At 43.3% G+C, this 144,179-nt stretch overlaps 1 protein-coding gene and 1 pseudogene across 1 annotated transcript; one reads left to right on the forward strand and one right to left on the reverse strand.

Annotated features, from left to right (window-relative positions):
* Positions 1-20,563: 20,563 nt before the first annotated feature.
* On the forward strand, positions 20,564-101,536 carry LOC124789256 (solute carrier family 22 member 1-like). Its single transcript, XM_047256552.1, has 7 exons — positions 20,564-20,682; positions 58,762-59,004; positions 70,620-70,777; positions 76,021-76,189; positions 86,048-86,269; positions 95,950-96,164; positions 101,406-101,536. Exons 1-7 carry the CDS (start codon positions 20,564-20,566, stop codon positions 101,534-101,536), a joined length of 1,257 nt encoding a protein of 418 aa, XP_047112508.1.
* Positions 68,061-68,178, reverse strand: LOC124790868 (annotated as a pseudogene).
* Positions 101,537-144,179: the final 42,643 nt, after the last annotated feature.

Raw genomic sequence — 144,179 nt, forward strand, 5'->3', positions numbered from 1 at the left:
GCGAGATTGACGCCAGGACCATTCGGTTTAGGCTTGCGGAAAATCCGCACAAGTACCCGGACAGAGCCGTGTACATATGCTGAAATATGAGGACATATCAGGGTTGCTGCTCAGGGAGCAAGAGACTCCCACCAGAAAGGATCTCTATCCTATGATGACTGTGACAGTAGGGGGCGTACGACTACAGGGAATTGTGGATAGTGCCAGTCATATCCCTGATGCAGCATTTCAAAGATGCTCGCAGAAGGAAAGCTGGCCCACCTTGGCCATGAAAAAGACGAACTTCAAGAGAGCGCTAGCAGAAAAATGCACTGAGGTCAACAAGCAGACGAGGTTAGAGTTTACATGTCAGGGGAACAGGCTAGAGACAAATTTCTTAGTCGTTCAAATGGGTCTCAGCACTATGGGACTCAACTTATGAGGTCATCAGTCCCCTAGAACTTAGAACTACTTAAACCTAACTAACCTAAGGACATCACACACATCCAGGCAGGATTCGAACCTGCGACTGTAGCGCTCTCGCGGTTCCAGACTGTAGCGCCTAGAACCGTTCTTAGTCGTGCCGAATCTATCCATCGACCTGATAATACGCATGGACATTCTAAATGAACGCCAAACTGTCCTTGACTTAGGAAGGGGAGAGATTGTGCTACGGAAAGACAAGATCTGTGATAGTCGCTATTTTTGACTTCATTAAAACAGCAAATAGCTAACACTTTCAGCCAGAAGGCGAATACTTGTTTATAAAGAATGATTAATGTATAATAAGGCGTCGCATAGCGACGTTGGAATTTCCTAAATCATGTAATTCGTCGTCTTTGAGCGGTAATATAGACTGAGAAGAATACGGTTCGACATGCTATCTCTATTTTGTTCGCTGGAGAACAAATGAAGCCTTGAGCGCTAAACACTTGTACTGTTTTTCTTAAGTAAGACGGGCGCAGATTTGTGGCGGTCTGATCTAATTTTTACTAAATGTATAAAAACGTGTTCCGCCTGGGGGCTGTGGCTAAACCATGTCTCCGCAATATCCTTTCTTTCAGGAGTGCTAGTTCTGCAAGTTTCGCAGGAGAACTTCTGTAAAGTTTAGAAAGTAGGAGTCGAGGTGCTGGCAGAAGTAAAGCTGTGAAGACGGGGAGGGGAGTGAGTCGTGCTTGGGTAGCTCAGTTGGTAGAGCACTTGCCCGCGAAACGTAAAGGTCCCGAGTTCGAGTCTCGGTCCGGCACGCAGTTGTAATCTGCCAGGAAGTTTCTTAAACTGAGGCTAGTTAACGTCATAAAGCCCTGCTCGAAACTGGAGGGAACGGTCGCTATTGGCGCGAATGATGTTCTGAGACAGTGTGGGGGGATTTTTGGAATCAGCACTGAATGCTGATTCGCGGTTTTCGAGGATGGTAGGGAGTTGAGCGATGTTGGCTTCGCTCCTGCGTTGCGCGGGTGCAGGGCATTCGGGATCTGATCGTCAGAGGCTGACGGTCTTGCGACTTAGTCGCACCTTTTCGTCAGTACTTAGAATTCTCGGACAGCTTTCGAGGCCAGGCTTTGAAACAGAGTTGTTGCACAGCAGAAGTCGGCGCCTACGTCGTCAGAATGCTGCCTACCGACGACATAGTACAGATTTCAGGATTGGTAAAGTATTTTGCGGCTCCGGCATTGTAGGACCTATCAATTTTTATACTGAAGTCCTCAACAGCACGCGCGATCACTTTGCTACAAGTCCACCTTGCTTGTTTCTCCATGTGATCCCATTTGAGCTCTCACTACTAATCGCGATACTGCTATATAGTCGGGGGATTTATATTTGGTCAATTGCATCATAGAGTGTAGGGGCCCCTTGTTCTCGAGCCAACTTTTATACTCATAATAGTTCAGTATACCCTATCCTTTAACCTACTGTTTGTGTCGATAATCTCATTGTAATATTTAATCCGCATATCATTTCGTATATATATGCTTAAACTCATGTCCTGTAGTTTATTACGACAAAGTTCTCTTTTTTCCCCCTGAGTAGATTACGATTTTTATTAAAATATTGTGAGTGTGCACTCCTTACTTTACCAACTAGCAGGGTCTTCCATCATTTCCTTTCGTTACCATTATGCGTATAATTAATTATGTGGTAGGTAAGGAGGGGTCGAGTGCATGTCTCGTTGTCATGCAAAGTTCGTCAGAATTAAAGAGGTACAAACTCTTCTCCCCCCTGGCACCTTGCAAGTGTTCAACACGATAAATTAACAGTGCATTGCTGTATCGTTAAGTATCGCAAATAGATTATCTGAGGGAATAAAGAAGCATCTTACCTCTTTTTGTAGTGAAGTATTGTAAAGCTCTCAGTGAATCTCTGAAAGTTACCAGTGATTAATTCTTATTCATTGAGATAAACTGCTTTCCCTCCAAAAGCGTCATTCTTTTCGCCCTTAAAACATGTTCTAAGATCACGCAACAATGAAGTGAAACTTTTCCTTGTCCTTCTTACAAAAGGAATATCTGTATTCTTTTCCCGTCGAAACTGAGAGAAATGGTACAGTGACTAAAGCATTAAGGTCAAATTTGAGGAATGAGCGAAGCGACGTGCTAGTTAGCACACCGAAGTGGCATTTCAGAGAGGCGGCAGTTCAAATGTCTATCCAGGAATCCAGATTTAAGTATTCCGTGGATCATTCCTTCGATAAGGACACGACCCATTTCCTTCAACACCAATTCCCGACGTGAGTTTATGTTTCGTCCCCAATTTCCTCGTCGTTGTCGACATTAATCCCAAATCTACGTTTCTTCTTCGAATTTAGGAGGACCAGGGTGAAACCACGTCGGGTAATCCAGATCGCTTTCTTTGCTTTCTTTCAGTCGCTAGAGATGAATGCAGGGATGGTTGCAGTGAAATGGACGGAATTTAACTGCGTACGTTGCAAATGAAGTGTCTTTTTTAAGAAGACCGGTTTCAGTGTTTTGTATTCCATATTCTAGCTTATATGCATTATTTTATGTAACATTTTCATATGAATGAGCATTCATAAGCTGCATCCTAATACCTGCGCCTAAAGAAGTCGATAACGCACTTGGTCGTATTTTATGATGTTCAGTGATTTTCAATCTCTTATAGTTACTGCATTTACGTACATCACACAGACTGTTCTTTTACTTCTTTTCTCATGCATTCGAATTTCACTGTTACAGAGCACATTAAATCAATACTACCAATATTGCTACGTTAATTTTTACTACACAGAGTTTTTTCTTTGTTGTTGTTTCATTTCCTCATTCTGACCATGGAAAAAGGTGGTCTGGCACTGGTACGACATGCTGGTGATCGACCATAAACATTTCTACTCGTAAAAGTGATTTTAAGACGTTAAAAAGGTCAAGAATATTAAATGAATTCTAATATTATTAAAATGACATCTATATGTTGATACTATTAAAAAATAGCTTTTGTTATAGTAATACAATAATTTGTTATAATAATAAAATTGATGAAGCATAAAAACAGAAAGACGTGCACGCAAGGGGTAATTTGGGAGATGACAGATGTACGTACAGATAGGCCTGTATACAGATATTTTTTTGTTTTCTTAAATTACTCTCCTTAAAAGACAGAGTATATCTATCTTCTGATGTGAAACCAGTTCCTTTTCGATGCACATGCTATTTTGATTCCTTTTATAATCCAGTGGTTTCATGACGTCTTACGGGCACCATACTTTATTGTTTCCTTGCGAAAGGAGGTGTTAAAGTTTGATACAAACCCATAAACAACAACATTACAGATTCAGAAATCTGCAACCAGTAACTTTTTTGAAACAGTTATTCGTTCCATAAACCGGTTTTCGACTTTTTCCAGGCTCATCTTCAGATGGCGCACGGGAGGTCACGTGACCATTTGAAAGCGAAGTACTGGGTGCTGGTTCTGTGACAAGATGAAGGAACATGCTTCAGTGCATCAACGTGAGTAATGTTTGTATGGCGATTTTGATCAAGAAAGGAATCCTGTATTTACTGCCACAGTACAGACGGCTTTGTTGTTAATATCGATCTATCAGCTTCCACTGTGATGGACAATTGGTAACACATCACTCAATGTCCACGTGATTTGTACGTATTCCTATACGGACCGTAGTTACGGAAATTACTATATTACGTCATAAATTGATTATATAAACCAGTTTTACATGTTAATAGAATGGAGCCTTTTAAGAATTCCCTAAAACTTTTTACAAAAATTTTTTGTTTGAAGATCGCTATGATTTCTGATTTGGATTATCCTTTATATATAAATATCAGTGCTTTGAAAGCTCTTTCTTTTCGCCGGCCGCTGTGACCGAGCGGTGCTAGGCGCTTCAGTCTGGAACCGCGTGACCGCTACGGTCGCAGGTTCGAATACTGCCTCGGGCATGGACGTGTGTGATGTCCTTAGGTTAGTTAGGTTTGAGTAGTTCTAAGTTCTAGGGGACTGATGACCTCAGATGTTAAATCCCATAGCGCTCAGAGCCATTTCAACCATTTGAAAGAGGCAAGCAGCAGAAAACCATGTAAACCTTTTTTTTAAGAATTCAAAAATCCTAAAACTTCTCATGAGGTGATATATTGGAAGTAGTTATGCATGTTAAAAATGTATGCTGCGGAAAAGAAACATTTTTCCTCAAAATAGAACTGTTCACGATTACAGTACCGGGTCAAACAGACATATTTTGCTAGTCTTTCCAACACCACGTTGTGCCTGTGAAGTGTATAATGGTTCAAATGGCTCTGACTCAACATCTGAGGTCATCAGTCCCCTAGAACGTAGAACTACTTAAACCTAACTAACCTAAGGACATCACACACATCCATGCCCGAGGCAGGTTTCGAACCTGCGACCGTAGCAGTGGCGCGGTTCCGGACTGAAGCGCCTAGAGCCGCTCGGTCACACCGGCCGGCTATCAAGTGTACATCATGGAGAAAGAAAACTGTATAACAAATTACACAGATATGTAAAATCTCTGTCTCAACGATGTACCTTTAAAAAATCTGTGACATCCTACCAGCTGCAAAACTGATTTTATGGAGTCGGTCTTTGTCTTACACATGAAAACATGTAATTCATCTTTTTGACTGTAGAAGTAACTTGTAAATGTATTGTATACAGAGGTGACTGAAGTCGTGGAATAGTGATATGCATATATGGGAGTAGTATCGCAAAGTAGAAAAGGGCAGTGCTTTGGTGGAGCTGTCATTTGTATTCGGATGATTCATGTGAAAAGGAGTCCGACGTGAGTATGGCCCCACGACGGGAATTAGCAGACTTTGCACTGGAATGGAAGCTTCAGACGATCCATTTCGGAATTCGTTAGGGAATTCAGTATCCCGAGATCCCCAGTGTCAAGAGTGTACCAAGAGCAGCAAATCTCAGTCATTACCTCTCACCACTGTCAACGTAGAGGCCGGCAGCCTTCAGTTATGGACCAACAGAAGCTGCGTTTATGTAGAGTTGTGAGTGCCAACAGACAGGCGTGAAATAACCGCAGGTATCAATATGAGACATAACGAGTACGTATCCCTTAGTACAGTGCGGCGAAATTTTTCGTTGTTGGGCCATGACAACGGACGACCGCACATCGACTGCAGCGCCTGTCCTGGGCGCGAGACCATATCGGTTGGACCCCAGACGACTGTAAACCGTGGCCGATCAGATGAGTTCCAATTTCATTTGGTAAGAGCGGATGGTACGGTTCGAGTGTGCCGTACACCCTACGAAGCCATGTAGCCAAGTTGTCGAGAATCACTGTGCAGGCTGGTGGTAGCTCCGTAATGGTGTGGGCTGTGTTTACGTGGAATGGAGTGCGTCCTCTGGTCGAACTGAACTTATCATTGACTGGAAATGGTTATGTTCGGCCACTTGGAGACTATACTCTGCCATTTATGCACTTCATGTTCCCAGACAACAATGTAAGTTCTGTGGACGACAAAATGCTACATAACTAGCTCACAGTTGTACGCGATTGGCTTAAAGAACATTCTGGACAAATGTAGGGAATGGTTTGGCCACACAGATCGCCCGAAATCAGTCCCATCGAACATTTATGGGACATAACCGAGAGGTAATTTCGTCCACTAAACCCTGCACGGACAACACATTAGCAATTATGGACGGCTATAGCGGTAGCATGGTTCAATATTTCTGCAACGACCTGTTAAGTCCATGCCACGCCGAGCTTCTGCACTACTCTGCATGAAAGAACGTCCGTCACGATTTGGGAAGTATCCTATGAGTTTTGTGACCTCAGTGTATAATCAAATTTGTAACTACACTGTTGTTGTTGTGGTCTTCAGTCCTGAGCCTGGTTTGATGCAGCTCTCCATGCTACTCTATCCTGTGCAAGCTTCATCATCTCCCAGTACCTACTGCAACCTACATCCTTCTGAATCTGCTTAGTGTATTCATCTCTTGGTCTCCCTCTACGATTCTTACCCTCCACGCTGCCCTCCAATACTAAATTGGTGATCCCTTGATGCCTCAGAACATGTCCTACTAACCGATCCCTTCTTCTGGTCAAGTTGTGCCACAAACTTCTCTTCTCCCCAATCCCATTCAATACTTCCTCATTAGTTATGTGATCTACCCATCTAACCTTCAGCATTCTTCTGTAGCACCACATTTCGAAAGCTTGTATTCTCTTCTTGTCCAAACTATTTACCGTCCATGTTTCACTTCCATACATGGCTACACTCCATACAAATACTTTCAGAAATGACTTCCTGACGCTTAAATCTATACTCGATGTTAACAAATTTCTCGTCTTCAGAAACGCTTTCCTTGCCATTGCTACAGTACTGGCCATTAAAATTGCTGCACCAAGAAGAAATGCAGATGATAAACTGGTATTCATTGGACAAATATATTATACTACAACTGACATGTGATTACATTTTCATGCAATTTGGGTACATAGATCCTGAGAAATCAGTACCCAGAACAACCACCTCTGGCCGTAATAACTGCCTTGATACGCCTGGGTATTGAGTGAAACAGAGCTTGGATGGCGACTACAGGTGCAGCTGCCCATGCAGTTTCAGCACAATACCAAAGTTCATCAAGAGTAGTGACTGGCGTATTGTGACGAGCCAGTTGCTTGGCCACCATTGACCAGACGTTTTCAATTGGTGATAGATCTGGAGAATGTGCTGGCCAGGGCAGCACTCGAACATTTCCTGTATGCAGAAAGGCCCGTACAGGACCTGGAACATGCGGTCGTACATTATCCTGCTGAAGTGTAGGGTTTCGCAGGGATCGAATGAAGGGTAGAGCCACGGGTCGTAACACATCTGAATAGTAACGTCCACTGTTCAAAGTGCCGTCAATGCGAACAAGAGGTGACCGAGACGTGTAACCAATGGCAGCCCATACCATCACGCCGGGTGATACGCCAGTATGGCGATTATGAATACGAACTTCCAATGTGCGTTCACCGCGATGTCGCCAAACATGTATGCGTCCATCATGATGCTGTAAACATAACCTGGATTCATCCGAAAAAATGACGTTTTGCCATTCGTGCACCCAGGTTCGTCGTTGAGTACACCATCGCAGGCGCTCCTGTCTGTCATGCAGCGTCAAGGGTAACCGCAGCCATGGTCTCCGAGCTTATAGTCCACGCTGCTGCAAATGTCGTCGAACTGTTCGTGCAGATGGTTGTTGTCTTGCAAACGTCCCCATCTGTTGACTGAGGGATCGCGACGTGGCTGCACGATCCGTTACAGCCATGAGGATAAGATGCCTGTCTTCTCGACTGCTGGTGATACGAGGCCGTTGGGATCCAGCACGGCGTTCCGTATTACCCTACTGAACCCACCGATTCCATATTCTGCTAACAGTCACTGGATATCGACCAACGCGAGCAACAATGTCGCGATACGATAAACCGCAATTGCGATAAGCTACTATCCGACCTCTATCAAAGTCGGAAATGTGATGGTACGCATTTCTCCTCCTTACACGAGGCATCACAACAATATTTCACCAGGCAACGCCGGTCATCTTATGTTTGTGTTTGAGAAATCAGTTGGAAACTTTCCTCATGTCAGCACGTTGTAGGTGTCGCTATCGGCGCCAGCCTTGTGTGAATGCTCTGAAAAGCTAAACATTTGCATATCACAGCATCTTCTTCCTGTCGGTTAAATTTCGCGTCTGTAGCACGGCATCTTCGTGGTGTAGCAATTTTAATGGCCAGTAGTGTATTTCTGATACGGATCCAATTTGTTATACTAATTTTTATGAAATGTGTGCAAGTCGTAAAACCAACAGGTAAAAAGATTTTCTCTTTGGTATCGTGTGTGCGATGTATGTATTGGAAAAGAGAGTTTAAAGACAAGTAAATAGTATAAGTAAATGACTTATTTGATTTCAGGTAATACAATGTTCTGTCAAATTTTGTCCTCATTGCCAAATCACCTATTTGACTTATTCGTGTAGAGTATCTCGCAGGACACCATGTAACGAGACTGGTGGATGAGCGAGACCCGAGTCGAATCGACGTGGCGTACTAAAGCGACCGTCGGCTGGTACACGGGCCATCCCTAGTGCAATTTTTAGGCGATTCCCAACACTCTCTTCGCAAAATGTTAGGCTGACAGCCATCTGTGCTTATAGCGTAAGGAACTTCCAAAAGAAAACACATATGAACATAAATTGATCTTTTGACCTCCCAGATTGTTTGTTACGCCCCACCTTGAGCCGTGGTAAAAATTGCTGTTTGGAGAGCGCGCCGCAGCGTGTAGTGTGAAGCAGTAGCCCTCCGTTTCTGGCGGTGGCGCCGCTGTGGCAATCGCAGTTTTGGTGTCTCCCTCTGGTGGGAAAGGGGAAAGACAGCCTGTTCACGTGCATTTAAGGGGCGCTATTAGCTCGGTCAGTCTGCGTGAGTCTGCAGTCAGTCTGGGGTCAGTCTCTCGTACCCAGCTTGCTAGTCTGTCTCTTGTTCGAATTTGTGGCGCAGTGAGAGAAGCCCACGAGTGGTCGCGTGCATCTGAGTCTGCGCTTTGGGCCGCCAGTCTGCTCGAGTTGCTCGGGCAATGGTCATTGGCGGTTGGATCGATCGGTTGGTCGGTCGCGCACTGAGACACAAGATGACTTCTCCGCCTGGAGCGTCGGCGCATGTGAGGTCGCCACGTGAGTCCAGTGGGCTGCGGCGTATAGCGAGGGGTAGTGGCTTCGCGGCCGACACGAGAGCAACAGGAGTCAACCCACGACATCGGTCTGGCCGGCGCGAGCTGCGACGCCGTGAGACGGGAGATCGGCGCGCCTTCCTGCGTCCTTTGAAGCGGCTGGCAGCGGACGGTTCGGGAGAGCGATCTGGGGGTGCTGCGCCAGGTCTTCGACAGAAATCGCAGTTTATTAGAAGTTAAATGATTGGTGATATATTGTTTCATTTACTTGTTAAATTCTACTCGTTTTCTTGGTGAGGTCACCAGCCGCATTGTTTTGGGGTCGTCCCACCATTCTTCTCCGTCTGCCCACCCGCGGGAAGGTGGTTATTTATGAATTGGGTCGTCCCTATTTCCTTTGCTGAGTAGGGGTGGGTTAGATCAACCTGCGGTTCGGGTTGTTCGGTAATCTCCCTATCAATCTGCCGTACGTTAATAGCTGCCTCTGCCATGTTTGTCGGATTCGGTGTCTTAACGAATTTATTGCTTGAAGTGTAACGGCCTGTTTCCTGAAATATGCTTTTATCTTGCCTATCATCTTGAGAGGCGGTATATGTGTACCGTAGAGCTTGTTTGGCCAACCTTGTATAATTTTGTATAAGATTGCATTTCATGGGCTTTTATTTAAATGGTCATTTTAGTATACAAAGTTGCCACACTTCCACTGTAAGACTTTTCTTAGAAGTTAAAATCAAGTTGCACCTTCGGTGCTAAGTTAAGTTTTTAATTTTAGTGTTTTGTACCATTTCCATCCCTTCTGCAGGGTGCATAGTTTGTGTGCTTGTGTGAATTGTTAAAACTTTGAGGTAATCTGGTGTGTTGCAGATTTGCACCTGCGTACTCTTTCAGAGGTTGTTGTGAGCGGTCGTGACTACGGCCGTGTCAAAAGGGAGCGGCAAGGTTCTCAGCCCGAAAGCTCGTACAGTCAAAACTTGTTTCTTTCTGCCTCTGAATAAATTGTAACTTGATTTTTGGAGGGTGCTTTCTGCTTATAATTTTAAATCTGTTTCTTAAAAAAAAAGGACTTTTAGAAATAAAATTCCCATTTGTTAAAAGCAATTTCATTTTGATTTCATCAGTTACTCCCTGGCAACTACTTCCACGCTCACACAGTGTCATTAAATGTGTTAATGCTTGATGAATCGCTAGTAAATGAAGTAAATTTCTTAAGAGAAAATTTTGAAAGTAATTTCACGGTTGACACCTTCTTCCACTCGTGACTGTTATCCCTGTTAAACACGTATTTTATCAATTGCGTTATTTTCCTAGTCCAGGGGACGTCAGCAGATAAGGAGTATCACACCAGCTGCAGTGGCGCGTAACGTCGGTCTCTTGCTTCACAAGCCGTCGCAGTCAGTGCGTGTGTGACTCCCTTTGAACAGACGTCTCTTTGCAGGGATGGGGAAAGACATCGACAACGGCGAACTGCAAACGTTAGAGGTACTGTGGAACGTCTACCCACGTACAATACATCAAACGCATCCTCCATTACGTGTTTACATAATTGCACATGGTCAGGACTAAAAAGAAAAATTTTCTAATACAAGGTGTTCGTCTCGAAGAGTGACATCCAATGACTCCAAACTCGACCCTCGTGCCTCACCTCCAAGGGTGTGACGTGACAGACGGCGCTGTAATCGACTAAAGTCAAAATGGGTGAAAAGCCATTGAAAAGTGGTAACATCTCAAGAAATACACATCAGATTATGATCCCAGGTGGTTAGAAATGCAATCATTTTCAAATCTTTAATGTGAAACCGGTTTTTATAGCAAAAATACTTTACTTTCGGACAAATCGCACGATAGTCACTAATTTCACAAATAAGTGTTCTGCATATACTGCATGTGTACAAACTCGAGTGGCATCACTTACCGTAGCATAAGAACCACATGGGGACGACTTTCAAAACCGCTTGAATATTTGCAGTTGGATACAATAACAACAAGCAGCCTATGTAGATTTTCTTTCACAGATACTTTGCTATGATGAAACAAATCGCCAAACTAAATAGGTTTAATATGCATTATTGGTAAGTGAAGAATCCCCATTAACTTAAACAAGTCGAGCATCATAAGTGGAAGAAATTACAACAAAAATGTGGACCAAGTAATTGCGTTCCGGAGAATCAAGTCTTTTTTGCTATAAAACCGGTTTCTTATTTAATATTTTAGCATAACACTCTTTCTACCTCCTGGGATTCCGATCTGATGGGTGATTGAACTGTTTTTAACGCAATTCCATTTTTGTCGATTACAGCACTATCTATAACGCACTGAAAAAAATTTCAATACGAAAGTTACGAATTTTTCCTGGAGAATCCGCAACAGAAACTGGGGTTCCTTTTCACTGTTTCAAACTTGACCCCCCCACCTCCTGGGGGTGGGATATTGGGATCGAGTTTGGTGTCATTGGATGTCCCCCGTCGAGACCAACAACTTTCATTGCAACCTTTTTTTTAGTTCGATCCGTAGTTTTCCGCGTATTTCCAAAAATAGTTTTAAATTCCTGACCCTCTATAGCCCATAAACCACTGACAGTGTGTGGCCAACATACCTGGTAGCAGCATTAACAGTTTCCAGTCCTCTTCGATTTGCGTGTTGAGCGAGGCAGAAATGACTGCCTGTATGCCTCCCTAAGCGCCCATATCTCTCTCGCCCTTTTCTCATCATAACAACGCGAGATGTGTGACGGTGGCCTGCACCAACTTCTCCTTCTCTAAAATGAATTAGTCAATCTTTAAATCGTACCTCGCTACAGCTCTTTCTCACCCGATCAACCCCTCCACTCTCTGTTATCCTATAACACAGATGCAAGTAAGTTTAGAGGTGAAACTATCTCTGTACCCCTGAAAAGCACAAAGTACAGTAGTCAACTCGCGTGTATCACTGATACCTCAATAGACATACAGTAAAATACTGACTCAAGGGAAAAAAATTGACTACCTCCCTGATTTCCCTCCGTTTCGATATCAACGTTTTCTCGCATCCCACTTGTTGACGCATACTGGATCCCATGTACAAATTGTTTCGCGCGAACCAGAACATACATATGTACTTCTTCAATTTCCCCGCATTTCGGCGTGCGATCAATTTATAGCTATTCCCTAGACATTTTTCGCGATTCTATTGATTTTATGTCAGGTCTGTCCATGCGATCACGACGCAACCGCTCGTTCTGGGTTCTAAAATTGCCTGCCAACACCTAGCCAAAACGCACTAATCGGGAGGCGTAATGTAGCACTGTATTTGACTGTATCGAGTCACCTCCACATTCGAGGAGCGTTTGCTCTGTTTTCTGTTCACTTAGTTGGGCCAGGACTAGGAAAGCTCTATTCTTTCATGAGACGTGGAGTGTAGCGGTCTTCTTCTGATTGGTTGGAGATTAATTCTCTAACGGTGCTGCAGGGCGGGTTGGTCAATGACTGTGTGAGGACGCTCTGTGACTCCCATACGCAGAGAGAGGGATCGTAAATTAAGTACTATGCTCGAGGTCTTAGAAATATGTAGAGCGCTGTGTCTGGTATAGTTTGATGATTTAAGTGTTCGAGAATTAACTGTGAATGGACGCGCTGAGTAGTCATCTATCCGTGTTCGCAATGATACTCGCAAAGTAGAGGTGTGGTCTAGCTATGATACTGAAATTGAGGAAACATGCTGCCACATGATTGGCCGGTGTTGAAGTTAGTGTAAAATTGTTCGCGCTATCAGGTTTCATGTTTATTATTAGAGTACATGGATGGTGTCTTTTGCATCCCATCCCTGCATTGGTTAGCAGATAATGATTGACTGATATGGCTTGTTTGAGGTGGGGAAAAAGTTTTCGTGGATGGACGGCAACTTCTGGCGTTTGCTAACAGCGAAATAGTGATCGCGTACATGAGTGCAATATGAGGAATGAGTCGAAAGGGGACGCATAGTCGTCAGCTATTCCGTCTGTGTGAGAGACGAGTCTAAATGTATAGGTCGTCATTCGCTTTCGGACATCAGTTTGGAGGCCTACGCCAACGCCGCAAAAGTCTTCCACTTTCGTTATGTTGTAAGTGGGTTTTTATTTAAAATATGCAGATGTGTGGCGTGTTATGGTAGTTGCAGTAACAAAATTATTTACACCGCGCGATGTCTAGTTTTCTGTGTGAGGCCGTGTATCAGGGCGTCTTAATGTTAGTTTAGAACATGAGACAGGCATGGAACTCGTGGCAAAAAAACGAAATGTTTGGCGTTGTACAAAAACGTGTTAGTAAACAGTGTTTGAGACAACTAAACAGGACCAGATGGAGCGTGTCATACGATAATTCGCCTTGAGAACACGTGATCAGACTTCAAAGTGGCCTCGGTGGTGACTGTATTTTTAATAGGATCGTGTCATAGACACAGCAGGAGTAGCAGTAGTTCTAATATGTAGCAGTGGCAGTTTGAGGTGAGAGCTGGTAAGGAAGGGGATATACCGCTAGGAATGCTTGGATGGCTGCACGCTACACTATTGTGGGAAGTATTGTGAAATCTGTTTCCCCACGCTGGAGGCCGACCGCAGCTATGCGTCATTGCGCCTGCATCGGTGCCTTGGTGACTTCTAATTCGTATGAGCTGTTATAGTTCGTAATTTTTATCTGTTGGGCTGACTGATTTGAAAGGTCGTGGATCTGTAGTAGTTGTATCTACTTTGGGGAACGTACGAAATTGCGTGCATTTCCACCGAATAGTCAAAACACGGTCTTGTTGCGGTAATTCAGGTCGTTCTGTTTCTTAATGAAGAAGAATATAATAATTCCAATCCCAAAGAAAGCAGGTGTTGACAGATGTGAAAATTACCGAACTATCGGTTTAATAGGCCACTGCTGCAAAATACTAACATGAAATCTTCACAGATGAATGGAAAAACTGGTCGAAGCCGACCTCGGGGAAGATCAATTTGGGTTCAGTAGAAATGTTGGAACATGTGAGGCAATACTGACCCTACGACTTATCTTAGAAAATAGATTAAGAAAAGGCAAACCTACATTTCTAGCATTTGTAGACTTAGAGAAAGCTTTTGACGATGTTCACTGGAATACTCTCTTTCAAATTCGGAAGGTGGCAGGGGTAAAATACAGGGAGCGAAAGGCTGTTTACAATTTGTACAGAAACCAGATGGCAGTTATAAGAGTCGAGGGCCATGAAAGGGAAGCAGTGGTTGCGAACGGAGTGGGACAGGGTTGTAGCCTCTCCCCGATCTTATTCTATCTGTATATTGTGAAAGCACTAAAGGAAACAAAAGAAAAATTTGGAGTAGGAATTAAAATCCACGGAGAAGATATAAAAACTATGAGGTTCGCCGATGACATTCTAATTCTGTCAGACAGCAAAGGACCTGGAAGAGCAGTTGAATGGAACGGACAGTGTCTTGAAAGGTGGATATATAATAAAATTACGTAACTAAATTTTGTTTATTTATATATTTGTCGTCAAGGAACACAATGAAATCCCCTCTTCACTGTAGAGTAACACGCCGCTGGGGGAGTCAGTACTCTAAGGTAGAAAGGAATTTTGATCGGCAGCAGTGGAATAGATGCAGCTGTATGTGGCCTATCCAGATGACACTTTTAGGCATCTGCATTGGACTGAGACAGTGGTAATGTTTCCGCAGCTTTCGAAAACGAATTACCTTTGAATGCAGAAAACGAATTATGGCACGATACATCATTCTGCGCCATTTTGTTCTGGCTTCTCTAGCGGTGTGCTACGGTACTGTGACACGGGGATTTCATCGTGTACTGGGAGTAGAGACATGTAGCTGCGGACAAACGAAGGAATTATCCGAATGGGACGAAGTTCGGGAGATTTGATATACATTTACAGACAAGCAGATTACTACAATTTCAGAAAGTTGGTTGTTTTATCCAAAAGGAGCAGCTTCAGAAATTGAGTATGTCCATAACACCTGAGTCCACCCCGGGTTCGTATTCAAGCAGTTACTCGTCTTAGCACTGACTGACAGGGTTGTTAGATGTCCTCCTTAGGGACATCGTGTCAAAAACGAAATGGCACTGCAGACCGTCACCGCTGGTTGTCGGACGGCATGGCAGGCGGCAATGATGTTGTCTAGGGCGTGGCCACACACATCTTCGTTGGTCGTTGGGGCCCAGTTCGAAGCGGAACTCACCACCAAAGCCAATTTTACTCCAGTGAAAGAGACCTGGTGTTGGTCTGGGATGCCATTTCTCTTCATACCTGGTCCCCTTTGGTTGTCTTCCGTGGCACTCCCGCAGCACTGTGGTACGTCTGCGACATTCTAAGTCTCTTTTTGTTGCCCTTCATGGCAAGCTACTCAGGGCTTACATTTCAGCAAGAAAAAGCCCACCCTCACACAGCGAGAGTTTCTGCTGTTTGCGTTCGTGCTTCCAAACCCTACCTTGGCCAGCGGGGTCGCCCGATCTCTCCCCAGCTGAGAGCGTTTGGAGCGTTATAGGCAGGGCCCTCCAATCAACTCGGGTTTTTGATGATCTACAGAGCCAACTGGATAGAATTTGGCACGATATCCCTCAGGACAACACCCATCAACTCCATCAATCAATGCCAAACCGTAAGTTCATAGCATTTTTTATTTATTTATTTATTGATTTATTTAACCTGGCAAGATTAGGGCCATCAGACCCTCTCTTACATCTAACCAGGCATTCTACTTATTTTACATTCATACGTTTTAGTAGGCATGTTAAACTACATCTAGTACAAAAAGTGAAATAAACAATTAGAAAGGTACACCTGGAAAAATACATACATATAGAGTTTATATTCGTAGATCATAAGTACTGTTATAATTAGACATTATTGAAGAGACAAATTTTAGATAGGAGTGCTGGCAGCAGGGAGTATGAGGGAGACTCATGGTGAAGGGAGGAGAGGAATAGACATGATGAAACATAATTAAGGAAATATAAAGGAAAAGAAGATTCCCTGACTAATAGAGATAGATGAAGGGGAAGGCATCTCAGGAGCAAGATAGGAGACGCTAGCTTTGCTATTTGACAGATGAGAGGATTGGCCTGGTACATTAATTTTGTGGAGAACTTTATGAGGATGATAGTAGGAAATGCTTCAACTTCTTCTTAAAAGCAGCAGGAAATTGAATTTTGCGCAAGGTAAGGGGCAGTTTGTTCCAGAGGCGGACAGCGGCAACTGAGAAGGAGTTTGCAGTGTTTGTGAGTGGGTACAGTTAGGATACCAAATAAGAGTGACCTCGTGTTTCTATTATGATGGCATGACAGGTTTTTAATCTCTGAAGCAAGGTACTGGGGTGCTTGCGCGACGAGGAGTCCGTGAAGTAGACATAGAGTGTGGTAGTCAGGCAATTTGTCCGGCCGCAGCCACCCTAGCTCGGAGTATGAAGCACTAACATGATCATATCGGCGAATGTTGCAGGTGTAACGCACACAGGCATTCATGGTTAGCTCTAGCCGTCTTTTGTTTTCACTACTCGTGCCTTGTTGAATCACATCACAATAGTGGAGGTTCGGTAGAACGAGTGCTTGCACGAGCTGGCGTTTCAAGTCCTGTGGAAATATGTTCCGAAACTTTTTGAGAGCATAGAGACAAGCAGACGTCTTTCGGCACACTGCGACTGTATTCTCCGCCCAGTTGAGATGCTCATCCAAAGTTACACCCAAGTTCTTCACTGTTTTCTGATATGGTATTGGAGTACCGTCGAGCAGAATAGGAGGTAGCCGTTCGCGGAAATCTGAACTTATTAATTTCTGATGGGCTATTAAGATTACTTGCGTCTTTTTTGCATTTAGTTTAAGCCCCAGGCTTTTCGCCCATGTCACTACCGAAGACAGATCATCATTTATCTGAGCGATTGCAGTGTTTACGTCTTCAGGTCTGACGCTTAGGTAGAGCTGGAGGTCGTCGGCATAGAAATGATATTTACAGGAGGACAGAACCGACGAAATATCGTTGACATATAAAGAAAACAAAAGTGGTTCTAAGACTGATCCTTGTGACACTCCCGAGGAAACATGTTTCCAGGAAGATTTTTCATTTACGCAAACAACACATTGCTGTCTGTCTTTTAAGTAGCTTTCAAACCATCTCATTGCACTATCAGAGAAATTAAGCTGTTGCATTTTTCTGAGCAATATATCAAAGTTAACAGTGTCAAAAGCTTTGCTGAAGTCCAGTAGCGTCAATATTGTTGCCTTTCGATTGTCGATGGCACATTTCAGGTCATCTGTTACTTTAATTAGAGCAGTGTTTGTGCTGTGATGTTTGCATGTTGGTATTCCGATTGATATGGGTATATTTATCGATTGTCATTTTTTACTTCTAGTACACTGTTGCTATTTGAGTTTGCGTACTGTAATTTTTTTCTTTTCGAGACAATCAGTGGAGCTGTGGACGTCAAAAAATGGAGTGCCAAGTATAGAAATCGAAACATGTCGGACATTTTCTTTTGTTTGAGTTAGGTAGAGGGGTGAGAGCAGCCGAGGCAGCAAGACACATTTGCGCCGTATGTGGGGATGACGCCACCGACAGAGGACGGCAAGGAAATGGTTGTCCCGTTTTAAGGAGGAACGTTTTGACATTAGTGAGTCTCCACATTCAGGAAGACCTTCGGGATGTTATGGAGCTCGTTTGAACGCATTTATCCACAACGATCCACATCAGAGTATTCGAGAACTGGTAAATGTGATGAACTGTGATCATTCCGCCAACGAACGACATTTGCCTGCAATCCGGAAGATGAATGGCTATCGCACGAGCTAAGCTAGAGCCACAGAAATCAGCTGTCTACTTGTTCGTAACCACTTGGCTCTTGAACAACACAGCCCATTCTACCTTGTATCTTTACCGGTGACGAGAAATTGTGTCTTTATGCTAACATAGTGAGAAAAAAGGAATGTCTGAGCCCAGACAAAGCAGCAACTCCTCGTACGAAGACCTACGCACACTCACAAAAAAAATATGTATCTGGTGGAACAATGGCGGTGTGGTGCGATACGAATTGCTTCCACGAGGTGTAACCACCAATGTTGACATTTATTATCAATAACCGAGACGTATTGCAGACATTGAGCAGCGGTAAAAATTGCTGTTTTGAAGAGCGCGCCGCAGCGCGTAGTGTGAAGCAGTCGCCCTCCGTTTCTGGCGGTGGCGCCGCTGTGGTAGTCGCAGCTTTGGTGTCTCCCTCTGGTGGGAAAGTGGGAAGGTAGGCTGTTCACGTGCATTTAAGGGGCGATATGAGCTCGCCAGTCTGTCAGTCTGGGTCAGTCTCTCGTCCCCAGCTTGCTAGTCTGTCTCTCGTCCGCATTTGTTAGGCAGCTAGTGTCTGTCTGTCGTTCGGAGCTGCCTCTGTCAAGTTTGTCGGATTCGGTGTGTTGACGAATTTATTGCTTGGAGTGCAACGGCCTATATCCTGAAATATGTTTTGATCTTGCCTATCATCTTGGGAGGCGGTATCTGTGTACCGTAGAGCATCTTAATCTGTTTGGCCAACTTGTAGAATTTTATGGGCTTTTTTAAATGGTCATTTTAGTATATAAAGTTGCCAACCTTTCACCGTAAGAGTTTTCTTAGAAGTTAAAATCAAGTTGCACCTTCGGTGGCAAAGTTAACATTTTAATTTTAGTATTTTGTACCATTTCCATCCCTCCTACGGGGGTGCATAGTTGGTGAGCTTGTGTAAATTGTTAAAACCTTTAGTTTAAAGTAGTCTGGTGTGTTGCAGATTTGCACCAGCGTAGTCTTTCAGAGGCTGTTGTGAGCGGTCGTAATTACGGCCGTGTCAAAATGGAGTGGCAAGGTTCTCTGCCCGAAAGCTCATACAGTTAAAACTTGTTTCCTTCGCTCTGAATAAATTGTAACTTGATATTTAGAGGGTGCTTTCTGATTATAATTTTAAATCTGTTTCTTTAAAAAAAATGCTTTTAGGCTCTATTTAAGTAAATAAAATTACCATTTGTTAAAAAGGCATTTTAATTATGATTTCATCAGTTACTCACGGGCAACTACTTCCACGCTCACATAGTGTGATTAAACGTGTTAATGTTCTTCATGAATCGCCAGTAAATAGAATAAAGCATCAAGAAAATTCCTTGAAATTAAACCCACGGTTCAGACACAATCCAAAAACAACGACCGGGAAGAATGCGCGTGTAATGGTGATAACGCGCGCCCGAAATCCTGATAGACTGACAAAAGACACTATACGCCAGTTGGCTTGGAGAATCATTCCGCATCCACCTTATTCATTTGATATTGCGCCCTCTGATTTTCACCTTTTCCGCGTCTAGGGAACAGCCTTCAACGAACTACCTTTCTAGACGAAAACGTGCTCCGAACTTGGCTCCATGGGTTCTTCGCCTCAAAGCGACGTGATTTCTACACTCACGGAATCGAAAAGTTACCCCAGCGCTGGCAGTCTGTTGTAAATAGTGAAGGAGAGTGTGTTACTGATGACTAAACTGCCTGTTATGTGCATATGTTTTGTTTATTAAACTTACGGAAAGATGCTACGAACTTATGGATCAACCTAGTAACTGCTTGCATAAGGAACGTAGGTGGACCAACGCGTTATTGACTTGCTCAATTTATGAAGCTCATTCTCCTGAATAAATCGCTCAGTTTTTCTGAAATTCTAATCGTTTGTTTTGCAGCGCATGTACATTTTATCTACCGATTTCCGCTTTCCGTCGCATCCGGATTATACTTACCTGGTGCGCCTTTGTTTTCTTTTGTTTTCGGGTGTATAACTGCAACGGCGGAATGTTTGGTAATGTCGAGGTATTTAACGACTCAACGCTGACCTGACAGAGCATATCTCCCATTGTACGTATTAATAATACTTCAGATACCCAATATTGACAAGAGTGAGTCATAGGCATATAAGAATTGAATCCAACAAACAAAAAAACCAAGAATTGGAAGAGAAGACAGTAAATAGAACGGGCTGAATGATTGTACACAGACATAAATAAATGAAACTGATTAAAATATTTTCAAAAGAAATTAACTACTTTTGCTGCAGCAAACAATGAACAATTAATAATTAGGCTCACTACTGTCAATGAGACTTGTAACTTTGCTGCTGTTGGTCACTGGAAGCTGGACTAGATAACTCTATAGAGACACAAAACTGTTGCTCATTTGCTCTGCCAGCTAGATGAGTCTGTAGGTATAAAAAAATAAATGTCTGCGTGCTTTGCTGGGAATTCATTACTTTTCCCAGCCAGCGAGGGCGATAGTGAAACCCCTGTTTCATTGTTCATTTACAGGAGAGGACTGAAATTCCAGAATGCAGTAGAAAAACAAAGGCTGCTCCAGCATTCGAGGAGGTCCTGGACGCCATTGGGTCCAGGGGCCAGTTCCAGACGAGGCTGAACATCGTCTTCGTTTGCATTGCCTCATGCTTCGACATGATGAGTCTCAACGTGTTCTACCTGGCTATGCAGACTCCTGATCACTGGTGCTACGTCCCTGGCAGGGAGCTTTCCAACCTTTCGATTGAGGAGTGGAAGAACCTCACCATACCGAGGTTTGTAGTGGTAAATATTTTAGCTTACATCGATCGAATGTTCCGTCGGTTCTTGGTAGAATCTTTAATATTTTATGGATGAAAACACCCACAACTTTGAAGTAAAATTCTACACTATTTATTATTTTTTCACAAACCGATTTTCCGCTGTTATGCAATCATCAGGTACAAGGATAAGTGCGTGGTGCGGTGAAATTTTGTTGCATCATGTACACTCCTGGAAATTGAAATAAGAACACCGTGAATTCATTGTCCCAGGAAGGGGAAACTTTATTGACACATTCCTGGGGTCAGATACATCACATGATCACACTGACAGAACCGCAGGCACATAGACACAGGCAACAGAGCATGCACAATGTCGGCACTAGTACAGTGTATATCCACCTTTCGCAGCAATGCAGGCTGCTATTCTCCCATGGAGACGATCGCAGAGATGCTGGATGTAGTCCTGTGGAACGGCTTGCCATGCCATTTCCACCTGGCGCCTCAGTTGGACCAGCGTTCGTGCTGGACGTGCAGACCGCGTGAGACGACGCTTCATCCAGTCCCAAACATGCTCAATGGGGGACAGATCCGGAGATCTTGCTGGCCAGGGTAGTTGACTTACACCTTCTAGAGCACGTTGGGTGGCACGGGATACATGCGGACGTGCATTGTCCTGTTGGAACAGCAAGTTCCCTTGCCGGTCTAGGAATGGTAGAACGATGGGTTCGATGACGGTTTGGCTGTACCGTGCACTATTCAGTGTCCCCTCGACGATCACCAGTGGTGTACGGCCAGTGTAGGAGATCGCTCCCCACACCATGATGCCGGGTGTTGGCCCTGTGTGCCTCGGTCGTATGCAGTCCTGGTTGTGGCGCTCACCTGCACGGCGCCAAACACGCATACGACCATCATTGGCACCAAGGCAGAAGCGACTCTCATGCTGAAGACGACACGTCTCCATTCGTCCCTCCATTCACGCCTGTCGCGACACCACTGGAGGCGGGCTGCACGATGTTGGGGCGTGAGCGGAAGACGGCCTAACGGTGTGCGGGACCGTAGCCCAGCTTCATGGAGACGGTTGCGAATGGTCCTCGCCGATACCCCAGGAGCAACAGTGTACCTAATTTGCTGGGAAGTGGCGGTGCGGTCCCCTACGGCACTGCGTAGGATCCTACGGTCTTGGCGTGCATCCGTGCTACCAGTGTTAAAGACTGCGATGGAGCTCCGTATGCCACGGCAAACTGGCTGACACTGACGGCGGCGGTGCACAAATGCTGCGCAGCTAGCGCCATTCGACGGCCAACACCGCGGTTCCTGGTGTGTCCGCTGTGCCGTGCGTGTGATCATTGCTTGTACAGCGCTCTCGCAGTGTCCGGAGCAAGTATGGTGGGTCTGACACACCGGTGTCAATGTGTTCTTTTTTCCATTTCCAGGAGTGTATTTTAAACTAGTGCATCTAGAGAGTATCTCCATTTCCAGACATGAGCCGCGCGGGATTAACCTAACGGTCTCAGATGCTGCAGTCATGGACTGTGCGGCTGGTCCCAGCGGAGGTTCGAGTCCTCCCTCGGGCATAGGTATGTATGTTTGTCCTTAGGATAATTTAGGTTAAGTAGTGTGTAAGCTTAGGGACTGATGACCTCCGCAGCTAAGTTCCGTAAGATTTCACACACATTTGAACATTTTCCAGACATGAAAAATGGAGAAGATAGGTTTAAGAATAAAACAAGAGGGGTTGTTTCAGTGTAAATGCTATGTCAGATTTTTCAACTAAGATAAAATAAAGGACGGGAAGACGAACTATCTCGAAATAATTGAAATTAATAAACATATATCCATCAGCCCAAGCTCAGTACTGAATGACCAGACACAGTTCCCTCACTCGCCACTTCTAACTGCAGATACTTCTCAATATCCCAGCCAGGCCATGTTGCAAATTACCCCCCTCCCCCAACCCCCTCTTACTCACATGCTCCGTTTCCGTCTATTTCAGTTACACAATTTCCTTTCTTGTGAAAGAAAAATGGTTTGTATAACCACAGCTGATTCACTTACCTCCTTAATTTCTCTACTCTATTTTATCGGTTTGTAATTTAGAAACTGTTAAAGAAAAAGTTATTTTGTTCTGCCACACCTTTCGAATATGTAAACAAAGTTTATTGTTCAGTTTATTTTCTTCTGTGAACAACAGTGGTAATTTGTATATGGTCCAGCCGGCCGCGGTGGTCTAGCGGTTCTAGGCGCTCAGTCCGGAACCGCGCGACTGCTACGGTCGCAGATTCGAATCCTGCCTCGGGCATGGATGTGTGTGATGTCCTTAGGTTAGTTAGGTTTAAGTAGTTCTAAGTTCTAGGGGACTGATGACCACTGATGTTAAGTCCCATAGTGCTCAGAGCCATTTGAACCATTTTTGTATATGGTCCATTAATTAATGTGTCACATATTTTGCCTTAGCTAAATAATCTTACATCGCATTTACACTGAAATAAAATCTGTTGTTTTAATCCTAAAACCTGATGTTGACATTTTTCAACTCTGGAAATGGAGATACTCTATAAATGCACTAGTTTAAAATATTTGCCCCAAACAAAACTTCACTGCACCACATACTTATCTTTGTACCTGTAGATCACGTAACAGCCGAAAACGTGTTTGTAAAATAAATAATAAATCTTGTTGAATATTACACTAGCGTTGTGTGTGTTTTCATTCATAATTTTGGCTTTCATCTACTAAAACTGCCTAGTAATTCAATGGAAAGTGAAACACACTAAGTACAACTTGTTATACATGTACGTACCGCATAAGATGATAAAAGATGGCAAAGACCAATCTTGCTTTAATGTTATCATTCAGAAAATGTAGCGAAAACAGAAATTGTTGCACTTTCAATTTGAAAAATAATAAACAGATAGCGCAACTTGCTTACCTATAATACGGTATGTGTGCATAGCGTGCAACTACTTTCTGTGTCAGATCTTGGAGAAAAATGTATTAGAAAATTCAGAGAAGTTACGGTTCTATGACAGATTTTAAAGGCAATGTTCGGATCCAAATCTTCCGTCTAGTTCTTCGCACAACAGTCTTACGTCCAAAATGAGAGTGGGAACATTAATCTCCAAATTTAAAAATGAGTTCCCATTACGATATTTCTTCCGTAACGATGTCTGACTACCGTGTACACAAAAATAACCACTACCAGTACTGAAAAACTGTTTAGACAACTCACTACGAAGAGAGCTGCAGGAAAAAATTTCTGTTACAAACAACTTTATGGGGAGGGCAGTCACAGTTCAGAGGTACTGTGGATAATAATAACACCAACACTCAACACTCAGTAACCATTCGAATTATTAAAAAAATTATAACAATTAAAAAGTCAAGAATGATGGGTATTTCCAAATACCACACATCTGTATGAATGTGCTTTATTTCTACCATTTCAATCTTTCAATCTGCGATTTGTATTCTTGGCAGATAAACTTGAAATGCGTCTATAGTGACGTGAAACCGGTAGTTGCGAATAAAGCACCTTCATACAGCTATGCGGGTTTTGGAAACACCTCGTCATTCTTGACTCTTTAATTATTATAATTTTTATGATAATTCAAATGGTTGTTTACTGTCGGCTGTTGGTATTGTAAACTCAAACTTGTTTTTATATTGAATAAACAGTGAGAAGTACACCTTTTTAATGCTTATCTTTACCAAGAATCTCGCAGTAAGAAAACCGATGCACAGATTCTATATCTACATCCATACTCTGCAAACCACTGCATAGCGCACGGCGGAAGACACTTCCGGTTTACAACGTTTTAAGATGTTCCTCTTTTACATTCGCGGGAAAAATCTGCGCTCTCTGTAATTAGTCTCATTTTGTCCATCATACGTAGGAGGTGCAGTATATGCCTAGATTCGTCAGTTAGTAGGAGATCTCGTAACTTTGTATGTAGGGTTTACAGGTATAATTGGCTTTTCCCTTAAGCGTTTTGCCAGCGGCCTGGGACGGAAGTGGGGGTGGGTTGGTATGAGGGTGGGGCGGTGGAGTTAAACACACAAAATCCCCCATACGACTGCACACAGTGTTACGTAAAACGTGCACATGGACCAGAAGATTTTATGACCGAGTGTCTAGACCTCACGACCTGTTTCCTGTCTTTACTTGTTCTCTTGTTGCTGCAACCACCAACTAAAGGCTGATCCTGAATTTGTTATTTACTAATTAGCTGGAGTTTGAGGGGGCATATACACAACGAGGACCACAAATATCTGATAAAGACTCACATGTATTCTACCGGTACAACACAATAATGTGGTCTGCACTGTTCACACGAAAGATACAAATCAGTTCGTGCACGACAGTTGGCGTTTTTCAGAGAGTCATGTCCTGGGTTCTGTTGATCACAGAGATAAGGGCTCAAGTTTTCTGGATACTATTCGGCCTAGCGACCATTTGTATACGTACAGGAAGAACGACCATGCTGTAGTTTCTTCTTCTTCTTCTCGTTTTGGCCATGTGAGGACAACATTAATTCGGATCAGCTCGTTTCTTCTGGTCCCTCTCCTTGTCCAATACTGTTTCGTTCTCGTACTTTGCATCCTTCTTCGCTCTTCCGTCCACGATGATTTTGTTATGGGTCTAGCTCTGTTCTCTAAACCCGTGAAAGCCTGCATTTTTTCAACTTATAAATTACTCTGCTGTATTCTCTGGTTCCTTCATTCGCATTTCTTCCAGATACCTTTCACATATTGGGTCCAGCGCACTTTGGTTCTCTTTTTCACCAAAAACTGTACTATTTGCTGTGTTAACCTGCCCTGGTCAGTTATGAGGATGTGTCCGAAGATCACGCTCCGCCTTTTCCTCGTGATGTCGGAGATTCTCTCTACCATGGTGTATAGTTCTTGGTTCGCACGTCTTCTAAACTGACTACCTTCTGTTCTTCAAGGTCCCAGTATCCCGCTGAGAATTTTTCGTTCCGCCAGTTTTAGTCTCTTACGTACTCCTGTTGTTACTGCTGGACATAAGGCTATTCTGAACTACAGGGTCAAATTTAAACCATACACACTTCCTCCAGTGCAGGCAAACTGAGCAGATCGATTGGTTCTTCTGCTTCTTACGCAGCTTCTTACGCAGCTTATAACACCACCATTTGTTCACGGGCGCTTCCTGAGAAAAACCATGACTTTTCGGTACCAAAAGTACTAGCTGTGGGAGGGCCACTTCAGTAATATCTATTAATGGTAGTTCATAGAAATATGTATCATATGTCCTTAAGACGATGGTGTTGGGAAGCCTTGAAACTTTGTTCGAGATCACTATCCGTTAGCGGGATACAGAGGTTCATAGTTACCGTACTTACGCACATAAATTATGCAGTAATATCCGATGTGAGGCATGAATGTAGTTTTAGATGACGTAGTGAACACATGGCAAAGGTTCTAGCACCATCACAATGGTTCTGAGGTCACAAAACAACTATTTTTAGGCAGCAGTTCTTCATCAGTAAAACTTAACGACTTGTTGCTCTGTGTGAAGCGCACTTCACGCCCGTGCAAATATGCCCAAAGTGTTACTGCAGTGACAAAAATGGTCTAAAAAGAGTCTTAAAATGGCTGAAAAGAACTTAAAATGAGTGCCAAAAATTATGTAAAACTGGAAATGTTGCGAACACAGTCAAATACTTCTACTGATATTTTTTCTTGTCTAAGGTAGATATCACGAGTCGGTCGTTTTCGATGAATCGCGATCGATGCGCAAAGTATCAAAAAAAAAATAATAAAATATACAAAGTGCACAACTTTGCTTCCACCGTTAACTTCCCAACATTTGAGGCTTTAATGAAACAAATTGGTTACACATGTATCATTCAAAGTATTTTCCATCGCTGGCCACTACTTTCTCCCACCTTTCGGACAGTGTACGAATCCCACGCCGAAAAAATTGCTCATCTTTTGAAGCGATCCACGAATCGATCAAATTTGTGACTTCTCCATGAGATCGGAAGTGTTGGTCAGCCAGGCCATGCGCCATTGATCTAAACAGGTGGTAGTCAGAGGGAGCAATGTCTGGAGTATACGGCGGGTGGGGTAGGACTTTCCATTTTAACGTTTACGTTTTGACCTCTTTTGCAACGTGGGTTCGAGAGTTGTCGTGCTGCAAAATCACTTTATCTTGCCTCTCGCTATATTGTGGTGGTTTGTCTTTTAATGCTCTGCTCAGACGCGTTAATTGCGTTCGGTAACGAGCACCTGTGATTGTTTCACTTGGTTTTAACACCTCATACTACACGACGCCGAGCTGGTCCCACCAAATGCAGAGCGTGATCCTCGAGTCGTGACTATTCGGTTTGGCCGTCGACGTGGAACCGTGTCCGGGACATCCCCATGATTTTCTGCGTTTAGGATTATCGTAATGAACCCATTTCTTATCCCCGGTCACAATGTGATGCAGAAATCCCTTCCGTTTTTGCCTCTGAAGCAACTGTTCACAAACACACAAACGCCGTTCAACGTCTCTTGGTTTCAGCTCACACGGGACCCAACTTCCTTCTTTCTGAATCATGCCCATAGCCTTGAGACGTTTTTAAATGGCTTGCTGTGCCCCTCCCACTAATAGTGCAAATTCTTCTTGAGTTTGACGCCAGTCTTCACTCAGCAATATCTCCAGTTCTGCACCTTTGAAAACATTCTCTCTTCCACCACTATCTACATCTACATCGGCATGGATACTCTGTATATCACATTTAAGTGCCTGGCAGAGGGTTCATCGAACCACCTTCACATTTCTCTATTATTCCAATCTCGTACAACGCGGAAAGAATGAACACCTATATCTTTCCGTACGAGCTCTGATTTCCCTTATTTTATCGTGGTGATCGTTCCGCCCTATGTAGGTCGGTGTCAACAAAATATTTTCGCATTCGGAGAAGAAAGTTCGTGATTGGAATTTCGTGAGATGATTCCGTCGCAACGGAAAACGCCTTTATTTTAATGATTTCTTTTGTGGCGGCGTTCGTAGCGACAAACAATTCGTTGTAGAAACGGCTTACGAAGTCACCGCCACACTTTTAATAGCGGGCCGACCGGTCCGCTGGAACAGTAAACAGAAAGATGAAAACCCAAACACTCTGATTAAATAAAAGTCGGTACTTATCTTTATTAACGAAGATACAGAAACACAGTAGTGAACTCCGTGTCTACAGAAATCTGCCTAGTTCGAGTCGGAGCGGCTAGGTCAGCGTCGGCTGACGACAAACAACAACTCTGCTGCGATGAACACACAACTGACTAGCAAGTACACAAATCGGTGGTGAGTATACAACTGAGCGGCGAATACAGAACTCCTAGCGCTCGCGACTCCAGCGCTTAAGAAACCAAAAGCCAGCGGTGGCGCGCGCAGACTTGCGGCGATTTCCTGTCTCGCTGGCGCTGCTTATGCGGACGGCGTCCGGACTTTGATGCTGCCAACCTTTTGGCAGCGGGCTCGGGTGGCATTACTGGCTAGGATATAACACTCCTCCCCCCCAAATCGCCGCACCGTCGTTGAATAATGACGTGGCGAGCGTCGACCGGCGGGGGAGGGGTCTGGCCGCAGGCGTAGCGGACGAGACCGGGGCGGAGACTGTTGTCGGTGGCAGTCTCCGGTCCGCACCCCAGCATTGGCTGCGCGGGGCCTCGGGAAACACCGACTGAAAACCGAGGTCAGGGTGCACGCCTGTGACCACGGGCGCAGCTTCTGGTACTGGACGCGACGGGGCGTCGGGACCCACGAAGAGAGGCAGCGTCTCCTGACGCTGCGTCGACGGCTGCTGAGAGGGCGCCGGACAAGGCGCTGCGGTGTCAGACTCCTTGGGGGTGCCCAAGGAAAGCGGCTGCAGGACAGGCTGCACAGCCACCGCTTGGGAAGGCGGCCCGGCTGAGGGGTCGACGTCCATCAGCTCCGAAGGCGGTGGCGACTGAAGAGGGACCGCAGGCGCCAGAGCGACCACCTGGGGCGCTCCCGGATTAAGCTGCGCGGGAGGCATCAACGGGACGGGCTGTCGGCGTGGTAGCGGCGACGGCTGCTGCTGCTGCTGCCCTGGGGGCGGCAGCGAAGTCGGAAGGCGCGGCTGGAACCCACCGCGGACCAAATCTGTGGACAAAGAACGAGCGGCAGAATCCGGGCGGCCAGCGCGGCGCAACTGGTTCTGATGCCTCCTGTGCACCCCAGTAGCACCTTGAACAGTATAAAAACCGCGACCCTGGACACTTATCACGGTACCACGTTCCCAACGACGGCGACCGTGATAAACTCTGAAAAAAACGGCGTCGTTGCGCTGAAAACGCGTGCGATGCTCAGAAGCGGCGGGTCGATCCGGGGGGTGCAACAACCGTAGTAGGGTGCGATGACGACGGCCGTGGAGAAGCTCCGCAGGCGAAGGGCCGTCGCGTGGCGTGGTCCGGTACGACGACAGGAACGTGATGAGGGCCTGCTGACGAGACTGCGTAGCACGAAGGCGGTCCATATGATCCTTGAATGTGCGTACAAAACGTTCCGCTGCACCATTCGATTGAGGGTGGAACGGCGGAGTAAGAACATGGCGAATGCCATTGGCAGAACAAAAACTTTCAAATTCAGCAGAGGTAAATTGTAGACCATTGTCAGACACTAAAACTTCTGGAAGACCCTCAATACAAAAAATTGAAGTCAACGCCTGTATAGTTTGTGCAGACGTTGTAGACTGCATGGGCACAACAAACGGAAAATTACTAAATGCATCTATCACGATGAGCCAACGAGAATTCCAATATGGACCAGCGAAATCAATATGTACTCGCTGCCAGGGACCGCCAGGGCGTGCCCACTCAAAATAGCGTTGAGGCGGAGCAGCTTGGTGTTCGGCACACGTCGAACAATCTGTAGACATCTGCGTAATCTGCTTATCAATGCCGATCCATGTACAATGACGGCGGGCAAGCTGCTTGGTGCGGACCACTCCCCAATGACATTGATGCAACAAGTCGAGGACCTTGGATTGGAGCACTTGGGGAACCACTACACGAAGCTGGTCATTCTCGGTGCGTAACAGCAAAACTCCGTGCGAAACAGACAACAGATGACGTTGCGGATAATAGCGACGAACCACAGGATCCGATATGTCCTTTGCCTTGGACGGCCAACCACGTTGAACAAAACGTAATAGTAAACTCAGATGAGGATCCGTAGCTGTCTCACGTGCCACCTGACGATAATCAATCGGAAAATCCCGGAAGGATTGATGCTCACCGGCGTCAATCTGATGGCAAGAGTCGTCAGAGGAATCGAAGACATCATCCGCAGCAATCGGCAATCTAGAAAGCGCGTCAGCGTTTGCATGCTGAGCCGTAGGGCGATACAGTATCTCATACTGGTATTGTGATAACAAAAGAGCCCAACGTTGTAGTCTCTGAGCTGTCCGGTGAGGAACTGGTTTAGACGGATGAAACAGTGACGTCAGGGGCTTGTGATCTGTTACTAAATAGAATGGTCTACCATAGAGGTAGTGATGGAATTTTGTGACACCGAACACAATAGCCAACGCTTCCTTGTCAAATTGGCTATAATTACACTGAGCTTTGTTTAGCAATTTAGATGCGAACGCAATAGGACGTTCGGTGTTACCGACTCGGTGAGACAACACAGCACCGAGGCCGAAAGAAGAGGCATCACAAGCTAACACCAGAGGCTTGTTAGGGTCGTAATGGACCAGACAACGATCATTCAATAAAGCCTCTTTAAGCTGCTGAAAGGCTGATTGGCAATCAGCTGACCACACAAACGGAACATTCTTACGGCGGAGACGATGCAACGGTGCAGCAATCTGTGATGCATTAGGTATAAACCTAATATAATATGTCAATTTGCCAAAAACTGCTTGCAATTCCTGCAGATTGCGAGGGGCGGGCAAATCACGAATAGCTGCTAAATGTGACTGGGAGGGATGAATGCCTTGAGCATTAATAACATGTCCCAGATACTCCAGCTCCGTAAGGAAAAATGAACATTTATCGATGTTGCAACGTAGGCCTGCCTGAGACAACACTTTAAACAAACACTCCAAATTACGGAAATGTTCAGCAGGCGTCCGACCGGACACAACAATATCGTCTAAATAGTTGCAACACGATGGCACATTAGCCAGAAGTTGTGACAAAAAACGCTGAAAAACAGCTGGAGCTGACGCACAACCAAAAGGCAAACGCAGAAAACGGAACAACCCCAACGACGTGTTTATGACAAAATACTGTTGTGATTGCTCGTCGAGGGGCAATTGCAAATATGCTTCACGGAGATCAATTTTGGAAAAGAAACGAGCTTCCCCTAACTTATCCATCAGCTCGTCCGGTCTAGGCAAAGGAAAAGAATCAATGACAGTCTGAGGATTAACTGTCGACTTAAAATCAGCACACAAACGTAACTTGCCAGACGGTTTCTTTATAATAACTAAGGGAGAAGCCCACTGGCTCGGTGAAACGGGTTGAATAACACCGTTGTTTTGCCAACGACGAAGTTCATCTGCTACAGGTGCCCGGAGGGCGTGAGGCACTGGACGAGCACGAAAAAATCGAGGCTGAACATTATCTTTTAACGTAATATGAGCGGCAAAGTTCGCAGCACAACCTAGTTCGTCTTTAAATATGTCACTGTATTGTTTACACAAATCGGTTATGCTGTCTTGAGGAACAACAACAGAATTAATTTGCAACACATTGTCTTGGATAGACAGGCCAAACAAGTCAAAACAGTCTAATCCGAAAATGTTTACACTGTCTGTAGCGCGGAGCACTGTGAATGAAACTGTTTTTGTATTGCCACGGAATGTGGCTGGCACGCTACATACATCTAACACAGGAATTTGTTCTCCACTATAAGTAGCCAAAGAATGTTTTGCCGCTGAAAGTTTAGGGCGGCCGATAGCCGCATACGTAGCACTATTTATGAGAGTCACAGACGCACCAGTGTCTAATTGAAAATTGAAGGTCTTATCCTGGATGCGTAGCTTCACAAATAGTTTATTACACTGTCTCTGGATCGGTGCAGCGGAGGCGGAAGACACAAAATCAGCGCGTTTAGCGCGTGTTCGCTGCTTACGACAACTCGTGGGTTGGGCGGGTGGAACAACAACTCCCGCTTCACTTGCAGTCTGTACATTACTTTTTACAGCGTTGGAATTACGCTTGGGTCGCATAGCAGAGGGCTGGGTGGGTGGCTTATTGCGAACAAGTTTATTACCCACACGAACCGTGGAAGAGTCTTTAAACGCGACCTTCTGGGCGGGCTGGCTTTGAAGAACATGAATATCCATGGGCTGGGCAGCACTAGAATTGTTCTTGCGTTTACGCAAACAAACAGTCTGGATGTGTCCTTTCCTTTGACAAAAGTGACAAACCGCGTTTCTTAACGGGCAACGTTCACGAGGATGAGCAAGAACGCACTTAGGGCAAGACTTAACTCTATCATTTTGCACACGCGGTTGACGAATGTGTTTAACATGACGCGGCCGGCTAGTGTTTACAGTCTGACTCTGCCGGTGGGGCCGCGGGCGTGACATAACTTGGTTAGCACAGGCAATTTGAGAAATACATGGCTGATCTAACTCACACTCAGCATAGTCAAAAGTATCTTGGGCTTCAATAATGTTCATCACAGTCTCTAATGACGGGTCAGGCAACTTTAAGATACCAGCACGAATACGAGAATCTGCAATGTTTTGAGTAATAGCGTCTCGTAACATGACATTACTGTAGGAAGCTCCACACACACAATTAAATCGGCACTGACGGGTGAGGCCCCGTAAATCTGTTAACCACTGTTTATTAGATTGATGTGGCAGTTTCTTTAATCTGAAGAACTTGAATCTGGCTGCTGCCACATGAACTCGCGACTCGAAATACTCAGCAAGCTTGTTAACAACAACGTCATAGTCTAAAGCTTCTGGCTTGGATTCCGGGAACAACTTACAAAGTAGTCGATAGACCTCCACGCCTGCAGTGGAAATTAAATAAAGCTGCCGCTCAGTACCCGTGATTTTGTAGACTGTCATGTGCGTCTGCAACTGCGCGAAATATTCTCGCCATTCTTCTCTTGATGCATCAAAAGCACGGAAAGGTGGTGCTGCCTGTGCTTGTTCCTTTTGTGTTGGAGGATTAGCCGCTTGTTTGGCGATTGCTTCCACCAGACTTTGTATTTGCTGACTCTGTAACAAGATCAACTGTTGTAATTCGGCAGACATAGTGAACACAAATTAAACCAGCCCCCAAAATTTTATCGCTATAATTAGTATAACCAGAAACAAGTTGAACCAGCCCTGCACACGAGTTCGGAAGCCCTCGTCGCCAGTTTTGTGGCGGCGTTCGTAGCGACAAACAATTCGTTGTAGAAACGGCTTACGAAGTCACCGCCACACTTTTAATAGCGGGCCGACCGGTCCGCTGGAACAGTAAACAGAAAGATGAAAACCCAAACACTCTGATTAAATAAAAGTCGGTACTTATCTTTATTAACGAAGATACAGAAACACAGTAGTGAACTCCGTGTCTACAGAAATCTGTCTAGTTCGAGTCGGAGCGGCTAGGTCAGCGTCGGCTGACGACAAACAACAACTCTGCTGCGATGAACACACAACTGACTAGCAAGTACACAATTCGGTGGCGAGTATACAACTGAGCGGCGAATACAGAACTGTCCTAGCGCTCGCGACTCCAGCGCTTAAGAAACCAGAAGCCAGCGGTGGCGCGCGCAGACTTGCGGCGATTTCCTGTCTCGCTGGCGCTGCTTATGCGGACGGCGTCCGGACTTTGATGCTGCCAACCGTTTGGCAGCGGGCTCGGGTGGCATTACTGGCTAGGATATAACAATTTCCATCCCAAATCCTGTACCATTTCTGTGGCACTCTCTCCCATATTTCGCGTTAATACGAAACGTGCTGCTTTTCTTTGAACTTTTTCTATGTACTCCGTCAGTCCTACCTGGTAAGGATCCCACACCGCGCAGCAGCATTGTAAATGACAAGCGTAGTGTAGGCAGTCTCCTTAGTAGGTCTGTTACATTTTCTAAGTGTCCTGCGAATAAAATGCAGCTTTTAGTTAGCCTTCCCCATAACATTTTATATGTGTTCTTTCCAATTTAAGTTGTTCGTAATTGTAATACCTAGGTATTTAGTTGAATTTACGGCTTTTAGATTAGACTGATTTATCGTGTAACCTAAGTTTAACGAGTTCCTTTTCGCACTCATGTGGATTACCTCACACTTTTCGTTATTTAGGGTCAACTGTCACTTTTCACACCATTCACATATTTTTTCTAAATCGTTTTGTAGTTTGTTTTGATCTTCTTATGACTTTATTAGTCGATAAACGACAGCGTCATCTGCAAAAAACCGAAGACGGCTGCTCAGATTGTCTCCCAAATCGTTTATATAGGTAAGGAACTGAAAACACTACCTTGGGGAACGCCAGAAATCACTTCTGTTTTACTCGATGACTTTCCGTCAGTTACTACTAACTGTGACCTCTCTGACAGGAAATCGCAAATCCAGTCACATAACTGAGACGATATTCCATAAGCACGCAATTTCACTACGAGCCGCTTGTGTGGTACAGCGTCAAAAGCCTTCCGGAAATCCAGAAATACGGAATCGATCTGAAATCCCTTGTCAATAGCATGCAGCACTTCATGTCAGTAAAGAGCTAGTTGTGTTTCACAGGAACGATGTTTTCTAAACCCATGTTGAGTGTGTGTCAGTAGACCGTTTCCTTCGAAGTACTATGCAGGTCTACGACGTTCAAATCACCGTTCTTAAAGCGTCGAAACCACTGACGACGCGTTCTTTCACTAATAGCGTCCTTACCTTACGTACTTGAGAGCATTCGATGAGACTCAGCCGCTGTTTTCTTCATATTGAAACAAAACAGCAACACCTCCCGCAAATGACGAGAATTAGGATCGTAAACTGACATTTTCAATCAAGAACAACTTTATGATGCAAACACAAATCGACTAATGTTTGAATGAGGTTATGTTGACTGAGGTCCAAGCTAAATGCCTGACGTCTGCGATCTGTTTCTTTCGACCTCTACTTACCGTTGTTGCCACCTATCGGCAAACGGCGGAAGCAAAGTTGTAACCTTTTAAATCAAATGATTTTGTGTTAACCTTACCTTAGGAGTAGTTATTTGTTGTTTACTTGTGTCAAAGTATAAAGAACTTGTTGGAGCATATCAATGAACTATCAAAGTTTTGCTGCCCTATGGAATTGGTTTTATATAAGCAGCACACCTTGCCGTAGAAGGAAAAAAAGGGTGCCAGCGGAGGAAAACCCTGTCGGAGCTCTAAAGAGGCGGCTCTGTTCCTCTTTAAAAGACTCTGACAGAAGATGTGGGGAACCAGCTGCCTCAACCGTCATTCCGGCTTCCTCATCAAAAATTTTGGCATGCGAACAAAATCACGCACTTTTGTGCTGTAAGAGAGTAGCAGAAAAACCAGATGGCAGTTATGAGTCGAGGGGCACGAAAGGGAAGCAGTGGTTGAGACGGGATTGAGACAGGGTTGTAGCCTATCCTCGATGTTATTCTCTCTGTATATTGAGTAATCAGTAAAGGAAACAAAAGAAAAATCTGGACTAGGAATTAAAGTCCTGCCGGCCGAAGTGGCCGAGCGGTTAAAGGCGCTACAGTCCGGAACCGCACGACCGCTACGGTCGCAGGTTCGAATCCTGCCTCGGGCATGGATGTGTGTGATGTCCTTAGGTTAGTTAGGTTTAAGTAGTTCTAAGTTCTAGGGGACTTATGACCACAGCAGTTGAGTCCCATAGTGCTCAGAGCCAATTAAAGTCCAGGGAGAATAAATAAAAACACTGAGGTTTTTCTGATGACATTGTAATTCTGTCAGAGACAGCAAAGCACTTGGAAAAGTAGTTGCAGGGAATGGACTGTATCTTGAAAAGAGGGTATAACATGAACATCAACAAAAGCAAAGTGAGGATAATGGAATGTAGTCAAATTAAATCAGGTGATGCTGAGGGAATTAGATTAGGAAACGATACACTTAAAATTTAAAATAGTAGAGGAGTTTTGCTATTTGGGAAGCAAAATAACTGAGGATGGTCGAATTAGGGAGGATATAAAATATAGACTGGCGATGGTAAGAACAGCGTTTCTGAAGAAGAGAAATTTGTTTACATCGAGTATAGATTTAAGTGTCAGGAAGTCCATGCTGAAAGTATGTGTATTTAGTGTAGCCATATATGGAACTGACATATGGACGATAAATAGTTTCGACAAGAAGAGAATAGAAACTTTCGAAATGTGGTGCTACAGAAGAATGCTGAAGATTAGATGGGTAGATCACGTAACTAATGAGGAGGCACCGAACAGAATTGGTGAGAAGAGGAATTTGTGGCACAACTTGACTAGAAGAAGGGATCGGTTGGTAGGACACGTTCTGAGGCATCAAGGGCTCACCAGTTTAGTACTGGAAGGAACCATGGGTGATAAAAACCGTAGAGGGAGGCGAAGTAAGCAGATTCAGAAGGGTGTAGGTTGTGGTAGTTACTCGGAGATGAATGGGCTTGAACAGAATAGAGTAGCTTGGAGAGCTGCATCAAACCAGTCTTTGGACTGAAGAACGCAACGACAACAACATTGTGTTCGAACATTATGAATTACCTTGAAGAGAATGGTCTATTGACACACAGTCAACAAAGTTTTAGAAAACATCGTACCTTTGAAACACAATTAGCTCTTTTCACACGACAAGTGTTGAGTGCTATTGACAAGAAATTTTAAATTTATTCCGTATTTCCAGATTCCCAAAAGGCTTTTGACGATATACCACATGAGAGGCTTTTAGTGAAATTCCGTTCTTCTGGAATATCGTCTCAGTTATGTGACTGGATTTATGTTTTCCTGTCAGACAGGTCACAGTCTGTAGTAATTGACGGAAAGTCATCGGGTAAAACAGAAGTGACTTCTGGCGTTCCCCAAGGTATCGTTATAGGCCCTCTGCTGTGCCTTATCTACATTAACGATATAGGAGGCAATCTGGGCAGCCGTCTTTGGTTGTTTGCAGATGATGCTGCCGTTTACAGTCTAGTAAACTCAACCGATCAAAACAGATTGCAAAACGATTTAGAAAAGATATCTCTATGGGGCAAAAATTCGCAATTGTCCCTAAATAATGAAAAGTATGCGGTCATCGAGATAAGTGCTAAAAGGAATCAGTTAAACTTCTGTTACACGATAAATCAGTCAAATCTGTCTTAAATTCAACTAAATACGTAGTAGTGAGAATTACAAACAATTTAAGAAACACGTAGAAAAGTTGTGGGGGAGGCAAACCACAGGTTGTGTTTCATTGGCCGAACACTTAGAAAATGGAACACATCTGCTGAAGAGATTGCCTCCACTACTCTTGTCCGTCGTCTTTCGGAGTACCTCTGCGCGGTCTGGGATCCTTACCAGATAGGACTGACGGAGTACATCGAGAAAGCTCAGTACAGAGCAGCACGTTTTGTAGTATCGGGAAACAGAGGAAAGACTGTCACGGACATGATACAGGATTTGGGATGGACACCATTAAAACGAAGTCGTTTGTCGTTGCGGTGGAATCTTTTCACGAAATTTCAATCACCAAGCCGGCCGAAGTGGCCGTGCGGTTAAAGGCGCTGCAGTCTGAAACCGCAAGACCGCTACGGTCGCAGGTTCGAATCCTGCCTCGGGCATGGATGTTTGTGATGTCCTTAGGTTAGTTAGGTTTAACTAGTTCTAAGTTATAGGGGACTGATGACCTCAGCAGTTGAGTCCCATAGTGCTCAGAGCCATTTGAACCATTTTGAATCAATCACCAACTTTCTCCTCCGATTGCGAAAATATTTTGTCGACGCCAATCTTTATAGGGAGAAACGATCGTAGTGATAAAATAAGGGAAAACAGAGCTCGCACGGAAAGCGTTAAGGGTTCGTTTTTATCTCTTTCCAAGACACCTCCGTATAGCCGGATGGGAATCTGAACTTCCGTCCTTTCAAGTGCCACTGCAATGTGCTAAACACAGTCGGGAACCTCTTCATGAGGAAACAAACTACCTGTTACAAAAATCAAGAAGTATGTTTTCAGTTACTTTCCTTTTCTTATCACTTTGTTGGCAACGAAACCTTCAGACTCGCACCAGTCGGTCAGGTTGATAAGGAAGAAGATAACGCTAAGGGGAGGTGTTGACGCAACGACTTTGCGAGTGGCATGCGGATATTTCGAGATAACCTATTATCCAGGCCCCTAGTACAATCCAAGTCGAAACAAAATATCGATATGAAAGCAGAATATGACTAGACGTGTTGTCCGTTATCAATATTTGTCGAACAGTTGTTGTTCATCGTGTGGTACGTTATTGCAGGAAAAACAAAACAGAATGACGCTAGAGTCCAATAGCTCTCGCAGACGCACGACCACGAAGCTCTCGCTAAGTTAAGTGATTGATATTGAAATAAGAGATAATTTAGTTAGTATTACATTTTAGACTAATGCATTTACTTCTTCGCTAGGATATCTATTTAAGATTTTGCTTTTCTGAGCATATTTAATCGAGAAGAAAGTATTTCGTAAAGGCCTATAGTCGTTAGTTTTGTTTATATTTTAGGCGTAAATTTCGGGCGAGTGTAGATCTTTATTTTTCTGATTAGACTTAGCGGTTCAAAGTTAAACTAATTCGTGTCTGTTATACAGAGTTTAGGTTGTTAATTAGAACTTTCGAAAGTAAGTTTAAAAGTTTGTTTAAATTAGCGTTTAGTTACGTATTAGTACAGGTTACGAAACTTCAGTGATCTTGTGTCAAGTTATACTCTGCTTTTGTGTAAATTTTCTGTAAATTTTCCATCAAACCATTTGTGACCAATGTGGTGGCTGCCGTAGAAACCTGAAGGAGGGGGTGTTATCTGAAGACTGTAGGTTGTGGTTTAATTGGGGCAAATGCAGCGGCGAGGAAACGGGGCTCTTCCATGACAATGTAGGTTATGTAGAAAGGACAGAAAAATCGCTGAACAGGATGCTAACATTTGTGTCCTTAAGGTTGAATTAGGAAGCGCCAGTTTCGAATTATGTAGGCTAAGAGAGAAAAAAGAGATGAAATGCTGGGAAAAGGTAGCAAGCAAAGGGTGAAAAGGAAAACTGTTGAAAAAACTTTAGAAATTCCGTTAGCAAATCAGTTGGGCTTGCTATCTGAAGTAGTATGTAGATGAAGCAGAATATTAGCTTAAAGAAAAAAGGCAGGTTGGATCAAATCAGAATAGGAAAAGAAGGATTCTACCTTTAGGTAGCAGGCATGGGACAGGTGTAGGCCAGCAGCTCCAGTAGAAATTAGATGAAGTGTACCAGATCACAAGTTTTGTGAAACCAAGTGCTAGCCTTACCCATGTGACAGAAAACTTAGGCCAGGTATGCAGGGAGTTTGGGAAGGAAGATCAGGCAAGAACAATTAGGGGAGAAGGAAGCAGCTTGGCTATGAATCCAAGATATAGTATTAGGAGTGACCTGAACAAAATAGGACAAGAAACAGGACACAGAAATGTGGGGTTTGTGGAGGTCTTTCATCGCCATCATCGCCCCTGGGTAGACACTGCTATAAAGCATGTTAACAATGAGCTGAACAGGATGCTCCGGACTCTGGCAAAGTCCCACATGAGTGTTCTTCCAGTTGATGCTATTGGTAAGTGGGGATACACTACACATGGCTTGCACTTAAATAGAAAGGGGAAAGGCAAGTTAGCTATTCTGTTAGCAGTCACTGTAAGGGGGGCCACAGTACCACACAAGGGACGATCCCTGTGGTTAATGGGATCAGGCAGACAGGTTTTATAGGTTGAAGCCAAAGTCCAGACAGACAATAATCAAGAAAAATAGAATAAAAGAAGCTTCACGAACAGTAAATAGGGATAAAGCTAAGGGTAGTATCAATTTACTTCATCAAAATGTCAGGGGAATAAAAATTAAAGTTGATGAGCTGTGTTTAGATGATCTCAAAAATAAGAACGAGGTGGATGTAATTTGTCTGTCTGAACACCATGTAACTGTGGCGATGGAAAGTGTCAGTATAAATGGATATAATTTAGCATCTGACACTTGCAAATCAAGCATGGATAAAGGAGGAGTTGCCATTTACACAAAACAAGGCTATAAGTACAAAACTGTAGAAATTTTGAGTCGATCTTTGAAGTTTATGCATGTGTGCTACAGCTAGATAATGTAGTTTTGGCATTAGCAACGGTGCACAGGTCCCCATTAGGAGACTGGGAGATATTCACAAAAAGTTTCACTCCCTATTATGCTGTCTGTCAGACAAAAGGAATGAGTTATAAATCTGTGGTGATTTCAATGTAAACTTTCTAAGCAATTCTGATAGGAAAAGTAAACTAGAAGTGATAGCAATGACATGTAACTTAGAATCACTGATCAAGTTCCCTACGTGTATAGCTGAAAACAGTAGCACTCTAGCAGATAATGTATTTGCACAGCAGACACATGCTCTCCCCGTGACAAATGTATTATCAGACCATGATGCACAACTGATTAGTTTACAAAACTTAACATTGTGTACGGATCAGAAATCATTAAGTAAAAGTGTAAGGCTGGTCAACCCAGTATCTATAGGGCACTTCAGAGAAAGTTTAAGAAACATTAATTCGGGAGTTGTATATAATGAGCCAAACGCCGATGATAAATGAACCGTATTCCTTTTGCCCCAAAAAAATTACTAAATGTAACGCCAAACAGTTTTCAAAGAAATGTTGGATCACTACGGGTATTAAAGTATCTTCAGAAAGAAAAAGAAAATGGTGTGAGGCAGCAAGAATTAGTAAAGACCCAGAAGTAATTTTACAGTATAAAAATTATTGTAATGTACTGAGAAACGTTGTCAGAAAATCAAAAAACCAAAAAATATATACATTAGAGATGAAATTAACAGCTCGGGGAATAAAATAAAATTACTATGGAATATTGTTAGAAGAGAAACAGGGATATTAACCATTGGGGAAGGTAGTATTACTATTAAAGAGAATGAGACCATCTTAACCACAGTACATGGGTAGGTAATGTACTTAACAGCCATTTCTTAAGCGCAGGTGAAAAAATTAGTGAGAATAGTTCAAAAGAAAAAGCCAAGTAGTACATGGGAGAGTCACTTTTGAGAAAGCCTTGTCAGATTAATTTTCATCTAACAGCTTTTTGTGAAGTAAGGAAAACCATTAAATCCTTGAAAAATAAATTTTCTGTTGGAGTAGGTGACATGTCTAACAAGATATTTAAACAATGTGGAGCAGCTACAGCTGATGTTCTGAGTCACATCTGTAGTGCATCAATAACTCAAGGTATTTTCCCAGACAGGTCAAAATGTACCATTGTCAAGTCTCTCTACAAAAAAGTGCACACCACAGATGTCAATAATTACCAGCCAGTATCCTTGCTCACAGCATTTTCAAGAATTGTCGAGTAAGTAATATACTGAAGAGTGGTTAGCAATCTCAGCAGTAATGGGATATGTAGTAAATCACGTTTTGGATTTCAAAAATGCTGTTCCTCTGGGACAGGAATACACAACTTCACTGCCCATGTGATAGAGACTTTAAATAGTAACATGTCACCAACAGGAGTTTTCTGTGACTTGTCCAAAGCATTTCATTGTTTGAACTATGACACTGTGTTACATTAATTACAATCCGTGGTATAAACGGAACAGTGTATGAGTGGTTTAAATGACACCTACAGAACAGGAGGAAAAAAGTTCCTGTATATGGTTTAAGTGATATAAGGAAGCTTCTCACTTGATCTAACTGGGGTGAAATTACATCAGATGTTCCACAGGGTTCGATCATGGGTCCCCTTCTGTTCTTGATATGAAAAGAGAGACTAAACAGACGATGTTTACTGATGATACAAGCATCATTACTAATCTAGTAAAAGAAACTCCAATAGAAAATGACACAAATAATGTCTTTGGAAAAGTTATTGATTGGTTTTCTGCAAATGGGCTTGTTCTGAACTTTGATAAAACACAGTACATCCAATTTTCTACTGCAAGGAGTATAGTTCCTTCAATAAATATAACACGTCAACAGAAGTCAGTAGCCAGGGTAGAGCATACTAAGTTTTTGTGTGTACATATAGACAAAGATCTTAATTGGAAAATTCATATTTTGTATCTCCTAAAGCGACTAGGTTCAGCAACTTTTGCTATCAGAATAATTGCTAGAGGATATAAAAATTAGCAAGTTAACATACTTTGCATACCTTCACTCTATGATGTCATACGGAATAATATTTTGGGATAACTCAACACTTAGGCAAAAAGTATTCACTGTTCAAAAAGAAGTGGTTAGAATAACATGTGGGGCTCATAGTCGCAAATCTTGTAGGCATCTGTTTAAAAGGTTAGGAATCCTTACAACAGCCTCACAGTACATTTACTCAGTAATGAAATTTGTTCTCAACAACATGGACCAGTTTAAAAACAACAGTGACACTCATGAGTATAATACCAAAAGGAAGAAAGAGTTACACTATCCTCTACTTAAGCTATCATTGGCACAGAAAGGGGTAAAATATGCTGCTGTAAAGCTTTTAAATAAATTACCAAATGAAATAAAATGTCTGACAGACAGCAGTGACAGTTTTTAAAAAAAATTGGATCATATCTCCTTGGCAACTCTTTCTATACCACAGATGAATTCTTGAATAGGAATAAATAAATCAATAGGTACAATACACACATCAGAAAAAGTTTTGCATCACCTCGGTTCCGAGAGTTCTGCAACCTGTACAGGAAAGTGGAATAGAGATCAACATAAACATCATTTCTATCCTTTTTATTGCTCATGAAAACCACACATTGCATGTTGTACCACCATACAGTGAGACCTTCAGTGGTCCAGATTGCTGTACACACCGGTACCTCTAATACACAGCAGCACGTCCTCTTGCACTGATGCGTGCCTGTATTCGTCATGGCATACTATCCAAAAGTTCATTAAAGCACTGTTGGTCCAGATTGTTCCACTCCTCAACGGCGATTCGGCGTAGATCCTTCGGAGTGGTTGATGGGTCACGTCGTCCATAAACAGCCCTTTTGAATCTATCCCCGGCATGTTCGATAGGGTTCATGTCTGGAGATCATGCTGGCCGCTCCAGTCGAGCGATGTCGTTATCCTGAAGGAAGTCATTCACAAGATGCGCACGATGGGGACGCGAATGATGAAGACGAATGCCTCGCCAGTACGCTGCCGATATTGTTGCACTATCGGTCGGAGGATGACATTGAGGTATCGTACAGCCGTTACGGCGCCTTCCATGACCACCAACGTCGTACGTCGGCCCCACCTAATGCCACCCGAAAACAGCAGGTAGCCTCCACCTTGATGCTGGACAGTGTGTCTAAGGCCTTCAGCCTGACCGGGTTGCCTCCAAACACGTCTCCGACGATTGTCTGGTTGAAGGCACATACGACACTAATCGGTGAAGAGAACGTGATGCCAATCCTGAGCGATCCATTCGACATGTTGTTGGGCCCATCTGTACAACGCTGCATGGTGTAGTTGTTGCAAAGGCGGACCGCGCCGTGAACGCCGGGAGTGAAGTTTCGCATCATGCAGCCTATTGCGCACAGTTTGAGCCGAAACACGACGTCTTGTGGCTGCACAAAAGCATTATTCAACATGGTGACGTTGCTGTCAGGGTTTCCTCGACCCACAAACCGTAGGTAGCGGTCATCCACTGTAGTAACAGCCCTTGGGCGGCCTGAGCGAGGCATGTCATCGATGGTTCCTGTCTCTCTGTACCTCCTCCATGTCCGAACAACATCGCTTTGGTCCACTCCGAGACGCCTGGACACTTCCCTCGCCGGCCGGGGTGGCCGAGCGGTTCTAGGCGCTACAGTCTGGAACCGCGCGACCGCTACGGTCGCAGGTTCGAATCCTGCCTCGGGCATGGATGTGTGTGCTGTCCTTAGGTTAGTTATGTTTAAGTAGTTCTCAGTTCTAGGGGACTGATGACCTCAGAAGTTAAGTCCCATAGTGCTCAGAGCCATTTGAAACATTTGAGCCACTTCCCTTGTTGAGAGCCCATCCTGGCATAAAGTAACAATGCGGACGCGATCGAACCGCGGCATTGAGCGTCTAGGCATGGCTGAGCTACAGACAACACGACCCGTGTACCTCCTTCCTGGTGGAATAACTGGAAGTGATCGGCTGTTGGACCCCCTCTGTCTAATAGGCGCTGCTCATGGATGGTTGTTTACATCTTTGGGAAGGTTTAGAGACATCTGTGAACGTCAGAGGGACAGTATCTATGATGCAATATCCACAGTCAACGGCTATCTTCAGGAGTTCTGGGAACCGGGGTAATGGAAAACTTTTTTTGATGTGTATATATACATTTTGTGCCATTTATGGCAGTGAGGTAGCAAATAAAAATTTGCAGCTTTAAAAAAAACTTTCATTCCTGTGTGCATATCTTATGCACTTAGCACGATCCACATCATAAAGGTTATCGTGAGATTGATCAATGGAACACGGAACTAACTAACTGAAGACACTTTTCTCAAAGAGTCAGGGCAACTTCAGCAAAAAAAAAAACTTAGCTAAATAAAGTCGACCTTCGATTGGTTATGAAAATAGCGACGCAGGTCACATTATTCACATAGGTTTCGGAATAGGAGTTCGGGACGGAACCATGCGGTCGACTGAGAACCAAAATATGACCTTACGGAGTATCTTCACAAAAATGTGATCAGTCGAGGAGTTTTAAACCACTAGAACTCAACACGTCGTTTTGGACTACGAAACAAAACATGAGTCTACGGAATATCACGCCAGTTCTAAATGAAAAGTAGAATTAAATGCATAAGTTCCTAATTCCACAAGCAGGCACACCTGATATTCGTCGACTACAGCGCCACCTATCACGAATAGGCAACAATAGTTTGAGTAAATCGGATATACTATTTGGTGTATAATCCGAATATGCAATAAGAATGGGGCGTTTCTGGTTTGAAAATACGAAATTGATCCCACTCGTGCCGGAAGAGTTGTTAGAAGGTGGCCAGCTGAAGCAAAGCCATATTAATACTAACTTTTCGCCAATAACATTTTTTTCGTACAATGCCTCGTTTTCGAGATATTTTGCTGTCTCAGGTTAAAACAAACAGCCTGTATAAAAACGGCCTAATGGATAACATCACAAGTTCCACGAGGCATTTCGCGAAAGATGCTGTTGTGTACAGAAAAGAAGCAACGTTAGAAAAGTGGAGTGAAATGAAGGAAAACTGTAGAGAATCAACGTTTGGTGGAGGGATTGGTGGTTCACTGTGAACGTAAGTAAATATAGCGTATTGTGCATAAAAAGGTAGAAACACAATTTATTGTATGATTACACGATTGCAGAACAACCACTGGAAGCATTAGCATGCATAATGTATCCAAGAGAATGCGTACGGAGTGATTTGAAATGTAACGGCCAAAAAAATAAAAAAAAAAACTAATCGCAGATAAAGCAAACCCCAACCAAATTCATTGAAAGAATACTAGGAAGTGCAGTCAGCCATTATGAAGATAGCTTACAAAACCCTCCTTCCACCAGTATTTGAATATTGCTCGCCAGTTTACGATCTGAGCCAGATGTGGTTGATACAGAAAACGGAGGTGATCCAAAGAAGAGCAGCACGTTTCGTTATACATTCAATAGCGCAAAAGCAAATTGGAGATGCTCAGACAGCTACAGAACAAGGCTGTCAGCCGCCCGCTCTCTTTCGACCAATATAATTATTGCTAAATGTTGCGTTATAATTTCAGAGAATGGGCTAAATGTGTAACCTCAGAGGTTTTAGGTTCGATAACTTGTCTAAACGTTGGTTACGCTTCGCTTTGTTTATGACCATTTGGCCACTTGGCTGTAGAATCGTTCGATTTTGTTGACTTATCTAGTAAATGATGGGAATTGCAAAATACGGCAAAGTACTATAGCTAAGTAACTGGAGACGACAGGTAGTAATCACTGAAATTAAATTAAGTTTATTTTAACAAATGAAGTTGTATCACTTGAGATTTTCGGCCTTAGAATAAAAGAAATAAGACAGAAAGGGATTTGATAAGAAAAACTCGTCGGCAAGAGTCATCTATGTGTGAAGAGAAGCTAACATCACAGCTGATCTGAACAAAGCGAACTCCTGTACCACGGAGACATTACACATGGGCGCTTAGTTTCGAAGTCCGAAGTCACCATAACTTCAGAAAAATCAGAAATTAAACATCCTTATTTAACTGAAATAGATAATAACACGGCCAAATAACATCTATTTAATTTCTCTTTAGCGCTGCTAGCTAGTAACAAATTAATTTAAACAGAGTTTAGTTCTCTGCAGCACATTGCGACATTGTAAAATGTAATGTTTCAACTCGCTTCAGAGCCTTACGCCTATCTAAAGTTAGAGTTTTCGCAGTCCGCCAACATCTGTCACCCGTCGATGCTGAATTAAGTTGAGAACTCAACACAAAGCGTAAAACTTGGTCTTTCACGCACGGAGTGGCGGATACGCCGCACAAAATCTGTCTCTAGCACTGCCTATTCCGAACTCACCACCGAGACCACACACGATGGAAATTCCTTTTATGGCCATCATTCAGATACGGCAAAGAGAACGTTTTTACAGATAGCTCTCTTTTTTGTGGTTATTTGCCGCCTGGAAACTACATTATACGTCTTACTACTTAGCTAGTTATTGTCAAATACGAGGTGCATTCAAGTTCTAAGGCCTCCGATTTTTTTTTCTAATTAACTACTCACCCGAAATCGATGAAACTGGCGTTACTTCTCGACGTAATCGCCCTGCAGACGTACACATTTTTCACAACGCTGACGCCATGATTCCATGGCAGCGGCGAAGGCTTCTTTAGGAGTCTGTTTTGACCACTGGAAAAGCGCTGAGGCAGTAGCAGCACGGCTGGTGAATGTGCGGCCACGGAGAGTGTCTTTCATTGTTATAAAAAGCCTAAAGTCACTAGGAGCCAGGTCAGGAGAGTAGGGAGCATGAGGAATCACTTCAAAGTTGTTATCACGAAGAAACTGTTGCGTAACGTTAGCTCGATGTGCGGGTGCGTTGTCTTGTTGAAACAGCACACGCGCAGCCCTTCCCGGACGTTTTTGTTGCTGTGCAGGAAGGAATTTGTTCTTCAAAACATTTTCGTAGGATGCACCTGTTACCGTAGTGCCCTTTGGAACGAAATGGGTAAGGATTACGCTCTCGCTGTCCCAGAACATGGACACCATCATTTTTTCAGCACTGGCGGTTACCCATAATTTTTTTGGTGGTGGTGAATCTGTGTGCTTCCATTGAGCTGACTGGCGCTTTGTTTCTGGATTGAAAAATGGCATCCACGTCTCCTCCATTGTCACAACCGACGAAAAGAATGTCCCATTTGTGGTGTTGGTGTGCGTCAACATTGCTTGGCAACATGCCACACGGGCAGCCATGTGGTTGTCCGTCAGCATTCGTGGCACTACCTGGATGACACTTTTCGCATTTTCAGGTCGTCATGCAGGATTGTGTGCACAGAACCCACAGAAATGCAAACTCTGGAAGCGATCTGTTCAACAGTCATTCGGCGATCCCCCAAAACAATTCTCTCCACTTTCTCGATCATGTCGTCAGACCGGCTTGTGCGAGCCCGAGGTTGTTTCGGTTTGTTGTCGCACGATGTTCTGCCTTCATTAAACTGTCGCACCCACGAACGCACTTTCGACACATCCATAACTCCATCACCACATGTCTCCTTCAACTGTCGATGAATTTCAATTGGTTTCACACCACGCAAATTCAGAAAACGAATGATTACACGCTGTTCAAGTAAGGAAAACGTCGCCATTTTAAGTATTTAAAACAGTTCTCATTCTCGCCGCTGGCGGTAAAATTCCATCTGCCATACAGTGCTGCCATCTCTGGGACGTATTGACAATGAACGTGGCCTCATTTTAAAACAATGCACATGTTTCTATCTCTTTCCAGTCTGGAGAAAAAAAAATCGGAGGCCTTCGAACTTGAATGCACCTCGTACACATTGGAACCTTTAGCAACACTGGTTTACACAAAGAAAACATGTTTGTAAATTAACATAAAAACTAAGGAAACAGTTATTCCGAAACGCATTTTGACGACCTTTCACCTCATGCCCTCAAAATTTATAGTGCATGCCCCATAGGCTAGTTACATAGCAATTCATTAATGGCAAATTTAAAGAAAGTTAATATAATTATCGAGGACACTGAATATTATAAAATAACTAAGGCAGACAACAGCTTGTGGATGTACCTACACCGTGCTGACTTCATAATACGTGTTACAGTGAAGAGTTGTGTTGCGCTCTCAAATTATAATACGAGTATAAACAAGCGTATTTCATTTGCCATGTTGTCTGAATTTGTTGCACCTCAGATTCTCGTACAATTAATTCATTAAGGAATTAATTTAAATGACAGTTATTAATTTTGCTGTAACTTTCACAGTTTTTAGCATATAAAAGTATTCTAAGTGTAGATGGACTCACCTCATGAATATGCTCTGTTTGGTGGCTTTGAAGTTAATGTAACGTTACTGGACAGTGTGACTCTAAATATCCAAGATTTCTAAGTAGACATACTGTATTTTATTTCAGTGACAACTCTCGCCATATTTCTTCCGTTCCGTGCATGCTGCAGTGCGGTATTTTGGCGGCAGAGAAATCCGCCACGTGTTGAGGGTGTGTTTACGCGAAAGCCGGTGGCCCTGCTTAATCTGCTGCCCTTAGGCTGGACCATCGGGACCGCAACTGCCAGGGAAGCGAGTTTAAAAACGTGTGCTCCTCGGCATGTGTTACAAGACACTTCAATAAAAGCGTTGTGTGCTACGGTTGGATCACTGTTAACATTTTGAGAGCATACGTTTCTAGAAGAGAACCAGTGTGTTGCTTCCTCCAACGAATATCTAAAGAAAAGGTCACAAAGGTAAAAATGGTTCAAATGGCTCTGAGCACTATGGGACTTAACATCTAAGGTCATCAGTCCCCTAGAACTTAGAACTACTTAAACCTAACTAACTTAAGGACAGCACACACATCCATGCCCGAGGCAGGATTTGAACCTGCGACAGTAGCGGTCGCGCAGTTCCGGACTGATGCGCCTATAACCACTCCGCCGGCACACAAAGGTAATCCTAGATAGTTTTGCCTCACACACAGGCTTCCCAACTACCGACTTTTCCACGAACCATTCGTGACCGGAGCAGCAATTGCGTGAAGTAACATTGGTATACAACGTACCCTCCTCCACATACAGCAAAACGGCTTGCAGTGTGTAGATGTCGATGTAGATGTAAGAAACTTATAAAAGGAGACTCTACTTTTGAGAACTACCTCCTTAAAGAAGGCCATAGTTACAAGAACAACATGAAAGAAGAAGCATTACATCACATCCACAAAGGAAGGAAGATGAACTGTGTTGAAACTACGGTAATTAGTAAACACATGTCCATTGACCCGAGTTTAGTACTGAGTGACCAGATACAGTTTCCTCACTCACCACTTCTAACTGCAGAGGCTACTCACAGCCCCATCCAGACCATGTTGTGAACCACCCCTCTTACTCGCACGATCCATTTTCTTTTTCAGTTACTAAAGTTTATCTTGTTGTGTTAAAGAAAATTTTACTTTGTGTATTCGCAGCTGCATCACTCACCTGCTTAATATCACTATTATATCACGTCTGCTAATAATTTATGATCTGTTAATGACAAGATTATTTTGTTCAGCAATATCTTTGTAATGTGTCACCAAAGCTTATTGTTAAACTATTTTCTTTTATGTACAACTGTTGTAATTTGTAGTACACTGGTTAATATTTCATCTTACTTAAATAATCTTAGATCACATTTACACTGAAATGACCTCGCTTGTTTTATTCCTATTCTCACAATCCTTGATCCAACAAAATTTCACTCCATCACATAATTATTTTTGTACCTGATGATGGCGTAACAGCCGAAAACCGGTTCGCGTATCAAATAATAAATATTGTAGAATGTTACACCAGTGTTGTGCGTGTTTCATTCATAATGTAAGAATATAGTCGTTTCTCCGACGATTCAACAACTCTCTTAATTTGTTCACTAACGACACTGTGTCTGCAGGAAAGTATCATCTCTGGATGACTGCAGTACGGCCGACATCAGAGCCAATACCGACATTGTGAGGTAGCATCTCGGACAACATACGTACCCATCTTATTATTGATTTGTAACCTACATAAAATGGTATGTTATGAGCCGCTAACAGACCAGCCATAGCAGGGCTGTGGTAGTCGGCCACTGGGCTCCGAGTACTGGTCGTTGAAAGTCGGCATCGTTCGGAACACTTCGTGTCGACTTTCCCCTGTTCCACACTGCCGCCACCTTCGGCGACGCCAAAGCTGTGGCACTGTAATCGCCCGCCAAAGTTTTTCCGTGTTGTCTGCGTGGGCGGGTGATTAATTTGTTAATAACAGCAACGGTACTAGTATTTAAATGCATTATGTAGTATCAGACACGATCACAGACGTTTAATAAATATTTTTTCAACATAAATTTCAGTCATCAGTTGTAAGTAAATTTTATTATCTTTACCGGTTTGACAAATTAATTCGACGAAACCGGTAAAGATGATAAAATCTATTTGAAACTGATTACTGAAATTTATCCTGAAAAAAATAATACTACAGTTGCTGAAAATTACAGCCATGAATAAAATAACTGAATGTTTTCGATGTCATTTTCCTTCTACTCATTGCGTTCCATTACAACAGCCTTAATTTCATATTCCTTCCTATGAGAAAAGTACCACTCTTGAAGATGGCCGTCTCTGTAACGACAATTCGCAAATCAGTGTTAGTTTCGTGTCAAAATTTACACCACAGCAGCCGACCATAATGAATCATGCGTGCCCATGATTTGACATTACTGAAAGACGAACTATAAAACATCGCCCTCTCACATCCTCTAGCCCTGCAGTGACTGCCCTACTTACCCATCCACCCCTGAGGTAAGCGGCAGCCAATTTTATTGAGATGTTTTATGTAATGCATCATTTAAACAGGATATCTTGGCAGAACGCAGCTATAGCTACAAAAAGCACCAAATACCATATATTAGGCTCGTAAACACTTAAATCTGTAAGGCAACTGCTTGGGTTGGTTCGGACTAAAACAATAAAGAACAACATTCCGCGGAGAGGAAACTTCGCTTTCTGATAGAAAAGTACCTTAAAGAAACCGAAATTCGTCTCTAATATTTATCAAAGTATTTAAAGAATTGCTCTGTAACAGTACACCTCACACGCTGATCGCTTATTAATACTATTGATCTAACCTGCAGGTTAAGGTACACTTTGCGGTGAGTAAATGACTTACGCTGTTGCACAGTGGAGACTTCTTGACACTTCGATGGAATAACGTTCTGAACAGTCCTTTCAACTCCTGGCATAGGATTTAGTTGGAGTGGGGTTAGGGATGGAGGCTGTGCAAACGTAGCTTCAATTTTAACTTATCAAACATGAAATATTCTTCTTGCCAATACAGTATTATGAAATGAATAATTGCTACTCACCACACTGCGGAGTTGCTCTGTCGCAGACAGGCACCACAAAAAGTCTGCCGGAAAGTAAGCTTTCGGGGAACACGGCCTTTGTCGGCAATAGCCAACATATCCACATACACTCACGCAAATGCAATTCACACACACATGACCAAGGCTTAATGGCTTCAGCTACCAGAGACTGTGGTCATTTGTGTGTGAGTTGCGTTTGCAGGTGTGTGTGTGTGTGTGTGTGTGTGTGTGTGTGTGTTTTCTCTATTTTGGACAAAGGCCTTGTTGGCCGAAAGCTCACTTTCCGACAGTGTTTATCTTGCGGCTGTCTGCGGTTCAGCATCTCCGCTACATGATGAGTAACAACTATACTTTTCATGATGTTGTTACATTCCACCCTGGATTTTCCACTGTTTGATCTTGCCAGTACAAAAATGACAACAAAACAGAACTTATTTACAGGCCAGTGTACTTCTTGGAGGCAGGGTTCGACGAGAGAGAAACAGCATGAAATATCTTTAGCACAACATAAGCAATTTCAACCAATTAGTAAAACAAAGCTACTTCAACCATTTATAGGGCTCCCTAAGAAAATTCCTCAACTCAGTGTTCTGACAATGTGACGTACAACACAGATCACCGTCACAGGTTAAAATAACAAAATAATTTCCAGTAAACTGGCAAAAACAAAATGTCACGCTCACAGCGTAACAATAACAAGGCCACATTCTGTACAATGGCACATACAAAATCAATCTCACTCACGGTGCATAAACAACAAATCAATCGGGCTCTCACATCTGCACACCCAGCGTACCTCAACACGACTACCATAACATGCTAAATCGTAACCACAGACCTCCCGTGTGTAATATTACTGATCATCCCGTACACTCAATGCATAGCCTATTCTCTTTACTGTACATTGCATGCATCACTCGACCGACCAAAATACTACTGTCAGCCATCAAAGCAACCAGCTAGAGCTGCTCTTGCAATCTGAAGGCCTTCGTATACACCTCCACTGGATTCGCTGTTCTCTCAGCCGGGAAAAGGCACCAATCAAACCACTCAGTTGTTTGAGTGTACAGGGCAGCCACACCCCGCACGGACCGTTAGCGAGGCACTGTAGGCAGCTCCTTCTTGTACCAGCTTGGAGAAGGCTTCCTGTTCTTGGCTCCCCTCTCCTCGACTGCACCCATCCACAGCTCCTTCACCTCAGCTTCAGTGACGCTATTACCAGTCACACGTGTGGGGACCCCACCCTCTTGTAGTACAAGCGCGACAAGCTGCCTCATAAGAATTAGGTTTGCTAGACTATTAACTAACCACTTTCAACCACTTTTCATAGTCAGTTAAGCAGTATAGTAACCCCATAGTAGGTTATTAACTTTATCGTGCAGTGCAAGAGTTTGTCACCTTCTACTGGCAATATTAACTTATTTTATTGTACAACAGAAGTTGACGTATAATACACTTAGTCCCGTACAGGGCCCAACACACCATCCATTCCGTATTTGTAAATCGTAGCTTCCAGTCTGATGATAGTTTGTTCTTTAGCCAAGCTAAAAGTTTCTCGCAGGTGCATATCAAGGAAAATTTATAAACGCAATAAGATTTCATCATTGTTCACTCCTGTGCTTGTGATTTGAAATACAAATTTATTATGCATGTTACTCTAAAACTAAATCTCATTGGTATTGAACCGGCTATTCCAACTTTTTTTTATCATAGTTCATAATCACACTGTTGTTTTGTTGGTCCAGTTCATGCACACAGAAGTCATGGTTTGATGTTAGGTAGTCACATATCTCAATTGTGTTAAAAGTCCCAGCAAAATCTTGCGTTAAACCAAGATCCTTAAGGTGTCATGTACATGAAATTGCTACACTATCCCAGGCAGCTCATCGTGTAGAATTTACCTCGTAGATAAGCTTTTTTAACATTGTACGCCATTCTTTCTCTAATTTTTCTTGTCAGTCAGTGAGTACACAGTTGTCGCACTCTGACAGCAACCTGATACATGTGCAGCCCGCATCTCTGTAATATGAGAAGTAAGACACGTACAAGTTTTAACCCTTTAACGGGAGCATTTTTTGTGGCGACTCAGCGAAGCTATTTTTTTTTGCATCGAATTAGAATTGTGATCAATTTATTATATTTTATTTTTTGATAATTTTATTTTTGTGATTTAGGTCTAAAAATTATTGTGGTAAATATATCACCACAGCACTTTTTTAAATCTTACATTTTCGGTGGTAATCCGATTTCCCGCTTGTGAGCTTTACACTTTGGTGGGAAGAAGATATCCCATTTCCATTTTATAAGCTGTAACATGTTGGCATTACATGTAAAAAAATTTTAAGAAGACGGTGATTTCTTTTTATTTTACTTTATTTCAAAGACATTTACATTACAAATGTGCAAGTAATAATTCTTTTTCAACAAAATGTTCAAATGATTGTTACATTTTCTTTTTATTTTCCATGAAACTGTCGGAAGAATGGTTCGATACACAGGGGTACGTTGCAGGGGCAGCATACATATTTTGTTCTCTTGTCACGAGCTTTTGTTGAACACTTTCGGCACCGTCTGTAGGTTCTTTCTAAAACAGACATATGATCGCCTACTTTTGCCAGTCGAACATGGTCTGGTACGGTGTTCTTCTTGTTTAGAATGGTTATTGGGCGTCCTTTTTTTGCGGGATGTAAAACCATCTATCAATTGTTTTGCGAGTAGTAATCGAAAGTTCAATTGATCATCATATCCCTCTTGTCCTTTATTAGTTTTGTACAATATAAAGGAATTTACAACGTCCATGTCTAATAGGAAATAGAGAATCCGATGCCACCACTTACGAGAACGTCGACCTATTGCATAACGTTCTCTAAGTTGATCAAAGTGATCTACACCTCCTATTATGGTACTGTATGTTTCCACAGCTGTGGGACACGTAACCATGCTGGTTGTGCCATCCATATTCTTTCTTGAGACAAGTGCGGTTTCTCTAGGATTGTCTGAAGTTTTCAAAATAGTGACAGGTTTATTGTCCATCCATTTTATAGCTGCAATGCCACATTTGCGTTGAATCTGAAATTCTCCTCTTTTCAAGGTACATTTATCTTTCATCATTGAAGGAAGCCCTTTCCAGTTTGCTCTGACAGTCCCTATAGAGTAGATTCCATTGTTCAAAAGCATTTGCATTAGATTCACTATGGTGAGGAACTTGTCAAACGCTACTAAACTGTTATTATATTTCAGGTCTTGGTTGAGGCTAATGACTACACGCTCACCCAGAGAATTTTCTGTACATCTGTCATTTGATTTTCCTGTGTAAATATCAAATTTTATGACATAGCCAGTCTTTGAATCTGCTAAACACCATACCTTGTATCCTCGTTTCACTGGCTTGAGAGGCATATACTGCTTGAGCGAAGACCGTCCCGTGAAAGGTATCATGCTTTCATCCACAGCCAATACCTTACCAGCAGTGTATGGCTTACGAATTGTGTTGTTCAGAAAGGTTATAAGAGGTCTGACCTTGTGAAGTTTATCGTGGTTTGGATGCCCTCTTGGAGGATTCAGCCTGTTGTCATTTATGTGAATAGTTTCACATATCTTTTTGAAACATTTGCATGTCATAGGTTTCGATGTGTAAGGCTCACCTAAGGCAGGTTCTGAACTCCAGTAGTGCACTACACTTGGCAACACAACCACGCTCATCAAGATATTCAATCCAATCCAGGCCTGTAAGTCCTCTACAGATAAATTTGTCCAGTTATTTGTTGACTCACTTACAGTCTGACCAGATTGCCGCTTTTGTTTCTGTTGCTCTGCATACAGATTTGACTGCTGAACCACATACTACAATATCTCATTGGTAAATAAAGTAAGGAAGTAGTCTCTGTGCTGTGTTTTGTCAGTGGGTGGTTGACAACTGGTTCTCCTTTTGTATCAACGCGAAGAAAGTCGAAAACAGCAGTGTCATCGGACCATTCCTCTTCTGCCAATGGCTCTTCTGCACTTGGTACTGTCACCAGAAATATCGACGTCCATGGAGCAAGAATTGTTTGCACTGATTTCAGAATTCTCAGGATCGCTAGGTAGTGAAAATAGCAACTCCGATGCTCCTTCTGGTGTGTATTTCTTACTATAGGCGTGCTTCTTTGACATTTTTGCTACGAAAAGCAAAGAAAGATTATGAGGCGAACAATAAGTGATAATATGATATTCCAATTATATTTGCCACCAATATTAAAATTTAATTACCACAATGTGAAAACAGTAAAGCTATGAGCTGATAATAGTGACACAGACATATACTTCAGAAGCGAAGCAAACTCTTCCGACAACAGTAGTGATCCCGAGATACACACAAACCGATTGTTGTAGCAGTTTTCATACACCTGGTACAGTGTACTACCACAAGATGTCAGGCAAATACAGCGGTGGTAATATTCCCAGAAGCATTGTGGTATCTCGATGCTTCCCAAGGGCCACAAAAGACATTGTGGTATATATATTTCCCGAGCCCCTTTCAGAAACGACTTTTGGTGGTATTCATACTTCCCAAGAACCCTGGGAACATCATTATTTGGTGGGATATATACTTCCCACAGCCCTAAAAGCTATGTTTATCAACAAACAGAAACCAGGGCTAGTGCAGCGGACTACCACTAGGGGCCAGGAGCGTACGGAAGTGGGGAAACGTATTTCCATGAATGCAGTAAAGGAATACCATTAGTGGGAAATATATCTCTCACGGTTGCGAAAGGGTTAACACGTCAACAAGTCTCGACTTGTCTGGGGCCTTGCTGACGAAACAGATTTACGGCCCCCTCACATAATCATGATGTCACTTCCGATTATGCCATGTAAATTTAGAACAAGTCTTGACTCGTCTCAGAGCCTGGTAAGAATACATACACGTCTCAGCGCAGTTCCCTGTGACACGAGTGCGGGGAGAGGGATGGGGAAGAGATGGGGGAGAGGGGCAGCAAGTCTCAAGACCCACTCCTCTCCAGTTTCTGGAATCACGGTATGAAGGCGTGTTAGAGGTGAACAGCAGGACTTATTGTTGAAGGGGGCCTCAATGCTCGACAGCTTGTACCACAGACAGTAAATCATGTTGTCATAACTTTCATGATCAGGGTTCCAACCCTTCAGGAGAATGGGAGACCCCACACTGCAGTTCACACCATAAACACTTTGAGAAATATACTAATCCCATAACGGCTTGCTGGTCCCCTGATTTGTCACTTACAGGGCACGCCTCGAACGTCATGGAAAGACATACGAGGTGCGGCTAGAAAAAAACCGGACTGATGCTGGAAAAAACATTTATTTACAATTATTTACAATTTCATGTTATCTCCTTCAATGTACTCTCCTCCTCGGTCTCTACACCGCTCCATACGAATTTTCCACTGTTCATAGCAATGCTGCAGATCATTTTCGGTAAGTCCATACAATACTTCCGTCGCTTTTTCTTTTACTGCTTCAACAGTCTCAAATCTAGTTCCTTTCAAAGCTGACTTGACTTTAGGGAAAAGAAAAAAGTCACAGGGGGCCAAATCAGGTGAGTAGGGTGGATAATCTAAGATGGGAATGTTGTGTTTTGCCAAAAACGTCTTCACTGACAACGCACTGTGAGCTGGGGCATTGTCTTGGTGAAGGATCCATGACTTTTTTCTCCACAAATCGTTCCGTTTTCTCCGTACTCGCTCACGTAGGGTAGCCAGGACGCTAATGTAGTAATGCTGATTCACTGTTTGTCCCTCTGGTACCCAATCAATGTGCACAATCCCTTTGATGTCAAAAAAAACAATCATCATTGCCTTGAATTTCGATTTTGACATTCGTGCTTTTTTTTGTCGTGGAGAACCAGGAGTTTTCCAATGCATCGATTGGCGTTTAGTTTCGGGATCGTAAGTAAAAAACCACGATTCATCGCAAGTAATAACATTTTGTCAGAAGGTGGGATCACTTTCAATGTTTTCCAGGATGTCAGAACAAATCACTCTTCGGCATTCCTTCTGTTCAATTGTGAGACACTTTGGAACCATTTTTGAACACACTTTGTTCATGTTGAAACTTTCATGAAGAATCTGCCTAACACTTTCCTTGTCAACTCATGTTAACTCAGACACTGCTCTGATTGTTAAACGGCGATCTTGTCGAACAAGTTTACCGATTTTTTCAATGTTTGCATCAGTTTTTGCTGACAATGGTCTGCCAGTGCGAGTGTCATCACTGGTATCTTCGCGGCCATCTTTAAATCGTTTAAACCACTCAAACACTTGTGTTCGCGATAAACAATCATCGCCGTACACTTTTTGTAACATTACAAACGTTGCACTTGCAGATTTTCCTAGTTTGAAACAAAATTTGATGTTAACATGCTGTTCTTTCTGTACACTCAACATTTTCCGACGCACAGACAAAACGTCAACTACTTAAAACAGACGCCACGGGCAGACTGAGTGCAGGAGGCAGATGAAACTCGAGCAGTAGGCGGAGCGAGAGTCACGTGACAGGCCACGCGACTTTCAGCCTTATTGCATTCGTTTTATTGTTTCACCAGTACTAGTCCGGTTTTTTTCTAGCCACACCTCGTATACTTCATACCAAACTCTAGCCACCAAATTATCATTTCTCATACTGATGTTGATGATTTACATCAATTCCGAATTGAATAAAAGATCAATCATTTAATTTTGTAGCTTGATGAACACCTCCACCGTCTGATATCGGAATGGTGCTTCATGATGTAATATTTCCCTTCTAGGTCAGTACATAGAATACTTTTGTTGCTCCAGTAATGTCTACTGTAACTTTTATCAGACATCTATCTGCATACTGGGTCAGACATATTATGACGTCCACCAGATACCTACATTTGCGAAGAAGAAGCGATGCTGCTCCCACTGCTAAGAAACTATTTCTCTTGGCGCGTTAGTCTACGATTATGTTTCCATTCCCGGTTGGTTGGTTGCGCTGCGACTAATCTGAACTTTCTCCGTCAACTCAGTCGCAATGGAAGCGCCTTTTATTATTAGCATGTCTTAAGCTCATCTGAAAAAGAGCGTGTACGTGGGCTGAAAAAAAAATGTTCAAGCCTAATATTGAGACTTTGTGTACTTAGAAAATACGTTTAGTTTCTTGTGGATGTACCCAAGCTATTACCCATCTCCCTCCACAGACATTTACATTTTTGCATGTACCATTGTTCAAAACATTTGTGCATTTCACAGCGTCAAGAGGCAATTCAAGGTCACAAAATAGTCACGTGTTAATATGACACGACAAAAAGGTCTTCAGTAATATCAAGAATCTCTCTACTTGTCTGGATGTAATTATTTCGGATATTTAGTTTTCCACTGTTTTCGCGTCACATGAGTACGCAGTGAGCTCCTCTTTTGTGCCCTACCGCTATTTCCTCCTTGTTACAGGGAAGGGGCCTCGTTCAGCAAGTGCCTGATGTACAACCAGAGCGATGTGACGGACGTCGGCGGCAGCAGGGAACCTGTGAAGTGCCAGCACGGCTGGGAGTACGACGACACCTGGTTCTCCCTGACGGTGACGTCACAGATGAACTGGGTCTGCGACAACCGGCAGGCCGTCAACGACGTCTTGTTCTACTCACAGGTTATTGGAGTGGCCCTGGGGTTACTGTTTGGCTACATAGGCGACATGTGCGTAGCCATTTTTTTAAGGCTGGTTTAATCCATCATGAATCACTTAATAATTTTGATTAATTCACGAAAAGACACACTGATTATTTTCAGTATATAAGAAGTTAAATTATTTTTAGAATTTATGACTGGTTTTTCAATAGCGACAAATACGTAGTACATTCTTCACATGTCGCTACCGTTTGAGTCACTATTATAAGAGTACATTATTATTATTATTATCATATTAAAATGTAGACTTTCACGGCAGGAAATATTATGTCCATTATAATCATCCGGGCTGTTATGCCGTGGTCAGTTGATGAATTCTGTGTCAGTTCCCAACTTTTCGTCTCCGACTGCGGAAGACATCTTCAAGGGGGTCCGTAGCTCGATGGAAGGTCCAACACACCCACTGGTTCGCTACTGACTGCCGCTAAATTCCGTGTCCGCGCGCCCCCGCGCCGCGGCGTGACGTCACGTGTTTTGAAAACGTCAGTGCAATTGGCCGCTGTCCGTCGCCGTCGATCGCCGTTGCCATCACCCAGTAGTGGGCGGGTGGTACACATCTTCTTTAACAGCGGCATCCATATGCCGTTTAATTTCACGCCCTCCTCATTTCGATTGAAATGATTAGGGTGTTTAGCGATTTCGATTGCCTCCCTGTAGAGCCTTTCGTAATATCCGCTTGTGGCCGCTAGTACTTGCGTCTCCTCGAAACGAATATTGTGGTTCCCTGGCTGGAAAGCATACTCCGCAACAGCTGATCGTTCCGTTTCTCCTCTTCTACAATTGCCTTTGTGCTCTTCCAAACGTTTAGAAACAGTTCTTTTAGTGGTACCCACATAAACATCTCCACAGCTGCATGGGTTCCTATACACTCCAGCTTTTCCGATGGTTTCAAATGGTTCAAATGGCTCTGAGCACTATGGGACTCAACTGCTGAGGTCATTAGTCCCCTAGAACTTAGAACTAGTTAAACCTAACCAACCTAAGGACATCACAAACATCCATGCCCGAGGCGGGATTCGAACCTGCGACCGTAGCGGTCTTGCGGTTCCAGACTGCAGCGCCTTTAACCGCACGGCCACTTCGGCCGGCTTTCCAATGGTTTGCGAGCGTCATTGGCAGGCTTAAGGTATTCCTGTATCTTCCTGGTGGACTTGTAAATTACGGTAATATTCCGCTTCGTCAAGATCCTCCCTATTCTTTCCGTAACATTTGCAACAAACGGCAGGAAAACCTTAGATTTTGCAGTAGCCTGTACGTCACTATGATTTCTGAGTGGCTGCTTCAACGCACGTTTCATTTCGGCGGACGAATATCCGTTCTTCATTAGTGCATTGTGAAGATGTTCCATCTCAGCGTCGAGCAATTCAGGTTCACAAATATTTCTAGCTCTGTTCGCTAACGTCTTGATAACACCCCGCTTCTGTTGTGGGTGGTGGTTCGACTCCCGGTGCAAATAACAGTCCGTGTGTGTGGGTTTGCGGTACACTGAGTGGCCCAAACTACCATTTTCGTTTCTAAAAACAAGCACATCGAGGAAATGTAGTTTGCCGTCTACCTCCTCCGCCATTGTAAACTGAATTCTCGAGTTTATACTATTCAGATGTTCGTGGAACCGGCTTAGTTCCTCCCTGCCATGTCTCCAGAGCACAAACGTGTCATCCACGTATCGGAACCATACATTTGGTTTTTTGCTGGCAGTACCTAAGGCCTGTTCTTCGAATTTCTCTATAAAGAAGTTTGCAATTACGGGACTTACGGGGCTTCCCATAGCCACGCCATCCGTTTGCTCATAAAACTGTTTATTCCACTTAAAGTGGATCCCAACATGACCTGGGATCCAGAGAAAGACGACCGACCATCCATCTTGATGGAGGTCAGAAAGGAGATCTGGATGGTCACGACCAGTGGGTGTCGTGCATAGCACTGGTCGATAGCCTGATTACAAGGTTCCAGAGGCTTAAAACATTGCAGTTACTAGCATATTTGTTGTTCACTTCGCTTGAGGTGACAATTTTTAACCTTGAAATTTATACTGTTGTTACACAGTCCGTGATATTGTCACCTAATGTTAATTTAACAGTATTAATACGGTATTAATCCACTTGTGTGGTTCAGTGGCTCAGTGGTTGAGAGCTATACTACTGATCCAAAGGTCATTGGTTTGGCACCTGGTCATTCCTACAATATTTATCTGATACTTTTCACATCTGGAAGTGATTTTCGTATACGAAATATGCGTAGTTACACCGAGGTTCGAGGGTTCACGTTGAACTGTATGTCCCACTATAGCTCAGTGGGTGCGACGCATATATCTGTCTATGATATGCTCGCTCCCATTGGGGTCGATATATATAATCTACTGAAGTTTATCTACACTCATGCTCATAAATTACGGATAATTGCAGAGTGTGGTGCCACACAACGTGGCACTACATAAAACTGGCGCTAATAGCATAGGCACGTAGGGAACACACACGACACAGATTTGTAAGTCCACGGTATTGGAGATGCATTGAGAAAACCGTCCCGAAACACATGTGCTACAAAACGCCACTGTTTCCTGCGCATGTACCCCGACATCAATATGGAATATGATCACCATACGCACGTACACACGCCGCACAACGGGTTGGCATACTCTGGATCAGGTGGTCGAGCAGCTGCTGGGGTATAGCCTCCCATTCTTGCACCAGTACCTGTCGGAGCTCCTGAAGTGTCCTAGGGGTTGAAGACGTGCAGAGATACGTCGACCGAGAGCATCCCAGACGTGCTCGATGGGGTTTAGGTCTGGAGAACAGGCAGGCCACTCCATTCGTCTGATATATTCTGTTTTAAGATACTCCTCCGAGATGGCAGCTCGGTGGGGCAGTGCGTTATCATCCATCAGGAGGAAGGTGGGACCCACTGCACTCCTGAAAAGGCGGACTTACTGGTGCAAAATAATGTCCTGATACACCTGACGTGTTACATTTCCTTTGTCAAAGACAAGCAGGGGTGTGCGTGCACCAATCATAATCCCACCCTACACCATCAAACCATGACCTCCATACAGGACCCTTTCACGAATATTAAAAGGTTTGTATCTGGCTCTTGGTTCAAGACTATACCTGCACTCGTCCGTGAACATAACCTGGGACCACTGTTCCAATGACCATGTACTATGTATGTTCTTGACACCGGGCTTTACGGGATCTCATGTGACCAGGGGTCAGTGGAACGCACCTTGCAGGTCTCCAGGCGAATAAACCATGTCTGTTCAGTCGTCTGTAGACTGTGTGTCTGGAGACAACTGTTCCAGTGGCTGCGGTAGGGTCCCGAGCAAGGCTACCTGCAGTTCTCCATGGCCGTCTATGGGCACTGATGGTGAGATATCGGTCTTCTCGTGGTGTTTTACACTGTGGACTCCCCGTACTGTAGCGCCTGGACACGTTGCCTGTCTGCTGGAATCGTTGCCATAATCTTGAGATCACACGGAGGGCCCATGCTACGACCTGCTTTGTTTGACCAGCCTTCAGTCGCCCTAGTATCCTACCCCTCACAACGTCATCAATACGTGTTCTTTAAGCCATTTTCAACACACAGCCACCATTAGCACACTTACTCGCTGAACTGTACTCTGACATGCACCAACACACCTCTGCTAGTGTGGACTGTTCCCAACACCACCGTGCGACGACCATAGGTCAAATGCACCGCATGGTCATAGCCCGAGGTGATTTAAACCCACAAACCGCCCACCAGGGCGCTGTTTCACGGTGTATCAGCATTATCCTTAATTTATGAGCATGAGTGTACATAGGTGCAGCTGAGAGCAAGTGGCGATCGAGATCTATATGCCCTGGCAATGCCGGAGTGGCAGTACATTACCCTGTGTCCTTCACGTGGGAACGTGACTAGCGGTCAGGCAGACGGATCGCAATTTACTCTCTACCAGAGCCCTGAAATGGTAGATTTCAGTGTGTGACACACACATTCGCTGGTCGCACCAAGGACCAATTTGGCTCACTTATACGACAGAGCCCACAAGGATATCAAACGTCAAGGCTGGTAAACAAAAAACGAATAAATGTGCCCTGAGCAAATGGGTAGTCCAAGTCGTTTGAAGTCACACTGTCGGTATAGTAAGAACTTCACCAGAGGCTCCCCAGGCTAAGCTACTCGCAAGTGAAGTCAGTCTCAGGACGGGTCCCAAGCACCAACCAGACATGCCAGAGCTTTGACCAGAAGTGCTCACCAGACTTAAGTCCCGCACCTGAGTGTTTTGCACCTCTCCAGAATAAAATAGCGTTTTCCCGCAAAGTACATGAACGACACACCGCCTTCACCCCGTCTTGAGCCAATCACAGGACTTTATAGGCGCTAAATATCCCCTCCCACATGGCAGCACAAACTCATGTCAAACCAGGGGAAGAGTTAAGAAACGTGTGTCTCTAAAAAAAAGAAACCCCAAATTACTGGCTTTTTTAAGTTTTCACAGAGGGGGGAGAGCTGATTTTTTCTGAAGTCGTGTCTCTTGCCATGGCAACAAGTGAACAGATACAATTCAAAGTTCTTTATCTAAATCGCCTGAGCCATGGAGCTTGTTAGTCCTAGCTGTGAGGTTTAATAAGGATTCTATCTCTAAATGTTTTTCAGACACTGGAGGTTTCTTATACAACCGAGGCAGCCGAAGGAAGTGGTTATCTGGCCTATTTTGCACTATCGGCAAACACGAAAACGTGAATTTTTATTACGTGTGGCTCTGCACACAATGCCCGGTTTATGACTCCACTATGTAGACACGTTCCTTTAGACAGTAGTCCCAGCCCAGGCCTTCTGCTGGCGCCATGGCAGGTATTGTGGCATTGTTCTGCTGGAGACCTGTCTGCATGAGGAGCTGCCCTGTCTGCTCTGTACAGATGTGGGCCTGTCTGGCAAGATTTACCGAGGGATGGGCTCGCCGCCAATTGCTTTCAACTCCCAGCAAGCTGTTTGTACGAGCTACGAATCATAAAAATACCTCACGTGTTTAGCGCCCTACCAGGCTCCATCAACATCTGCTCAGGCCATTAGTTTTCTGGAGTCACACTCGAGGTCCATCAAGTTGTAACAAAATCTTTAATAATTTTCCATATGTGAAACTGTAACTTGTCCTCTCTCAAGTTCTTTCAAGTCAGCGTGTATACGGGGGGACTTACGTTACACATTATTATCGCAGATCAAGTAGCTTTTATTGAATGGTGCACTACACTTCGAAGTGATTCACATAAATAACAGTATTTTTCAACATTGTCACCAAATCTCAGCAAACAACAGTGGAAACTTTTTACCAGTCATACAGTTCCTCGGCGATAGAGATCCGCTCCTTGGTCAGGTAGTCATTCAGGGTGCACTGTGTGACCGTTCTCAGAGTTTAAAAATCTGTCCCCCACCTCCGCTCCCCCATGGAAGTCCTTTCAGCTTGCTGAAGAAATGGAAATTGTATGGTGCCGCTGAAAATTTGACCAATGCCGGACAGACATGGCTGATGCTGACCAGGATGTCTGAACTTCCCAGTCAGCGGCACCGATGTATGTGCGGCCTTGGTCAAGTTTTTAGCGGCATTTCTCAGCGGCGGACTCGACGTTGCTTGTGCCCCATATACCCCAGAATTTCGTGATGAATCTTGTGACGGTACAAACCCCGTTACTAGGTGAATATTTCCAGTATGCACGGATTGCTTTGTGGAGAGCGAGCGCGCGACATGGTGCGCGATTCGCGGAAGCGGGTGGCGCGCCCGGGCTAGATTTGCAACGGTCGCTGGGACGTCTCCACGTGGCCCGCAGCTTGGGGCATTGTTTGGTTTTTCGCGCATAACGCGAACACTATGTAACTTACGGCGAAGAGCGATGCGGCAGTGGATTGCGGTCAGCAACATGCACCTTCTGATAGATCGATCTTTATTTGAAGTCACGTGACGCAAAAGTTATAGTAACTTGAAAATTGCTTAATATCACGAATACTGAAAAAATTAATAAAAGTAGCAAATAACAACTTACAGAGATGAGCGAGCGCTCAGTAAAACATCTCGTCATAGAGGGTCGGGTGCCGTAGGCACATGTTAAGATTCATAAATAATTAGGCCCGTAAAGAGCAATAAACAAAGTTTGAGGCGAAATTGTTTATAAAATTCAATAGAAAATTCATAACGTAAAGAACGCCACTATATAATATTTTGGGTGGCATCACACATATTTTAAACTAGTTAAGTTATACACTTAACTTGCAATAGTTTTCATTGTTTGCAACTTATTATTAACATTTATCGCCCATAATTAATTAATTATTATAGACATGAAGATTTTGAGTAGCGCAATGTGTACATCGCTGTAGATTACGTCTAAAATCGGTGCTATATGCAGTTCTATGTTAAAACTTTGCAGCACAGATGTCAACAAACAAATTTGCGCTAAGTGGCGAAATTTTGCAAAAACTAAAACTTGATTTATGGGCGATAGAATAATCCTAGAAATTAATGTAACATAGTTAATGAGATGTACTTTTTAGCGCGGTGCCGATGGTGTACTTATTTCTGTCGAGGGATGTATGTATCAAAATTTGTAACCTTAACTGGTGAGATTGGTACTTGTATAACCAGGGGGGGTGCACATACGAGCCTATATAAGCGAGTGGCCATCTTGGCCAGGGGTCAGTCGTTATGGAGGGTGGGTGGCGAGCCCCAGTTGAGCGTGGCCCATGCGGTCGTTTGAGAATTCTTTTTCGCGTCGATTTATTTCGACAAAGAGTATTGTTTAATAGTGCAAGTGTGCAAGCATTTATTTGATGAACTGGAAGCGCTACGATTATTTGTGTGAGTACGATTTACGAGGTATACATCGTCATAAGTGAACATGTGGCGATCTGTGATTTCCCGCCAAAACTGTTAGATCAATGAGCACAATGGGACTTGTGGTTCTGCTCGAATTGACTGAGTAATTTCCATTTATAGCAGCCTACATTACTACTACTGGGGGCTCGGAGTCAAATTATTATTAAAGTGAAACTGTAAACCGTCTCACCAGCGTTAATTTCATTGTGTGAAAGAAAAGGACAACGCCAATAAACAGTAACTGAACTGTGTCGTGAAAAACTGATTTTGCTATAATAATCGCCTAATTTTTGTTCCCTAGCATAAACTGTACTCATGTCTGAGTGAATAATTAATTCATAAACTATAACAGTGTACCAATACACCAAGTGTGGAAAGCATCCCCTGAGACTTACCTGAGAGCCACAATTTGCAACAACGTTTTTAACCAATATTTGTATATGCACACTCGTGAGAACTCTGCAACCGCCCTTTCTCATTTACCGCCCTGTCGCAATCTGTATGCAGTTTAGGCGTTTTGCGCAAGAGATTCGTGCTGCTCCAAATAGTTGGAACTTTGGAGTCACTTCACTTCAGTCGCACGCTTTGATGCACCTTATCCGTACCGCAGCACAACTGTGTCTGCAGGAAACACGGAACATAAAACTCTCTTCTGACTGTGTGCCATTGTTGTTTTCTAAAGTCGCTATGTGCTGTCCTTACAGCTTCAAGCGCCGGAACTGCCACAATCTCGTGGTGGGTGGTGGTAGTAATGTTCTGGCTCGTCACTGCAGATTCAACTCGTGATGGGATGTTTCTCTGCTTCTTGTTCTTCTTCATCTTTTGTCAATAAGTAATAGTATTACGCTGAGGTGACAAAAGTCACGATATAGCAATATGCACGTATAGAGATGGGAGTAGTATCGCTTACACAAGGTATAAAAAGTCAGTACATTGGCGGAGCTATCATTTGTACTCTGGTGATTCATGTAAAGGTTTCCAAAGTGATTAAGGCAATGGGAATTAACAGACTTTGAACGCGGAATAGTGGTTGGAGCTAGACGCATGGGAAATCGTTTGAGAACTGAATATACAGAGAACCACAGCGTCAAAAGTATACCGAGAACACCAAATTTCAGGCACTACCTCTCACCAAGGACAACACAGTGGCCGACGGCCTTCACTTAACGACCGAGAGCAGTGGTGTTTCCGTAGAGTTGTCAGTGCTAACAGACAAGCAACACTGCGTGAAATTATCGCAGAAATCAATATGGGATGTACGACGAGCGCAACCGTTGAGACAGTGCGGTGAAATTTGGCTTTAATGGGCCAGGGCAGCAGACGACTGACTTGCGTGCCTTTGTTAGCATCACGACATCGCCTTCAGCGTCTCTCATGGGGTGGTCACATTATCGGTCGGACCCTAGGCGAGTGGGAAACCTTGGCCTGGTGAGATGAGTCCTGATCTCAGGTGGTAAATGGTGATGTTAGGGTCGAGTGTGAGCAGACCCAACGAAGCCGCGCACCCAATTTGTCAACAATGCACTTTCCAAGATGGTGGTGGCCTCACATTTGTACGAGTTGTGTTTACATGGAATGGACTGTGTTCTCTGATCCAACTGAACCGGTCATTGACTGGAAATGGTTTTGTTCGGCTTCTTGGAGACTATTTGCAGCCTTTCACGTATTTCACGTTCCGGAACAACGACGGAATACTACAGTTGTTCTCGATTGGTTTGAAGAACATTGCAGACAATTCGGACGAGTTCTCCACCCAGATAGCCGGACATGAACCCCATGGAACTTTTATGGGACATAATCGTGAGGTCAGTTTGTGCACAAAATCCTGCACCGGCAACACTTTTGCAGTTATGGATATATATATAGTGCCAGCCAGCATGGCTCAGTATTTCTACTGTTGATTTCCAACGACTTTTTGAGTAAATACCACGCCGAGTTGCTGCGCTCCACTGGGGAAAAGCATGTCTGACATGATATTAGGAGGTATCCCACGACACTTGTCACCTCAGTGTAAAAGCACTCCGTCTTCAGGCCACAAGTGGCCCATCGGGACCATCCGACCGCCATATCATCCTCAGATGAGGATGCGGAGAGGAGGGGCGTGTGGTCAGCACACCGCTCTCCCGGTCGTTATGATGGTTTTCTTTGACCGGAGCCGCTACTATTCGGTCGAGTAGCTCCTCAATTGGCATCACGAGGCTGAGTGCAACCCGAAAAATGGCAACAGCGAATGGCAGCGCGTACGGTCACCCATCCAAGTGCCGGCCACGCCCGACAGCGCTTAACTTCGGTGATCTGACGGGAACCGGTGTTTCCACTGCGGCAAGGCCGTTGCCCACCTCAGTGTAAGTGGGGCGCAATTAGGGAAAGCCACTGATATACCTGACTCAATAAAGTGCATACTGTTATGACACTACACCTGGGAACGAGCATCTTGGAAACAGTGTAGCAGGTCAGCTGTTCACATGCTGCTGTTGTGAGTATCTATGGAAAATGGATGAATGACTGTAGAACCAGGAGTAGGTGACAAGGTTTCGAATGTCCATATCTTGTCACAGAACACGGACGTTGCAATCTTGCCCATAAAGCAGAATGGAATGTGGGAGATTTGCCCATAAAGCAGAATGGGCAGCGATCTGTGGCAGATCTGAAGACAGAGCGTAATGGTGGTGCAGGCACGAGGTTTTGGAGGATACCATGTAGCGCACGTGGTTGAACATGGATTCTCTGTAGTGGGTGACCTCTGTGTGTTCCCAAGTTACTCCACCAACATCTTCAACATACCGTTCCATGGATGCAGGCTGGTGGAGGTATTACTATGCTACAGTGGACACTGATATGGGTTTTCGTGGGACCTGTGGCACTGTCGAAGGTATCGTGACATATGTGGATTGCATGTTTAGTGCTGTGGGCCACCTATATCCCTTCACGCTTATTGTGTTCCCGGACGGCAACAGCATCTTCCACCAGGATAACTGTCCATGTTACAAGGCCAATATCATACTGCAGTGGTTTCACGAGCATGATTGTGAATTCATTTTGATATCTTCGCCACAAAATTAACATCAGTTCAGTGGAAAATTTTTAGTATACAATTGGGCAAATTCATGCCATGCAGAATTGCTTATGTATGCGTTCGAGAGGGCGATCATGATAATATTCAACAGCTGGTCTTAACGCTTTGGCCCACCAGTCCAACTACAACTGTAAGCTTCATTCTGTGTTCTGCATCTTTTCTTTGAAATGAAATGAAATGTGCGTGTAACACTGTTGGCCGGAAATCCCATCCTGAGAAGTTCGGCCGCCAGAGTTCATGTACTTTTTTTTTGTTTGACGCAACTTCCGCGACTTGTGCATCACTGATGATGAAATAATTATGAGGACAATCAACGCGCACCCAGTCCCTAGTGGGAAACATCCCCGACCCGGCCAGGAATCGTCCCAGGGCCCCATGGTCGAGAGTCAGCATCGCGAAGCGCAAGACCGTGAGCTGCTGACCGTAATTGTCGAGGAGGGGTAGGGAGTAAATGGAACAGACTAACAAAGATAAAGTTTTATATTATCTCACAAATAAAAACAAAAAAATTAACTTCACAAGTGCAAATTCATTTCATATTCAATGACAAAAAATGATGACTTGTAATTCATATATACTTATAATTTGTCTTTGTACGATTATCTGGTTTCTTTCCTTATCCGCTTCCCAGTCTCTTTCTTTCCTTTGCCAAAGCGACCTTCACAGTAGCACGTGGTGTTTCCTTTGTTGTTCTGGAAGACGACCAAAATTTCTATCCAGGCTAGAGGGTGCTGTTGGTTCCAATGATCGAATGTCTGCTCCCGCAACTAACAACTCCATACTAACTTCCTTTTACAAATTACACTAGAGGTGTCTTCTGGTTGGCGACATCCGCGTACAAAATAAAAGCATTCACAGTAGACGTTACGCAAACGGGAAAGAAAAGTTTTTTCGCCACTTCATTGTGTTTCTCGCGACTGGGTAGTAGCTGTGAAGCTGGTTGACACACGCTACACCGGCCTTGTCCATGATGTTTGCCTCCAGTGTTTTTGTACTTTTCCAGAAATAAAATAAAGGAAAAAGACAGAACCTTTAGCTTCCTTGCTCTGAAGCTCGTTGGAAGACCTTCCTGTTTTTCATTTCTTCATGAGAGTTTACATGCACACTTATAACTCTGCTGCATCTAGAAGGCAAGATATGAGCAGCTACAGCCATCATACAGTCGAAAGTCGTGGAGCACATGGGAAAGCACATTCCAGCAAATCGAAAAGCTGAGCGCCCGCTGCTGTGGCCGAGCGGTTATAGGCGCTTCAGTCCGAAACCGCGCTGCTGCTACGGTCGCAGTTTCGAATCCTGCCTCGGGCATGGATGTGTGTGATGTCCTTAGGTTAGTTAGGTTTAAGTAGTTCTAAGTTCTAGGGGACTGATGATCTCAGATGTTAAGTCCCATAGTGCTCAGAGCCATCTGAACCATTTGGAAAGCTGCGCCGTTACGGGATACAGGGGCAGTCCACACGACCGACACAGGCGCCCCTTTGGCGTATGGGATTTGAACCGAAAGTGTTAACAGTCACTCGTAAACTGTCTAAGGCCTTGGCTACTCCAGTCTCTGCTCTTTTCTGTCCCAACTACAAAGTCCATCAACATATAAGTGGAATATATCCTGTAATAAGTAGCAGCGCATAATCGTGGGAGTGTATCTGTTAGCTGGACTGCCCAGGACCTCGACACGCAGGCTGAGCTGACTCTTGCCGATGACAGGTACGGCCGACGCCCCCAGCAGCTGCTCTGCCTATCAGCCCACGTGGTCAGCAGACTGCTTGTCGTCCTCGCTCCACACGTGCTGCCCCTCTTCATCCTGGCGGCATCCCTCGTGTCAGCTGCGGCTGGGCCCATGGTAGAATCGGTCTTGTCTGTCGGTGAGTGTTAAAAAAACTGACGTAGCTGTTACAGTAATCTCGGCAGCATCAGAAAATCTTTAGAAACGTTATGGCAGTTTGCTCATTCCAGAACCTGGGAAAAGTACTTCAAATGCCTGAGAAGAAATGTAACACTCTCAAGGACTATGTTTAGCGGCGCCATGGTACAGGGTGTTTCAAAAATGACCGGTATATTTGAAACGGCAATACAAACTAAACGAGCAGCGATAGAAATACACCGTTTGTTGCAATATGCTTGGAACAACAGTACATTTTCAGGCAGACAAACTTTCGAAATTACAATAGTTACAATTGTCAACAACAGATGGCGCTGCGGTCTGGGAAACTCTATAGTACGATATTTTCCACATATCCACCATGCGTAGCAATAATATGGCGTAGTCTCTGAATGAAATTACCCGAAACCTTTGACAACGTGTCTGGCGGAATGGCTTCACATGCAGACGGGATGTACTGCTTCAGCTGTGCAATTGTTTCTGGATTCTGGCGGTACACCTGGTCTTTCAAGTGTCCCCACAGAAAGAAGTCACAGGGGTTCATGTCTGGCGAATAGGGAGGCCAATCCACGCCGCCTCCTGTATGTTTCGGATAGCCCAAAGCAATCACACGATCATCGAAATATTCATTCAGGAAATTAAAGACGTCGGCCGTGCGATGTGGCCGGGCACCATCTTGCATAAACCACGAGGTGTTCGCAGTGTCGTCTAAGGCAGTTTGTACCGCCACAAATTCACGAAGAATGTCCAGATAGCGTGATGCAGTAATCGTTTCGGATCTGAAAAATGGGCCAATGATTCCTTTGGAAGAAATGGCGGCCCAGACCAGTACTTTTTGAGGATGCAGGGACGATGGGACTGCAACATGGGGCTTTTCGGTTCCCCATATGCGCCAGTTCTGTTTATTGACGAAGCCGTCCAGGTAAAAATAAGCTTCGTCAGTAAACCAAATGCTGCCCACGTGCATATCGCCGTCATCAATCCTGTGCACTATATCATTAGCGAATGTCTCTCGTGCAGCAATGGTAGTGGCGCTGAGGGGTTGCCGCGTTTGAATTTTGTATGGATAGAGGTGTTAACTCTGGCGCATGAGACGATACGTGGACGTTGGCGTCATTTGGACCGCAGCTGCAACACGGATAACGGAAACCCGAGGCCGCTGTTGGATCACCTGCTGCACTAGCTGCGCATTGCCCTCTGTGGTTGCCGTACGCGGTCGCCCTACCTTTCCAGCACGTTCATCCATCACGTTCCCAGTCCGTTGAAATTTTTCAAACAGATCCTTTATTGTATCGCTTTTCGGTCCTTTGGTTACTTTAAACCTCCGTTGAAAACTTCGTCTTGTTGCAACAACTCTGTGTTCTAGGCGATGGAATTCCAACACCAGAAAAATCCTCTGTTCTAAGGAATAAACCATGTTGTCTACAGCACACTTGCACGTTGTGAACAGCACACGCTTACAGCAGGAAGACGACGTACAGAATGGCGCACCCACAGACTGCGTTGTCTTCTATATCTTTCACATCATTTGCAGCGCCATCTGTTGTCGAAAATTGTAACTACTGTAATTTCGAAAGTTTGTCTGCCTGAAAATGTACTGTTGTCCCAAGCATATTGCAACAAACGGTGTATTTCTATCGCTGCTCGTTTAGTTTTTATTGCCGTTTCAAATATAGCGGTCATTTTTGAAACTCCCTGTATAATATGTGCGTACTAACGGCTTGTAGTATTAATGAGTCATTTGTCACGGTCTTTGTCGATAAGACAGCGCCCAGGAGGCCTATATGTGCGTCCTCAGCCTTGGCTCTGCAGGCAGTAACTGTGCTGAGTTTCGAGGTGAGTAGTGTTTGCAACATTCTTCATATGGCACAACCACGCCCCACTCACGAGAACGTACTCCTCTTGAACGGCTTCAGCCTATTGAATGGGGTGCCATTGTGGGGATGTGGGAAGCTGGATGCATGTCTTGGCGGACTGCTGCACATGTTAGGCACAATATACCGATGGGCTGTCGCTGCTTTCAGCAGTGGTCTCTGCGACATTCCCACACCTGTATACCGGGTTTTGTACATTCGTGCATGGCAGACACGCGTCAAGATCGACGCATTTTGCGAGCAGCGGCGGACCCCGGAACATCATGCAGGGCCGAAATTGTGGCACACGTTGCACATGCTGTATCATGAGGCCTCATTAGCAGCCGCCTGCTTGCAGCAGGATTAAGTTCACACGTGTCTCTGGCCACTCTTGTGTCCTGGAAGAGTTGACTGCCGAAATGATTGGCACTCTGTTGTCTTCAGTGATGAGAATGGGTTCTGTCTGCGTGTGAGTGATGAAGTGTGGCGTATACCCAGTGAGCTGCCTATTCCAGAGTGCATTCTACCACATCACACAGGTCCCATCCCAGGCTTCATGGTGTGGGGGACGTGAGTTACAACCCGCCATCACACTTGGTGCTTCTGAAGGGTGAAGTAACCAGCGCCCGCTACATCGGGCAGGCTATTATCCTTGGGCTACTGCCATTTCTACGACAGAAAGCTGATGTCCCCTTCCAACAGGACAATGCACGGCCAGATGCGGCGGCTGCGGCGCAACACGCTTCTAGTGGTGTAAAACAACTTCTCTGGCTAGCAAAATCACCAGATGTATCGCCAGTTGATCTTGTAAGGAACGTGTTGTAACTTAATCATTCTCCAGGATCTACAAGAACTATTGCCGAACTACAACAGAAGGCGCAAAATGCCTGCAGCAATCTGTCGCTGGATGCTATTCGTCACCCTTATGATCGTTTGCATGCGAGAATACACGCTTGCATTGCCGCCAGAGGGGATACACCATGTATTGATGGAAATGTATATGCACCGTTTATAGTGTTATGTGTGTTTCATTTGGTCTGAATTTGTTATCATATCATATTGTCATACACTCCTACAATGGTCAACTACCCGTCACTTGACTTGTCAATTAAATGATGTTGATAGTGATGCATTTCTTCTGGCAGCATATATTGGAGGCCGGCCGCGGTGGTCTAGCTGTTCTAGGCGCTCAGTCCGGAACCGCGGGACAGCTACGGTCGCAGGTTCGAATCCTGCCTCGGGCATGGATGTGTGTGATGTCCTTAGGTTAGTTAGGTTTAATTAGTTCTAAGTTCTAGGCGACTGATGACCTCAGAAGTTAAGTCGCATAGTGCTCAGAGCCATTTGAACCATATATTGGAAAATACTATATGAAAGAGCCTTCTACAAAGTTGTCGAGCCAGAAACTCATAAAAAATTTTAAAATATATTTGAAATTTTTCTACACACTTTTATACTTAGCAGATAATGTACTGTGACATCCATTCAAACAGCAACAAATGGCGTTGAATTGCTTTAGAGATTTCCATAACAGGTTTAAGAAGCATTTCTATCTTAGGTATAACTGCTTCAAAAAGCAGCTGTTTCTGGGGCCTCACGCCCATAAAATAACCAAAAATAGTTTTTCATCACCTAAATCCGTGTTAACATGCATGGATTTAGTTTCTACAAGATCAATGAATAAAAGAATAAAAACCTAAGAAGGAAACATAAAATACTTATTTTATCCCTGCCACTCATAAATTATTAACAAGTGAGAAAAATTTTTTGAAATGAGGTTTATATAGTAAACAAAAATGTCTACTACCACAAAATATGAAGTTTTACTCAAAGTTGCTATTTACAAACAAAATACAGACATGTCCACTGGAGTGAACACTACGCACGTGAGAACTCTTGAGTCCTCATCTGTTAATTATTTCTTTTTTTCTTGGAAACTGAATGCAATTTGGGCACAGAGGTTCCTTACATGCAATATAAACATACTTAGTTTTCCTTTTGCACATTTCATAACGACATCCATTTGCATTTTTTATGTCCAAAAGTTTCGGCCAATGATTCTGTTGCTGAAATCTCACTTGAGCTGCCGCTTTACAAACTGGTCTCTTTTTCTGGGATCTTGGTGTAGAAACAGGTCTTCCTCTCCTACCTGGTGACTGTCCGTGTTTTCCCAGGTTTATGGAGGATCGTGGCACTGACGCCTTGAAATAAAGGTGACAGATGTCATTTCTTGCCTGTCTATATTCATGTTTTCCGTGTATGTGTGAAAAATATCATCCTGCAAATTCTGCGTAAAGCACATTCGACGGTTAATCGTACATTACCCTCATATTCTGGCATATTGTAACTCATTGTATCAGGGAGTAAAGTTATTCACATTTGTATTTGACGATATCTGACTCGGGCTTTCCAAGCCTGTCCCTCGTCCTTGAAACCTGTGTCTGCAGATCAAAGCTTCCAGATGGAAAGCAGTTTCGGTGCCTTACCCGATTGCAGGCATCTTTTCGTGAAACCATTATGTGTGCGGTCGTTTAGTTGTAGATAATTATAAATACAGTACTTGTTGCGACAACATATATTAGCAAATACCCAAATAACATTGGAAATTCAGTAAAGGTCCATGCAAATACACTTGTCTTTTCATCACATTACCTTTCAAATGTAATATGTACGAAATAGTATGACTACTGTTTTGAAAAACATAAATTAAAAAAGTAAGCGGCGTTCGGCCCAGTGATTAACCGATGACGGAGCTCGAACACTAACCACATGACCACAATTATATCATGGTCAGAGTCGCAACGCACTGCTACATCACTGACGGGTAAAACATCTCTCGCCGTTTTCTCGAAATTGCCCAAGTAGTACGCCTTACTATTTACACATTATGCTCTCCTAATGGACTACTAAAAGTGTACAAAGTTTGAAGTAAATCCACGATACGAACGTCGTGCCCTCTCCTTGTAACTTTAAATACAGATTACGCCTAATATAAAAGCCAATCATGTAAATGATCAGTATGAACCTGTTGACTTCGCAGTATATCACAGATGTGACCAGTGCTATATGTCAAGAAATAAACCAAAATTCATGAAAACTGATGGCAACTGGCTGCAAACACAGTAACAGTTTCAATGTGAATAACATTTGTACTGCCAACTGCGATGAACAAATGCCCTTGGCTTAGTAAGCGCTTCTCGTTTACGGCTTTAGGCTTTCTTTAAAAGTTAGTTATTGTGAAACCACTCATACTGCTATTGTGTCTATCCCGCAAGTGAACTACTGAATCGTCTCCGAAACACCTTTAAAGTGACGTCTGTGTTATTTGATACCTAAGATTGAAAGGATTTGACGGTGCTTCCTCGTGTTTCAGGTTTGGAGCTGACTGATGTCAAGCACCGCACTGCAGTCAACCGCTACCAGTGCTTTAGTGAGGCCGTTGGAATGATGCTTGCTGGTCTCGTGTCATGGGCAGTGCCCAATTGGAACTACTTCGTCTCGATTGCTACCCTCTGTTGTTTTGCGTTATTCTTCTTCTTCAGGTAAGACACGCAAAATAAAAGATGTATGGTGATGCGTAAAGATACAATAAATATTAACACATTATATTCTGAACGGAATGAACAACGGACGACGAAAATACACAGCTTTTCTTTAGTCGGCGAGTCTTGTCTGCGGGCAGAAGTACGCCAGGAGATTATTTTTGCGAGTCAAGCGTGTAGAAAGCTGTGACGTCAAGCACTTAACGAGATACACAGCGTATCCGACTGTGTCGTATTATTGTAGAATAGAGCGTCCGTTGGTGCGTGTGTGTAATGGGACATTGCTCGCAATTAATAAAACTTTTCTCTGCATAATCTGCAGGGGCCAAAGATGTGTTGGCGTTGGGTATTCCCAAACACCTGCCACGTACGTCATCAGCCATATAATGAGAGTTACATACATGTACTAGCCAGGCTCCTGTTCAGTGTACTTTGTCAGATGAGCATTGGGTAGTTTTAGAAAAGACTGACTTAAGCTCTGGTTTCAGTTTGCCCACAGTACAACTAAAACCCGAGGCAGCTAATTCTCACACAAAAATTTTTTGTGTAATGTGATGTCTCTACACTGCTTGTGCTTGTAAATGTGTGTGTGTGTGTGTGTGTGTGTGTGTGTGTGTGTGTGTGTGTGTGTGTGTGTGAGGGGTGGGGAAGGGGGGCACTGCTTGTAAATACACTACTAGCCATTAAAATTTGCTACACCACGAAGATGACGTGCTACAAACGCGAAATTTAACCGACGGGAAGAAGACACTGTGATATGCAGTTGATTAGCTTTTCAGAGCATTCACACATGGTTGGCGCCAGTGGCGACACCTACAACATTCTGACATGAGGAAAGTTTCCAACCGATTTCTCATACACAAACAGCGGTTGACCGGCGTTGCCTGGTGAAACGTTGTTGTGATGCCTCGTGTAAGGAGGAGAAATGCGTACCATCACGATTCCGACTTTGATAAACGTCGGGTTGTAGCGTATCGCGTTTGCGGTTTATCGTATCGCGACATCGCTGCTCACGTTGGTCGAAATCCAATGACTGTTAGTAGAATATGGAATTGGTAGGTTCAGGAGGGTAATACGGAACGCCGTGCTGGATCCCAACGGCCTCGTATCACTAGCAGTCGAGATGACAGGCATCTTATCCGCATTGCTGTAACGGATCGTGCAGCCACGTCTCGATCCCTGAGTCAACAGATGGGGACGTTCGCAAGACAACAACCATCTGCACGAACAGTTCGACGACGTTTGGAGCAGCATGGACTATCAGCTCGGAGACCATGGATACGGCTACCCTTGACGCTGCACGACAGACAGGAGCGCCCGCGATGGTGTACTCAACGACGAACCTGGGTGCACGAATGGCAAAACGTCACTTTTTCGGATGAATCCAGGTTCTGTTTACAGCATCATGATGGTCGCATCCATGTTTGGCGACATCGCGGTAAACGCACATTGGAAGCGTGTATTCGTCATCGCCATACTGGCGTATCACTCGACGTGATGGTATGCGGTGCCATTGGTTACACGTCTCGGTAACCTCTTATTCGCACTGACGGCACCTTGAACAGTGGAAGTTACATTTCAGATGTGTTACGGTTCAAAAAATGGTTCAAATGGCTCTGAGCACTATGGGACTTAACATCTGTGGTCATCAGTCCCCTAGAACTTAGAACTACTTAAACCTAACTAACCTAAGGACATCACACACAACCATGCCCGAGGCAGGATTCGAACCTGCGACCGTAGCAGTCGCGCGGTTCCGGACTGCGCGCCTAGAACCGCTAGACCATCGCGGCCGGCAGATGTGTTACGACCTGTGGCTCCACCCTTCATTCGATCCCTGCGAAACCCTACATTTCAGCAGGATAATGCACGACCGCATGTTGCAGGTCCTGTACGGGCCTTTCTGAATACCGAAAAAGTTCGACTGCTGCCCTGGCCAGCACGTTCTCCAGATCTCTCTCCAATTGAAAACGTCTGGTCAATGGTGGCCGAGCAACTGGCTCGCCACAGTACGCCAGTCACTACTCTTGATGAACTGTGGTATCGTGTTGAAGCTGCATGGGCAGCTGTATCTGCACCCGCCACCCAAGCTCTGTTTGACTCAATGCCCAGGCGTATCAAGGCCGTTATTACGGCCAGAGGTAGTTGTTCTGGGTCTGTTTTCTCAGGATCTATGCACCCAAATTGCGTGAAAATGTAATCACATGTCAGTTTTAGTATAGTATATTTTTCCAATGAATACCAGTTTGTCATCTGCATTTCTTCTTGGTGAAGCAATTTTAATGGCCAGTAGTGTAGAATTAACTTCCACTTACTAAACTCACCATTTCTCCAACCAAGACCCGACAGTTTTCAATGCTGTCTGTAGGCTGAGACAGTGTTTGATGATTCCCAGTATTGTGCCAGGATAGCTGTGTGCCGCGCGGGTTATCCGCACGGTCTTGGGCGCATTGCCATGGTTCGCGCGGCTCCTCCCGTCGGAGGTTCGAGTCCTCCCTCGGGCATGGGTGTGCGTGTCGCCATCAGCGTATGTTAGTTTAAGTTAGATTAAGTAGTGTGTAAGTCTAGGGACTGATGACCTCAGACGTTTGGTCCCATAGGAACTTACCACCACCACCATCAGCTATGTCATTGGGGTGGATGTCTACCATCACGGGGCTATGGGGGCTTCGCTCGTAGGATTCCAGCACGCTTCCCTGAGGTGTTCCCGCCTATTTACCATATACTGCTGACTGTTCGCCCCTATTCTCTTGAAGCTTTTGTCAGTGACGCATGAGTTAGTGACATGTATGTACCCGTGCGGTATTATAGTGCCGTTCAGTTTTTACTCAACAGCACTGCTGAAAGAGTCCAATAGGGTGATGATTCTGTAATTTTGTGGGAGGGAGTTGTCTTTCCCTGCCTTCCTGAACATCAGGAGCTTGGCTACATTCCAACGTACAAGGAAATTGTGGTGTTTGAGGATAGCAGTCTTCATGTCTGTAAAATATTCTAATGTTGTGTGAATAAGCTGGGTTATGAATGCCGTCTGGACCAGTTTCTTTCCTAGGATGGGATACTTGATGGTTACCATGATACGCCTGGTTTTGGGTGACCCTATGCTGGCGAACTGCGAACATCATGTTTCTCGCAGATATATTTGGTTACGTAGACATATGCACAGTATGTATAATATCTATTTGTAAGCGGGTGCTTTCCGAGAATATTTGTTATTAGAATTTAGATAGCTTCTCAGTTTGTGCGGAAAAGGTAAGAAAAAAAGAATAGTTTCGCAGTTTGTGCGAAAAAGGTAAGAAAAAAGCCTCAGAGTAGTGGTTTCTTTTCGATACTAAAGCGTAGACCAGTGATGTGCTTTATAGTCAATCCCAGAGATGTTGTTCAACGTAAATTGATAATTTGTAGTCTCTGATTTAGTGTGCACTCTCAGAGTAGTGGTTTCTTTTCGATACTAAAGCGTAGACCAGTGATGTGCTTTATAGTCAATCCCAGAGATGTTGTTCAACGTAAATTGATAATTTGTAGTCTCTGATTTAGTGTGCACTGATTTACGACGTTTCCCTTCTCTGAATAAAATTTACAATATTTGAATCTTCGTCAAGTATTTTATGTTTGAGGTTTTCCTGTAGTATGCAGTTGACTAGTCCTAGCTTATGCTCTTTGGTTTTATGTATCTCATAATTTATAAAAACGCCTTTATTTAACTTCTTTCGGTTTTTTTTTCCTCAAAGATAAAAACTAGAAATATGCAGAAATATTTTATTCGTATCATTTAACTTCTTCACGTTTCCAAGATAAAATATTATTTTTCAGATTTGCAGTATCATAAACTCAGGCACAACGTATAGCTTTTGTGTCCCATGTTGGTTCATACGACAAATAAGCTTACACAACGAAATGCAAATGGGAAGTGAACATTGTAAAAGTTTGATTCATACATTTTTTCATGTCTTTCTTTTTACAACTACGATAATAGTGGTCGAAAATAATATCTTCCAGCGATCGCTGGTTTTCGCGAAAGGTGTCACTCCAGTCCCAGTTCTTTCAGCATGGAACATAAAATACTAACATTTTATAATTATTTCGCAGAACTGCAACGGTTTAAAACGCTTTAATTATATTGTAAAAGAAATATTTACCTTATAGACAGCAGTGTGATCGAAACACAGTCACATTACATAGTCCATTTGATTTCAAGTATAGTTTGTGTGATGTCAACGTGGCGTGCCTAGGCAACAAGTGTAGTAGTTGTGTCTGATGGGTCAAAACTGCCCTGGAAGAGTGTTCCGCCGGGTTCAAGAAGACTGGGATTCTATCTCCACTTACTGGTTCACCGTCCCGCCAGATTAAACACACTTCGGCAGGTGGCGTCCAACCCAGTGAGTGTCTGACCCCATTGTTCCACACGTCAATTCACACTGGGGCGTTTAGCGATAAGGTTTCCAGCAGCAATGGCACGCGCCGCTATATCGAGTACTCTATTTTTTATTGGCCTTGACAGGTGCAGACACTGATCTCTCAAGTTCTGTCACCTCTATTCCACTGTCTTGGGTGGCCGTTTCTCGATCGGTTCTGTCAATCTGTCGATCGGTACGACAGACGAAACATCTGATTATCTTAAACTGTCTGCGAGGTTCCGATAGCGTATGAATCACTAACTAGTGCGTTGCGTGTGTTCTTCTGATTGCTGAACATGATCGCTTCGAACCTCTTATGAAATATCACATTGGCATTCTGAAACAGGACCTATGTTTCCCTGCTAGAATGTTGTCCATCGATCCGTGTGAAGAGCGTTTTGACGAGTGTTTTGCTTGATAGCCACCCTTTACTAAGCTCAGTCACAAGCAGCTGTGTGATGAGAGAAGCTACTCTAATGACGATCTTCTTCATTCTGAGACTAGGAAAAACGTCTTCAACAAGGGATCCGTATCTATAAAGTGATGAAGAACCCAACATAGAGATTATCTGATTTGCTACAGCTGCATGTCAAGTTCGATCACATTTTCAGAATAAACGAGTGGTAATTCCTGTAGGTCATCGTCTTCTTTGAACATAATCAGTATCATTCAGCATATCCTGATATACTTCAGAGTGATTCATATGTGCCAGGAATGATCTTGAAATAACTTCCACCCATTCCAGCATAACTCCCCAAGGGATGTGGTCGGTATGTCTCAGAGAGACTCGAATTTATCGTTGGCTGGTGAAAGGCATTATGGATATACGTTAACACAAGGATTACAGAACATGTCACCAACGCTACTACCCATAGTCATGTCTAATTTAGCTATCTTCAATTCCTACAGTACAATACAACTTGAGAGTCCTGTCTTTCATACTGTGTGCTAAACCTCAACGAAATTCTAATTGATGAGTAAGTAATAAACTAGAAATGAACACGAAAAAAAAACATCACTAATTTCAACTTAAAAAGGAAATATAACACTTTAAAAAGACATGTACACATAGATTACGCTACGAGCATAAAATCTTTTAGATTGACCGTAAGCTGGAGTGGTAAATTCACTCGAAGATACTAGCAAACAGAATACAGACACGGTGATAAGCAGTAAACCCAAGTTCGAGTCCTGGAAGATTTTCATTTGTCGCCACATAGTCATTAAATTGCATGTTCTGCGAATCAGAAATGTTCAGTCTCAGATATTTTCACCTCATTGTACTGACACTGGTTTCTTCCTCAACGATTTATTCATCTAATTTCAATGAATTTAATTAATTTAAGAGAGAGTAGCATCTTATTATTGTGGAGTTCTGTGACCAGTGTGTAGTATGCAATGCCCTGTGGACACACAAGAACTCCATACGCTCTCAGTCCTGAAAGATGGAATCCTTCTTTTCAGGATTAAAGGTATAAAATAAGAACACAATTTTGATATTATGTAAGTATAACAACAATACAAAAGTGACCTCTGTAATGATTACTTCAAAATGTTGGGTTCTCTAATGTGTCTTGTGAGTACCAGTTGATAAAGAATATTGAGGAAAATTTTAGAAACTATCACGCCAACAGCTCTGTCCATCACAATAGGACAAGAGCCACAATGAACCTTCAAAATTTTCAGATGACAGTTGTAAAGCATTTGTTAAATAATTCATACCATACCATAATGAATTATTTAGACAACATAGTGCAACCACTTGTAAAAATGTAACATGAATTTATAATACAACACCTACTTCATTCTACAATATACTTTCTATAATGCACACTCTCACTGGAGAATGTGACATGATAGGTCTGTCTTGTAATAGTAATAATCTTTCATCCTCCCCATAGTGAGAGGACAGCTGAATGGTTTTAACAACGGAGTATCCAGTCGACTGCTTTTTGTTGAATCGTTTTTTTTTTTAATCAAGTGAAACAACCAAATTAAACTAGTCTCTGTGGCCGTGTCAGCTATATCAGTACTTTCACTCTCTCTCCATGTCTGAGTTATTTAAATTCACGTGAGACAATCGATTAACACAAATCTCAAACGACTACATCAGCCATATTAACGTTTTTACTCAGTCTCTAGGTTTAAGAGATTTCATGTGCATACTTTATCAGTATTTTCAATGATTCATGAGTCATCACTAGTCTTGCCAAATATTTCAGAGACAAATATCGCACCTTATTTCAAGAATAGGCAATAAAAAGTATATGTCTAAAAATGAGGTATTTTCAAAATCTATGTCTTTATTTACTTACATACCTAATTTTCGTTTTTATTGCATTAACCATGGATATTTTTGTTGGTTTTAAACGGTTAACGACTGGTGATACATTATACATTTGTATTGAAACAAATTAACAATAACTTTTTTATTTAAATTTATTGAAACTCTCTCTGTCTCTCTCTCTCTCTCTCTCTCTCTCTCTCTCCCTCTCTCTGTTTCCGCTGGTTTGCACCAATCACCAATCACCCTTTTTCGGTGAACGCTAAGGTGATGTGAACATAAAGCATATAAGAAACAATTTTGTAAATTGTTTGTTACGTAACCACTTGTTTTCGAAACATATATAGACTCTCGTCTGAGGCTTTTTTTGCGAGAAATATTTTTTAAAATTTCTTCGAATTTTTTAATTAATATAGATTCACAATGTGAATTATCTGTGCAGATACTTTAAATGGTATTGAGTTTGTCTTGAGGATCATTTTCTACCCAGTCATATGGTTTATTTCATCCCCATGCCACTGAGCACTGCGGAATTCTGATCCAAACACAAAACTCACGCCTCTTTGTAAACATTGATGAAGAGCCAAACTAATAGTTACTTAATGGTACCCAATAAAAAGCAAATACTGGAACGGCAATAACGTTGACGACAGACGATAATAGAGTGCAGTCAACAATAAAGGCTTAACAATGGCAAAACGATAGAATGTTCGCGTTCAATAGGAATGCATCGTTTTCCAACAACCGACTGATTTGATTCCTTTTATTCAATTGTTCCTGTCAGTAATTCATGAGCTCAACATAAAGTTTGTTACTGACGAATGTCTACAGAGTTTTTCAGAGTTACAAAGATTGAAGTCCATAGGAATCATGTTATTTGTCAGTTGAATGAGAGTATATATACACAGGGTGGTCCATTGATATATATATATATATATATATATATATATATATATGCATGTATACAGAGTGGTCCATTGATAGTGACCAGGCCAAATATCTCACAAAATAAGCGTCAAACGAAAAAACTACAAAGAACGAAACTTGTCTAGCTTGAAGAGGGAAACCACATGGCGCTATGGTTGGCCCGCTAGATGGCGCTGCCATAGGTAAAACGCATATCAACTGCGTTTTTTAAAATAGGAACTCCCAATTATTTATTACATATTCGTGTAGTACGCAAAGAAATATTAATGTGTCAGTTGGACCACTTTTTTAGCATTGTGATAGATAGCGCTGTAATAGTCACAAACATATGGCTCACAATTTAGACGAACAGTTGGTATCAGGTAGGTTTTTTAAGTTAAAATACACGTAGGTACGTTTGGACATTTTATTTCGGTTGTTCCAACGTGGTACATGTACCTTTGTGAACTTATCATTTCTGAGAACGCATCCTGTTGGAGCGTGATTACCTGTAAAAGCCACATTAATGCAATAAATGCTCAAAATAATGTCCGTCAACCTCAATGCATTTGGCAATACGTGTAACGACATTCCGCTCAACAGCGAGTAGTTCGCCTTCCGTAATGTTCGCACATGCATTGACATTGCGCTGACGCATGTTGTCAGGCGTTGTCGGTGGTTCACAATGGCAAATATCCTTCAACTTTCCCCACAGAAAAACGTCAGATTCGGTGAACGTGCGGGCCATGGTATGGTGCTTCGACGACCAATCCACCTGTCATGAAATGTGCTATTCAATACCGCTTCAACCGCACGCGAGCTATGTGCCTGACATCCATCATGTTGGATGTACATCGCCATTCTGTCATGCAGTGAAACATCTTGTAGTAACATCGGTAGTCCATTACATAGGAAATCAGCATTCGTTGCACCATTTAGATTGTCTTCCATAAAATGGGGGCCAATTATCCTTCCTCCCATAACGCCGCACCATACACTGACCCGCCAAGGTCGCTGTCATCGTTGATTTTCTGTTGCCCAATAGTGCATATTACGATTTACGTTACCACTGTTGGTGAATGACGCTTCGTTGCTAAATAGAAGGCGTGCAAAAAATCTGTCATCGTCCCGTAATTTCTCTTGTGCCCAGTGGCAGAACTGTACACGACGTTCAAAGTCGTCGCCATGGAATTCCTGGTGAAATCGATGTTGATGTAGCATTGTCAACACCGACGTGTTTGAGATTCCCGATTCTCGCGCAATTTATCTGCTACTGATGTGCAGATTAGCCGTGACAGCAGCTAAAACACCTACTTGGGCATCATCATTTGTTGCAGGTCGTGGTTGACGTTTCACATGTGGCTGAACGCTTCCAGCTTCCTTAAATAACGGAACTATTCGGCGAACGGTCCGGACACTTGGATGATGTCGTCCAGGATACCGAGCAACATACATAGCTCACGCCCGTTGGACATTTTGATCACAATAGCTATACATCAACACGATATCGACCTTTTCCGCAATTGGTAAACGGTCCATTGTAACACGGGTAATGTATCACGAAGCAAATACCGTCCGCACTGGCGGAATGTTACGTGATACCACGTAGTTATACGTTTGCGACAATTACAGCGCCATCTATCACAAAGCGAAAAAAGTGGTCCAACTGAAACATTCATATTTCTTTATGTACTACACGAATATGTAATAAAAATGGGGGTTCCTATTTTTAAAAAAACGCAGTTGATATCCGTTCGACCTACGGCAGCGCCATCTATCGGGCCAACCATAGCGGCATCTGGTTTCCCCCTTCAAGCTAGACGAGTTTGGTTGTTTGTGGTTTTCTCGTTTGACGCTTATTTCGTGAGATATTTGGCCCGGTCTTTATCAGTGGACCACCATATATATATATATATATATATATGTGTGTGTGTGTGTGTGTGTGTGTGTGTGTGTGTGTGTGTGTGTGTGTAGAGATGAGATATGAACAAATAACAGAACATTAGTTTCCATATTAAGCTCACTTTGTTTCGTGTATGAACATACTAAAATACTAAAGACCATTGTACACAATCGATAAATTATCGTTAAGCCCGAAATGTAACCGTTCAAATGTCCAAATGTATAAGTTAAGTTTTCATTCGGTTTTCTCTTTATATTAAGCTAGCAGCTCTAATATTGTTGTAAAGCTGATAAGTGGACCAATATTCTACTACAACTACAACGACTACTGTGATTAGTACTTACAGGAGACTTGTATTTTTTTGGTGACAGTTGGTTCCCCGAGTCTCCACGCTGGCTGGCGTGCAGGGGTCGCGAGCAGGAGGCGCTGGCTGTTCTGCGTCGCATAGCAGCCACCAACGGCTCCACGGTGCCGCCGTTCGCCTTGCAGGTGATCCAGACCGTGGGCAACAGCAAGACAGACAGGAGGGGCTTCCTCTGCATCTTTTCCAGCTGGAACGTCTTCAGGAACACAGTAATCCTCATCGTTGCCAGGTGCTTACCAAATAACTTTCTGACTCCTCTATTCTACTAAAACCTAGCAGCTAATGACTAGCACACATTATCTGCAGTCTTTCCAATTTGCTGCTTCAAGGGGAGTGCTGTGGTGTCCTGAAACACATGAAACCTTCCTCATTTCCTTGCAATCAAAAATGACTGAAAACTTTTGTGTCACCGGGTGACAACTTCCAACTCCAGTGCTGCATGTGGGATGTTTCTTCCTGTACTGTGGCGGGCGTGGAATTAGGAACGTCAAGAGCTAACTGCACATCATTTATTGATTGATGCCTCCGTACAGCAGTACGGTTGGCAATGCCGTGGTGCGACCACTGTCGCACAGACAGTGTGTAGCGCAGCAGACGACTGCGCCGGCGGCCTTGCTCAGTATATAAGAGCTGTGCCAGCTTATAACTAGTTATACTTTACATGTCTGTAACATTTTAACTGCGACACGTATGCCTAAGATTCCGCTATAAGTGGAAACAAAGTATCGAATCCAAGGATCAGCAGTTACCGGTATAACACGGATAGTTACAACCTGATCGCTATCGCATGAGTGTTTCCTACAACGTACAACAACTATCGAAATGTAAAAAAATGGTAATAGCCTAAATTAAAATCTCTCTCTAGTTAGTCGTAATTCAGAATGCTAAAATATGATCTGAAAGAATTTAATGAATCTGAACTGAAGAATAAAATGGTCGCCAGCACCAAAAACGAGCGAAAGTTAATTTTAGTAAATGACTGTAATGACTTCGACACGATGTGAATATCGTGTGGCAAAGACGAAGCAGTACCTCGACAAAATCCACGAGCGCTTGCTTACATGTAAAAGACACGTGTGACATGAAGACAAAAGACGTTAATATGGAATGCAATGACCTCAGTTACCATAATGATCACGAACCATAACTAATGACTAGCTACTCTTTATGGAAACTATACTGTATTATGTAACTGTTACATTACGATAACACTGTCTGAAAAAATGCTTAATCGTGACAAAAACTGATTATTATTCTTTCCTTGTTATTATGCACCTGACTGCTTTTCAAATAGATGCCGCAAAAACTTTCATTCACTGCAACAACTATTTTTCACTACCAATGTGTGTAACCTACGAACATTAATATCATTTACAAAACACAACACACAATTTTAAAACTACTTTGACCACATGAAAGCCAGCATACTTCTATCATAGAATACGAATTTAATTTTAAATCACTTTTAATTTGAGCTGACTGTCTGCAGTAGTAGTGCAATAGTATATTAGAAGCTGTAGTTACTACTGCCTTTTATAACAAGTTGAAAATGAACTACAAATTCGTTTACAGTTGGCTTATTTTGACCATTTGTTTCACTTGCGACTTTCTCGGAATTTACGGTGAAAGCATAGCATCTTGCTGATGGTTAATGTGTCGCGTAAGTAAAGTTCATCCAGACAAATTTGTTCTTTGACTAAACACAGTAAAATGTTCCCAAAAGTTACTAAGATTACACAACTACAATATACTGGCAGGATCTTACTTTGCGATGCATTGCTTGTGTCTCGAAGTAGTGCTTATCATGAGATCTATTATTGGCAACAGGCTCTTCTTGATTATCGAGTAGCTTTAATTAATTTCGGCCACGCAATATTCTTCATTACTTCCAAAATCTTCTTGCGACTATGTGCTTTGCCCACATACTTGCAGATACGCTTATAATTTGCATGGCCACACATTACAACATTTTTACGCAGAACACTCTGGTATTTACACACCAACACATGCGTCTGTTCCACACTACAGATGCTTTGCAACTAATTCTCTGCCTTCAACTCTACGACTGCACGCACTCTCGCCAACGATGTTATTTTTACACTGAAGATATTCTCTATGGTTTATTCAATAAAAACTTCCCTGACGTGGCCAACGTATTTACTACAGTGATTTGACATGAATAATTCTCACTTGTCCTATCAAAGTACATTACATTTGGGTCTAGTGAAGCAGGAAGCAGGGGATACAACCCGTCGGCTGTGACCAATGACGTCAGAATTGGCCAGAGAGCATGTATTACACAGATGAAAGAGCTGACAAGACTGTTCAGAAACAAAGGAATACGACAGACGAGTAATATAGTTGACATATATCAAGGCAAGTAGTATTTTCACGTTAAGGATATCGCGTGTTTGTATCGTATTATTTCTGTGGAAAATGAAGGGGAAAAATGGATGGAAATACTGGTCGCATAGAATTCGTACCTCACGTCACATATATATGGGTTGTATCTCGAACCTCATTCGAATTGTATTGGTTAACTGCAGTACCGGATACAAGTTTAGCGTACGTCGATTTCTTCGTTTTCATTAGCATTAATTATGTTGATCAGTTGAACTATATTGGTCAACTGAAGCACGGGATACAAATTTTACATGTGTTGTTTCTTTCGCCTCCGCTATCACTAACAGTCTGTCGTTACGTAGATATGAGTTCTACCGATGGCAGAACGAGCTACGTCCATAATATTTGTACCCCGTACTTCCGTTGACCTATATATACGTACACTGCTAACGAAAACGTGGAAATGGACGTACGTTACATTTGCAGCCTGTACCTCAGTTGAACTACACGAAGAGGCAATAAGACGACACACACACAATTTGTATCCCGTACTTCACTATGAGGTACAGTTTTTTTTCGCCTTTGATGCTAATAGTATCGACTGAAAGTTACAGTTTTGATATTCAGCAGTGACAATAGTATCCCATTCTTTAGTTGAGCTGTATAGCTATACACAACATTTGTATCCTGCTCTTCCAGTTGACATACATAGGTAAACCTCATCAGTGCTACATACGTCGTTCTTTTCGAATAGGTAGTGTCAGTGTAAAGGTCAACTGAAGGACGGGATACAAATTTTAGTTGTGTCGGGCCTTTCGCCTTTAATATTGCTAGCACAGATCCGGAAAAATCTGTACTGATACAAGTGCTGGGAAACGAAAGAAAAGCGACAGCTGCGAAATTTCCATTACGTAGTGGAGTACACGAAAACATACGTAATGGCGCAATAAAAGAATGAAATAACTCAAAACAGTCAAATGCAGTAAAAGAAAGAAATAGAAAACTGAACTTACCAGACGGGAACTTCTTAAAAGAACCGAAGCTCGGCTCGCCTCAAAAAACGTCAACAAAAATAAAAAATAAAAATGGTTCAAATGGCTCTGAGCACTCTGGGCCTCAACTGCTAAGGTCATTAGTCCCCTAGAACTTAGAACTAGTTAATCCTAGCTAACCTAAGGACATCACACACATCCATGCCCGAGGCGGGATTCGAACCTGCGACCGTAGCGGTGACGCGGATCCAGACTGCAGCGCCAGTACCGCGCGGCCACTTCGGCCGGCAACAAAAATCACATACCCACATATACAACAAGCAAAACATTACGAAAACACTCACAGACACACACACACACACACACACACACACACACACACACATTCACCCCACCCCCATCCTAATGTGAAATTAGCTAACATACGGGTTCCGGTACTACTTTAAACACCACATCGTCACATTCTTGACCTGAATCTACAGCCGCCCCCCCCCCCCCAAACCCATAATCCGACCAGAGGTTCCCCCCTGTTGTACTTCCTTTTGCCAAAATGCGACTCGTCATTTTCGACCATAACACACGGCCCCCTATATCTCGCGTATTCCCTGCAAAAAGAGTACCAATCCACAACTGTACGCTTACTCACACAACATTCATGGACACACAGCCACACAGGATATCTCAAACACCATCAGTACGTGATTTTCATAATGTCTCTCAAGGCGAGCTTAGATTTTTCTAACCACGTCCCTCGTCTAATGGACCGCCACAACCGATCTTTCCTGTAGCGCCATACGAATAAGTCGTGAGTACGGCGACGAGATAGACTTGTGAGGCGCATATGTTCGCCGCACTCACGACATCGAACATACTCGGCAATGAGACCACACATTTGTAAAAAACAAATCGTGGCCAACATGTCTACGCCCATAGGTTCTCTCAAATCATCTATGTTCATCGGAACGGATAAATCAATAACTACTAACGAAAATGAGATACTAAAAATTGTCCTAAAATGAGAAACTAAAATTCCAAATTACCTCAATATCACTAAGAATGAAATTAAGTACGGAATGAACTGCAAACAAACAATTATTTAAATAAATGCACACCAAGAATATTTTGAGCAATATGTAGCGATCTCTTTTAAAATCACATTCAATTATTTTAATGTACAGTGATAGCGCTTATCCGGAACACAGAACTGTTTCATTATCTATGGCCGAAAGTTAAGACATTATTATCTACGAATAATGTAAGACGTTATGGGAGCCTTTATATTTAATGAAGTAACAGCTTTTTCATGAGATGAGAAAACATTTTATTTTCCAAGCACAGATCAAAAACTCACAAGAATAAACAACTCGTAACCAAGCCGACTACGGCAAAGATAAATATCTATCAGCTGCAGCTTTCACCCGCTGTTTTTGGCGCAGTGGATAAATGACGTCGCCACAACGTCATTGGTCAAAGCCGACGGGTTGTATCCCCTGCTTCACTAGACCCTTACATTTTCATAAACAGTAATTACTGACAAAATTCATCAAGACATGTATTTACAAAAAACGGTTATGAACTCGAGAAATCAAGTAGCTGAAATATACGTGAGGTAACGATTCAAATGTTTCTGAGCACTATGGGATTTAATATCTGAGGTCATCAGTCCCTTGGAACTTAGAACTACTCAAATCTAACCAACATAAGGACATCACACACATCGATGCCCGAGGCAGGATTCGAACCTGCAACCGTAGCGGTCGTGCGGTTCCAAACTGAAGTCACACCCTCGGGGAGTCCATCCATCCGTGGCTGCAGAGGCGTAGCATCACCTGTATCGCGACGCTCCTTCCGGCCAACTTTCGCGCCATTGTTACCCAAACAAGGGAAACACCTGTCACCCTCCTATCTCCTTTACACCAGTCTATTTCTCGATCTTGGTAGATACACAGAAGTGGAAACGTCATACTCCTTGCCATCCCACTTCTTCCTTCTTCCTCCCCACTCCCCTCTCCTTCGCCCCCCCTCCCCCCCCCCACCTTCCCCCTTAGCAGTTAGAGATCGAAACCTGTACAGTTGGTAAAGACTGGCGTGTCGCGAAAGGTTCGAGTAAGATCAATGTGGGCAACTGTGTTACGAGTAGGATGCTGCAACTTTTACTTGCTGCTGGCCCTGGTAACGGGCATAAATCTCCTTTTCGTTTTCCCTTCCTGGATGAAAGAAATGGTTTCCGTAAAATTACGCACTCATGCTCCATTTTTATCTCCTACAGCTTCCTCAAATGGTGATGATATCTTCCGGTTCAGCTATCTAGTATGCCAAGAACTTCATGCACTCGTGTGCCTTCGAAATGTACGCCGCTTCTGCGTAAGGTACCACAGTATCCAAGTAATTATTGTGACATTATTACTCAGCATCTTCCCTATCGTTATGTCAGGTCCATAGAACAATAAGAAATTTGTCATGTTCTGCAGTTTACTTGTTGGTGTTCAACGCTTGTCCATAATTGATGCCGTTCGTAATTAATGACCAAGATGTTTTATTAATTCGAACTTGAATATAGTACCTTAGTCCGTAACTAACGTCTCCGCAACAGAATACTCTGATGACAGCAGTCGGCCTGACGTATGCATGGTACACAGTTCGTCACATACTGCAACACGTCCTATCTGTGTGTCCACCACCAGTAGTGTTGGGCTATACGTCACCTTGTTGTTGTACAGACTCAGCGTCCGGCCATCACAAAATTATGCGCTTCCTTTATACACTTCATTCCACGCGTGACTGGTACCACAATACAAGGTCCGAGTTTTGTTTCTTTACATACGACTTTTCACGCCCAGTGTACAGTGGTTGCGCTGCAAATAGCTGGCTGTCCACTTCAGCAGCTTGTGCCTTTTGCCATTCTGCAAAAGTGATACCCACACATCGTTCATACATACCTTCCTACTAAGACTACTGGAATTTTCATGTGCCTTAACACGTCGATGAGTCACCTGAAAATGAAGTTGCAAGACGGGTGTTTAGTCTTTTCTTAACTATCGCTTCCTGACCAACTCTCAGGTAAATAATTTCTTACTTCCATAACTCTGGAAGCGTTGGAATTCTCGTCGTACTGCGAGTGTTTATGCCAAAGCGTGCTGTACAAATGTATTGGGAGAGGTTGCACGGTTACGGGCTGGAATTACGGGTAGGTAACAGTTAAGAAACTTAGATATATTCTTCAACACAAATGAAATTTGAGGCAGTGTTTCAATTATGGGAGCCACTAATCCACAATGCTGCGTTGTCAATGAAAGTACCCTGTTGCGCACCCGAAAATATTTGAACTGAAAAAGTTTTAAAGAAACAGACAAGTTCGCTTATTGCATTTTAAAATGGAATGACAAGATGGAAGCAGATAAAGCTGCCTACCTTGCATTTGTAGGAAACAAAGAAAAGGCTCGAATTTCAAATGCACTAGGGGGTAAACAACATGCAGAGGGAATAAAGTAGCCGTGAGAATTCTAGAGATTCCTTTCAGGACCTCCATAGACCGTAGCACTCACAACCTTTTCGTCCGCCCCGGTAGCTGAGTGGTCAGCGTGACAGACTGTCAATCCTAAGGGCCCGGGTTCGATTCCCGGGTGGGTCGGAAATTTTCTCCGTTCAGGGACTGGGTGTTGAGTTGTCATAATCATCATCATTTCATCCCCATCGACGCGCAGGTCGCCGAAGCGGCGTCAAATCGAAAGACCTGCACCAGGCGAACGGTCTACCCGACGGGAGGACCTAGCCACACGACATTTCCATTTTACCACCTTTTCGACAGCAACTCGTAGGATCGACGCCAGGCGCGCGTGGCATAAACTCTGACGTCCGTCTATAGCATATTCTCATGATGTGATGAAATTAAAAGCAAAGCTGAATTCTACAAGTCTAACTGAAAAGGTATGGAGGTTAGCAAGCTGTTCGTAGCACGGCTGCACTCCGTCACGCCAACGTTCCCATTAACACAGGACGAATAAGCCATGAGAAACGAACGAGGATGGAATGAGGCATGACTGAGCAACGAATGAGATGGAGTACTCTGTCTTCATCCATTTTATAACCTTGCTAGTGTGCCTCCACACCTAAAAGCACCCCAGCACCTCTTTACTCACACGAAGTGTTGAAAGCTATTGACAAGGGATTTCAAGTCGATTCCGTATTTCTAGTTTTCCAGAAGGCTTCTGACACTGTAGCTCACAAGCGGCTTGTAATCAAACTGCGTGCTTATGGAATACCGTCTCAGTTCTGTGACTGCATTCGTGATTTCCTGTCCGAGAGGTCGCAGTTTAGTAATAACTAAGTCATCGATTTCTGACGTTCCCCAACGTAGTGTTATAGGCCCTATACTGTTCCTCTTCTATACATGGAGATTCAAGAAGATATGCAAATATTTTAATATGTTATTCTACAAGTAAAACTAAAGAAAAAAGTTCATATAAACATAAAAATGGCTCTGAGCACTATGGGACTTAACATCTAAGGTCATCAGTCCTCTAGAACTTAGAACTACTTAAACCTAGCTAACCTAAGGACATCACACACATCCATGCCCGAGGCAGGATTCGAACCTGCGACCGTAGCAGTCCCGCGGTTCATATAAACATAGATCCGCAAATGTTTAAGGAGTTACGGCTAATCAAAGATTTTGCCTGAAAATTAGCAACTTCGATAATATGAAGCCATCGCAAAACTGTACGAGATTAAAGTAAAGCACGATTTCCATTTATTTTGTTGTCATTGATCTGGTGAATCTAATAAAACACATCCCAGACGTGTATCTGCATTAGTTTTCCAGAGTATCCATAGAAGCAAAGATTGTTATACAAGTAAATTTGTTTACTTTCCATTAACAATAAAGAAACGTTTATGTCATTGTTAGCAACCGTCAGTGACTTATTTTTCTTTTAATAACCTTGAAACGAGTTAGTTTTCTGCATTTTTCAGTGAAAGAGCATCATAACAACAGTGTATTTAAGGGAAACTACACAGTAACTGTAGTAGTTTGCAGATTATTTATGAAATAGGGATGCCTTTCAAATTTACGACGGAGGAATACGCGGCTATGGTGTTTATTTATGGCAAATGTGATGGTAATGCTAAGGCTGCAGTTAACGAATATCGCGTACGTTATCCAACTGCGAGGATTCCGAATTCACGAACCATTAGCGGAGTCTTTCGAATGTTATGGCAGACAGGTTCTCTGCCTAGCGTTCATAATCAGTACGAGCTCTCGATACCTGAAGACGATGTTGAGGAGATTATGGATGCAGTTCAACATTGCCCTGGCAGCAGTACAAAAATTTTATTCTCTATAACTCCTGTTGAAAACTTTGTGCAATTGTGTGCAATTTAAAAAATAAATTGGGCCAAGTAGATAACGAATGAAAAATTTTACGAAATTATGTCTTTGCTTCGCTGGAGGTTCTGGAAACCAACTGCACATACACGTGCTTCACTTTAACGCCGTACAGTTTTGTGATGGCTTCATGTTAGCGAAGTTGCTAAATTTCAGGCAAAATCTTTTATTAGCCGTAACTTCGTAACTAAACATTTGCGGATGTATGTTAAATGAACTTATTTCTCTAGTTTTACTTGTAGAATAACATACTAAAATATTCGCATATCTTCGTGAATCACCCTGTATAAACGATTTAGGAGAATTTGATCAGCCGCCTTAGGTTGCCTGCAGATCATGCAGTCGTTTATCGTCTAGTAAAGAAGATCAGAACAGATTTCAAAACGCTTTGGAAAAGATATCTGTGTGGTACGAAAATTCGAAATTGACCCTAAATAATGAAAAGTGTGAGGTCATCCGAGTGAGTGCTAAAACAAATCTGTTAAAGTTCAGTTTCACGATAAATCAGTCAATTCTTAAGCTCGTAAATTCAACTAAATACCTAGGAATTACAATTACGAACAATTCAGAATGTTATTTTGACTCTGCAGCGGAGTATGCGCTGATATGAAACTTCCTGGCTGATTAAAATTGTATGCCGAACCGAGACTCAAACTAGGGACCTTTCCTTTTCGCGGGTAACTGCTCTACCAACTGAGCAGGAGAGCTTCTGTAAAGTTTGGAAGGTAGGAGACGAGGGACTGGCAGAAGTAAAGCTGTGAGGACGGAGCGTAAGTCGTGCTTGGGTAGCCCAAGTGGTAGAGCACTTGCCCGCAAAGGCAAAGGTCCAGAGTTCGAGTCTCGGTCCGACACACAGTTTTAGTCTGCCAGGAAGTTTCATATCAGCGCACATTCCGCTGCAGAGTGAAAATCTCATTCTGGCTATCTGTCTGTCATACTACACCTGGACCTGCATCTGGGATACAACAGCGTGCATGTCCCATCTCTTTTGTCGCGTACAAGCTTCCCAATTTTCTTTGTATGATGATGGTAAAATCGCATATTTAAGTTCAATTTTTATACAAAGATAGCTTAATGACAATTTTTAACCAGACGTTACATTAAAGAATGTGTCATAAGTCCATTTAAAGGAGTCTGTGCATGTTGATACTTGTTAGTGGGTATAATGTGCGCATTTCTGGTTGTTACTAGGTCGGTGTACCTGCTGACTATGTTCTCACCAGTGATAGCGGTGAGCCAACTGAGTGCGAACCCTTTCCTGGGGATAGTGGCTCAAGGGGCGGCCATTTTCGCTGCCTTCTACGTGGTGAACTACTTTGGAGCGAGGTTCGGTCGCCGCTGGCCCAGTGCAGCCAGTGCACTCTTGGCCGCACTGGCCTGTCTTCTCATCTTCTGCCTGTTCACTGGTGAGCTGTGTCCATGTGTCTCTGCTGATTTAGCCTCTATCTTATCTAAAAATTGGATGAAAATCGTAAGAGATTACAGTTAGTTAGTGGTCTAACATTCAGACAGGACCGCCGTGGTAACCAGCTGGGTTAACGATGAGGTGAGTAGAGGTGGAGAAAAGCCAACATACAACCATCTTGTGTAGAAACTGTGATGGAGTGATACTGACAGATTGGAGGTTGGTAAAACTGAGAGAGAAATGAACAGATTCCTTTGTTTTTAGACAATGTTCGCTTTTTTGCTGCTCTTAGACTGTCACAACAACTAATGCGACATGTTAGACACTGACAAAATTCAATTATAAATGGCCAAGTACAGTAACGTGTGGTGATGATTAATGTACGCTGTTGCACAATCGAAGGTTTAGTATGCCAACCCCTGCACAAATTTGGTGAGGTGGAAGGTTTCTCCAGTCTTTCATCCTGCTTGAGATAATGGCGTAGTGGAGAAAACTATTCTGCTCTCAGCAAAGAGTAATGCACTTAGTTTCCTATTAAGAGGAATAATTCATTGTGAGTAATTGGGTTGATCATGAATGGGATAGCAGATCTTTAGGGGATGGAGGGGGCAGGATACAATACAACAAGTGAGAAAACGATATACTGCCTTAAATGGACACAATAAATACTCAGATATGCTGATAAATGCAGTGTGCAGTTCTACAGCTAATCCATAAATTTAATCAGCACGAATAGAACGGCAGAAATGCCGACAATATGATCAACAGTGATCTAAATTGCAAGTGCAAGTAATCGCTATGTCAATATTCAGCCACTTTGTTGAGAACAACCATAAGGCCATAAAATAAAAGTAAAAACATATCAGTTATCGAAAAAGGCCATTTTGTGGTGCTAGATGTTAGTCTTAGTGCTTTACAATTTCTGCTTGTTGCCTGCTGTTGTGCACACAGATATTCTTGTACATGAAACGAAATCTTTTTGTAATAAAACTCATTAATACGATTTATTTGAATTAACACCATCATTTACCATAATCAGCCCTATAATTTTCTTGTCCATTATCAGGGGAACATGGCATTTGTGAAAGTAACTGTTTGACGTGAGCACAATATGTAGCTGCAAAATCTAACCAGTATTAAAAGTGGAGACCATCCTCAGCTTATAATTAAAGTGAATCCCAGAACCATGGGTTCAACCCAAAAATCCTTGCTGAGAAAATGTACAAAAACGAATAATTTAGAGTTACTTCTATTGTAAGCTGCTGAGGATGCTTATTATAACCATACATAAAATGGTTGTTTAAGAAACAGTAAGAAATTCTATTTCATGAGATGAACAACAGTTATTCTACTTTACGAGTTAAGCACTGGTTTGTTTATAACCAAGGATAAATGCTCACATATAGCATTAAACTTTCACGTAATATGCATCTGCTTGAAAATAACGACTACCACATCCAACTTGCTATGACAATCATTGAGATACATACTCGAAAGTAATAAATTTTCTCAGCTAACTTCTCAACGTTGGAACCTATTTTATTTTAGAATACACTTTAATTAATAGAAGTGTAAAGATAATTTATGTTTAAAAGATGCAAAATATCCATTGTGTATTACATCATGCTAAGCCATTACATTTATAGAGGCTCATTCTCGCTGTGTGTGCTGAAACAAAAAATTGCGATCAAATGTGGGAGAACCACACAATAAAATTACAAGAACTAAATGTTATAATTCGTTCCTTTGTACCTATTTTTAATACTGAAAATGCTTTAGAATCTATGCAGAATATATGTTATTCCTACATCATTCGATCATAGGTTTATTTCTTCACATTGTATTAACACTTGTCAAAAATACATTTAAAGATAGTACCTTCCAGTCAATGTTATTACAAGTTTTGAACTTCATGATACGTTGAAATACAAATATAACAAATTTATACGTTTTATACTTATAAATTAATTACCTAGTTCAATGAACACAATATTATTTTATTTTAAGGTAATTATTTCTTTTTAGCTCAGAATTTGGAGCTCTTGGTAGCATTAAATAACTTAGTTTCTGTAGTGGACTGACAAGACAGCCAGTCCACAGTGACGGGTAACCGAAAGGCACGCGCTTAAACTCACGTAGGCTGGCGTGAGGTCTGAAACAGGATACGTAATGAATGCTATAAAGAAAAGTACGTAGCTGCTGGAATACTTAACTTTAATCCATCATTGGTGTACATCGCTCTTGGCGATACAAGTTAGACTCTTTAGATACATGCAATATACTGTTAATGGCGCCTTGCTAGGTCGTAGCAATTGACTGAGCTGAAGGCTATGCTAACTATCGTCTCGGCAATTGAGAGCGTAATTCTCGGTGAACCATGGCTAGCAACGTCGGCTGTACAACTGGGGCGAGTGCTAGTAAGTCTCTCTACACCTGCCGTGTGGCGGCGCTCGGTCTGCTATCACTGATAGTGGCGACACGCGGGTCCGTCGTGTACTAGCGGACCACGGCCGATTTAAAAGGCTACCACCTATCAAGTGTGGTGTCTGGCGGTGACACCACAGTTTCACTTAGCAAAAGTGAAAATAGTTGAAGTAAAAATGGAGAAGAAGTGAAATGGTACATCTGCTTTAATTTTAAGTTTAATAGGAAACAGTCTCCTTCAAAGTATGACACTATGACTGCCAATAACAGAGACACAATATAATGTAAATGTAAAAATAATATTTGGGGAATTTCAAACAAATTCACTTAAGATGGGATCTATTAAAACAACAAAGGAATGCAACCATTTGACAAACTGTGGAATCTTAAATTGGAAATTTGTTTGACAAATCTGTAATGATCACATTTCAATTCTTTTCATTACATTATGAACATACATCACAAACTGCAAGAAAGTAAAATAAAGGGTCAAGAAGATTTGCATATGTCATGAATTACAGCTTGAGTATATTTTTCAGCATGGTGTTGGCCGACGTCTTCTCACAGCCTTCTATGGTCTATCGTTCTCGTAACCTCCCAACAGTTTACTTCTGTAACCTCGGAGTAATAAAATGTGACTACCTTCTCAAAAAAAAAAAAAAAAAAAAAAAAAAAAAAAAAAAAAAAAAAAAAAAAAAAAAAAAAAAATATTGTGGCTCACATGTAACCTTTCAATAATTAACTGACTGTGAATTTAAACTGGTAAATTTTGGACATCAGCAGTGCTGCGTTATGGCCCTGGAAGATCACACTGACTAAATTGAAAATTCTTACCTCAATGAAGTCGCCGAACAACGCGTATATATCTGCTCCTATAAGAAATTTTTCTGGCACAGCCCAGTGTAATGCTGGCCGCTAGATTTTTCATGTGTAAAAAGAAACAACTGATTTTTATTTACGATAGTCGGGATGACCATGGACAAGAGAATTAGTAATACACTCCTGGAAATGGAAAAAAGAACACATTGCCACCGGTGTGTCAGTCCCACCATACTTGCTCCGGACACTGCGAGAGGGCTGTACAAGCAATGATCACACGCACGGCACAGCGGACACACCAGGAACCGCGGTGTTGGCCGTCGAATGGCGCTAGCTGCGCAGCATTTGTGCACCGCCGCCGTCAGTGTCAGCCAGTTTGCCGTGGCATACGGAGCTCCATCGCAGTCTTTAACACTGGTAGCATACCGCGACAGCGTGGACGTGAACCGTATGTGCAGTTGACGGACTGTGAGCGAGGGCGTATAGTGGGCATGCGGGAGGCCGGGTGGACGTACCGCCGAATTGCTCAACACGTGGGGCGTGAGGTCTCCACAGTACATCGATGTTGTGGCCAGTGGTCGGCGGAAGGTGCACGTGCCCGTCGACCTGGGACCGGACAGCAGCGACGCACGGATGCACGCCAAGACCGTAGGATCCTACGCAGTGCCGTAGGGGACCGCACCGCCACTTCCCAGCAAATTAGGGACACTGTTGCTCCTGGGGTATCGGCGAGGACCATTCGCAACCGTCTCCATGAAGCTGGGCTATGGTCCCGCACACCGTTAGGCCGTCTTCCGCTCACGCCCCAACATCGTGCAGCCCGCCTCCAGTGGTGTCGCGACAGGCGTGAATGGAGGGACGAATGGAGACGTGTCGTCTTCAGCGATGAGAGTCGCTTCTGCCTTGGTGCCAATGATGGTCGTATGCGTGTTTGGCGCCGTGCAGGTGAGCGCCACAATCAGGACTGCATACGACCGAGGCACACAGGGCCAACACCCGGCATCATGGTGTGGGGAGCGATCTCCTACACTGGCCGTACACCACTGGTGATCGTCGAGGGGACACTGAATAGTGCACGGTACATCCAAACCGTCATCGAACCCATCGTTCTACCATTCCTAGACCGGCAAGGGAACTTGCTGTTCCAACAGGACAATGCACGTCCGCATGTATCCTGTGCCACCCAACGTGCTCTAGAAGGTGTAAGTCAACTACCCTGGCCAGCAAGATCTCCGGATCTGTCCCCCATTGAGCATGTTTGGGACTGGATGAAGCGGCGTCTCACGCGGTCTGCACGTCCAGCACGAACGCTGGTCCAACTGAGGCGCCAGGTGGAAATGGCATGGCAAGCCGTTCCACAGGACTACATCCAGCATCTCTACGATCGTCTCCATGGGAGAATAGCAGCCTGCATTGCTGCGAAAGGTGGATATACACTGTACTAGTGCCGACATTGTGCATGCTCTGTTGCCTGTGTCTATGTGCCTGTGGTTCTGTCAGTGTGATCATGTGATGTATCTGACCCCAGGAATGTGTCAATAAAGTTTCCCCTTCCTGGGACAATGAATTCACGGTGTTCTTATTTCAATTTCCAGGAGTGTATCTTTAAATTCAGATTAATGATGGTCAAAAGTTATTTTTATAAGAAAGATTATTATTAAAAGATTTTTTTAAAAACATGTACGTGGTACTTGATATGACAATAGTGCAAAATCAATTGTTACAAATCACATATGCGCGCGGCTATGAATAGTAATACTTGGTTTCACATCGCCCAGGCAACGCCATCGCTCTTCACGACTGCGAGCTACTACTCGTACTGTTGTCGACACTACTCTCTGGTCTGCGATTCTATTGTAGCTTACATATCGCAGGCAGCGCGTGGACATTCAATCGAAGTTGCATCTGCTCGAGTGCGCTAGCAATAAATTCCATATTCACGGACCTCTTAGAGTCTCTTTCTCAGAACTGAATGTACAAAAATTCTCTTTCTGCACAGCACACTTCGAGGGCGCACCCGTCGTGATGGGGACCTTGCTGATGCAGTTCAGCACCACTGCCAACATGAGCATGACCAACCTGCAGAGCATCGAGGTGCACCCCACATGTCTACGCCAGATCGCAACCTAGTGTCGAATGGGCTGTCGCCGGGGTTGCCATGTCTGCTCTGCCCTATTTGGCGTTGATGGTACGTGAAATGTTAGGTGTAACACATCAGTAGCCGGAAAAAAGCACTATTGATCTATTACAAAGTTGCTCATCCAAGTTCAGTCGCAGATGCTGCAACGGAGGTATTTTGGATCATACAGAGATGTACTGTCAGAATTTTGAGAGCACACGATCGAAGAAGCACCAAGTACAATGTTAGTTCCTCCGACGGACACTACCTGAACTATCGCGACACCCGTCTGTAATGCGAAATTGACCACTAGATATCCAGAGAGACAGACGATCCAGTGTTAAACGAGGTGGGGAGTATTGTGTGGTCAGTAGAGAAGCAAGAACAGCAGAACTGTACTGTCAGAAGAACTCATTGACCTCGAACGTGGAATGTCACTTCAGTTGCCAGAGGTTACAACAGCTAAAATGCCGCAGAAGTTGAAACTTAGTTCTGCCTTTAGTTCTCTTAAACTGAATGTTACTCAGTTTGAAAGCTCGTCCATCGGTTCTGTCTGGTACATTGTGATACCCAGCATGTCGTGCAAAAGTAGAGGCTGATAATGTTTTTCCTGTGATTGATGTCTCAGAACACCCCTAACCTCATACTGTAAGTATGATTCATGAAATGTCGATCTGTCGTAAGATGAGTAACTACCCACTCGAAGCGAATCATATCTGGAAAATTTGCTGTGTAAGAGAGACAAGTTTAAAAAGTTGTACAAGAGTACAAGAACTGGAATGGTACACAGCATTCTTAACGATGTGTGAAATTACCGTTGGCGCATGTTCATTCCGTCTGGAATATTATCTTTCAAGAATATCTCTCGTAACCGATCAAAAGCTAGCTTATAACCAAACTTCAAATAAAATTACCCTCCCTCCACTCTGGAAAAAACGATCACGAGAAATTTGTAGGTCTATATTGTTGAGGTCAGTCTGTTGCAGCATGTTTCACTCTTGCGAATTTGGACGTTTATGGAGCAGAAAAATCTCCTGTTTAAAAATGAACGAGTACTCCGTAAGCGGACATCTTGCGAGACACAGCTCACTCTGTTCCGTCATGAAATCCAGAGTGTCTATGGTGATGCCATTTCACTGACTTGTACAAGGCACTCTATATATTTCCGCAATGTCTTCTCGTGAACCTGATTCAAGACTTGCACGTAGTACTCAGCAAATGGTTCTTAAGAGGACAAAATCGACCTAAATGGAAAAGTAATTTCTGGAATACCTAGTGTTATAGAGCCATTACTACTTAAAATGTGTAGAAATGTTTTAGAGGACAACATAGGAACCTCTTTGAATCTGTCTGCAGATGGTGCTGTTGTCTATAGCAAAACTGGAACCCAGAACCCGCATAGCATAGACTAATGGTGCATGGACTGGAATTTATTCTGAAACTAAACTATTGGTAAAAAGTTTTCGACCGCCCATAATAAAAACTATATACTTTATTCCAATATATAAACATATCGCACAAAGTAAATATTATTCACTGAAACAGTATTTAGAACCAAACAGAACACATGTAGTAATGTTTCACAAGGTTTATAAGTATATTATTTTTGCATGTTTTAGAATCAAAGAACCTATTGATGATGGCGATATTGTCGCTAAAAATAGTTTGGGAGTTGATAAGTAAATAACAAAAGTGTTTTGCTTCAAGGCGAACTCACAGTCCCATACTTCTGTTCCAACTAAAAACATATATTCTCGTTCTGTCGTTAAAAATAATACAACATGGTTTAGATTTTTAGCCTTTTCTCAGTGTCTATCCTTTCTCTCAGAACAGCTGCACAAACTTTTGCCATTCTGGAGATAAGATTTTGTACTGTTTTTGAAGATATTTCTGCACTAAACTCCTGTAAATAATTGTACACATCTTCAAAATTAAATGACCTTAGTTTCTGACCGCTCCACGGAGTTCATTCCGTAAGACTTCAGTGGGATTTAAGTCAGGCGACTGACTTGGCCAAGTCATATTTCCCAAATATCCCTTTTCTATTGACATACCCTCTGCACAATTTTGAAGCATGTTTGCGAGCATTGTCATGTTGCAGAACAAACCCGCGACCAGTAACTCCCTTGCCAGATAGAACTGCATTGTTGACCAGAATCATGCGCTATCCTTCCTTCGTTAATGTTTCCTTAATTCTCACTAGATCACCGACCTAATCACCTACAAAACACGCCCACACCATGACCAACACTCCATCATGACTCACCTTTGGTGTCACACACTGCTCATCACTAGTTCTCCACGAAGTCGGAGAACAGTCGTTCGACGACGGCTGTAAAGTAATTCTCACTTAGATTCGTCCGCGAGTAACACCTTGGACCATTGCTGCACGCTCCAATCATTATGTTGCCGTGCTCATTGCAATAACTGTGCCTTGTTTTGTTTCCTTAATAAAGGTCGTTTGGCCGCTATGCATCCCTTTGAACGTTCTTCACGAAGACGGCGTTACACTGTTAAGAGAGGGGTTGGAACTGCTCGCATACATACTTTACTCCCTCACAAGTTTTAGGTTCGGTAAGAGTCCATTGACGTTTACTCTGTACACATGTGAGCTGATCTTCCCTGTACGATGTTACTCGGGGTCTTCCCGATCGCGAAACAATTGCACTGGCTGCAGTTTGCTTCAACCACTGCAGAGTACACACCACTGTAAATCGGGCTACGCCAAACTTTGTAGCTATTATCTCGTTAGAACTGCCTCCAGATGCAGAGCTACAATTACAGCACATTTTGCGATGCCATTCGCCTGCTTCCCTCCCAGTTTCACCTAATAGGGTATGAACCTTATCAGTGCATACAAACACACCGCTAGATGAACACAATGTACTGTAAACCAATGGAAAGTGATTGCTTCACAGAGAGCTGAAGAAATAGAAACGTCTTAGCTAATGGCACGTCAGAGTTGTTGTGGATACCCATCAACGCCCCTCTGTGCGAACAGCCAGTCAGATACACAACAGACGCACTTAGTTTTTACATGTTTACACTTGTTCTATTTTCAAATGGGTGTATGAAGAATATTCAAAACAAATTTCCTCTTTTAAGCACAAATCTGTAGTTGTGGCAGTTGACTGAAAACTTTTGAGCGGTAGTGCAAATAAATACAACGTACTGGACTGTACGATTGCGGTATTGGTAACAAACAACTCGAAACAGTGACAGTAAGATTGTAGAAGTAACCATCCAGAACGGCGTCAAGTGCAATGACCGCATAAAATTAACTATAGGAAAACCCAATGTCAGGCTGAGATTCATTGGAGGGATATTAAGAAAATGTAATTCATCCACGAAAGAAGTGGCGTATAAAAGACTTGTGAGAGCGGTCCTCGAGTATCATCCATCAGTCTAGGAACCTTACCAGGCTGGATTAACAGATGAAGTAGGAAAGTTCAAACGAAGAATGGCACGTTTCACCACGGAATCTTAGGGTAAACACGAGAAAGTTAGGGAGAGCCTCAAGAATATACACTACTGGCCATTAAAATTGTTACACCACGACGATGACGTGCGACAGACGCGAAATTTAGCCGACGGGAAGAAGATGCTGTGATATGCAAATGATTAGCTTTTCAGAGCATTCACACAAGGTTCGTGCCGGTGGCGACACCTACAACGTGCTGACATGAGAAAAGTTTCCAACCGATTTCTCATACAGAAACAGCAGTTGATCGGCGTTGCCTGGTGGAACGTTGTTGTGATGCCTCGTGTAAGGAGGAGAAATGCGTACCATCACGTTTCCGACTTTGATAAAGGTCGGATTGTAGCCTATCGCGATAGCGGTTTATCGTATCGAGACATTGCTGCTCGCGTTGGTCGAGATCCAATGACTGTTAGCACAGTATGGAATCGGTGGGTTCAGGAGGGTAAATCGGTACGCCGTGCTGGATCCCAAAAGCCTCGTATCACTAGCAGTCGAGATGACAGGTATCTTATCCGCATGGCTATAACGGATCGTGCAGCCACGTCTCGATCCCTGAGTCAACAGATGGGGACGTTTGCAAGACAACAACCATATGCACGAACAGTTAGACGACGTTTGCAACAGCATGGACGACTATCAGCTCGGAGACCATGGCTGCGGTTACCCTTGACGCTGCATCACAGACAGGAGCTCCTGCGATGGTGTACTCAGCAACGAACGGCACGAATGGCGAAACGTCATTTTTTCGGATGAATCTAGGTTGTGTTTACAGCATCATGATGGTCGCATCCGTGTTTGGAGACATAGTGGTGAACGCACATTGGAAGCGTCTATTCGTCACCGCCATACTGGCGTATCAGCCGGCGTGATGGTATGGGGTGCCATTGGTTACACGTCTCGGTCACCTCTTGTTCGCATTGACGGCACTTTGAACAGTGGACGTTACATTTCAGATGTGTTACGACCCGTGGTTGTACCCTTCATTCTATCCCAGCGAAATCCTACATTTCAGTAGGATAATGCACGACCGCATGTTGCAGGTCCTGTACGGGCCTTTCTGGATACAGAAAATGTTCGACTGCTGCCCTGGCCAGCACATTCTCCAAATATCTCACCAACTGAAAACGTCTGGTCAATGGTGGCCGAGCAACTGGCTCGTCACAATACGCCTGTCACTACTGTTGATGAACTGTGGTATCGTGTTGAAGCTGCATGGGCAGCTGTACCTGTACACGCCATCCAAGCTCTGTTTGACTCAATGTGCAGGTGTATCAAGACCGTTATTACGGCCAGAGTTGGTTGTTCTGAGTACTGATTTCTCAGGATCTATGCACCCAAATTGCGTGAAAATGTAATCACATGTCAGTTCTAGTATAATATATTTGTCCAATGAATACCTGTTTATCATCTGCATTTCTTCTTGGTGTAGCAATTTTAATGGCCAGCAGTGTACACTGACAGGGGCTACAAGAGAGGCGTCGTATATCACTGAGAGGTTTTCTGTTTGAAGTGTGACAAGGAACCCCTTGAGTTCGAGGTCGCAATTGGCCAATAATGTTTACGGCGTTCGACTTCCCACGTATTGTCTACCACGCAAGCACAATACTGGTTGCTAATGACAACACGGAGCGGGACTGCAGGTATTGAATGGTGAGCACAGCATGAGGCTATGGGGCGTAGTTGAGCTGCTTAGGCGACGAGTAACTCGCAACAGTGCTATAGTGCTAGTGGTGTTCATACAAAGCAGAACAATGGCAATGATAAACAAAGGAAACATTGCGTTATATCTACCACAACAGTTTCCGAAGTTGACATTTCGTCGGAAAGGAACCCTGTGAATTTTACACAGTGAGATGGAAGAGGCAGCTGAAATATTAGCGTATTTGCAAGATGAGTCAGTGGAACGTGTGGTGTCGTATATGCTCGACCTTGCGGAAAATACACATGAGGAGTGTTCACCATCCACGGAGCCACATATCCCGTCTCCAGTGAACTTAACTGTTGCCCACGGAGCGGGTAGCGAGCATAATTACGTAGATGGAAGATCGTCGACAGCGCAATAAAGAACAACTATGAACTGATTTCGAATAGGTCCACAGTCTGACCGTTTAGAGCATAAGAAAAACTATGGATATTCAAGGAGGTAAAATATGGAAATGAGCGTTTGGCGTCATTGGCCGGGAGGCCCCTTGCGGGGCAGGTCCAGCCGCCTTGGTGCAGGTCTTACTACATTCGACGCCACATTGGGCGACCTGCATGCCGGATGGGGATGAAATGATGATGAAGACAACACAACTCCCAGTCCCTGCATGGGGAAAATCCCTCACCCATCCGAGAATCGAACCCGGGCTCGTAGGACGGCAATCCGTCACACGCTGACCGCTCAGCTATCGGGGGGGGGGGGGGGGGGAATTCAATGGAGGTCAAGGGGCACTTGTTACAAAAACTGGTGTTTGAGCGTTTCAAGGATGCTCGATACAATGTAGAGGATGTGCATGTTAGCGACGTACCACAATATGCACATCAAATTGCGTGATACATTCATTACGGCGATTTAAAGGAAGGCAGGTTGATGCTTATATAACTTCAAACAGTGCTACAGAACTGGAAGATGTAAGATGACAAAATTTCAAGCAAAGCATCATGATGACGATGTACAGAAAACTGCGGAATCGGTCAGAAAATTTGTAGATGAGGTAAACAAATTTTCTTCGTCCAGCAAGGAATTTGTTTTCAACAACGACTAAGCGGGATTTGAGGAGGATACGCAAATAAAAACAATCTTGGAAATTAGAGGTATCAAGAGAGCTGTATCAAGATCAAATAACATCAGTGCCTTAGAACTTTCATCCACAATTATGCCCACTGTTAATGTGGAGGGTAAACTGGCTGGAAAGTTATCTACTGTTCTGCGAGGAGCTGAAGTGTTCTGTCCCCTACGATTCTTTTCTTGCGTGCCTGATCTTGCAAGGGCAATAGTGAATATTTACGTCTCAGCCATTAAAAGTGAGAAAACGGGCTTAAGAGAACTACAGCTATGGTACGAGCACTACTTTGGCCAACAGCTGCTCAAAATGACTTGCTTTTGCTCGATTCCCGGGCTGCTTGTACTCCTTTAGAGCAAACTATCCCTCCTGAAAAGTGTGTGACATTGCGGTTCATACCACCAGGAACCACTGGACAAATTCAGCCTCTGGATGTTTGTTTGTTTCGTACCTACAAAGCATATTATCGCACGGTTTGCAGCTGCGCTTTAAAGGCTAGCCACTTTCTCAATAAGCTCCAAGACCACAGTTTCATATTGGGTTGCATGCCATCACATTCCGTCAAATCTCATCATCCCGTGACACCAATATGATGTTGCTTGAATTCTGTAAGTGTGAGTACCTAGCTCAACGTTTGTAACTCTCAAGGAGTTCACCTTCGATCTTGACGGTGCGAACCTTTGTGATCACTGTGGCCCGCCGTTCTTCGTTCGGCGTTTATTGTGCAAGATAATGGTATGTTTTAAACATTTCATGAATTTCGACGAAGTGTAATACACATGTTACTGTAAATGAAAGATAATTGTCAAATCCTAGAATTTACTGGTGAAAAGATTTACCATCACGGCATGTAAAAGTACGAAATTTTTCATTATATCTATAGATTTCGAACATTTACCAAGAGACATTGGTAAATTTTAGGATTTACCATTGCAAACTGGTAAAAGCTGGATCGAAGACTCCCGCCTCCGTTGTGCAGATTCAAACGAGTTTCATTGCTGCCAATTTTGTGTTCAGATATGTTTCTTTGTTGGCAGTTATGAGTTCTCAGTGCAATAACTGCTGCGTAGTTTCAGCCAGTGTCGAGCATCGTGCGTACGGTCATGTTTGCGACTCATTTTAGTGGTGTTCCTTCTCCAGCTTTGCGTCAGAATAAGTGATGTTATGCGTAATAGATTTTACGAACTTTTAATCAGTGAGTAAGAAGAAGGACAACAATTTTTATGTAGCTGCTGAGCAATATAGTATTCTCTTAAATGAGGTAAAAAATGCAAAAATCGTTTCCAATAAAAAATATGTACACTACAGACGTTTGAAGCGATGTGATGTTCTGATCTTTGGAGGTGAAGAGAAAGTCATAGCACCGGTGTCTACTGGTAAAGAAGAAATTCATTATCACGTTCGTTTTGCTGAACTGTTTGACGAGTACATGAGACAAACATTGCTGCAGACCACGGCGGCCGAACACGGGTGATTGTAGAACTGAATCGTATGTACAAGAATGTGACTACTGAATCAATTGTTACTTATTTGAGATTATGTGAACCATGTCAAGAAAAGTAAAAAACACTGAAAAGGGGTTTTGCAGTGAAACCCATCATACACAGTGAAATTAATTCGATGCCAAATTGCCTTAATCGACATGCAGGCAAATCCAGATGGTAAGTCGAAGTTCATACTTGTATACCAAGATCATTTGAAAAAAACTGTTATCCTCCACGCACTAACTTCGGAAAGAGCTGATGAACTTGCAAATCATCTTTTGGATATTTTTACCACCTTTGGGGCCCCAAGTATCCTTCACTTTGATAATGGTAGAGATTTTTGTAACCAAGTCACTGAAAGTTTACGTGGCATGTGGAGTGATATGAAGATAGTCCATGGGAATCTGAGGCACAGTCAGTCCCAGGGATCGGTCGAAAGAGTAAATCTAGAAATCGAAAATATTTTATCTACTTGGATATAAACAAATGAAACTTCAGAATGGTGTGAAGTGCTATGTTTTGTGCAGGTTATGAAAAATAGGGCTTATCATGAAGGGATCAGATGTTCACCATGAAGCCATGTTTGAGGTTCCAGTGAAATTGAGCATTGCGACCACAGTTGTTCCACGTGGTTTAATAAAAGAATATAAACATGGAAGAAGGCTTGGAAAGAATGTTAAATACCACTTCTACTGACTAACAGGAAATTGAAAATGAAGGCCAACGAACTCAGGCCAATGAATCAAGTACAGGAACACAAAGAACATAGGCAGAAAGTGTGGCTGTAACAGGTGAGGGAGCACCAGATACATAGGATTTGACGACAGTTAACAACGAGCCACCGGCACCAGCTGATGGTTGTGACGAGACACTGACAACTTCCAACTGTGTAAATAAAGTGAAACGGATCCGAGAAGCTGCCAAAGAAGGTCTTCAATTGGAGGCAAAGAAAATGAATGGAGCCTCTTGTAACAAAGTTCCAAAACCTTCAGTTGGACAGAATGTGTGAATTAAAGCACCGGATGTAGACGGAGCAAAAACTGATGCAAAATCTACAATAGCAGTAGTGATAAATATTCAGGATGACGAATTTTATCAACTTGGTACCAAGCTGGTAAACTGATGTCATTGTACACTAGGAATCAATTTACATTGTGCAAGGAAAATTTTATCAACGTCGAAGAAGTAGCAAGAGAAGAAATCAGTCCACAGCAAGTGGTTGCTAAACAATGTTTTGTTGGAGGACAAGAGTTCAAACAATGCAATTGCTTAAAAAAGTGTTCAACTAAATAATGCTTGTGTAAATCGTCTTCCATATTATGTAATTCGAACTGCCATGATAATCAACCTTATTGTAACAAAAATTAACATTCACAAGGTTAAATTTTTTACAACATTTTCACTGATGTGGAATATTGCTCACTATCATCACATTGGAATGCAAGGATGTATAAAATACATAAATTTACAATAAATACAAACTATTTCAATAAACTGGTAAGCTGATATTTTAAATAATACGGTTTTACCAGTTCATATGGGTACATACTGAGATTTATCAATGTCTATTGGCAAAACTTCGAAATCTATGCATATAATAAGAAAGAACCACCGGTTAATTCTATTATTTCCAAATCATCTTACTTTTACAGTAACACACAAATTGCGTAGAAGGCTGATCTCTGCACCTCCCAGACACTTCATTTTCTGTCGCCCTCATGATGCATATGGTGTGTCATTACCAGCTAATATTTTTCCTGCCATAATTGTTAACACAATACTTCCAAATGAGCCTGACTGAATACTTGTAAACAACTTTTTGGCTTTCCGATGTTTACCAGCTCTCTGACAGTTATTCGGAACTGCTTCTGTATTATACAATGGGCACTCATAAGTTGTTCATATGATGTTAACAAATTGAACATTAGTGTACAGCATCGCTGTCCAACATTTTTCTGTGTTTATTGTTTGGGCACATGTAACTCATGCCTAAGGTGATGTTGTTGCTGCCACCAACACAATCGCTATTTTAGTGTTTCTACTTCAACTACTTCTAATACAAACACACAGTGCTATAATAGTATTTCACAGAATTATAATTATAATTAAAACTGCTTGGACTTACAGCTCACATAATGAAATTTGGAACTGCATATTCACTGTAAGTTCAGAAAAATCTGATGTGTAACTGGTTCGTTCTGTCGTTACAACGACAAGAAAATGCGGTCTTTTTTTTCTTTCACCAGATCCATTTTGCTTTATTGAGGTAAAGCATCATCAATGTTGTGTAACTAAAGATATTTACACTGTGATTTGTTTTTAAGACAAAAAAATCAGTTACCTGAAGATTTGTTGGTTTTAACTTACGGAGATTTCTCCTTGGTACCTCGCCAGCAGGGGGATAACGACGACGTCCCCCAACGCTGGATTGTTGCCAGATTTATTCAAGATGGCGGATCCAAGACGGCGATCATGGATATGGCAAACGTCAGATTGACGTCATGGTGCGAAATAAAAATTTTGGTGAGAAAATAGGTCAACTGAATGGCTGAAACGGATCTGAGCACTATGGGACTTAATATCTTAGGTCATCAGTCCCCTAGAACTTAGAACTACTTAAACCTAACTATCCTAAGGACATCACACACATCCATGCCTGAGGCAGGATTCGAAGCTGCGTCCATAGCGGTCGCGCGGTTCCAAACTGAAGCGCCTAGAACCGCTCGACCACTCCGGCCGGCAGGTCACCTGAGCTACCTCCACTAACCTAACCCCACCCCCTCTCCCCCTCCCCTCTCCACCCCCTCCCCACTCCCTCACTCACCCATCTGCAAACTGGCGGGAGAAATACTCAGTCTGTGGTGAGCTGCACGTAGAATAGACATTGAAACGTCCCCTTTTAACAATTTTACAAATGACTGTGCTTAACCTGACACACAATATTTTGTTAGCGCAACGCAATCTGACTTTCAAAATTCCCTACAAAAGAATGGCCCTGACTAACATTAAACTATACCTTTCACAAACACTTACCTCACAAAAATCTTCGCTGCTCAAGCTACTGCAATACAGCGTGCGCCACTACTGCCAGCTAAATAAAAGATTCAAACTATGGAAGGCACTAACTACTGATAGGGATAGTTAGCAAATCAAAGATATTAATAGAGAACAAACAATGTATTTACCTTGATATCATCATATACACTCCTGGAAATGGAAAAAAGAACACATTGACACCGGTGTGTCAGACCCACCATACTTGCTCCGGACACTGCGAGAGGGCTGTACAAGCAATGATCACACGCACGGCACAGCGGACACACCAGGAACCGCGGTGTTGGCCGTCGAATGGCGCTAGCTGCGCAGCATTTGTGCACCGCCGCCGTCAGTGTCAGCCAGTTTGCCGTGGCATACGGAGCTCCATCGCAGTCTTTAACACTGGTAGCATGCCGCGACAGCGTGGACGTGAACCGTATGTGCAGTTGACGGACTTTGAGCGAGGGCGTATAGTGGGCATGCGGGAGGCCGGGTGTACGTCCCGCCGAATTGCTCAACACGTGGGGCGTGAGGTCTCCACAGTACATCGATGTTGTCGCCAGTGGTCGGCGGAAGGTGCACGTGCCCATCGACCTGGGACCGGACCGCAGCGACGCACGGATGCACGCCAAGACCGTAGGATCCTACGCAGTGCCGTAGGGGACCGCACCGCCACTTCCCAGCAAATTAGGGACACTGTTGCTCCTGGGGTATCGGCGAGGACCATTCGCAACCGTCTCCATGAAGCTGGGTTACGGTCCCGCACACCGTTAGGCCGTCTTCCGCTCACGCCCCAACATCGTGCAGCCCGCCTCCAGTGGTGTCGCGACAGGCGTGAATGGAGGGACGAATGGAGACGTGTCGTCTTCAGTGATGAGATTCGCTTCTGCCTTGGTGCCAATGATGGACGTATGCGTGTTTGGCGCCGTGCAGGTGAGCGCCACAATCAGGACTGCATACGACCGAGGCACACAGGGCCAACACTCGGCATCAAGGTGTGGGGAGCGATCTCCTACACTGGCCATACACCACTGGCGATCGTCGAGGGGACACTGAATAGGGCACGGTACATCCAAACCGTCATCGAACCCATCGTTCTACCATTCGTAGACCGGCAAGGGAACTTGCTGTTCCAACAGGACAATGCACGTCCGCATGTATCCCGTGCCACCCAACGTGCTCTAGAAGGTGTAAGTCATCTACCCTGGCCAGCAAGATCTCCGGATCTGTCCCCCATTGAGCATGTTTGGGACTGGATGAAGCGTCGTCTCACGCGGTCTGCACGTCCAGCACGAACGCTGGTCCAACTGAGGCGCCAGGTGGAAATGGCATGGCAAGCCATTCCACAGTACTACATCCAGCATCTCTACGAACGTCTCCATGGGAGAATAGCAGCCTGCATTGCTGCGAAAGGTGGATATACACTGTACTAGTGCCGACATTGTGCATGCTCTGTTGCCTGTGTCTATGTGCCTGTGGTTCTGTCAGTGTGATGATGTGATGTATCTGACCCCAGGAATGTGTCAATAAAGTTTCCCCTTCCTGGGACAATGAATTCACGGTGTTCTTATTTCAATTTCCAGGAGTGTATAAATATAGCAGTTCATGACAAATTTCAAAACTCCGCCATCTCTCTCCCCACATCCACCACTGCTGGCGGCTCACCTCCAACTGCGCAACGCTACGCGCTGTTCACATCCAGCTGCCTAACACTACAATGGCGAGTATTACAACAATGCAAAGCAGCCACAGACTGCACACAGCACAGCCAGTGATTTTCATATTGAGCGCTACGTAACGTTGCCAATAAGAAAACATAAACAGCCTACTTACATAGAGAAAACATAAACAGCCTACTTACATAGAGAAAACATAAACAGCCTACTTACATAGCCCCCATGCTCCCCACAAAAAATTTTACAAAAATTTTTTGGGCACTGGCCAATACATATTTGTTAAAATTTTTTTCACAGTTACAATAACAAAGAAATCAAAGGCACACACTTATTGATACAATGTTGGTCAAAAGCTAAAATTTTCTCACATTCCATAAAGACAGTCCTCATCATTCGTCACAGTAAAATTGCAGTGTTTTTCTCAAAGTGTGAGCAGTAGAAGAAAATGCACACGGAAGTAGCGGATTTCCATGCAGTCTTGAAGAAGTACTGTTGTCCTTCCAACTGAAAGACAGTGCTGACTCTTGACATGCTGACAGGTAATGGGCCACAACAGAGCAAACCCACAGCAGAGTCATTCGACGGTTTGAAGAAGATTGGTAGGTAGGTCATCACAGAGCAGACCCACTGTAGTCCTGGTAGAGAGTATGGTATTGGTGGGCCACCAGAGGTGCAGACCCACTGCAGTCCTTGTAGAAAGTGTGGACAGGCCCACTGTAGTCCTGGTAGAGATGACCAGCAGCCATCTGTTGTGACTGTGCAGGTGCACAATCACCATTGAAGAGTCTTGCGGATAATATAGCAAGTCCATAAACCACCACTTGTGCACTCACAAAGTTTTCGGAACTGTCCTTAGAACCAGCAATGCTGTTATCCAGTCCCTTGCTGAATCATTAACACACGTGCAAACACTATCAGTCCCTACTTCTCACATATTGTCCATATACTATGACCAACAGAAACGTGTGCAGTGAAATGATACTTAATTTGAAGAACTGGTGTCAATTACAATATTATAACGTGAGAATACAATAACAAAGGTACAAAATACATCATTAAAGAACATAACAATACAGATAACATTTGTGTTTACAAAGAAAATAACATATTATTAATGCAACTTATATTGAGGATAACAGAATTCCTCCTCATAGTGAATATAGCTTAGTACTACAAAAATTCTACAACATAAATCGTATTAGCTAAACACATAAAGACAGGATGAACACAAATACACAAGGGTACACAAACATATAGCAGATTAATACAAAAGGAAAGGACAGGGTTTGTTGTACTGCAGTATTTTGCAAACAAAACTTTCTTTACTTCTCGGAGATCTCCCTTCGTTCTTCATTGTTTCCAAAAGTCCTATCTATACCTGCTTTCTGTACTTTTCTCCTATAGCCTGTCAGTGCATTTCTTCAAATTCATCGCAACTCATTCTCTTATAGGCTACCCCCTCTTAAGTTAACTTAAATCTACTGAGCTCGGATGCTAAACTAAGGGACGAGGCAATGCAGCAGCACAAAACAAGTAACACAAACATCAATGACAAAAAATTCAAATTGGCAAAGCAATTGCAATATTACAACTAATATAAGGCAACGAGCAGCAAACAAGAAAAATAAATCAGTAGTAAAACTGGTTTAACAGAGTAACACAAATTAAAATTCAGTAGCACTATGCCTGGCAAACAGCAGCTTATATCTAAACATGACATAGCTCAAGCAGAAAAAATAGTACACTAAAGATAACAATGCAGATAAGGGAAATGTATAATCACATCTTAATGTCTAAGTAATTAAAGTGGTGCACCACAAATTATTCTACAAAAGAAATTACCAAGGACTTGAAAAGAAAATTATAGATGCAGTTACTGTTATTAGTTCCTTCTTATTGTTCTCTCCATTCCAAGAGCTCCTTTTTTGAAGAATGTGGATCAGAAAATACTTATTTAATAAATCTGTTGACAGAAAGTGTTCACATTTGCAGACGCATTTAAGTTTATTTTATAAAACCAATGCTGCAACACAGCTGGAAACCAGATATTAAACAAAATGAGCAATCTCTTAACTACAAAGACAATAGATGTAAAATGTTTCTAATCATTTCATTAGGCATTTTAGTAAGTATCATAAATTACGAGCTTCACAGTATGCTTTCAACAAGGAAATGTCAATAGCGAGGACAATGGCCTCCCCTTTCTTTTATTCTACCTGTGCCGCTGAAAGGCTAATGGCTTTTTTTCGGGCGGCTGTCGCCCAGGTGGGTGCCCGCGACGCATTACGTGCAGGTGGTCACTTAACTTTCTTACGGAAATATTTACGACAGCAGTTTCCGCTACAGTGACAGTCTCACATAAAAATATTTCACAGGTCAAGAATTAGCGTTGCAAATCTGTAGAAAGAAAATCCTATAAATATAAGTGTCCAAATAAAATATTCGTCAGCATTGTGATACAGTCATGCATTTACGCACATTTCATAACTCTTAAAGTACGATTCTTGGTTTCCAACATACTTCTTATTCCTCATATATGGTAGCATCATCTTATTGATCATAAACATATCTCAACAGCATAGTACACATCGTCATCGTAATAATATCATAACATCTCAGTCAATTCTCAAAATCGTCGTAGCTTCCTCCAATAATTTCAAAACCTAAAAAATATTCTCTGCTCATTTCAATAATGCCATCTACCTCAAACATACTTTAAAAATCATGATCTCATACCAAATACATCATTCAAAACTCTCATAGTATCACAATGGTTCCGAAAAAATATGAACAGTTTACAAAGTACAGACAAAATGCAGTTTCATAAGTGTGAAGTTATCCAACTGTGTAATTACGTAAACATCTGTCACTGATGCAGTAAAAAAGTTTATCTCTCAGTTAAATGATCAGATAGCTGTGTAATTTATGTTTCAGAGAAATATGGTACCGATGTGTAAAGTTGTATAAGCAAATACCATATTAGCTAGGGTTCCTTGTGCTTGCTAAACACATGGTACACAAAGTAAGCATGTACCCCCCTGAGGATTAATGTAATTATACCCTCAGGTGTTACAGATTACAGCAATGGAATGAAATGTATCACGGAAAACTTTCTTTGTAATTCAAAAATCTTTAAAAATAAATGTTTTAAGTAGAAAATTAATCACTCAAATACGTGTACTGTAGCGCTAAATGTGCGTCTTGTTGCAACATAATCTGTGTGGAAGTGTAGTTATCGTCCTCCGAAAGCTAAGTTCTGCAGAAGTCAATGTACTTACCTCATAATACACAAAAGTGAAATGCTTTGCGTATAAATGTCTTAGTTATTACTCTTATTGCCGTGATGAGGAAAGTACTGTGCTGTAACGTATTGTTGTGCTACGGAAAAGGCAGTCTCATTGTAGCTATACCACAAAAGTTACTACTAAAACCTGTTTTACTTTCCAGAATAAAACAGAAAACTGTGCAGATATAAAACAGAAACACTGCAAAAGCAACATTGTAAATTGTCACTCATTAGTAGCGTCGTGATAAAATCGTGTAGCTGTCACATAAACTAACCACTGTGCCATCTGGTATCTCACTGAAAGTACTTTAAATTCAGAATATATTTTCAAGTAAACCAAAATGTTGCATTAAAATCTCATTAGCAGTACTGGTAAATGTTCTAAGTATGTGAGCCTTATAGTCGTTACGTAATCGTGCAACAAACAAGCAAGAATGTACACACACTATAACACTGTGATGTCTGTTCACTATAACAATGCATTTGTCATTTCTGTTTAAATAAGTTCTCTTGGTTCTTGATTGGATATTTAATTTCAAACATTGTTGTATGTTAACAGATTCTAAGTCTGACAAAGCATATTAGTAATGTGAAGCGAAAAATTTTATGACAAAGACTAAGTTAAAAAGCAGATTATCTTTCAATAAACGGTTTTACATGTGAAATGTGGTGTAAATCTTTACTCTTCCTAGGATGCAGAGTTTCAACTTTAACGCAATTATCATGCGGTATACGTCGTTAAACAATACTGGAATTTTTCTCAAGGTTAGCGTCTATGTTATTTTTCTCTGAGCCAGCCGGCGCACTCGGCTGCCTGCGGTGCGAGTCATTGTCTGTCTCTTTGTTGGCGCGCGTCGTTATTGGGATTAGGAGACCTAACTTCTACAAATTCGCCTTGCCGAGAGGGCCCAGCCGTGTTTAAAGCTCGCCAGTTCTGATGGAATTCAGGTCTGTCGTTTTGTCGGTAGTTTACACAGTTTCTTGTTTGTCGGTCATGTGGTGGAGAATTTCTCCCTGAGTCGTAACTGCGCGCTGGACCGTTGCGTCTAAAGTTATCCTGTCTCCCTTGATAATAAGTGTTTTGGTTCCCATATTGTCTGTTTCTAAGGTAATCTCTGTCATATTCATTGCTACAGAAATACAATCTTTCTCTGTAACTATTATTACTCTGCCAGTGGTTGTCATATGGGTGGTGTCTGTTTTGGTCACGATTTGTGTTGTAAGAATAGCCTTGTCGTGTCCAGTTATTATCGAGGAATTGTGACGGATGTGACCTGTAATTGTTGTGTTCCTGTTTCCGCATTCCGCGATTGTCAGTGTCACTTTCCAGTTCTTGTAACAGTCCCTGAAAAGCTTCAATGTCGTCTTTGCAACGTCCTGCCAAAATAATATGTCGTAAATGTTCAGGCAGTTTGATTAAGCAAATGCGGATGAGTTCTGAGGGGCTGTACAGGTTTGACAGGTACTGATTCTTGTGCAACATGTCTTCAAAATATTTCACAAGACTGGAAAATTAAGATTGTTCGAAACGTTTCATCATTATGATGCTATGTTTTACTCGGTCTTGTGTGGCTTGAGACCAATATGCTGAGAGGAAGGCATGGTAAAATTCTCCTTCACTGTGGCAATCGTGAATGACCGATCGCATTCTTACAGCTGGTTCATTCTCTAAGTAGCCACACATAAATTCTAATCTGTGTTCTAACGACCAGTTGGGAGGAAAACAATGAGAGAATTGATGGAGCCATGCTTGTGGATGAATGTCGTTGCCGGAATTCTTAAATGTTTTGAATTTACGTGTAGTAATGAACAGCTTATAGTCAAAATCATCATGTCGGCGAGTCGCATGTCGGTCATTGTTACGTCGTGTCGGCTGTTCAATCTCAAAATTCGGTGCACATTGCCAATTTCTTTCATAATTTCCGAAATGCGCTGTGTTATTATTTTGTGGCTGTTCCGTATTTCTATGTCCCTCTTCCCGTATTGGGGCGCGAGTGTCCTCTGAAATACGTAATTCTTGTACTACTTGTGCCAACTGATCTTGCACTTCCCGGATTTCTCTTTTGTTCTGTGTATTGATTTGATTTTGATTTTGTTTGAATTTTCTAATTTCTACATACTCTTCAGTGTCAGTGAAGGCTACAGGTGTTGTGTTATTTAGATCATCATCTACCTTTGTAGATAAGTTAGTGAACAGATCTGAAAGTTCGGCTACTTTATCCGATAGTGAAATTATTTCCTCTGTATGTTTTTCTGAACCAAGTCTCAGAGTATCTACTGTGTCCTTTAAGTTTTCCTGAGTTTTTGCAAGTTGCGTAACCGAATCGGTAGATGCAACTGAGTCAATTTTAGCTTGCAAGGTGTCGTGATTTTGATGAACAATGGTTTGCAGTTCTTTTATGGCTGCTTCGTGATTCTGTAATACATTTTCATGCCGCGAAAAAATGGGTTGAAAATGCTCACAAATTTGTGTCTTTACGTCATTACAGACTTTTTGACATTTCGATTCAATGTTATGTAACTCACTAGTTAAATCTTCACGTGTTTGTTCAAGTGTGGTGTCTAACGTTTGAAGATTTTGTCCCATTGCGTCTAACTGTTGCTGTGTTTGTCTCTGATTTTGTTCCATTGTGTCTAACTTTTTAAGCTTTTGTCCCATTTGTCTCTGATTTTGTTCCATTTGTTGAATTGATTTGCAATAATAATGTATTAGTGTCTGGAATCTGTTTCTCTACGCTTTTCGGCAGTGCATTTGCACCGGCAACATTCACATTTTGACAAGCAGAAAATGTGTCTTGACTTATTTGAGAAAACGGTGATGACCCAAAACCTGAATCTACAGTATTTGCGAAATTGTGTCCTGTCACTTCGGATTCCTGAGGCGAGCCGTTGCCGACCGATCGATCGATAATGCTTCCCTGTTCACTACCTGTTTCAATGTCTACACCATTGTTTGCAGCCCGCTCCATTTCCCTATGCACAATTACCAAATTACTACTTTAAACATCAGTTAATTCATTACTCGGTGGCGCTAACACACTGCTTTCATTTTCACTGTCATTTCTCAGTTTACTTTGGAGCCTAGTATTACGTTTTTCACACGCCATTATTGTCACAGTATTTCACATGACAACACAGAAAAACACAATTTGAAGATCAAAAATAAGAGAACACATTAACATAGCACTGAAAATAATATCTAGTTAATTGCAGCTGCGAAATACTTGGTGCAAATCTACATGCATGCCACAACTGTTTTACTGTACAACAATGAAAGACTGCAACTACAAAGGAGATTTTCTCTACAATTACACGCTAGCAATAAACAAAATCTACACTAATTACACAAACTACAACAAAAAATCAGAAGATTCCAGTGAGGTATCCTAGGCTAAGGGTCGACATATGAAACGTCCCCTTTAGAAAAATTATACATGACTGTGCTTAACCTGACACACAATATTTTGTTAGCGCAACGCAATCTGACTTTCAAAATTCCCTACAAAAGAATGGCCCTGACTAACATTAAACTATACTTTTCACAAACACTTACCTCACAAAAATCTTCGCTGCTCAAGCTACTGCAATACAGCGAGCGCCACTACTGCCAGCTAAATAAAAGATTCAAACTATGGAAGGCACTAACTACTGATAGGGATAGTTAGCAAATCAAAGATATTAATAGAGAACAAACAATGTATTTACCTTGATATCATCATATATAAATATAGCAGTTCATGACAAATTTCAAAACTCTGCCATCTCTCTCCCCACATCCACCACTGCTTGCGGCTCACCTCCAACTGCGCAACGCTACGCGCTGTTCACAGCCAGCTGCCTAACACTACAATGGCGAGTATTACAACAATGCAAAGCAGCCACAGACTGCACACAGCACAGCCAGTGATTTTCATATTGAGCGCTACGTAACGTTGCCAATAAGAAAACATAAACAGCCTACTTACATAGAGAAAACATAAACAGCCTACTTACATAGAGAAAACATAAACAGCCTACTTACAACATAAATCATTATTTGGTATGCATCTCTCTCTTTCCCCTCCCCTCGCCCATCTGGGAATTAGTAGGGAAAGGACTCAGTCTGCACTGGGCTGCCAGAGAGGATGCACAGAAGTATTCATTGTTTATTTAAAAAATATGAGTTGCCATAGACGGTAGCTCTATGCAATGTCATCACCATGAGCTCCAGAGTCCAGCTGACCTAGTTCACAACACCACTACCAGAGACCGCTTTTGGCCCTTCCCTCACTCCTCTCTCATGACGAAATCCAAGATGGCGGTCTGGTAAAAAGTTGCAGGAAAAAGACTCATTCTGTGTTTAGCTTCTGGACTGGGAAATGAACATAATTGTTTACTTTGCTCAACGGATGAGATGTCTATGCTAGAGAAGGAGGAGGTTAACAGGTATATTAGCTGTAATCATGCATCTGAGGACACTGTCGAAAGCAATGATATTTGGTGAAGATGAATACGCTTCGTCAAATAATGAAGATTCAGCACGATGGGGCTAGGTTACTCTTCGCAACTCATGCTGATAAATGCGTGTGCTGTAAATGTAGATCATTCGATAAAACCCAAGGCAGTCGTCCGAAGTGCAGGAGGCAAGACGTACACCCCAGAGTCTCCAGTCCCTGCGGGGAGAGAGGCTACACGCCGGGCTCCATGCCCCAAGACTCTCCACGCCTGCTAGAAGAGGAGCGTGTGCTGAGCGGGAAATAACGGCAGTAGTCCTCCATCTCAGCCCCAGTGCACGGATGCCCTTTTTAGTTGAACGAGAACTGTTTTGGTAGTTATTACACCTGGTGTCTAAGCAATGTGCGGAATACTGTCACATACACTACTGGCCACTAAAATTGCTACACCAAGAAGAAATGCAGATGACACACGGGTATTCATTGGTCAAATATATTATACTAGAACTGAAATGTGATTACATTTTCACGCAATTTGGGTGCATAGATCCTGAGAAATCAGTACCCAGAACAACCACCTCTGGCCGTAACAACGGCCTTGATACGCCTGGGCATTGAGTCAAACAGAGCTGGGATGGCGTGTACAGGTACAGCTGCCCACGATACCACAGTTCATCAAGAGTAATGACTGGCGTATTGTGACGAGCCAGTTGCTCGGCCACCATTGACCAGACGTTTTCAATTGGTGAGAGATCTGGAGAATCTGCTGGCCAGGGCAGCAGTCGAACATTTTCTGTATGCAGAAATGCCCTACAGGACCTGCAACATGCGGTCGTGCATTATCCTGCTGAAATGTAGGGTTTCACAGGGATCGAATGAAGGGTAGAGCCACGGGTCGTAACACATCTGAAACGTAACATCCACTGTTGAAAGTGCCTTCAATGCGAACAAGAGGTGACCGAGACGTGTAACCAATGGCACCCCACACCGTCACGCCGGGTGATACGCCAGTATGGCGACGACGAATACACGCTTCCAATGTGCGTTCACCGCGATGTCGCCAAACACGGATGCGACCATCATGGTTCTTTAAACAGAACCTGGATTCATCCGAAAAAATGACGTTTTGCCATTCGTGCACCCAGGTTCGTCGTTGAGTACAGCATCGCAGCCGCTCCTGTCTGTGATGCAGCGTCAAGGGTAACTGCAGCCATGGCCTCCGAGCTGATAGTCCATGCTGCTGCAAACGTTGTCGAACTGTTCGTGCAGATGGTTGTTGTCTTGCAAATGTCCCCATCTGTTGACTCAGGTATCGAGACGTGGCTGCACGATCCGTTATAGCCATGCGGATAAGATGCCTGTCATCTCGACTGCTAATGATACGAGGCCGTTGGGTTCCAGCACGGCGTTCCGTATTACCCTCCTGAACCCACCGATACCATATTCTGCTAACAGTCATTGAATCTTGACATGTTGCAATACGATAAACTGCAATCGCGATAGGCTACAATCCGACCTTTATGAAAGTCGGAAACGTGATGGTACGCATTCCTCCTCCTTACACGAGGCATCACAACAACGTTTCACCGGGCAACGCCGATCAACTGCTGTTTGTGAATGAGAAATCGGTTAGAAACTTTCCTTATGTCAACACGTTGTAGGTGTAGCCACCGGCGCCAGCCTTGTCTGAATGCTCTGAAAAGCAAATCATTTGCATATCACAGCATCTTGTTCCTGTCGGTTAGATTTCGCGTCTGTACCACAACATCTTCGTGGTGTAGCAATTTTAATGGCCAGTAGTGTATATAACTCGAAGATATCACAGGAGCTAAACGTACCACTGCACAAAGAGAATGAAAGAGCTTTGCAGATGACGCAAGAATATTTAGACAGTTACATGTTTTGCTCCTAGGAATACCACCACCACCTCACTTGAAAGCAGACCAAAAACTGCCGCTGCAAACTTCTGAAATAGTCCCTGAGGGACTTCACGCCCTTCTGTAGGAAATACCCTCGTTTTTGAACACGAGCTCCTTCAGGAGTTACTAAATCCAATTGAATATGTCTCTAAATATACTTTCAAAAAAGGTCACTGCACATTGCGTCAATTTTGCGATGAGTGCTGCCGCACACGAACACTGTCTCTAAAAAGATCGCACCATATTTGTGAAACCTGCCTAAGGCACTTCATACGCTTTTGTGTGAAAGAGATCTCGAAACCATTATCAGCTACAATATCTGACTTCGCACACCAAAACGACAATATTCAAAATAAATATCTCTGTAACTTTAAAGGGGATGCTCATAACTTTTCGAAATTTAGCAGATTGTTTGAAGGCACTGTCAGAGAGAGATAAATTTCTGAATCCTAAAGCTGCTGTGGCGTTCATAACTTTTCTGAAATTGTGTGTGCGCTTAGTTAATATGTGCTGGTGCTGGAATCAGGGTCGTAATTTTCCCCACTTCTCGAAGCTTGCCTCACTTGTCGAACTTGTCTAAGCACAGACGGGAAAATCAGAACCATTACACAAACATAATTCTAAGCACTGTCCTACAGACGAGAAAAGCGGCTGGACTGTCCAACAGATGCTGCTTTGGAGATGCTCTAAAGCCACAGTGGCGGATGAGGGTCATCGTCCCACCTGTCAGAAGCAGAGGAGGATGGTCTGTCAGGACTCGTCAGGGAACACCCAAACAGAGAAATCATCACGTGTCTCTCAGACGTCACAAAGTACTTTCCTCCGATACCATGCTCCCACCTTGTTTGAACCAGTCTGTCGAGGCTCCAATGCCACACACAAAGGATGATTTGTGTCTCTCTGAGTTCACGGAACTTCTTATGAATGGCCCATTCTGTTGGTTCTTACTGAGTTTACCTCTCAAACTGCTGTTGTCAGTATAGGATCACTGTACGCCAACTTCTGCAGGTGGACGAATTACGAGACATTCAGTGGCAAAACTATTTTGTAGAGATCGAAAAAAAAATGGCAGCCATATTGCACTGACAGTTAAACAGTGCAAAAGTGGCCTACGAAGACACTTCCTCAATTACTATACTCTGGTACTGTCGAGGAAAGCTCGCATTGGCTGGCCGTTGTGGCTGAGCGGTCCTAGGCGCTTCAGTCCAGAACCGCGCTGCTGCTACGGTCATAGGTTCGAATCCTACCACGGGCATGGATGTGTGTGATGTCCTTAGACTAGTTATGTTTAAGTAGTTCTAAGTTCTAGGGGACTGATGACCTCAGATGTTAAGTCCCATAGTGCTCAGAGCCATTTTTTGAAAGCTCGAATTTTTCAGTGTGAAACCCACCTCCAACCGCGCTATATAACCACATACCATACCAATGTAGTAAACATGATTCTTATCCTGCACCTCACAAACATCACTTCTGCATCCTGCATTTGGCTATCGATACCGGACACTCATACACATGCCGTGAAGACAGACAGGTCCCCAAAAAACAACCTACATGCACCTAATATAGTCCGCACTGCACTAGATATTTCCCCCGAGGTCGGTCAGTCATCCATTGCAGCCAACGGTCACGATTCGACTGCCCCCCCCCCCCCCCCCCCGAACACACACACGCTGTCCTGATATGCGACCAGAGCCCCTTCAGCAGACCATGGTCAATCTCTGAGCTGGTGTACAAACGCTGTGTTGCTTCCCTCTGCCATAAAGGCTTTACTGTTTCCGCTCCTGAGCTGCCTGCTTACTTGCTGCCATCCTTTCTACAGCCATCTCCACCCTCTAGTATTACAAATACATACGTATTTTTACATGTTTTGTTAGAATATTATACCATTTACTCTATAGTTCTCGATATCAAGCACATAGCAGTATGCTACCTATCGCTTGCACAGTATAATTCCGACGATCAAGACTGGAAATTATATCCCTAGAGACATGAATCTTAAGCGAGTGTAGCGATGTGGGACGTGCTGCAAAATCACTGAGTAACTAGAAACTTATCTCGTCCTCAAAGAACTTTACGTGAAAACTCGAAAATAGAGGAAAGTGGTTGTTCCACTGGAATTATTTTTATGGAATACCGATGTCAATGATATAACATATTGCAAATGATCCATTTACTTTACAAAGTCAGCTAAGGTGTTTCTCATATCTAGAGAACCAGCAAATGTCTCTTACAGCTGTTTTCACAATCAAGATGCAAACAACACTGAAACGTCCCCTTTCAAAAATTATGAATGACAGCGCTGGAAAAACTCTTACGCTATTTGATACAGAGACAGCTGAGCAGAACTGAACGTACTCAGACACTTCTCTCTTTACTTATTCTGATCATCACTAAACTGACACACAATATTTTTAGCGCAACGCAATCTGACTTTCAATAATCCCTACAAAAGAATGACCCTAACTAACAATAACCCATACCTTTCATGAATCACTTACCTCACAAAAATCTTCGTTACTCGAACTACTGCAATACAGCGGCCGCCATTATTGTCAGCTAAATAAAAGATTCGAACTACTGAAGGCTCTAACTACTAATAGGCATAGTTAGCAAATGAAACATTTTGATAGAGAACAAACAATGTATTTACCTTAATAGCGTTCAAAAGTCATTACAAACACACACACACACACACACACACACACACACACACACACACACATATATATATATATATATATATATATATATATATATATATATATATATATACTGGGTGAGTCACCTAACAATACCGCTGGATATATTTCGTAAACCACATCAAATACTGACGACTCGATTCCACAGACCGAACGTGAGGAGAGGGGCTAGTGTAACTGGTTAATACAAACCATAAAAAAATGCACAGAAGTATGTTTTTTAACACAGACCTACGTTTTTTAAATGGAACCCCGTTAGTTTTGCTAGCACATCTGAACATATAAACAAATACGTAATCAGTTCAGTTTGTTGCATTGTAAAATGTTAATTACATCCGGAGATATTGTAACCTAAAGTTGACGCTTGAGTACCACTCCTCCGCTGTTCGATCGTGTGTATCGGAGAGCACCGAATTATGTAGGGATCCAAAGGGAACGGTGATGGACCTTAGGTACAGAAGAGACTGGAACAGCACATTACGTCCACATGCTAACACCTTTTTATTGGTCTTTTTCACTGACGCACATGTACATTACCATGAGGGGTGAGGTACACGTACACACGTGGTTTCCGTTTTCAATTACGGAGTGGAATAGAGTGTGTCCCGACTTGTCAGGCCAATAGATGTTCAGTGTGGTGGCCATCATTTGCTGCACACAATTGCAATCTCTGGCGTAATGAATGTCGTACACGCCGCAGTACATCTGGTGTAATGTCGCCGCAGGCTGCCACAATACGTTGTTTCATATCCTCTGGGGTTGTGGGCACATCACGGTACACATTCTCCTTTAACGTACCCCAAAGAAAGAAGTCCAGAGGTGTAAGATCAAGAGAACGGGCTGGACAATTTATGCGTCCTCCACGTCCTATGAAACGCCCGTCGAACATCCTGTCAAGGGTCTGCCTAGTGTTAATTGCGGAATGTGCAGGTGCCCCATCATGCTGATACCACATACGTCGACGCGTTTCCAGTGGGACATTTTCGAGCAACGTTGGCTGATCATTCTGTAGAAACGCGATGTATGTTGCAGCTGTTTGGGCCCCTGCAATGAAGTGAGGACCAATGAGGTGGTCGCCAATGATTCCACACCATACATTTACAGTCGCTCTACCTGTCTGAGCCAGCGAGGACTGTCCACGGACCAGTAATGCATGTTCCGTAGATTCACTGCCCCGTGGTTTGTGAAACCCGCTTCATCGGTAAACAGGTAGAACTGCAACGCATTCTCTGTTAATGCCCATTGACAGAATTGCACTCGATGATTAAAGTCATCACCATGTACTTGCTGATGTAGCGACACATGAAACGGGTGAAAGCGGTGACGATGCAGTATGCGCATGACACTACTTTGACTCAGTCCACCGGCTCTCGCAATGTCCCGTGTACTCACGTGTGGGTTCATGGCAACAGCAGCTAACACACCAACTGCACCCGCTTCTCCTGTGACGGGCCTGTTACGGACCCGTTTGCGTGCTACGACCATACCTGTTGCATACAGTTGGCGGCAGATGTTTTGCAATGTGCGGCACGTTGGATGCTCTCTGTCCGGGTACCGTTCTGCTTACACCCTGCAGGCTTCAGCTGCATTTCGTCGACACTCGCCATAGATGAGTATCATCTCCGCCTTTTCAGAGTTCGAATACACCATGGTCACAGTTCTTACAACACTACACTATCACAGACGTCTGGTAACACGGTGTACTACAGTTGGTCTGCGTGCGGACACGAATGCAGAATAACAATAGCAGCAAGCGCTACATGCGGACACTGCAACATCTAGACCAAACCACAACAGTGCACTACAGCCACACTCGTAAACACGGTCGTCATCGTAAACATGTCCCTGCAGATGCTGCTCGGCGACCGTGGCCCGTGTTTGTTACAACACGCAACTGAACGTCGGAGGTTTCAAGCGTCAACTTTAGGTTACAATATCTCCGGATGTAATTAACATTTTACAATGCAACAAACGGCACTGATTACGTATTTGTTTATATGTTCAGATGTGCTAACGAAACTAAAGTGGTTCCACTTAAAAAAACGTAGGTTTGTGTAAAAAACATACTTCCGTGCATTTTTGTATGGTTTGTATTAAACAATTACACTAGCCCCTCTCCTCACGTTCGGTCTGTGGAATCGGCGTTCAGGTCGTCCGCTCAAAACTCCGCCATCTCTCTCCCCACACCCATCACTACTGGCGGCTCACATCTAACTGCCCAACGCTACGCGCTGTTCACATCCAACTGCCCAACACTACACAAGCGAATAATCCAACAATGAGTCCAACCAGCCACAGACTGCACACAGCACAGTCAGTGACTTTTATACAGAGCGCTACGTGGCGTTACCAACATAAAAACCTAAACAGCCTACTTACACTTCAACAAACGTTCTCTCAATCAAATAAAGACAGGTAATGTGCAGAAGCTGTCAATCAGACATTTTATATGGGGCGGGGGCAATAACTTCCCAGTGCAAATGAACATCCATATTGAATCTGTTCAATTTCCGTGGAGAACATGCACGATCACGAAAGCTGTCCAACACGTAATGAGTTAGGCCATTCCTGTACCCCAGCGAACCTCTCCATTCAGAAGACTCCCATTGTAAACCGGAAATGTCAGTCGTTCCAGCCACACCCCACTTCAGCCACGTACTGCCCAGACAGCAGGCAGAATCGTCCTAGGAAACCAGCCACATACCTTTTATCACTGTACTTACAATGAAGTATTACGATTGCAATGTCACTCTGACAACATTCGACAATGAGTAAAGCATCAGAACACACCCTCCCCGACGGCGTGGCTCTGGAAATATAAACATCTGTACCGTTCATATGACTGGACATAATTTTCCACGTAAAAAAAAAAAAAAAAAAAATCTTTCACCCCATTACAGCTATCGCAATGTTCCACATTAAATCCATACCTTCCTTACGACAGGACATAGTCATTTCCTTTGCATTTGTCAGATCATTGACCACATCCACAGATACTTTATAGCCCCATTGGCTACAGCAAATCAATCACACATCCCCTACTATGAATTATACTTAGCTAATGACTGAATGCTGGTGACATCAAACAATATTGAGCGAAAATCCACGGTGGATGGATATGTCTCATTCGTTTTTTCTTGCGAGTGCAACCAGTGTGCCTTGTGAAGAGAGACGTAATCATCTTACATGCCACCAGATGTTAAAAACACGATCGCAACGGGAGCAGCGTTGGTCCTATAGGCGCACACAAGTATCGTTAATGATATCCATGTTAAAAGCTATACAAGCTTTATAAATCGAGGTATGGTATTGCTACCTAGTGAAGTGGTCTTCCACACAAATACTGCTACGTCGAACACAGACGGTGATCATAGGGTATTTATTACAGGCCCAAAGTGTGGGTGCACGCTGCTCCATCTGTCTGGAGATCCAGCATGTATGAAAACCACACGTTTTCTTGTTCGTAACCATCTGTTATATCATCACAACACTGTCAGATCTGCTATACACCGATGAGGGATGCTAACCCCTTCGACTTCAGCGCATCTGGAGAGATTTTATGCACTTGGGATGGGTGCCGTGAGCAACATTGAAGTGGTACAGCACTTACTGACCCAGCTCGCTGTGTTACTTCACGAAACGCTGCATGTAGCGGCCTACTTCTGGTCAGCTGCAAATTAAAGTGTCAGTGTTGCAGGGACGGTTCGTTAAAGGCAATGCAAGTGGATATTCCAGTCTCTAACTTCATCCTCAGAATACGAGTATGCTCTGTGACTCCCATCCACATGGGGAAAGATGTGCAATCGTATTGGCAAGTTATGCACTGGGATCGAAGTGCCAGAAATACATAGATCGCTGTGTGGTACACTTTGGTGTACATGTTCACAAATTAACAATGAATGGACGTACTGGACAGTCATCTATCTACATTCGCAATGGTACTCGCAAAGCAGTGGAGGGGAGGTTTTAGACATGGTACAGAAATCGGGAAACATGTTGCTGCACCATTGGTCAGCGTTGAAATTAGGATAAAACTGGTAAAATTGCTAAAATAGATCACACCATCCACTTTGATGCTTGTTACAGTACATTGATAGTGTCTTTTCCATCCCATCTGTCCAGTGGTATGCTGTTGATTACCACATAACGATTGACATCACTTCCAGGGATGTCAAGGATCGAAACAGTGATCACATACGTGACTGCAGTATGGAGAACGAATCGAAATGGAACATCAAGCCATCAGCTGTCCCATCACTGTAAAAGATGAGCTTAAATGTAGAGGTCAGACTCCTGTTTGGAAATGGTCCACAACATCGCGAAACTCTTCCAGTTCCCATAAGTTGTGACTGTTTTTTATTTAAGATCAACCAGTGTGTGCATGTTATGGCAGCAGCAACATAATTTATAGCATGTGATGCCCAGCTGCAGTCAAAGCCAATGGATTGAAAGATGCTGATGTCAGTTTAGAACCTGATACAGACCTCTAAGCCGTGGTGGAAGAAACAAAATGCATGGCTGTGTAAAAAGCTGTAGTCATACACTGCTTTGATATGTTACAACAGAAAAACAATGTGTCAAACAGCAACAGAGGGAGACAGGGGCCCACTCTTGCGACCGTTAGTCAGTGAGATGTGGTCCTCCTACAGTACGGGCAATGAAACTTTACACTGGTCTTTGCAGGCGACTTCGATCACTGAGTGGATCAATAAGTATATACAGGGGGTTTCAAAAATGACCGTTATATTTGAAACGGCAATAACAACTAAACGAGCGGCGATAGAAATACACAGTTTGTTGCAATATGCTTGGGACAACAGTACATTTTCAGGCGGACAAACTTTCGAAATTACAGTAGTTACAATTTTCAACAACAGATGGCGCTGCAAGTGATGTGAAAGATGTAGAAGACAACGCAGTCTGTGGGTGCGCCATTCTGTACGTCGTCTTTCTGCTGTAAGCGTGTGCTGTTCACAACGTGCAAGTGTGCTGTAGACAACATGGTTTATTCCTTAGAACAGAGGATTTTTCTGGTGTTGTAATTCCACCGCCTAGAACACAGTGTTGTTGCAACAAGACGAAGTTTTCAACGGAGGTTTAATGTAACCAAAGGACCGAAAAGCGATACAATAAAGGATCTGTTTGAAAAATTTCAACGGACTGGGAACGTGACGGATGAACGTGCTGGGAAGGTAGGGCGATCGCGTACGGCAACCACAGAGGGCAACACGCAGCTAGTGCAGCAGGTGATCCCACAGCGGCCTCGGGTTTCCGTTCGCCGTGTTGCAGCTGCGTCCAAATGACGCCAACGTCCACGTATCGTCTCGTGCGCCAGAGTTTACACCTCTATCCATACAAAATTCAAACGCGGCAACCCCTCAGCGCCGCTACCATTGCTGCACGAGAGACATTCGCTAACGATATAGTGCACAGGATTGATGACGGCGATATGCATGTGGGCAGCATTTGGTTTACTGACGAAGCTTATTTTTACCTGGACGGCTTCGTCAATAAACAGAACTGGCGCATATGGGGAACCGAAAAGCCCCATGTTCCAGTCCCATCGTCCCTGCATCCTCAAAAAGTACTGGTCTGGGCCGCCATTTCTTCCAAAGGAATCATTGGCCCATTTTTCAGATCCGAAACGATTACTGCATCTCGCTATCTGGACATTCTTCGTGAATTTGTGGCGGTACAAACTGCCTTAGACGACACTGCGAACACCTCGTGGTTTATGCAAGATGGTGCCCGGCCACATCGCACGGCCGACGTCTTTAATTTCCTGAATGAATATTTCGATGATCGTGTGATTGCTTTGGGCTATCCGAAACACACAGGAGGCGGCGTGGATTGGCCTCCCTATTAGCCAGACATGAACCCCTGTGACTTCTTTCTGTGGGGACACTTGAAAGACCAGGTGTACCGCCAGAATCCAGAAACAATTGAACAGCTGAAGAAGTACATCTCATCTGCATGTGAAGCCATTCCGCCAGACACGTTGTCAAAGGTTTCGGGTAATTTCATTCAGAGACTACGCCATATTATTGCTACGCATGGTGGATATGTGGAAAATGTACTGTAGAGTTTCCCAGACCGCAGCGCCATCTGTTGTTGACAATTGTAACTACTATAATTTCGAAAGTTTGTCTGCCTGAAAATGTACTGTTCTCCCAAGCATATTGCAAAAAACGGTGTATTTCTATCGCTGCTCGTTTAGTTTGTATTGCCGTTTCAAACATACCGGTCATTTTTGAAACACCCTGTATTTAACAGGATCGCCACTTATACTTTGTGCCAGCCTGCAGATGGTATTTGTTTTCCATATGTGTATCGGACAACAGGGCTGCAGTAAAATCTCTTCGAGTTCTCTGTTGGATGACGTTAGCACAGATTTTATACTCCGAACCTTTTTTTCTCTCCACTGGATGGTACATGATATAGAGAATGTTTGGGTGACAGACGTGAATGCAGCCTGAAAGAGAGAGTCCTCATGCGGACTTCAGTACCTGTATGTAGTTTGGAGACATATTGCAATACAGTAGCAAAATCATCGTCCTTCTCCCAGTTACCTGAACTGCTTGTACTCTCTTTCTCTACTACTACCTCCTATTGCCAGTGAAAGCTTCATTTGACGCTAATCTTACACATCATACATGGCTGGTGGAGCTATGACAAGATGTTCCCATTTACATCAAGTGGTCAAAACACGATCCTGTCGCATTAACTCAGCTCAACTTGTTTCTAGGTTGCAGAAGGTGGTAGATATAGCGATCTCCGACTTCGCTCAGTTCCGACACAAATTGGAACAATCAGATGCACAAAGCTGCAGGGATGGCGGGCCAGAGACTGACGAACAGTAATAAGATGCATAGGGAGTGTCTAAAACTGTAGTAGATAAGTTCGAAAGAGGTGACTCGTTTCGAAATATGAGAGTGCCATGAATATTATATACCAGTGGTTGTAATCATTAAAGGCATCTCCATAGGATCCGATGCAGGTATGTGGTTGCATAGAAAGACTTGATTCCAAATTGCAGACACGATTTCTGCCAGAAAGCTTAACACTATAGATCTGAAAAAGCCAGTGTACATTTCTTGCAACGAGAATATAGCGTTGAATTTTTTAAGTGATTGGCTGTATAGCACACCATCTACTGTATGTGATCATTCTCAATCAATCATCTAAACCTAGTGGCTCTATCACGGAACCTGTGACACAGCATTGGGATAGAATGCGTTACGAATAGTGCAGAAATATCTAGCGGCTGCATGAGGGAATTGCGAATACCGACTTCACACCACGTTCCTTATCAGATCACTTTCTAAATTGGGTGATTTTATTACGATTGGATTGGATTGGATTGTTTGGAGGAAAGAGACCAAACTGCGAGGTCATCGGTCTCATCGGATTAGGAAAGGACGGGGAAGGAAATCGGCCGTGTCCTTTCAAAGGAACCATCCCGGCATTTGCCTGGAGCGATTTAGGGAAATCACGGAAAACCTAAATCAGGATGGCTGGAGACGGGATTGAACCGTCGTCCTCCCGAATGCGAGTCCAGTGTGCTAACCACTGCGCCACCTCGTTCGGTTTTTATTACGAGTTTACTCGGCTGGCGAGGTGCACCCACACTTTTGTTGCCGGCCGCGGTGGCCGAGCGGTTCTACGCGCTTCGGTCTGGAACCGCGCTACCGCTACAGTCGCAGGTTCGAATCCTGCCTCGGGCATGGACGCGTGTAATGTCCTTGGGTTAGTTAAGTAGTTCTAAGTTCTAGGGGACTGATGACCTCAGATGTTAAGCCCCATAGTGCTCAGAGCCATTTGAACCATTTGAACACTTTCAGTCTGTTAATACACACGCCGCGATCTCTATCTACACTCCTGGAAATTGAAATAAGAACACCGTGAATTCATTGTTCCAGGAAGGGGAAACTTTATTGACACATTCCTGGGGTCAGATACATCACGTGATCACACTGACAGAACCACAGGCACATAGACACAGGCAACAGAGCATGCACAATGTCGGCACTAGTACAGTGTATATCCACCTTTCGCAGCAATGCAGGCTGCTATTCTCCCATGGAGACGATCGTAGAGATGCTGGATGTAGACCTGTGGAACGGCTTGCCATGCCATTTCCACCTGGCGCCTCAGTTGGACCAGCGTTCGTGCTGGACGTGCAGACCGCGTGAGACGACGCTTCATCCAGTCCCAAACATTCTCAATGTGGGACAGATCCGGAGATCTTGCTGGCCAGGGTAGTTGACTTACACCTTCTACAGCACGTTGGGTGGCACGGGATACATGCGGACGTGCATTGTCCTGTTGGAACAGCAAGTTCCCTTGCCGGTCTACGAATGGTAGAACGATGGGTTCGATGACGGTTTGGATGTACCGTGCACTATTCAGTGTCCCCTCGACGATCACCAGTGGTGTACGGCCAGTGTAGGAGATCGCTCCCCACACCATGATGCCGGGTGTTGGCCCTGTGTGCCTCGGTCGTATGCAGTCCTGATTGTGGCGCTCACCTGCACGGCGCCAAACACGCATACGACCATCATTGGCACCAAGGCAGAAGCGACTCTCATCGCTGAAGACGACACGTCTCCATTCGTCCCTCCATTCACGCCTGTCGCGACACCACTGGAGGCGGGGTGCACGATGTTGGGGCGTGAGCGGAAGACGGCCTAACGGTGTGCGGGACCGTAGCCCAGCTTCATGGAGACGGTTGCGAATGGTCCTCGCCGATACCCCAGGAGCAACAGTGTCCCTAATTTGCTGGGAAGTGGCGGTGCGGTCCCCTACGGCACTGAGTAGGATCCTGCGGTCTTGGCGTGCATCCGTGCGTCGCTGCGGTCCGGTCCCAGGTCGACGGGCACGTGCACCTTCCGCCGACCACTGGCGACAACATCGATGTACTGTGGAGACCTCACGCCCCACGTGTTGAGCAATTCGGCGGTACGTCCACCCGGCCTCCCGCATGCCCACTATACGCCCTCGCTCAGAGTCCGTCAACTGCACATACGGTTCACGTCCACGCTGTCGCGGCATGCTACCAGTGTTAAAGACTGCGATGGAGCTCCGTATGCCACGGCAAACTGGCTGACACTGACGGCGGCGGTGCACAAATGCTGCGCAGCTAGCGCCATTCAACGGCCAACACCACGGTTCCTGGTGTGTCCGCTGTGCCGTGCGTGTGATCATTGCTTGTACAGCCCTCTCGCAGTGTCCGGAGCAAGTATGGTGGGTGTGACACACCGGTGTCAATGTGTTCTTTTTTCCATTTCCAGGAGTGTATATTCAATGACGTCCTTTTTGTGTGGAAGACCACTTCATTCGGAAGCAATACCATACCTCGATTTATAAAGCTTGTATAGTTTTTAACATGGATATCATTAGCGATACTTGTGTGCGCCTGTAGAACCAAGACTGCACCCGTTGCGATCGTGTTTTTGACATCTGGTAGCTTGTAAGACGATTACGTCTCTGTTCCTAACACCCACTGGTAGCACTCGCAAGAAAAAAAACGAAAGAGGCGTATCTACCCATCGTTGATTTTCACTCAGTATTGTTTGGTGTCACCAGCATTCAGTTATTGCCAAAGTAGTATTGATAACAGGGAATGTGTAACAGATTTGCTGTGCAAAGAAAATGACCATGTCCTATCGTAAGGAAGGTGTGGATCTGATGTGGAACATTGCTATAGGAGGTGAAACATTTCTTTTACATGGAAAATTATGTCCAGCCATATGAATGGTACAGATATTTATATTTCCAGAGCCACAGCAATCGGCAGAGGGCGTTTCCAAAACTTCACTCATTGTCGAATGTCGTCAGATTGACGCTGTAATCGTAATACGTAATTGTAAGTACAGTGATAAAATGTATGTGGCTGGTATGTTATGACGATTCTGCCTGGTGTGTGGGGAATTCGTGGCTGCAGTGGGATGTGGCTGGAACGATTGATCGGTTTACAGTGGGAGGCATCTGAACTAATACTCAGCATGTGTTGGGCAGCCTACGCGATCGTGTGTGTTCTCTGTGGAAATTCGAGAAGATTCAATATGGGTCTGTGTTTGAGCTGGACTGTTATGCCCCCATCTAAACCGTCCTGTTGACTTCTGCTTCGCATTTCCCATCTTTATTTCGTTGAGAGAACCTCGGTTGTGGTGTTTACTACGTATTATGTGCATGAGAAACGCCTTAGTCGACTTTCTGAGGCAGAGGAATGACTTGGAAAGTCTTATATCATTGACATCGGTATTCGTTAAAAAAAAAAAAAAAGAAAAAAAGAAAAAGAAATGCGAGGCTATCAACCATTTTCGCCTGTTTTCGAGTTTTCAAATAAAAATCTTCACAGACAGGATAAGTTTCTAGTTACTCATTGGTTTGCCGCTTGTCCCACTTCTCAGCATGTCGCTAAAGTTTTGGGTTCCGACAAATGTAATTTCCCATCTTTATCTTCGGAACTGTACAGTGCAAGCGATTGGTAGCATACTGACATGAGCTTGATATCAAGAACTATCACGCAAATGGTATGATATTCTGGCAAACCTTGTGAAGATAGGTGTTGTCGTTGATGTGGTCTTCAGTCCTGAGACTGGTTTGATGCAGCTGTCCATGCTACTCTATCCCGTGCAAGCTTCTTCATCTCGCAGTCCCTACCGCAACCTACATCCTTCTGAATCTGCTTAGTGCATTCATCTCTTGGTCTCCCTCTACGATTCTTACCCTCCACGCTGCCCTCCAGTACTAAATTGGTGATCCCTTAATGCCTCAGAACATGTCCTACCAACCGATCCCTTCTTCTAGTCAAGTTGTGCCACAAACTTCTATTCTCCCCAATCCTATTCAGTACCTCATCATTAGTTACATGACCTACCCTTCTAATCTTCAGCATTCTTCTGAAGCACCACATTTCGAAAGCTTCTATTCTCTTCTTGTCCAAACTATTTATCGTCCATGTTTCACTCCCATACATGGCTACACTCCACACCAATACTTTCAGAAACGACTTCCTGACACTTAAATCTATACTCGATGTTAACAGATTTCTCTCCTTCAGAAACGCTTTCCTTGCCATTGTCAGTCTACATTTTATATCCTCTCTACTTTGACAGTCATCAGTTATTTTGCTCCTCAAATAGCAAAACTCCTTTACTACTTTAAGTGTCTCATTTCCTAATCTAATTCCCTCGGTATCGCCCGACTTAATTCGACTACATTCCGTTATCCTCGTTTTGCTTTTGTTGATGTTCATCTTATACCCTCCTTTCAAGACACTGTCCATTCCGTTCAACTGCTCTTCCAAGTCCTTTGCTGTCTCTGACAGAATTGCAATGTCATCGGCGAACCTCAAAGTTTTTATTTCTTCTCCACGGATTTTAATACCTACTCCGAATTTTTCTTTCGTTTCCTTTACTGCTTGCTCAATATACAGATTTAATAACATCAGGGAGAGGCTTCAACCCTGTCTCACTCGTTTCCCAACCACTGCTTCCCTTTCATGTCCCTCGACTCTTATAACTGCCATCTGGTTTCAGTACAAATTGTAAATAGCCTTTCGCTCCCTGTATTTTACCCCTGCCACCTTCAGAATTTGAAAGAGAGTATTCCAGTCAACATTGTCGAAAGCTTTCTCTAAGTCTATAAATGCTAGAAATGTAGGTTTGTCTTTCCTTAATCTAGCTTCTAAGGTGAGGGTCAGTATTGCCTCACGTGCTCCAATATGAAGATAGATATGCTCTCGTAATCTGAGAGTTTGGAGATGGTTGTAGAAAGCATGGCAGCAAGTAAGCAAGCAGGTCGGGAGCAGAAACAGTATCGCCTTTGTGCCAGGGGCAACCAGCCCAGCATTTGTACACCAGTTCAGAGAGTAACCACAGTCCGATGAGGGCGTTCTGGTCGTATATCCGGACAGCGTGTGTGGGAGACAATTGAATCACGACCATTGGCCGCAGTAGATGACCGATCGGCCTTACAGGAAATATCTAGTGCTGCGAGGAATAAACACGGTGCATGTGCTTATGTTTTTTGGGATTTTGTCTCTTTTTGTGGTATGTGTATGAGTGTCTGGTGGTAGATAGCTATATGCAGGATGCAGAAGTGATGATCTTATATGGTACAGGATACGGATTGTGTTTACTACATCGATATGATATGTGGTTACATAGCCCGGTTGGGGATCGGTTTCACAACGAAAAATTCGAGCTTTCCTCGACAGTAGCAGAGCAGTGTAAACGAGGAAGTGCCTTTGATGGTAGTTTCCGGATTTTATGTTCTGTAAACCACTTTTGCCCTGTTTAACTGTCTACTCAATATGGCTGCAGTATTTTTTTTTTCGATTTGGACAAAATAGTTTTGCTGCTGAAAGTCTCATAATTTGTCCATTTGCAGAAAATGGTGGACAGAGCTTCCATACCGCAGCAGCAGTTTGGAAGGTAAATTCTGTACAGACCTATCAGATTGCTCCATTTACAGGAAGGTCCATGAAAGAGAGACACCAATCATCCTTTGTGTGGGATAGATGAGCCTCTCTAGAATGGTTGGATCGAGACGGGGGCAAGGTAGATATGGAAAAGTTCTGTGTGACGTCTGAGAGTCATGTGATTTTTTCTTCTTCTCTTGAGTGTTCTGAGACAACTGCCCGCAGACCATCCTCCCCTGATTCGGTCAGGCGGAATGATGTCCCATTGTGACTTTAGAGCTTCTCCAGATCAGCCTGCAGAACATCGAAAATTCACCGAAAATTCAAGCTGTTTTTCTCATCTGTTGGACAGGGTTAGGTTAGTTGAGGTAGCCCAAGTGACCTATTTTCTCGCCGAAATTTGAACTTCCCGCCATGATGTCAGTGTGACTTTGACACATCTAAGGCCGCCATCTTGAAGAAATCTGGCAACAGTGCAGTGTGAAGTGATGTCGGTGTTGTCCCCTTACTCTCGCCTGTATCAGGGAAAGCCATCTGCTAGCATGTCTTTGATGTCTTTGTTCTTTAGACTCTGATACTTGGCTAATTTTTCGTTGTTCTGCAGAAATATGCTACACAGCACACTGTTTTCGCACACCACTGTTCCCTGTTTGTTTTTATACTTCAAAGTGTTTATTGTGTTTCTTTATTTTTATACTGCTAAACATTTATTGTGTTTTGTGCTGTTGCCAACATATCACTGTCACTAGTTTGTCTGTGACCTATACCTTTTTTAGTTAATTGTATGGGTGTTATTCTATTCCATTATGTTGCTCTGTATTTATAATACTGTGTAAGAGAAATGAAGGAATAATGATGGAGCTTTTTTAATAGGTGGAGGATGGAGAAGCAAAGATGAGGGGACACAAGTGCATAGTAGTGTGACAGTGAGTAAGTTGGAGGAAATGGTGAGGAACAAGAAGTGAAATGAAACTGGGGGAGGGGCTATGTAGAGGAGACCATAATGGATGAAAAATGCTCTTTCCTTTTTCATGTGATTGTTTGAACTATTTCATATAGTGCCTGTTTTCTAGCATTTATTTGGGCACTGAGCAAGTGTTTATTTTCTGTTAATGCTTTGTGTATGTGGAAAATTCCTTGGAAAGGAGGTGGAATCTGTCTTCACTGATTCATATGATGACCATACTTTTTTTCAACATTGCTTGGTCTGTGATATTCCTGTTATAGATGACTTGCAAATGTTGATGATTAGTACTGTGTTCCAGTACTGCAATGTGTTCCATATATCAAATGTGTCAAATGTTCTGCCAGTCATTCTAATGCCAACTGAGCTGATAGAACTGAGCTGGTAGATACCAGATTTCTTGTATCTGTCTGATTTTGATTTTAGTTTTGGGATGTGCATCTTTATTGAGTTGTTTGTTTTTAAGCAATGTTTATCCCTTGTTTTCGAATATGTTACCTGTTTTATTTGTGAATTTGTTGTAGTAGGTCATTGTATGCTATTTTTGATGTGGTACAGGTTATATGTGTTGGTGTGGTTTGGTTAGATTTTTTCTATTGCTTGACTTTATTTTTCTGTTTCATTTATCTACCATTTTATCTTTGTGTCAATTTTTGAAGGTTATTTTTTACAATTGCCAGCTCTATTTAGTAATCAGAAGTATTTAGAGGATCCTGTTCAGTCTGCTTAACAAGTAACTGATTGTAGACTGTTTCTGAATCTGTGGGTGGACCGAGGGTGCATTTAAGATTGTGGCACTTGTTGTGGGTTTTTTGCATATGTCAAATGTGTGTTTGTTATTGTGTTTTCTAATGGTTATGTCTAGAGAGTTGAGTAAGCTTTCTTGTTCTCCTTCTGTTGTGAGATTTATGTTTTTGTGTACAGTATTTGTGTCTTGATGTAGTTGATGTAATGTATTTTTAGGTTCAATTACCATGCTTATTATGTTGTCCGTGTATCTGTGCTAGCAGATTATTATAATTACATCTTGAAATACTAATTTTTCTTTGGGAGTCATGTAAATGTTGGCTACTGTCCCTTAAGTAGATGAACCCATAGGTAAACTTTTTTGTACGTAGTATTCTTGATTGATTTTAAATAATATTATTGTGTGGTTAAAGCATTATGTAAATATTGCAAATCTCAAGCTGCACCACGCAAAACCACATAACAACAAACATATTCAACACACGATTTGTATCTAAAGGTGGTCATTCTTATAGATGTAACACTGAATGAAAGCGAACGACTGCTCTTTGACAAATGTTTGCTACACATTGTTGGTTCAAATGGCTCTGAGCACTATGGGACTTAACTACTGAGGTCATCAGTCCCCTAGAACTTAGAACTACTTAAACCTAACTAACCTAAGGACATCACACACATCCATGCCCGAGGCAGGAATCGAACCTGAGACCGTAGCGGTCACGCGGTTCCAAACTGACGCGCTTAGAACCGCACGGCCACACCGGCCGGCACACATTGTTGTCTACAGCAAATGAATGAAAAATAGAACATCTCATTACATACTCTGAATGTACAGAAGAAGAAAATGGCAACAGTAATGTAAATACAGGAGTAATGAGCGTATGAATAAAACAATAAATACAGGGGTAATGAGGGTATTAATGAAAGAATAAATTTACAAACATAGTAACACAAGTTAAAAAAGGAAATAAATTCAAAAATAATGGTTATTAAACAAAACTTAAAAATCTAAAAAAGCTGCAATTGGAAAAATCATTATAACAAAATCTAACAACGGTAATATTTGATGACAGGTGAAGATATTAAAAATTAGTACTGCACTCTCACTAAAAAGTTGAAGAATGTGAACCATGAATAATCTTTTGGAGAGGAGAATGTTAGATGCTCTGTTCAGTTGTAGGTATGGCTGTAAGAATAACTTTCCATTTGATGGCATCTGTGGAGGGGAAGGTAAGTGTTGCGGTGGACAGAGGGAAGACAGGCAAAGAGGAGGAGCATGAGGCGTGGGTGGGGCCATAGTATGAAAAGGAGAAGGGCAGGGGAAGATACAGAACGGAGTGGGCGGAGCCCTCATGTGGGGTGCGATATGTCGGAAGAATTGTAGCTGTTACGTCGGATAAATATTGGTGGCAGGTTTTATTTTCTGGGAGAGAGAGGGATAGCCTCGAAAATTTGTTTGGGAATGGATATGGGGTTATGTTGTGATGAAATACAGAGCGATTCATATACACCTGGTCTTCGTCTGGAAGTTCGTAGGTATGGTGAAGTTGTTTTAATGATCTCAACGCCTCTGGGAGAACTTGAAGTACTGCTCGTTGCTAGCAAGTTGACTCTTGTTTCTGTGCATGTTGCCCTTTGCCCCGCTTGCTCGGCTCATGTTAGTACAAGTATATAGCCTCGTTGGCCGCGCATTGTGAAGTCTGTGAGTGTGTAGTTCGGGTCGCGCGACAATAACGAGCAAATTAGTGATTCGTTAGCAGTCTTTAGCTGGCATAAACATTCAGTACACACTTCGAGAGCAGGTTTTTATTGTGAAAACACACTGGAGGACAGACGCATTGGTTACGACACGACGGACATTCCAGGGAGGATTCAAAGTGCGCGATGTTCCAGCAAAACTAAAAACTTTTATCAATTGTAAGAAAGTAGTAGACAACTGTTGAACTAAACAGCCACAGTTGTAAACATAGGCAATCATTGAGTGGAGATGTCATTGACAATGTTCGGAGGCGCTTGAAGTTCTTTCCAAGGAAATCGTAGCGTCGATTGAGCCAGGAGACAGGCATTTGACATGGCTGGCACATGTCAGAGAGCTCCGATGAAATCGACACTGCGACCATACAGAGTGCATGTGTTACAGCTCATGAGAAAGAGGGACGTTACTGTCCATGGTTTTGGGGGTTTCTTATTCAAAAATCTCTCCATGGCTTAGTTTACAGATGATGCATGGTTCCATCTGTCAGATAAACGCACCAAACAGGAGATAATGGGCTGGTGTAAACCCTCATATCATTCATGCAACATCAATGCATGATGCCAGCTTCCAGGATTATTGGCTCCATTTTCCGTAGACACTACAGTTTACATGGCATCTTCAATACATTTTTTGACCAGGTGGGTGACTTCGAACTCACGGAAGATTATTTACAACACGATGGAGCAACGTGTCAGACATTTAGAGCTTCCATAAAAATTTCTGCCCATCCCCAACTCCCCAATCACCAGTCACCTGACTAACCACTCCCTCCCCCCCCCCCCCAGATATTTTAATGTGGGGTATCATGAAAGCTGTGTGTACAAGAGCAGACCACGGACAACTGCAGAATTTCGTAAGGCCTTTACACACGAAATAAGCAACACTGGCGAGGATGGAAGTCACAGTACCACGCAGAATGTGGTGAAACGAGTACAGCTGTGCATCGACGCTGGTGAAGGGCACTTCCAGCGTTTGCTGTGAGGATTTTATATGTGTTCATGTATGTGTGTATGTAATCTCTCCGTCGTATCTTATCTCCAAAAATTGCAAATGTGTCCTATTATTGGTTCAAATGTTATGATTCATTAAAAGATTTCAGGTTTATACGGATCGCACTGAATGTCGGTCTAAGGATGTACTAGGTCTGCAAATTAGAGAGGGGGGAATATAAATGCTGAAGTCGAGTTTGCAGACAGTGTAGGATCTGCTTAAGCGTCCATTGTGTCAGGAGTGGTGTGGAATTTGATGAGGGGGTAAAGGATCCATATGAGGGATGCTCAAAGATGTATAGAGAGTAATAGAACGTTGGTGGAGAGTACAACCATTCAACACTGGCATAGCAGACGACAGGTCGTGTCATGGTACATGTGGAGGATAGTGCAGGGGCGCAACCCCCACGTTCGCCCACTTAATAGGTTTCGTAGTTTCAGTCTGGTGTGGACTTACTGTTGGATGCTTGGCAAGGGGTTTTGGATTCGTATTAATTCAGGTGGAAACATGTCCGTGGTTGATGTCTTTCATTCACACTACTGGTAAATGTGATTTTCTTCCGCAGGATGAGAAGCGACTTCCCTTCGCCATCCTCGCAGCTCTCAACTTGATGGTAGCGTTTTCCGTGTCGTTCCTGCCGGAATCTGCGCTGCAGCGATTGCCAGAGACGTTAAGGGATGGTGCCGTCTTTGGCAGAGGACAGCGCTACTGGAGCTGGAAACCCAAACCAACACCGGAGTACGCCAAGGGATAAAAGAGTTCCAGAAGTTCCTTTTAGTTTAGAATGAATGTTAAGGCGACGCTGGCAATCTTCGACTTCTGTTTACTGACGGTGCACATGACTTGCGTTACCAACATAAAAACCTAAACAGCCCACTTACACTATTTACGATGCCATAAAGACTAATTTAAAAGCTAATATCTTCACTCTCACAACCCAAATACTACACAATCGTAAATTTATTATATACCGAAGTCTGGAGCTATATTT

This window comes from Schistocerca piceifrons, chromosome 3 (genome assembly GCF_021461385.2).
Source record: "Schistocerca piceifrons isolate TAMUIC-IGC-003096 chromosome 3, iqSchPice1.1, whole genome shotgun sequence".
In the NCBI taxonomy this organism is placed as follows: domain Eukaryota; kingdom Metazoa; phylum Arthropoda; class Insecta; order Orthoptera; family Acrididae; genus Schistocerca; species Schistocerca piceifrons.

Excerpts from the sequence above, each read along its gene's own strand:
- LOC124789256 (XM_047256552.1), top strand. The coding sequence starts at position 20,564 with ATGATGAGTCTCAACGTGTTCTACCTGGCTATGCAGACTCCTGATCAC. Across the intron at positions 20,683-58,761 it reads AAGAACCTCACCATACCGAG|GGAAGGGGCCTCGTTCAGCA; the intron begins GTTTGTAGTGGT and ends TCCTTGTTACAG. Across the intron at positions 59,005-70,619 it reads TTTGGCTACATAGGCGACAT|GTACGGCCGACGCCCCCAGC; the intron begins GTGCGTAGCCAT and ends TGCCGATGACAG.